This window comes from Artibeus jamaicensis, unplaced genomic scaffold (genome assembly GCF_021234435.1).
Source record: "Artibeus jamaicensis isolate MK-2021 breed Jamaican fruit bat unplaced genomic scaffold, CSHL_Jam_final contig_387, whole genome shotgun sequence".
NCBI lineage: Eukaryota > Metazoa > Chordata > Mammalia > Chiroptera > Phyllostomidae > Artibeus > Artibeus jamaicensis.
In genome coordinates this window covers 15911703-16014994 of record NW_026521812.1, presented here as the reverse complement: position 1 = coordinate 16014994, position 103292 = coordinate 15911703, and the positions used below count along the sequence as shown (strand labels likewise).

The 103292-nt window shown below is 39.0% G+C and overlaps 3 protein-coding genes across 4 annotated transcripts; 2 read left to right on the top strand and 1 right to left on the bottom strand.

Annotated features, from left to right (window-relative positions):
- Positions 1-8563: 8563 nt before the first annotated feature.
- Positions 8564-41868, bottom strand: GOPC (golgi associated PDZ and coiled-coil motif containing). Of its 2 annotated transcripts, XM_037158100.2 has the most exons (9): positions 41356-41868; positions 26954-27118; positions 25890-25913; positions 22541-22716; positions 21077-21242; positions 18163-18258; positions 16849-17013; positions 14506-14686; positions 8564-11625 (listed from the first exon to the last, which is right to left on the bottom strand). In XM_037158100.2, exons 1-9 carry the CDS (start codon positions 41641-41643, stop codon positions 11495-11497), a joined length of 1392 nt encoding a protein of 463 aa, XP_037013995.1. In that variant the 5' UTR covers positions 41644-41868; the 3' UTR covers positions 8564-11494. The 2 variants fall into 2 exon arrangements, with proteins under 2 accessions (XP_037013995.1, XP_037013996.1); XM_037158101.2 differs by lacking the exon at positions 25890-25913.
- An 8811-nt stretch (positions 41869-50679) lies between these two features.
- Positions 50680-62377, top strand: LOC119058706 (nephrocan-like). The gene is made up of 3 exons (XM_037158113.2): positions 50680-50868; positions 59029-59930; positions 61930-62377. Exons 1-3 carry the CDS (start codon positions 50680-50682, stop codon positions 62375-62377), a joined length of 1539 nt encoding a protein of 512 aa, XP_037014008.2.
- A 12355-nt stretch (positions 62378-74732) lies between these two features.
- Positions 74733-99022, top strand: NUS1 (NUS1 dehydrodolichyl diphosphate synthase subunit). Its single transcript, XM_037158111.2, has 5 exons — positions 74733-75322; positions 88536-88661; positions 89960-90109; positions 95567-95666; positions 96253-99022. Exons 1-5 carry the CDS (start codon positions 74908-74910, stop codon positions 96341-96343), a joined length of 882 nt encoding a protein of 293 aa, XP_037014006.1. The 5' UTR covers positions 74733-74907; the 3' UTR covers positions 96344-99022.
- The last annotated feature ends 4270 nt before the right edge of the window (positions 99023-103292 follow it).

Below are 103292 nucleotides of genomic sequence, written 5' to 3'. Positions count from 1 at the left end.
GGAATGTTTAAAGATGCCCTGGAGGCTCCTAAGCCTCTCCTCATTTTTTTGAATTATTTTTTTTTCATTCTGTTCTGGTCAAATGTTTATTTCTTCCTTCTCCAAATCATTGATTCGAGCCCTGGTTTCCTTGTCGTCACTGTTGGTTCCCTGTACATTTTCCTTTATTTCACTTGGCATAGCCTTCATTTTTTTCCCCTCTAATTTGCAGCCATATTCAACCAAGTCCGTGATTATCCTGAGAACCAGTGTTTTGAGCTGTGCATCTGATAAGTTGGCTATCTTTGTGGCTTAGTTGTATTTTTTTCTGGAGCTTTGATCTGTTCTTTCATTTGGGCCATTTTTTGTCTCAGTGTGCCCGTTAGGTAGTGAGGGGCAGAGCCGTAGGTGTTCACCAGGGTGGGGTAACACATCACTGCCTCGTGGTGCTGTGTGTGGGGAAGGGGTCCGAGAGGGAACAGTGCTGCTTACTCCATTCCCTGCCCGCCCTCAGTCACTTCCCCGGATACCCACAATCCAATTGGGCCCTTCTGCTGCTGATTCCCAGGTGGGTGTGCTTGTGTATATGCTAGGACTCTTTGGGTCTTTCCAATGAACTCTCCTGTGAGGCTGGGAATTAATTTCTCCTGCCACCTCAACCCCCACAGGTGTTTTCAATCAGATGTTCTTGAGGCTTTATTTCCCTGCACTAGAACCCTGGGTTGTGTGGTCTGTCTCGCTCCCCAGTTGCTCCTCCCAGTTTTTCTGCACTAGAATGTGGGACCACCCAGTCCTCCAGCCACGACTGTGCTTCAAGTTCTTTCCAACAGGCTGCCCATCTCTGCCCGTCCTACTGGTCTGTATGAATGTTTTTTCTTTAACTCCTTGGTTGTTGGACTTCCATACAGTTGTATTTCCTGCTAGTTCTGGTTGTTTTTTGTTTTTAAATTTGTTGCTGTCCGTCCGTGTTTTGACTGTGCAAGGAGGTGCAGTGTGTTTACCTACATCTCCATATTGGCCAGAAATCACCAAAAAATTTTTTTAAATGCACGCCAATGACAGGTATCACAATACAATCTAACCAAATTGTTCCCAGTGCAGTTAAAGACAACTAAGTGCTACTAGAACCATCATATGAAAAAAATTAAATGAACTTTTTGGCCAACCCAATATACAGGGTCCGGCAGAAGTAATGCCTGCTTGAGTATAGTTAATAGAGTAATAATATGGGTGTTATAATGTATAAGTTTAATTTGAACATTTCCCCTAAAGTGTCATAGGGTGTGCTTGAGTGTGATATTGTTATGTTACAGAGTTGCCTGCTTATGATTTTGTAATAAAAGATTTTATAATAAAAAAGGGGCTTTATTTGTGCCGGACCCTGTATGTACCTTACTGGGTTGTGGTAAAGATGACAAGGGTTAGTATGTGTAAAACCCTTAGAACTGTGCCTGGTGAGCACCATGTTGGCACTGGCTATTTTATATATTATTTAAAAATATTAATTTTTAATATAATTAAAGTTAAAATTTGTTTCCTTTTTAATTTGTATATGTTGCTCCTTTACTAAATCAGCTTATTGTTTCTAGTGGTTTTTACTTGATTCTCTTAGATTTGGGAGAATGTGATCATAATGTCCACAAATAGTGTTTGGACAATCTCCTTCACAGGACATATTGGCAATACCTCCAGTGCCATAATTAAATGCATCCAGTATATCTCTACTAAGAGTGATGCTGCCTTCGGGACAAAGATTCTGGGAGAGTATATGTTTTTATGTTAAGAAAGCATCCATTTAGTCTTATTCTTCCTTACCAGGAACAGGTGTAGACTTTTGACCAATGCCTTTTTACTTTGTGTGGAGTGAGAAAACCAGTCCCTATGACCCCTGTCTAGACCCAGCCATGTGATTAATTACATCATTAGATGTCCCAGTATTAAACATCTGGTTATGATGTACGAGTCCATTAAAGTGCTGCTGAATTCATAGTGGTAACATTTTATTTAGGATTATTACATTAATATTCATTTGCAAGATAGGCCTTTCATTTTCTTTCTGTGTATCAATCTTTGTCAGGTTTTATTAGCTTGACAAAAACTTCAGAAGTTTTCTTCTCCCTTTAGGTTTTGTGTGCTAGGCATGGAATTACCAACTTTTTAAAGACTTGGTGGCACCGGCCCCACCAATCACATATTGTAGGAATTCGTGTAAGGGGGCAGCACTGGGACGATGTTTTCTATGGAAACCTGTGAAAGTTTTAAATTTCACTTTTGATAAAGTACATTTTCTTAGAAAAGTTTTACATTTATTTATATAGAATTGAACAAAATAGCCTATTAACCTTTTAGTTTCCTCTGCTGTTATGGCTAGCTCTCCCTCATTTCCTATTTTTTACATGCCTTCACTTTGTTTTTCATAGTTTAGCCAGTAGTTTATCTATTTTTGTCTTTTACCTCTGAAAAATCAGCTTGTATTTCTTTAGTTCTATGTTCTGGCTTTGAGAAGCTGCCAGCCCATTTGTCACGGCCTTAGGTAGAAGTACAACCGCCCTTAACCATGGCGGACATCAGCCTGAGGCACCTTCCTCGGATGTCACAAGTGCCCCGTGGCAGCCTTGCTTCCTGGAGATGACGGGACCGTCTGTGCACACTAAGAGGCTCTGTGTGGGGGGGAGGGGGACTGGAATGCCACAGTCTCCAGGACCAGACTCGACCGTGCAACTTCAGCTCTGGCAGTCTAACATTCTCTCAAGCACAGAAAAACTGTTGCTAGTGATGTTTGAATCCAGCTCAACCATCATTTGTAAAAACAAAAACTGAATCAATCCTAGGTTCCATCGAACTTTGTGCCATTTAAGAAAAAGTACAATATTATTGAGGAGAAAGACTGGAAAGCTGACAATCTCATCTGTATTTCCTTTTCCCTCTTTGAAAGTAGCCTGTTAAAGTAGAATCAAGGGCGCAATTTCAGTCCTGGCTCTGACACTTATAACTACCTTGACAAGTTATAACTTTTCTAGTCTTCAGTTTATCCATCCTAATAACAAGTGTTTTATTTGATAATCTTCAAAAAGCCTTCCATCCAGCTCTAAGTGAAATTAGCACATTTGGAATCTGCTGCCCCCTGCTGTTACTTTACCAAATTGCAAATTTTACCTTAAGCCATAGAATCCAAGTTTTAGTCCGTTTTACATTTTGTGTATCTAATTTTTCTTCTTATACTTCATTTATCTATCTTCTTGTTTACAAGCCACATGTCTTTCTTTTACAACCAAATATCCTCTTCATTTGAGCTTTAAGACAATCCTGTTACTTTTGCTATTCAATTCTCCCAATTTCTTTGAAAGTTTTGTAATCTACTATTGTGATGGAATTTTGATTTTTTAGTTCTATTAATTTGTGCTTTATGTATTTTAAATTGGTGTATACAATATTAGAATTATTTTGACTTTGTAGGAGTTGATTCTTTAAGAATTTAAGTAGCTTTCTCTATCCCTTATACTTCTTTTCTTCAAGTCCATTTTTCTTTTATCTCTTTTCTGGGTCTCAGCTAGCCTTTAGAGAACATATGCCATGTGTATATTCTTAACTCTTTCGTTTTTAAACTCTGTGTCTTTTTGGTTTTAGTTGTGTTCCTTATCCACAACTTGGTGCTGGGTCATTATTTTCCTGTTTCAATTCTTTCAGCTGGAGAACCCTCCATCCGGCTCTCAAAACCCACTCCCAGTAATGTGCACTTGGCTCCTGCCAGGACACGGTAGCGAATTCATACATTTTGGGTGTCTAGTCTTCTCCCTTACCACACCCAGCCCATCCACAGCCAGACTTTGCTAGAATTAAACCGTTTACAAACCTTGCAGCCACGAGTAAGTAGACAAGGCGGTTATTGTCTGAGGGGGCATGGGGACTGGGACGCAGCCTCTGCAGCCCCTTCTAGCAGAACAGAGGCGACTCTTTAGGGAAGGGGTGGGCTACTTCCGCAAGACCAAAGGCAGTAGGGACTGCAGCGTCAGCACCCTCAGGGGTAGCCATCCAGATGTCCCATGGCATGTTTCAAGGTTCTAGGTTTCCTCCAGCAGGGCCCTGACTTTCACAAAACAGAACCTGGCTGAACATTCAAGTCTCTGAGGCTCTGTAACAATCAGATGGCCAGCCTGAGTCTCAGCTATTTCGACCCAGGGCTCCTCGTAAGCTGCCCTGAGGTCCTCTGGCTCTCATGCTTCTGCACTAACAGCTTCATAACAGCCCCCAGTCTCTCATTATCCTTCTGTAGGTCAAGAAAATCCAGCAGTAACCAACCAACTCAAATCTCCTTGTAGGCATTGCTCTCCCCTTACTTTTCAAATGCCTGCATCACTGAACTTCTAGAGAACTCCTCTCCATGGGGACATTTACCCAAGTTAACACGTGTCTGGGGTAAAACAAGACCATCTCCAGGTTGAGTGATTTGCTAGAAGAACCCACAGGACTAAGCAAAAAGTATACTCATAACTATGGTTTATTAGAGAGAATATTGAACACAATCAGCCAAGGAAAAAGGCACAGGAGCGAATGAATCAGAGGAAGCCAGGCCCAGCCTCCAGTCTTGTCCCAGTGGAGTTTTGCAGGATAAGCCTTAACTCCCCCAGGGAAGCTTGCCCGAGCCTGGGTGGAGGCTGCCGGTGTCTTTATCCGGCTCGTCCCATGGGTGTGCTACGCACAGACCAAAATTTCAGATTCCCGGGAGGAAAATAGGCGTTCAACATAAACCCTATTATTGGTGCAAACATTTAAGGCATAGGAAGCCACTCTTATTAGTTAGGAAATGGATGAAATTGCTCTTCAAATCCTCATCGCTGGCCATTGGCCAAAGGCAATGTTGCAAACAGGTCTTTGTAAGGATAATAATTTCGAGCTTCCTACGTTAACTCTTTTCTGCACACCACCTGTGAAATATTTAGCAACTGAGCCATGACATTGCACCGAGGACTATGTGTATTTCAGACCAGGACGTCATCCTCTTTACCCTGTGAATGGAAGACGAGCCAGCTCCCAACCTTCTGGTAACCTGTTGCCTCAGATCTCACTCCTGGTCCACTTATGTTAGTCTGGGTCCTCCAGGAAGCAAACACCAAGAGTGAGAAGTGATCAGCTCTGTAGTGGATTAAGTAGGGGCAATACTGGTAAGGAAAAATCAGGAGGGAGTTGGGTGGGTCTGGTAGGAGGCTACGTGATACAGGTACGACCCCCTATGAAAGGATAAAGGAAGGTTGGGTGAAAGCAACTTAGACTGTAATACAGTCCTAAGGGAGTCTGGCAAGACCGTCAGGGAATCCTCAAGCCAAAGCCTGGATGTCATAAAATCCCTCTCAAGATCAGTCCTTGGCTGGCTGTGGTGTGTGAAGAGTGAAGCCCCCACGTAAATGCAGCAATAGACTTCCGAGTGCAGCAGCTAGGCAGGCCTTCAGTCCAGTACGCTCCCTAGTGGTGGGGTTTGGGCATTTTAATTCTCAGGCTGCCACAACAGTGATTACAGCTTTCAAAATACACCTAAAAAAGGACTGTTTATCACTTCCAGCCAAGAAGGAAGCGTAGGTAGATAACAAACACTCTGCCTCCTCGAAAAACCAAAAGATGAACAGGTTTAAAAACAAAAACTAACCAGAACTGCCAGAAAATCAAATTGTATGGAAGTCCAACAGCCAAGGAGTTAAAGAAACATTCATTCCAACTGGTAGGAGAGGCGGAGAGGACATGGGGCAAAGCAGTGGCTGGAGTGGGCGGTTGCACATTTGCACGCAGATAAACTGGAACAACTGGGCAGTGAGACAGACCAAACAGCCCAGGGTTCCAGCCAGGAAAAGAAGGCCTCAAAAAACCCCTGGCTGTAAAAATCTGTGGGGGTTGCAGCAGTGGGAGGAACTCCCAGCCTCATAGGAGAGTTTGTTGGAGACTCAAACGTACCCAGCCAGGAATCAGCACTAGAGGGGCCCAATTTGCTGGTGCACAGCCAGGGAAGTGACTGAAACCTGGCCAAGAGCCGAGCAAGCAGCATTGTTCCCTCTCGGACCCCTCCCCTAACATACAGCCACAACTCAGCAACCTGGGTTGTCTGCCCTGGTGAATTCCTAAGGCTCTAATGCTTGGTGCACTGAGAAAAGAACCATGGTCCAAATGAAAAAACAGATCAAAACTCCAAAAATATAACTAAGTGATGAGGAGATAGCCAACCTATCATATGCAGAGTTCAAAACACTGGTAATCAGGATGCTCACAGACTTGGTTGAACATGGTCAAAAAATAGAGGAAAAAGTGAAAGGTATGCAAAGTAAAATAAACAAAATATATAGGTAGCCAACAGTGAAGGGAAGGAAACCGGGACTCAAATGAACGATTTGGAGAAGGAAGAAAGAAACATTCAACCAGAACAGAATGAAGAAACAAAAATTCAAAAAAATGAAAAGAGGCTTAGGAACCTCTGGGACATCTTTAAACGGTCCAACATCCAAATCATAAGGGTGCCAGAAGGAGAAAAGGGAGAACAAAAAATCAAAAACTTATTTGAAAAAAATAATGAAGAACTTCCCCAATCTGGCAAAGGAAATAGACTTTTAGGAAGTCGAGGAAGCTCAGAAAGTCCCAAAGAAGTTGGACCCAAGGAAGCACACACAAAGGCACATCATAATTTCATTACCTAAAATTAAAGATAAGGAAAGAATCTTACTAGCAGCAAAAGAAAAGAAGACAGTTACCTACAAAGGAGTTCCCCTAAGACTACCAGCTGATTTCTCAAAAGAAACCTTGCAGGCAAGAAGGGGCCAGAGAGAAGTATTCCAAGTCATGAAAGGCAAGGATCTCCATCCAAGATGACTCTATCCAGCAAAGCTTTCATTTAGAATGGAAGGGCAGATAAAGTACTTCCCAGATAAGGTCAAGTTAAAGGAGTCCATCATCACCAAGCCCTTATTATATGAAATATTGAAGGAACTTATCTAAGACAGAGAAGATCAAAACTATGCATCATAAAATGACAACAAACTCACAACTATCAACAGCTGAACCTAAAAACAAAAACAAACTAACTAGAACAGGAACACAATCACAGAAATGAAGATCACATGGAGGGGTATCAGCAGGGAAGGGGAGGGAGAAGAACGGGGGAAAAGGTACAGGAAATAAGTTGCATAAATGGTAGGTACAAATAGACAGGGGGAGGTTAAGAATAGTATAGGAAATGCAGAAGCTAAAGAACATGTGTACGACCCATGGACATGAATTAAGGGCGGGGGATGCTGGCGGGGTGCAGGGCAGATGGCAATATGAAGGAGAAAAAAATGGGACAACTGTAATAGCACAATCAATAAAATATACTTTAAAAAGATTGTTTATCAAACAGATATTTAGCACCAACAACACAGGGTCATTTGTAATACCTTTTAGTTTAAAAAACAGTTATAAAATCACCTAGAACACTGATTCACAATATAAATACAAATAATCTTTTACATTTCATAAACTTAACAATTTCCTATGTGATACTGTTCCGGGGAAGAGACTTTTCCAAATTACTTGTTTAAGCGGGAGGTTAAACTGACACATAGACAGCATTATTACATTAGGACTAAGTCAGGCTTAGTCTATTACAAAAAAATATTTCCAAATATTCATAAGTAGTTTTCTGAAATATGACATATTAGTACTTAGCACAAAATATGGTTTGTAAGTTTCTCTACCTGATAACATCAAATACTCTTAGCAAAGAAAAGGCATTCCTATACATTTTTTACCTAGTTCCTATGTAGGCTATAAATGATGATATGGAAAACTAGAGCCAAAAAACAGCAATGTTTACAGATATTTCTAAAATATACTGTACACATAATTTGGGAACTTCTAAATTATATATGCTTAGATCAAAGATTTTCAACCTTTTTCATCTCATGGCACATATAAACTAGTTACTATAATTCTGTGTTACACCAAAAAATATATTTTTGCCAATATAACAAAAAAAAAAGGGTGTACTTTTGACTCATTCAAATGGGACGACTGTTGTGCTGGCCGTTGCCTCGCTGCCCTGACAGTCTAGGGGAAGGGTGGTCAGGGCCCCCGACTCAACAGTCCGCTGCCGCGTGGTTCACAAGCTCCGGCAGCATGTAGGCACGCCACAGCACATGGCCTGCAAATCGCCAGGTTAGGTGATCATATGAAAGAAGAGCCTCTTAGATTCTATCTAACAGGGCTGGTTCTCTAATTTTTATCAATGTTATCATCATAGATAATACTGGCTATCAACATCTGCGATACAAAGCCAAGCCAAGCAGACTGACGTTTTTGCTGTCTGTGAAATCTCGGCAGAAGCTGGTCCCACAGCTGCTCTGGCAGGTCCCTCCAGTCAGCACATTTAACTAACTCAGAGTAAACAGTTCCAAAGACCAAAGAGTTAATTCCTACCCAAAACCATATTGTTCTGCCACAGTAATAGGTTCAGTCTTTGTATATGCATTATGACTTGTTAGTACAAATAACAAAAGCTACTAGAAATAAATAATAAACTAAAATATTTAATTTGAAAGAAACAGAATTAAAAAAATAAGATCAATACCATTTTTAATGTAGAAGATGCCATCTTTATTTACAGGCTAATAAAAAAATATTTAACTCAACTAGATATATTTGTCATAAATCCAATTGACTTGAGGCCAACCCTAAGTGGAAGAATGGACAGGTGGAACAGGATAATTATAATTACAATAGGAATGTCAAATAATGTGCAACTTACACAAGAATCAACATATTTTGTTTCTAAACATAAAAACAAACTAAGTTCACTGTGGGGGAAATAAAACCAGCACGAAGACAAACTGCTAACTTTTCACAGCTCTTCCATTATAATTACCAAGACTCACAAATTTTCATCTCTCTTAAATCTATTTTAACAAGTCTAATGACCTAGATGTTGTTTTTCCATTATCCACAACAGACAGTGTAGAAGAGAATTTAGAGGTGAAAATCTAACTGTACACAGTGTCTTGCACTCTGTGTAAAATTTTTTCTCAGCTATTCTCTGTGTGTGCATTTGTGTATTTTTATTTTTTCATTTCAACTATAAAAACTTTGCAACAGTTCTCTCCTTATGTGTTTGGTTTTGCCCTAGAAACTTGAGTGTTATGAGTTCATTTCCTACACAGGTGAAAATTTTAAAAAAATTTAAAACTGCTTCTCATTCAGTTTTTTTTAAAAAAGTCTACAATTCTTAGTTCCTTCCCCAAAGACCATATATATCTAAAGTGAACTTTCAAAGGGACTGTTACAAAATATGTCAGGAGCTCACAGTAGCATCTGAGCAACAGGTCCTGTCAAGCAGGCTCGCAAACCAAGGTGAAACAAGTCTCAAAGGGGAGCCTGACCTGTGCAATTTTAAATTCTAAACTGCCCCGAGCATTTTTCATTCTGCTCATCAGCCCTTGAAAGGAGTTATATCATAACCACCTCACACAATCCTTTTTTCTACACAGCATCCTCAAAAATAGGCCAATGGAAAGCTGTAAAAAAAATTCTTCATAGACTTATTAGATAGTTCTTGAAAACCAAAAGGTTTCAGCTCATATTTCCTAAGAATTCAGTCATAGATATTTTCTGGAAAAATGCCATGGTTGTCCCATTCAACTGTTTAAAAAAATAAAAGTAACACGGTTTCAAGTCACAACAAAAACATTTGCAGACACGTTACAATGTAATATTTTGACTAAATGAATACACTGGCTAAAACCCTGTTTGCAGAGCTCATGTCATGTACTGGGCGCATGTGTTTGGAGGAGGGGAATGCAGAAGGGAAAAACATTTGTTTTCTATTAAGAGGCCTTGCCTACCATGTCAGAAGCAAACAAGAGCATGTAGCTTGCTTACTCAGTTGTGCAATTAAATACCAGCTTTTGCTTAGGGATGACGTTATCCTACAAGGTATTTTAACATCAGTAACAATATATACTATGAAGTGCATTTCTATTACAAATTAACATGGAGATATACAGATGATTAAAACCATCCAAAATAAACTATAAATGAGCAATAGTTAAAACATAAAATTTATAAATAACAAAACCATCAAATAAAGTATATACATTTTACAGATTTACCTACGAACAAATATATAGTGCATCTAGGAAAGACAAGAAAATGTGTATTGTATGACATGACATCTGAGTATCAGAAATGAAGAACTGATAACACTCTGAAAGCCTGGTAGGCTTTCCCCTCACTTAACAGTCCATTATATATATACATACATATATATCCTTTAAAGCAGTGATACTGGCAAAAGTATCACCCCTTTAAATGCAATATTTTCATTTTCCCCAACAAGGTACAGTGAGTGGCCTTCAGTAAATAAAAGAGCAGGTACTCCATTCTTAATCCTGGGATAATAGAACTAGAAAAATCTTAGTTTGCATCTGAAAAGCACTTGAGTCAGACACATACTGAGGTGAAAAGTCAACCAAAACAATTACTGTATCCAAACGTCTTCCCCTTATCTTTCCCACCAGTGCTTCGGCTTTTAAAATGACTGGCAAATCAGTTACTTTTGAGAGAAAACTGCTGTTTGAATACAATGCATTTCATTAGCATAGTAATAAATTTGAGCTTTTACTTCCAGGAAAAAAAATGTATCTTTAAGTGCCTGGACTATCGCAACAAGACACAACTCAAAATGTACAAACTGTCTTTTGTAGATCCCAGGAAAAAAAGCACTGGAGACTAATCAGTAACGACAGAGTGCTCCAATGTCATGCACGGAGGATCAACATAATCGAGGACAGGTATTTTACACTCATCTGCATTTTGTTTAAAACCCAGAAAAGTACAATGTACAGGAACTTTACAGGAGCTACTTCTAGTGCAGCACTGATTGATAAAGGATTGCTTAAAGAAAACTATTTGTACTGCACTGCATAAAGCTGAACAGCAAACTCATCACAATAAATGATCATTAAGAACTGATTTAGATATCAGGATGCAAAATAAATTTAAAAAACTACAACCATTCTTTCAGTTAAAAAATATTAAGTCAAGCCTACATTTCTGCAATTCATTAAATTTTGTCCTTTGAAACACCACACTTGACATTCTGGAATATACAATATGAATTCATTTATTCTCTTGTATTTAAAGACTATTTTTTATAAAATACTGGTTAGCACTATCCTTCTAAGTGGGAAAGGAATGAAATAAAACAGCAGTGCTTCATGTGGTACTTAAGAGCCTAGTAATACCCCTTTGGAAAACACATGCTTTGGTACTTCACAGGATTTTTTAAGAAAATCAAAACTGCTTTACATGCAATAGCCAATTGTGATGTACCACGGGAACAGGGCATTCAGCATTTAGAGCAGTTCACATGAAGCCCTGAGGTACCCGCCTTTCATTCAGGCAACACGCAGCCTCCCTGGATTTGTACAGTCTTTGTCACCCTCTTCCCTAGCGCCCCAAATGCAGAATGGTCTGATTTCACAATCCTGTCGGGGGTACAGTCAGTTCAGTAGGATTTTTTATGATACAGACTGTGAAGATCGTCTAACTTAGAAGCACTGTCTTCCAGCGGAGTTTCACCCGAAGTTCCTAGGTCTCCGTTTTCATGGCCATCGGTTACTGCCTTCTTATTAAATCCTAAAAGAGAGAAACAAAGGCATGGATGCCCACCGTAATTTATAACTGTAATCCGAGGCAAACGGGCCCTAGATTAACCAAGTTAGTAATTTCTGAAAAAAGGAATACTTCTTTCTTATAGCAGATATCAAACATTGTAGAAATTTTTAAAAATATTATCTAGTGGACCTATCTAAAAATTGTATAAAATTTCCTACCAAATTTCTCATGGAACTTATAGTTGATAAGCATAATTGTGAAATTCAGTCACTTTTATTTATGCAAATATCTATCTTTTACTTGCATAAGTTATATTTTTCTTCTATATTTTGCTTTAAAATTATTTAGCTTCAGTTTACTGAGGTATATACTAGTTTATTGCTAAAACTCTAGTTTGTTGGCAAGACAAACTAGATAAAATATAAAATTAATTTTGGTTAATCTATAAAATAGATAATGGGCTTTCAAATCAGTAAGAGTTGACTGCTATCTATGTCGTATGGACACAGGCTAACTAATAACCAACGGACACATTTGTCTGTGATTTGGGCAGTTAACTGCAATGTATCCTAAGAGCACACATTTTCAGTGCAGTCACAAGGGAGGCGGCCTGCAATTTTCACACAGGGGACAGTACTCTTCCAGCCTCAGCTGCCAGAAAAGAAAGAGACAAGCCTCCAATCCTGACAGAAGACAGTAGAAAGAATGAAAGACAATGAAACCACAGGGCAAGCACCCGACAGTGTGAGGTGCGGACATCCAGCCACAACAGCTCCTACTGGTGTGTTTGCGTAGATAACTCAGAACGTCCAAGTTCAGCGGAAGGGCAACACTTCCTCAATTCGCCGTAAGTTCTCAAACTGTTTGGTTTGGGGATGCCTTTACACTCTTAAAAAGAACTACAAACAGCTTTTGTTAATGTGCATAATTAGTGTTATGTGGGTTACTGATGTTTAGTTTCCGTATTAGTAACTAAAACCGAGAAATCTAAAAAAACAACCTTTTTGTTAAAAATGACAAAAATATAATATGTGTTAACATAAGCAATGTATGCGTTTAATGAAAATAACTATTTTCCTCAAAAAATTTAGTTGGGCCCTGGTTGGGTGGCTCAGGTGGTTAGAGCAACCATCCTGATACGCCAAGGTTGCAGGTTCAATCCCCAGTTAGGGGACATAACAAGAATCAACCAATGAATGCAGAGCTAAGTGGAACAACAACTGATATTTCTCTTTCTTCTTTCCCCTGTCTCTCTAAAATCAATAAATAATTTTTTAAATTTATTCAGAAGAGCAGCATTATTTTATAATTTTGCAAATATACTTAATGTTTGGCTTTATAGAAGATAGCTGGATTCTTGTATTTGCTTCTACTCAATCTGTTACAATATAAAAAGTTAGTTCCCCTTTGCACAGATATGTAGTTGGAAGACAGGAGAGTAGTTTAATAGCCTTTCCAGATAAACTATCAATATTCTCCTCTGATACTACACCACAATTTGACAATATGAAATTTGAAATCTTTGTGCACTCAGTTCTGTTTAACATCCATTTGTCTATCTTGTACTTTGAATGGCTCTTTTGCCCACGCAGGATTTTCTAACATCATACACTGGTCATTTTAAAAATATTAGGACACTCAGTGAGTTATATAGCAAAAATTGACACATATCATTTTACTATATGAAGAAATAAAACACATTCACTAACCACCAATCTTATTAGAAAATGTTCTTAAGTGTCGGGAAGCTGTCAGTTCATTGTGGTTGACACATGTTTTATGACATTGTAATTTTCACTTGAAAGCTCAGAGTTTTTCATCCGCAATAAATACTGTCAATTGTTTTTCTTGACGTGACGGGCTCACTATTCATTTTAAAGACAATGACTGCCAAGTAGCCTGAACAACCATGATTTGTCAGTCATTCTCTGAAGCAAAAATTATCTTCCATGATAAAAAAGAATAGTTCAGCTAGCAACTTAGTCATTTAAGTACTTTTCCCTGAGACTAGCTTCTCAGCTCACCACTAAGTGCTTTCTGCATACTTTCTATCTCATTCCAAAGAATATTTTTTAAAATGTACCAAGGGTCCAAATTTAATAAAATGAAGCTTTCTAGTACTATTTCATCGAGGATATTCATAAGTGAAACATTTTCTTTTTTTTTTTTACTCTGAGTGGATGGCAAGGGAGAACACATTAATTACTAGCACAGTGGCACACTGGCTTGACTCACACTAAGGCACCAGGAGTTTTATCCCCATTCTTTTGCACCATCAGTGCAAATACTAAGACAAAATGACAACAAGACAAGACAAATAATGTCTTATTATGAAATATTTTGATATCATGAACCCCCTAAAAGGTCTCAGGGACCCCCAGAGATCCATAGATCATAATTTAAGAAGTAGTGTATTAAGGAAAAGAAACTGTTAGAATTTTTCTTTAAGATGACTAAATAACAGCAAAGAGCTAAACCAAAACTCTTCAAGATCACATATCCTGATTCTAATCGCAATAATAAGACAACAGTCTACTCACTTATTTCATTGTATTATGAGAGAGGAATTCACATTAAGACAGATAGATAACATTAAGATATACTTAATCTAATAGGCATTTTGGTCTTTGCTTCAGGGTTAGAAAACTTAATTTTTTTTAAGTATGTATGTATTTTTTAAAGAACACTTGTAATATCCTGTCTTAAGGTCCAAGATGAATCTAGAAGAACTTCTAAGCAAATCCAATTTTGGTACAGTTACTGATTACAATAAAACTATAAGCAAGGGAGAGCTATTCATTCAGTTAATTTAAAAGTGTTACCAAAGAACAGCTTTAGGCTTTCAGATTTTAAAATGTTGTTAATAATAAATACATTAATAACTTTTAGAGTGATTTTTACCTTGTAACACTTTGATTTCCCCACTTGGGCCTTTGCAACTAGAACCAGGATTACTAGCTCCCTCTAACTCGTCAAGGTACAAACGATAGCGATGTCCACTCTCATCTTCATACTCTACGTTTTCATCGTCGGAATCCACTTCGGGAGCCACATACACAACTTCAAATTCGATCTCTCCTCTCTAAAACGGGGGCAGAAAATGAGAAGTCAAGTTATTATAAACATAACTTTAAAAGGATTTCTAAATTATTTAGGGTGGGGGATGAGATGAGGAGCAGTAGTCAGACCTCGGATGTAGCTTCCTTTCAAGACAACAGATAATGGCATTCTAGAATCTCCAAGGGTGGAAGGCAACTCAGAGTGCAGACCAATGCTCTGAATCCTCTCTGAAATTTCTTTTTAGTATTACAGAAGATCTTTTTACTGATGACAATATTTTTGCTAATAAACCCCAGAAAAGGATGCCTAACTATTTAATTTGTAGAATTTTGGAACAAATGTTCAGTTGAAGTTATTTTGCTATTTTGTGCTTTACACAGCAATTCAGCAAATTCATCTAAATAGTCAGATAGTATATAAAGTTGCACCTAAAAGCAAACTTCTCACACAAACTTTTCCTTGACTGATTCAAGAAACCACTATATAATGATTTCTTGTTTCTTACTGACTAGGTCTTGCACCTCTCCTTAACTTTCACTGAGTATGAGACATAGTGTTTAATCAAGGTGTTTTGTTCAGTAATAACAGTAATCACTACATTTATTGTGCAAGATGATATCCTTAATCCTCAGAATAACACTATTATAGTCTCTTTTAGATGAATGAGGAACTTGAGACAGTCCTGAAGAAAGCAGATAACTTCCAATATGATGAACAAGTAAAACAGAATAATAGAAATATGACTCTAAAGTCCTTGCTCTTTCTCCCATAGTGGACTAAATGTATAATTCTAGAATTATTCTTTAATAACAACTTTATATTCAAGTTAAAAAGTTACAGATTATTTTATGGTAAAAAAAATTCCAAGCTATAATTGTCATTTAATTAGAGACTACAATCAATACACATGAGTCTGGGATCTGAAACTTTGAAAATTATGGCCTGCCTTTGCTCAAAAGAAAGCATGTCATTTTTTTACTGCTGCTCACTAAGTTAGTCTCTTTGATGCTCCTCTTTCCCCAGCAGTTTATGGTGGTTTCAGAATTTTAATATATGTTTAGCGTTTCCTTAAAACTTGATGACTGCCTGGCCATATCTCCTTCAGCACAGCTGCCATGCACCCCACCCTCATGCTACTGGACGGCAGCCAAGCTGGGCTGCGAGAACCCTAACCTGAAGATACTAGAGTTGCATCCTTAGCTCTCCCCCTGATGAGAATATGCTCTACGAACACCACTTTAGGGAGACAGGTGGATGACAGTCCAGTGGTATTCAGTAAAGTTCAAGAGAACAGAATTAGGTCTGCGGGTAGCTGTCACAGAGACACAGGTTTTAGGCTTAATATGAGAAAGAGCTTTCTAAAAATCATCAATGCACCACAATAGAATGGACTGCTTCACCAAGTCCTTAAATGCCATTAAATTAGTAATAGTGTAGAGGTTTATACATCCTGTGGAGTTGAACCAAATGAGCTAAATTCACTTTCAATTCTGAGATTCAATACCACATTCGCACATCACACTTCTGATACAACAAACATCTCAATATCCTATCAATGCCTCTTTAATTTCCTCAACCCTAATCTTAAAAAACAAATCTTAAGTACATAGAATAATAAATATAATGTCTGTACATAAATCCCAACTCTATCATTTGTTTGCCTGAAACTTTGAACAAATAATGTGTTTCTCTATGCACCTTAGTTTACTTGTTTTAAAGAGGAGGCCGGGGCTAAGTGACTTTTAAGGATCCTTTTAGTTTCAACATTTATGACTATAAAATAAATCCACTTTCTAGCATCATTTTTAATAATGCCTTATATTTACATAGCGTTTTAGTCATTGACAGTGCTGTGCTCTCTAAAGTAAGGTCCTGTTCTGAGCACATTACAGTGTGTTACCATCCTTAATCCTCACAGCTCTGCAACGGGGACACTGCGGCACAGAAGACGTGACCTGCTCAAAGTTATGCAGCTGTGGAAAAGGGCAAACCAAATCTCCTCTTTCAGTAAATCTGGCTGAATGTCTTCTATAAAAGTCCCAAATCAAAAACAAAAACAAAAACTAGTATCAATATAGAAACACTTTACTACCTGAGTAACCTCCTAGGGAAGTAAAAAATACTCAATAGATTCAAAAAGAACCAACTGATAGATCTAATTTTAATTTCATAAAGGCAACTTACCTGCTGGGAAAGAATGGTCACAGCTTCTTTATGCTTTGTATCCCTTAGGTTAACTCCGTTCACAGCCAAAATCGCATCTCCGACATGTAGCCCTCCACACCTGTCAGCAGGCTGCCCTGGGTGGATCTCAGAAATGAGGATCGGAACACCATGTTCTTTCCCACCCTAACAACAAATACAACAAAACAAAGGCAACACATTAGTTTACTCTTTGTATAATTACAGGCTATTTTAACAGCTAATTTTCTTAAAAATATATTTCATAAACACCTATACACACTGTCTCTAGATGCTGAGTGAAATCTTATTTGATGCTTAAGTAATGGTAAGTAAATTATTATGAGTATCATAGGGTTACCTCTTAGTAAAAGTGAATGACATACATGTGCTTTTCTACAAAGCATTTTAGAGTCAAAACTATAATCACTAAACTCTTAAGCACAAATATTTTATGTATTAGCAGTCTACAGCACTATTAGATTTTATCAAATATAAATCATTATAAATGGTAAAAGAAGAAAAAAAACCCTTCCTTCCACGTACCACAAAAACTGTAAGATCATAGGCTGAATCTCAGTTTCAGATATATTAAACATGAAAAAATATGCAACACAGAATTCATGAAATGCAGTTATTTGGTACATGTCACTTTCCAGCTTGTATGATAGCTATTTCTGTGTGTTGTCTGTGTATCTGATTTCTCCATTGTATTGACTTTTCATTATAAGAAACATTCTTACATTAAGCAGTATCAGATATAAAATGAGCTTATACAGTGCTTAAGAATTACCAAATGAAAATTAGTGTAAAACCACCTTATTTATTCATGTGGAACAAAGCACTGAATAACAGCAAAAGAACTCCAAATGTATGTATTTATAACAGACTGCTGTCCAGAATGTTGCCCAAGACAACTCTTTATAAAGGCATCACATAGTCCTAAAAGGGAAGACTATTTTGACCCAAGAGCCAGTCAAATCTGACAACAAAGAAATGAAACAAGAAAGAGATAACACATACTCTGGAGCCATTTAACACAGAAGAAAATGGTCATATCCATTCCCAAAGGCCATTAAAAGCATCAAAGAATATAGTACAGAACTATGACCTGAGTCATAATAAAAATGCAGTTATGAGGAAGATTTACATACCAGAAAACAAATGCAAAGAACTTTACACAAAAAGGTACCCATGGGGATAAGTTTAGTTCTTTGGCAAATGTATTTAAAATACTGTTTCTCGATCATGTCCAACGAAGGAGCATGACTCTGCCAGACAACTGTAGGGAAGGAGACTGAAAGCACTGCTTCTTACTGTTATTGAAATGCCAAGGCCTTCGTGGTCTTCCTTAAGGAGGAGAACTTTTCTAATCGGACCAACACCTTGGCTTTTCTTTAAAGAGTCTTGATCCTTATTGGAAGAAAAAAGAAAAAAAATTAGTACTACATAAATAATACAACAAATTAGAGTAAACCCATGCCATATGACCTGCTTTTATTAAATAAAGAAATCTTTATTAATTTCTTGTAATGCAGAGATGTCAAACTCATTTTCACCAAGGACCACAGCAGCCTCGCAGTTGCCTTCAAAGGGCCAAAATAATTTTAGAACTGTATAAATGTAACTACTCCTTAACTGTTAAGGAGTTGAAATTACATTCAGCCCTTTGAAGGCAACCATGAGGCTGCTGTGGCCCCTGGTGAAAATGAGTGTGATACTCCTGCTGTAATGGATACATTGTATAGTGTTAAGAAAGTAATTACAGATCAATGAAAATAGTTGTTCTGTTAATATAACAGACTGTACAGTCAATTTTCTTACCCTTCTGTCAAATTCTGTAACACTGATAAATCTCTTTTTAAATTGTAGGACATTACAAAAGAAATTATTGCCAGGAATTAATTGATGAACAAATATCTTCAAGAAATAAAAGTGGTAATTGTTTATCTTCACTGGAAAAAACCATAAAGATCTATTTCCATTTTAACTAATCTGTAGAACTGGAAAACAAATTACTAATTGGATCATTCATTAATTTTTCATTCCTTTGAGCTCTAGAGTCCACCTTATAAATAAAGGACCTTGCTCCACTAATTCCTTCTCTGACACCTTTTCTCTTTTCCTCTCTACTAAGCTCTTTCCTAGTCAGAACATCAACTAAAACTCCAAGATTTAAACTACTCTTCCAGATTAAACTACTGACCATGTACAAACACAAAACAAAGAAACCCTTCTATCACTTCCTACCATCTTCAGCTACCACCCCCCTCCGTCCTTCCTTCCTTAACCTTCACAGCGCTAATCCTCACCTACCTACCTGCATGCCTCCCACATTCACTACTCCACCCGCTGTGATTAGGGTTTTGCCCCAACACACTCTACTAAATTGTCTTCTCCATAGTAACTGGTAACCAAAATGGCTACATCCAACAAACACTTTTCAGTCACTACGCAATTGAAACCTTCAGACAGTTGATACTGTTCATTAACTGCTCCTTGAAACCCTCTTCCCTTTGGTTTCTATTTCACTGCTTTCCCAGGTGGCCTGTATCTGCAGCTCCATCTCAACCTCCTTCCATTTCCATTTCCTCCCCTCACTCCATAAAAGTTTCATTCCATCCTTGCCCTCTTATTCTTTTTACCTTAAATGTATGTTCCCTGTGTGACTGAATCAAGTCCACAGTTTCAGTTATAAATAGATGAATGATCTGCCTAATATTTCTTTAACTCGAGCCGCCTCTCCTGAATTCCAGAGTCATCTATCCAACTGGATGTAGCTTGCCGATCCACTGGCACCTCGTATATTGCATGTCTAAAACTGATCTCATCTTTCCCCCCAAACCCTCCTTTTTCCTGTATTTGCTTTATAAATGAATGCCATCAACTCACTTATTTGCCCAAATCAAAAACCTATTGTCTCCCTTCTCACTCACCCACTTAACCAACAGCTGGCCCCTGGACTCTCCAAGTCCCCTTGACTCTAATTCTGTCAAACCCTTCCTCTCACATGCACTTGCCAGGCTCTCCTCACTTCCTCCTCAGAAGAGTACGGTATCTCTCTCATGTATCTCCTCACCTGCAATTAGACCCTCTTCCAATACATCCTCTTCACTATATCAGACTGTCAGAAAATCTTATTAAATCCACTACTTTATTTAAAATCCCATGATTATCAGGTTAAAGTTCAAACTCATGTAGCATAAGATAGCTTTTCATATTTGGCCACTGCTTAGAAGTTAATGGGGCCCACCAATGTCCCAGAGAAGACAGTGGTATGTGTACTGCTATCCCCACTCCTTTCCCACCAAATCCATGTACATATCAATTCTTCTTATAATACTCTTTGCATTACTAAAGCCAACAAATGATTTTACTTAGGCCACACTTTATGTGGTGCTAAGATATGTGACCCACTAGGTAGGAGTCTGACATGCTCTTATTACATTAAGGCCTGTATTATCAGACAGCTGTTATAATGAAATTTGATAAAGATTTACCCAGAGAAAAAGAAATACAGCTGTACATGGTGGCTATGAAAGGAGAAAATTAGACGCAGACGTCAAATCCCATCTTAATTCAAGAACAAACAGGTATAAGCATTAGTTCACAGCCTACATTTAAAAAAAATGACTTTACTTGCTTTTAGAGAGAAGGAGGGGGAAGGAAGAGAGGAAGAGAAACACTGATGTGAGAAACATGGACCAGCTGGTTCTCGCATGTGCCCCAACTGGGGACTGCATCTGCAGTCCAGGCATGTGCCCTGACGAGGAATTGAACGAGAAACCTTTTGCTTTGCAAGACAACACCCAACTGAGCCACACCAGAACTGACATTGAATCAAGTTACCCAAAATTGCCTTAACCAACTACCTAAAAAATTTTGCAATTTAGCAATATAACTACACACTGCTAAGCTTAAAACAAATTCAAAACGAATTCATGCCTAATCATGTTCCAGGAAAATTTTGAAATATGAGCCAAAGTACTAGCACTATGTATTTCTGAGCAATAGTTTACTATCTTCAGAAATATCACTTTCAGGTCACTACCAAGTCAAGAGCTATGGGTTATCAAAACTTTAAATATGTATCTGTTTTAAATAAATGGGAGCTCACTTTCACTTTCTGAATTAAGGTCTTAAATACCAACAGAATAAAAACATGAAAAGAACTTCTGATTAGAGAAAGAAGGAAGTGGCTGAGAGGGAAACAGAGGCAAAGCCAACGCACGTGGCCCGGCGGCGCCTGCATCGGCCGCTTCAGGTCGTTCCGTCCTCGGCAGGCTCTGATGACAGTTTTGTGACGATGCAAATGTATCTCCGCCTCCAACTGGTTCCACAGCTTATCATGAGCAGGTCCCTTCATATCTCGTCCTAATAATTGTATTTGTTGGACCCTTCATATGGTGGAAAGAGTTAATTATGTTAGTTTTTCCTTATGTACACTACAGAGAAAATTCAGAAGAATTACTGAACATTATAGCTTTTGCAAAGATAGAAGTTGGTAATAAAAATAATATTCAAGAAACTCCCAATGTTCCTCAGACTTACAAAGATATGAAAATTTTGAAAAGAACAGATGTCTTCAAGGGGGAATCGGTTTAAAGTATATAAATAAGGCCTTTTTTATTCATATGCTTAATTTAAATGCATCGAAGAAATAATTTATGAGACCAATGTCAACATGTTTTTAATTTCTCCCATACAGTCAACGTAGGTCATCAAACTCAGATACCGTTTTTGTTTTAAATCCTCACCTGAGGTTATATTTATCGATCTGAGAGAGAAAAGAGGGGGAGAGAGGAGAGGGAGGAGGGAGAGAGGGAAGGAAGGAAGGGGAGGTGGAGAGACAGACAGACAGACAGATAGACATGGATCATTTGCCTCCTGTACATGCCTCAACCAGGGATCAAACCTGCAACCTAGGTATGTGCCCTGACTGGGAATTGAACCCACAACCTTTTGGTGTATATGATGATGCTCTAACCAACTGAGCTACTCGGCCACAATGAATTCAGATGCTATTTAACACTAGTCTTCAAATGAGGTTAACTATACAAAAACATTTCTTCTAACAACAGTTTCTTTTTAGAAAATGATTATTTTAAATGTGCTAAGTTATCAGAAAATGTGTACTTCAAGATGATATAAATTATTTTTATTTGCTCCACATTAGTTCTAATGTGACATTAAGACAATGAGCAGAAAATTATTTAGTACCAATAACTAATCACTGAAGTTTGTGAATAATTCATTGTGAAAATTTAATACAAGCAAAACTCTGTATTATTGTGGTATCACTGTTCTTCCAATGTATTTCTGAAGGGCAAGAAAGACCGGGTTTCAGTGACCGCAGAAAGGATCTTTAAGGACTCTGCTATACCGGTGAACGTGGTCTGTTACGATATCAAGGCAGAAAACGGCTGAAACGTGCAGCGGTAGAGTGTTTGCCTTTCACAGTAATTACTGTCAGTGTGTCTGTCTGTGTACATAAACCAGGAATATTCCTCTAGTATGGCTAAATAAGTCTGCAATATATACGGCTATCAACATTAAGTTAACAGCAGTAAGCTGTAACCAACTATAAAATAACACTTAGGGTAAAGATGAACATTTCATTTGCCACAGAGGTAAAGTCAACCTCATTAAATACCACTCGTCCCCTGAGAGTACAAGGCTACCCATTTCTACACACCGTCCGGCCAGCTCCTTGTCCAAGTACTTGGCAGCCAGCCTTGCGCCGTACACTTCTGCCTGGAGAACAGCTATGTGTCTACGAAGGGCTTCGTTCTCTTTTCTCAGCAACTTCACTTCAGCTTCAAGTTGAGCTTCTTTCATTTTTTCTTTTTTGTTTGCTTCAAGCTCTCTCTCCTATTGTAATTTTTTAAAAAAACACAATGTAATGAAAATATTTTTAAGACTACAACAAACCATGTTCCTTAAAATACACAAAAGCACACAGTCTAAATGTTAACAAGGGAAGGATATGATAGAAATTAATTTATTCCTATAAAATAAGAAAACAGAGGCGTGGATCAAGCTCTTTTAAACTAGGACCAGAAGGTGGTGGAGCCATTCCCAGTGAGAGTACGAAGAGGCCTAGGAGTCTACTTTACGCCTGTGTTAGCACGTACTAATAGAAGTGGCTTTGATGGATAACTAAATCTGCTCCCTATTTTCTAAAAATGACTCAGGAAACTAGACTAAAATAAAATAGTCACTCTGCTGACTGTGCCCAAATATCTGATTAATTTTTACACCATAATTCTGTAAAGCCAGCCAAAACCAGTCAGTTACATAGACATATGTTCTACAGCTAATCTATCTTAGAGGACTACAAGAAACTTACAATGCTTTAGATTAAAACAGATATTTTAGTTAAAAGAAAACATTTTATGGTCATGGAGAAATGCTGGTAACAGCTGCATTAAAACATTTACACATTAAAAATTCCTATAGATAAGAGTATCTATAGTGTAGATTATCACTGAATTCTGGGATCTGGCTCATTTATTTGTCCATATGTTTAAGTAACTGAAGAGCTGCTTTCTGAGGAAAATACTGGCCTCACCTGCCTGCTAATGGAAGGGTGCATATCCTAAATGGTTTTAGCTCTCATAAAAAGATGTCGTCCCATGCTCCACTTGGTCAATAGTTCATATGCGTTAATTCACAGGTGTTAGCCAGAGAATATACCCTCAAGGTCTTCACCATCAAATTTTTATCAAAACGTGTTTCTCACGTGTGAAAAGCAATGTTCAATTTATCTTCAAAGTGTGGAGTACAGTATGTACAAGTGCGAATGCCGCCAGGGACCAAGCACAGAGCAGACAGGCAGGCACAGGACGAAGCAGGCTGGGAAACTGAAGGCACAAACTCCTGCCTGAAGGCAGTCGAATTCAAAGGCACACACACACAAACTGCACGGCCAAACAAAACCCTTCTGAGAGTTGATGAGGACACCGAGAGATATTTTAAGTATTATTTTCTTATCAGAAAATAAATTCCAAACGATAAAAACTTTCATCTATCCTAAGTAGAATTGCTTTTACTAATTTACAGAATGCAATCTATAAAGCCTGTGAAAATACTGTTATAGCCATTGATAAAATGTGGAAGATATAATTCACTATACTGCCATGCCCCTTTATGAGATTGAAAGACCTATCACAGCACCAGGAAAAACTGTTTATCTTGAGCAAATGGCAAATGGTATTTTCTATTGTATCGGTCAGTACTGATTATCATAACCATTTCTTTTTTATTCTGGATATCAGTAAGTTGAGATATTTAAGCAAATTTTTAGCAATTCATGGAATATAGTATGGTACTAATTTGACTGTCCACTTTAGTCTACTACACTGATAGTTTTAACTACAGTACATCAACATGTACTATATTTAAACATCAATATATAATATATTCAAATACAACACAGTATCACAATCTTAAAAATAAAAGAATATGTACAAGTTAAAATGAATGACAACTTGACTAAAAATATTTTTTATGTATGTGATAAACAGAAGGAAGATTAATCATTAATCAGCAGCAGGTTTTTTCAACTTTTGTTAAAAAATAACTAGTAGAACAATTTCTAGATGTTGCTTTTAAAGAAGCTGTAGAACTACAATCTAGCACCCTCCTTTTTAAACAACTTTGGAATTACGAATATATCCGTTCATATCAGGACCCATTCTGCAAAGGCCAGGGGTCAGTTCCAAGAGAACTCACAGAGCAGATAACATGACCGGCTCTTTTTTATGCATTTATTGAAGTTAATGCTATTTGTTTCAGAAAGAGTTCCTAGAAGACCAAAAATTTGTTGGTTTGCTGGCTAATTAAACTTTATGTTGAGAATTACCCACTTAAAATTACTGTAATGAGCTATTTATACAAAATTTATGAAATCTGAGAAATATATTAAGTCACTGCTTTGCTGTAATGATTCAAACCTTTAAAGAATCTAACAAACTTTCAGACCTGAAATTAACAGATGAAATTTTTTTTAAAAAAGGGCCTAAAAAATTGATTATTTTTAGATTTAATGAAAAAAAAATAAACAAACATTTTTTTTTAGCTAACCCGTTTGTTATTCTTATTAGGTGATAACCAAGTTCACTGTGTATTTAGAGAGCCAAACTATTTATTTTAAAAAACAGTGAAGCCACACGACAAATTGGAACCTGATTAGGTTGGGATAGTGGGAAAAATATTAAGAATTTATATATTGTGCCCTGGCTGATGTGGCTCAGTGGATGGAGTGCCAGCCTGTGAACCAAAGGGTCGCTGGATCAATTCCCAGTCAGGGCACGTGCCTGGGTTGCCAGCCAGGTCCCCAGTGGGGGGCGCTCAAGAGGTAACCACACGTTGATGTTTTTCTTCCTCCCTTTCCCTCTTAAAAATAAATAAATAAAATCTTTTTAAAAAGAATTTATATATTGTTATTTTTAAAAATAATTTCTAGTAAAGGGTTTTAAAATTCAGTTAAGGCCACACAATTATTCTCAAGACTCCTAAAAAGTTACAACACATGCAGTAGATGAATAAGAAACCACCATGCACATTTTTTTTCTGGGGGTGAATTCAAACAGCAAAGGAGGAAGGGGGCCTGCTTAATATATCTTCAAAACACTACAGTAAGAAAACCAACTGCTCTTTTGGACAAGTTACCAGGCTCAGCAAATGTCAAAAGTTGATGAGCTCTGGAAATAATAGCTACAAATCACAAACACAAGAAGTATCTTTTTCTTTTTCTTTGACCACAGAAAATCAAATGTAATGTAATATGCACAGGAACCCCACCCCACACATATGAGAGAGCAAGAGACTTTGCATGCATGAGAGCTGCACAAATCCCTAACAACAGGTAGTGAGAAGAGAACAACGGACCATCCACTTAACTTCTCAGATACCAGCACATTAAAAAACTGCCATCGTTAACATCATTTTCAAACGCAAAGTGACAACATGTAATGTGCAAATAAAACACCAAGAACACTTCAGCATGACATATTAAAGCAAAACAGAAACAACATACTTACCAGATCCTCCACAGAGGGGACAGACTTAAGATACAAGAAAAAAGTTTTATAATTAGAAAAACATCAAATATGATTTATCTAGTGGTATAATCACTACAGGGAAATTTTCCATATGTTGAGTATCATTTGGGTAAAATTCATTAAAACAAATATACATGCAAATCCATAAGCAATAAATAGGAACTGTAGGAGAGGGCACACAAAAAGACCCTGTAATTATTTCCTAGAGGACAAGCCCCATGTATTACAGGTTTCCTCTGCTACGTGAGTGTTCTAAGAACCCATCCATATCAGTGTACCAGCTGGTGTTGTTGTGAGAGGCTGCATTCAGCCTCAGTAAATTATTTTTGAAGACTCAACACATTTGCCCATTTCATGATGGATGGTTTACAAGTGCACCTGCCCACACCACACTGAGTGTTCAGCAGTTTTTGATAAAAAATGGGCCCTGGCTGATGTAGCTCAGTGGATTGAGCACAGCCTGCAAACCAAAGGATTGCGGTTTGATTCCCAGTCAGGGCATATGCCTGGGTTGCAAGCCAGTTCCTGGCACGGTACGCAGAAGACTCAACCACACATTGATATTTCTCTCCCTCTCTTCTTCCTTTCCCCTCTAAAGACAGATAAATAAACTCTTTTTTTTTTAAATAAAAGTTTGCTCTGTGATTCTGAAAACAAACAAACAAAAGTGGCATGACTCCCTCGCTCTACCCTCCATATTCACTCAATCTCACCCCAACTGACTATTTTTTTTCCTGATGAAAAAGGTCCTCAAAAAGGGAAACATTTTGCCAATGTGGAAGAGGTGGGAAAAAAAGGCAGAAGCACTCAAAAAGCACCAAAAACCGTTTCCTGTTCTAAGTATCTGTTGGTTATTGATATCATCACTGATCACCTCTGGGTGATGAGATTTTGTATGATCATGTTGATCTTTACATTTCTTATATTTCCTAAAATTCCCACAATGTGCACATGCAGCCTTTTATAATTAAAAAGCCTTGCTAAAAATTGTCCCCTTCATCCTCTAAAATGCATATATGTTAGTTATCCTCTAAACTACTTACCAATTTTGCTTTAATGGTGCCTGAGTCGACGCTTTGCCCGGTTTTAGCATGGAGCTGAAGCTGAACCGAGTGCAACTGTAGGAGCTGGTCGTGCACTTCTTTCTCCAACACCACTTTCTCTGCCTGGGTCTCTGTCAGTTCAGATTTCAGATCCACCAACTGTGCCTTATAAAGCAACAATAAAAACATTAAGTAGGCTTCCTTTTCTACACTCTGACCCTAATAATTACTACTTAAGAATGACATAGAGAGACTGTCTTCAAAATAAACAGATGAACACTGGAAGACCAGCATCTGACTGAGCTGCAAGACATCCATGTAAACTGACATAAAAGCAACAGTACAAGACATTTGAGTGACAAGAGAGTTCTACCGTAAATAGTATTTTCTAAGTACACAGAATGTGACTTCACTTTGCTTACTTTAAGATGTTCAACCTTTACCTACAAGGTTATTGAAAATACACAGGAAGGGGATGATGGTTTATCATCCTGTAGAGACAGTACACCCTATAGTGGACAACTAACACGGTTTCTTAGAAGAGAGGCCAGTAAGTGGTACCTTGTCTTCGTCCAGAATAACACTGGCCCAATTCTGTCTAGTAGTTACTTTTGGTGCTTAAAGTGTGACTTTCTAAGGCTTCAGTAGGTCTAAAGGTCAGAATTAACTTTTGAAGTGGTCAAAGGACTTGAACAGACATTTCTCCAAGGAAGACATACAGAAAATCCAGAGACACACGAAAAGATGATCAATATCACTAGCTATCAGAGAGATGCAAATTAAAACCACAATGAGATACCACTTTACACCAGTCAGAATGGTCATCATAAACAAAGCAACAAACAACAAGTGTTCGAGAGGGTGTGGGGAAAAGGGGTCTCTAATCCACTGTTGGTGGGATTACAAACTGGCACCACTATGGAAAACAATATGGAATTGTCTCAGAAAACTAAAAATGGACCTGCCTTTTGACCCAGCAATTCCACTGCTGGGATTCTATCCTAAGAACCCTAAAACACCAACCCAAAAGAACCTATGCACCCCAATGTTCATAGCAGCACAATTTATAATAGCCAAGAGCTGAAAGCAACCTAGGTGCCCGTCAGTAAATGAATGGATCAGAATACTATGGTATACACAATGGAATTCTATGCAGCAGAAAGAAAGAAGGAGCTACTACCCTTTGCAACAGCATGGATGGAACTGGAAAGCATTATGCTGAGTGAAAAAGGCCAGGTGTTGAAAGACAAATACCATATGATCTCACCTTTAACAGGAAGCTAAACAACAAAACAAACAAGCAAGCAGAATAAAAACAAAGACACTGAAATAGAGAACAGGGGGACAGTGACCAGAGTGGAGAAGGGAGGGGATTTCAGGGGGAAAAGGGGAAGGATTTACAGGAACAAGTAAAGGACACATGGACAACAACCAAGGGGGGTGGAAATGGAAGGGAGGTGGGGAGCACTGGGGGGAGGGGGGTGGGCTGGGATGGGAGTAAGAGACAGAAAACTGTACTTGAACAATGATTAGATTTAAAAAAAAAGAGTTAACTTTTAAGCTACAGTTAACTGTTACAATGTAACAGAAAACCTACCTCATCAGAACCACTTACCATTTAATTAGAAGTATTTCATTTTCCACTACTGATTCACTGCTTTGTAACAGTGTATAGGATATGTCCTTAGTATGTGTTTGGTCTTCCCCACTAGCCAATAAATTAAAGATCATGGCAAGGCCTTAGTTTTTTATTCAACATAATTTTACTAAGCATCTAGGAATCCAGAACTATGCTGACACAATGAGAAAAAAATTGTGAAAAATACTTTCAAAATTATAATTATTTATGTCCTTGAGAAGCTTTCTTACCAATGAAGTGATAAATATGCATGCAAATCAAATATGAAAAATGTGGCAAGTAACAGATATATTTAGAATTGGTCTGGTCCCAAGGAAGTCAAAGGAAAGGAAGGTTTAAAGAAGGTTTGTGAGGACAGAGTTTCTTCTAAAGAAGAAAAACAACAAGGACAAAGTAGAAGCAATAAAACAGTCTAGAGATGGGAAGAAGACTCACAGAGACAGAGGGAGATTAGAAACAACTCAGGTAAATTCTCTAAGCACCAGAGGCACATATATCTATATCCCAACTACACCAACCAGTGCCTAGTACATAAAAGATGCTCAGCGAGTATCCTTACGTTGACATGACTTCTAATACTAGCCCCATGATTCCAGACAAATCATTCTGCCTCCCTAATTTTAACACAGGAGTAACATCGATGGCCTTGACTATTCTCATAAGAGCGCTAATCTCATGTACAAAAGCATTTAGTAGACCGGAAGGTGTTATTCTCAATGAGATGAGACCACCGAGAGGGGCTGTACACTGAGACTGCATGAGGCTGAACGGGAGAGTGCGGCTGCGACAATGAATGGCTCTGGATATTACACCGAAACTGAGATTTAGTGTGACAGGAAATAACTCTAGGCTCTCAAAGACATTTTTGTTTTTAATAACAGCTTTACTGAGATAGAATTCACCATAAAACTCATTCTTTTAAAGTGCACAATTAATTCACTGGTTTTAGTATATTCACAGAGTTGTTCAATCATCATCACTATGTAACCTTGGGAACATTTTCTCTCAGTGTCATTTTAGTAACATTATTATTTATTGACTATAATACCTGCAGGTGAAGTGAAGACAGGCAAACTAACAACATCCTATTGGAGCTTCTAAATGATGTTATCCTGTAAGTTTATAAATGGGAATTAAGCATTTTACAATGCTGAAAGGAAATTGTCAGCAACGGGGACAGACTGGCTGGCTGTCCAGTGTACGATTAGGTCAGCAAAAACTCTACTATTTTAAGTTCAGAGAGCAGTGAAACCACTGATGGAAACAGTAGGATTATTAGGATGGTAGCTTATTTGGATATGCTGATTTTTGTGTCTGCCATGACATAATCTAAAGAAGCTATTCTACAGAATGTTGGAAATAAGCAATTGATCAATTGGGGCTCGAGGCTGGAACTAGATGCACGGCCATGTGAATTACTATCCTAAGACTGTGTAAAAAGGAAAGCAGAGGGCCAAGGCTTGGGTGATAACAATCAGTCAGGGCTGGCCAGGAGGCGGACAGGCGGCAGGCTATACACCAAACCAAAATGCTTCGTAATATAAACACTGCGCTGCATCTTGTTTTGTAATCTTGTTTGTTTTTTACTTCCTGGAGATCACTCCCTGTCAGTGGCACTTCTTCATTCCCTTTTTATAACCTTCTTATTTACGTATAACTTAACCAGAGAAGTACACAGATAACGAATTCCGGAAAATGAGCACACCCATTTAACTACCACGGATGTAAACAGGGCAGAATTCCCGCCCCGGGACTCTCCTTGTGGCCCCTTCCCAATCACTACCTCTCCTGCTCCACAAAGGAAACCATCAGAGTAATACACTGAATTCTCAGCACCATGAAAAGTTTCTGTTTTGTCTGCTTTTTAAAAATCCTCTCCAAAGGATATATTTATTGATTGTAGAGGGAGAGAAAGGAGGATCGAAGGAGAGGGAGAGAGGAAGAGAGAGAGGTGGGGGGGGAGGCAAAGAGATGAGAGAGAGAGAGGAAACATCAACATGAGAGAAACAAGGACTGACGGTCTCTCCTACATGACTCAACCAGGGATCAGATCCACAACCAAGGCATGTGCCCTGACTGGGGACAGAAATCACAATCTTTTTTTGTACAGGACAATGTTCCAACCCACTGTTCCACCCAGCCATGGCCCGCCAGTTTCTGAGTGTTAAATAAATGAAATCACACAGTATGTGCTCACTTTTGTCTGGCTTTTGCCTTCAGAGTACGTTTATGAGTTATGCCTCAGTCGTATTGTTTTGTGTAGCTGCCTCATTCACTTCCACTGCTCTGCAGTGTTCACTAAATAAACACACTGACCCAGAATCTGGAGTTAGTGCAGATACCACCACATCTAATTTTGCTAAAGAGGCTGTCAATGGTTTTTTGTGTGTGTGTGATTCTAATTTTTCTGTTTTTACAAAAGATTTTTTTTAATTTAAAACTATGCATTCATGGTAATCTTTCTCAGACCAGAAATACTCAGGTTACATGTTTTCATCATAATAGGAAAGCTGTGATATTCTAGCCCAGCACTGCCCAACATATGAATATGAATATCATATGAATATGAGCCACATATGTAATTTTAAATTTTCTAGTGGCCACATTTTAAAGAAGGTGAAATACATTTTAATGAAGTATTATATTCTATTTAATCAACATATCTAAAATATTATTCAAACCACAGTTATCTAAAACAATTATAAAAATATTACTTTATTTTTTCATACTAAGTCTTCCAAACCCACTGTGCATATTACACTCAGAGCACATCTCATTGTGGATCAGCCACATTTCAGGTTCTCGAAAGCCACCTCCGAGTAGCTGCCCTACCAGACAGTAAAAGTCTAGCCCTTTTATTATGAATATGAAGCAGTAACGAATTTCATTAAGATTTCCATGCTGAACTAAACAGCAATACAAGTAGTGACTCTGTTCTTTAAATATAATATATATATATACAAATTTAAATAAAGCAGAATTTCATGTTTCCATTGCCTTATGGAAGAGTATATCGGTTAACAGTGTTACATAGTATCTTTCACAAATACTCCTAATCTAATAAACTTAACAGGAAAAAAACTTGCATATATGAATGACAAAGATGTCTTACAGAATTTAAGCCATTTAACAAACTTAAATACAAAAATAAATTATAAACATGTAAAGTCACCTATTACAAGACAATATTCAGTACACTTTACTCCTTTAAAGTACAAATAGGCCTGGTCTAGGAAGTCCTTCTTGGTAAAAAACAAAATCAAATAAACAAACAAAAAAACCACCTACAAGGTTTTATGGTCTTTGAAACAAAATAATCACAAAAGGAAAAATAAGTATTTGAATTAACAACATACTTTTTGAGCAATATGTAGCTTATGCTAAAAGAAATACACCCAGACATAGTTTAAAATAAGCCATTTAATGTAAACAATTCTTATCTATTTTTTCATTCCACTGTCTTTCACTCTTCTATATTTGTCTGTTTCTTTGGTGTTGTCTAATATATTCCTCTCCCTTATATTTCCTATAAATTGGAAGTTAGATCAAAAGGCTTAATTTAATTAGACTTAAGTCTTTGTGGCAAGAGGTACACTGTGTATTTCAACAGGCATATATTGTTTGTTTGTCCAACTATTGTTTTAAACCAAAAACCTCATGATTAATTACTGAATGAAACTTCTAGAGTTAAGAAAGAAACTAAAGAGACATTCATTAATGAATCTGGCAGGCCAATATTCAAATCAGAAATAACTGTATTCTAAAAAGGCAAGAGAAACAGGGAAGTGTGCGGGTCTTGCAAAAGTGGTCTACTGTATAAACACACACAGTGAAATAATTTCTCAACAGGTTGCTTAACTTTAAATTTTTTTAAAATTCTTTACAAAGAGAGGATGTAGATATCAAAATTCAAAGCCTAATTTTATTTTTTGAAACAAAACAAGTGTTTAGAATTTACTCTAAACTTAGGGATATTTAAGTTAAGTAAGTAACTCTTATCTATGATTTTAGCACTTTAGCTGCTAAGAAAAGTTAGTCATTGGTAAATATGTCAAGATTAAAAAGTTCCATATTTTACTTAATGGCTACCCTCCTATAACACAGAATTTTAGAATTCAAAGAGATCTTAAGAGAAAATGAAGGCTATGATTGTGACAATATTGATACAATAAAGCCAAGGCCCATCAAGGCTGCTTTTATTTCTAGGGCGACCCAATCTGTCGGTGGCAGGACCACACTCTGAACCCTGAACCCAAGGCTCACTCCCTGGGCAAGGCAGTGCAAGTGTTACTCAGCAATCAGCCAAGAAGGAAAATGTGTTTCTGAAGGTACAACATGTACGTTTAACTTATTAACAATATTCACAGCAACCACAAAGCAGGCATCTACTTACCGTGTGGCAGATATACACATCGTACATTATCTATAATTCTTTTCATACTCCCTAACTTTTTATAATAGCTAAGAAAACTGGAAATCAGAGTTTAACCAATTTGCCTCAGATCACACAGCTAGTAAGTAAGGACACTGACTCAAAACGAGCTTGACTGTGAAAAAGCAAGAGCACCTTTCACCTCGCTGTCTTGCCTTGCTCCTTGGCCACACTGGAACTAGCAAAGAGTGAAAATTAGAAAGAAACAGCTGCTTTCAACCTTCAACTCTTAAATTTTCAAGTGGTATAAAAATGTTTTAAAATGCAAAACCAGAAACAGTTAAAACTATATTACACATAGACAGACTTTATTGAGATACAATTTGTCACTTTTATATATTTGATCTTGATTCATTTACAGAAAAAATAAAGCTAATCATCAAGCCATTCTTTCCCTAGAACCCATTAAAAATAAAATGATCTCATTCTAGGAGGCTCTCAGAGCCTTTAGACCACGCATGGCCTTCACTTCACCTAAGCCATTAAACCAACACTAGTGAGACTGTCTAAGTAATGACTCTCAAAATATGGTCCCTAGATCACCACTATCAACTGGAATGGAGTCGGGAGACAGATGAAAATTCAGGACAGTGTGCATATCCTGAATGATGAAATATTCCCAGGAGTGCAAAAGACACAGAGGCAGTTTATCTAAATAACATTATAGGATTACCATCACAATTTATTTGTATTTAATATACTCATTACTATTCTATTTCTCATCTCACACTTTCAAAATGTCCAAACTTTCCCAGTGATAATTCCTTTCTAATATAATTCTTAACTAATGGATTCCACTCTGGCACAAAAATCAAAGTAATTTTGTATTCAATTTCCTATTACTCCACTTTGCTAGACCTTAATCCTCTGTCCAGACAATCTTAGAAAAATACACAAGAGCTGTACTGTTTTCTTTCTAGTCATAAACTACTTTTTTATTTCTTTACTGTTCTTATGGATAACACTGCCAATCACTGGAAAACATCTTTATTTTGCACATGAAGCAACTGAAGCCCAAAGAGATTAAGTGAGTTGCTCCAATGGAATCAAAATTCAAACCTCCAGACAACCTTTGTAATTCTGAGAGTAATAGGATAAGGAAGCAGTCCACATGAGAGCACATTACCAAATCTCAGAACTAGACCTGGCTCTGAGAAAGAGCCCCACGCATGCACACAGCCCACTCCACACCGGCAGACATCACGCAAAAAGGAACTCATGCACAGGCATGAAGCTACACCCCCACACAGGCACGGACACACATGCTCATAAAAGCCCACATTCCCCCAACTTGTTTAAGAACTACAAAGAAATCAGTTGATTCCAAATAGTTTAACTGTACTGAGCCACAGCAGAGAAGGCTGTTGATAAAGATGCAAATATTATCTCCTTCCACATATCTTGCTTTATAGTATGTGTACAAAAAGTAATCAAAAGAAACAATTATGCTTTAGTATGTCTATATGTATATATGTTTGAAATGCAATTTAGGATGATGAGTACAAGAATTTAAATCTCTAGCAATTATACTATTTCTAAAATTTATCATCTATACCCACCTATTTCCCAAAAGGCTTTAAAGCTCATAAGGCAAGTAAAAGAAATGTAAAAAATAAAAATCTGGTAGGGATGGCAGGATATCACTATAAAAAATACCACCACAGTGCTGGCCTGGTGGTTCAGGTGGTTGGAGCGTCGTCCCATGCACCAAAAGGGAGGGGGTTCGATCCCCAGTTGGGGCACGTATGGAAGGCAACGGACCGATGTTTCTCTCTCACATGGATGTTTCTCTCTCAAATCCATGTCTCTCTTTCTCTGTTTCTCTCTCTCTAAAATCAATAAATATATCCTCAGGTGAGGATTAAAAAAACATCTTATTACAGTTCATTATTGACTATTAAATTTAAAACTGAGTTTCCTATTAATAGGAAAACCTTTACCGATTATATAATTTTCTTTTTCTCATTAAAGGAAGCAATACCATCTTATCTGGTGAAACTGTCTTTTTCCCAGGAACTGAACTTTTAAAAGGAGGTATCATAGAGATTCTTATATAAAGGATCCTAAATACTTGACAGACAGAAAAGGCAGAACCATGCTTCACAGAGCCTTTGCTCCAGTGATGAAAGTTACGGGGATAATGTAACCAATGAAAGCATTTTGATCCCTTTTCTTCTACTCCTCAAAATAGCAGAACAAAGTCTTAGAGCTCATCTAATTTAACCCACTCCTTTTATAAAGAATTTTCCTCTATTTTCTCTTCTCTCCCTCTGTCTGAGGTGGATAGCATTGCTCCTACTACCCAAGATTACAGGAAGCCAATGAGTCCTATTCTGAAACAAAGACTGTGACCAAACTGAAAATATCTTCAAAGGCCAAATGTGAAAACTCCTGCCATCCCTCAAGATAGGGAGTAATATTCCTCTTTACTACAGGTCAGCTCTTGAAACAATCTGCTCACTTGCCTTATGAAAGTTCTGTGAGAAAACCCCACCTATTGGCTCCAATTCCCTCTGTCCAAGCGAGATGATCACGATCTCCATCCGCCACTGTTTCTTCCCAAACCATCCCACGGTTCAAGACAAGCAAACGTGCTTTTCCTCTCACTCTCCCAGACCATCACACATTCATTCAACAAGAATTTATTAAGCATCGAATACATGCCAAGCACTGGGCTGGGTTCTGAGGCACACCGGCAGAAAAAACAAAAGTGAATCCTGCCCTGCAAAGTTTGGAGTGGCCTGGTGCAGGAGGCCGCTCGTAAAGATGATAAACGGCATATAAAAAACCACCTTACATGTGCCAGGCACTGTTTTGAACATATTCAAATTTAATTCTCATTCCTCCTAATAATCCTGTGAGAGACAGAACTTTTGTACAGAGAAGGATACAGAAGGGCAGAGAGGTCAGGTAACTTGCCCAAGGTCACTACAAAGCCAGCAATATATGTAACTACAAACTGCAACAAGTCATATGAAAGAAGCTACAAGAAGACAGTTAGTGGGGTAGAATCTGTGGTTACCCACCTGGAAAGCCTTTCAGTTATTATCAGAGCAACAGTTCTCACAGGTCTATGGGATCTTTTCAGAAGATCCACAAGGTCAAAACTATTCTCAGAATAATAGAATATTACTTGCCCTTTTCACTGCATTAGCATTTGTACTGAAGGTACAAAAGCAATGGTAAGTAAAATGCTGTTTATACAAGTCAGTGCAGTAGCACCGCTGTGCCAGTAGTCACTGTGCTTGACTATCCACTTGCAGTTTAAAAAAAGCCCACTTAAGAATGTTCCTGATGAAGCAGTAAAAATTACTAATTTTTAAAAATTGTGGCTCTTGAGTACCCGTTTTTAATATTCACTGTGTAGAAACAAGAAGTTTGCATAAAGTGTACCTGCAGCTTATGAGACTCTGTTATCTCCAGGAAATTGTACAACTGCTGGAGTTGCAAAGCTGAACATTTTTTTGTGGAAAATTATTTTTATTTAAAAAAAGAACAAACTATGGCTCTTAAGATTAATAATATGCTTGGCAGACACATTCTTGAGAGTAAACAAATTTGTCATTTAAAGGAAAACAACTGACAACATTTGTTGCCCCCCCCCCCAAAAAAATTGTGCTTTTGAGTGAAAAGTAGAATTTTGGAAAACGTGAATCCATCATCAGCACTTTAGACTTTTCTGATGAGAAAGATATTAATAAATGTGATTTCTTGACATTTCATAATGGGATGTGCCAACATTTGAAAGATCTGCATAACTCAGCGAACCAGTATTTTCAAAGTAGCCAGTGCAGGACACTAAAATCATGCCTGGGTAGAAGACCCATTAAAAGACTACACAGATAAACCAATGTGACTTAATGCAACAGTGTATGGAAAGTTCATGGACAGCGTTTCAGGCTCCACATTGTAATTAACCTTTGAGAAAAACTATCTCTTACTACCAAAGGAGAAAATGCACAATAATCTGAAAGGGCTCAAAAAATATTCCTTTCTTATCTAACTACATAAGTCTGTAAGGTTAAATTTTCCTCCAATACTATACCAAAGTCGCATATCACAACTATCTGAATATAGAAGCAGATGTGAGAATCCAGCTGTCTTCTATTAAACCAGATATTTAAAAAAAAATTTTAAACTGTAAACCAGTGCTGCTTAAATTTTCTACTATATACTTATTTTTCATTAAAAATGATATTTATATTAATATGTAATGGCTTATTGTTGCTTTTTTAGTGCTACAGCAAATATTTTAAGTTTTCTCAGTTTTAATTTCTAATTAGTAAATACCAGTGCATATAACCCACATTTTTCAGCGAAGCTCTTTGGGGACCCCATAAATTTGTAGAGTGTAAAGGGGTCCTGAGACCAAAATGTCTGATAACTATTGTGTAAGAGTTTCTGAAAGGAGACCTGTCTGACTAGGTCACATAGAATAAGAGGAAAGAACAGTAAGATAGGTCATTGGAGATTTATCCAGGTCGGATCATACAGTTTGTCAGCTATAAGGAGTTTCATTTTATTCAAAGTCCAATCAAAAATTTTTAGCAGAATGACATGATAAAATGTATGTTTTAAAAGAGGTGACTGGGTTAATATAAGAGACAACATGAATGAACCAGGGTTGAGGGATGTAAGATGGAGGCATACAGATAAATCGGTGATGTATTTTTTAAAGTACTTTGATATCAACCTCAAAACAAAGTTCCAAACACTATAAAATGCTTCCTGTTTCCATTTTAATATTAAAGCACTCAGCTGCTCTATGGTCACACTGCTGGTGGGGTGAGAAGAATCATGGAAATGTCACAAATATACACAAATACACTAAATCTATACTTAATATTCTAATATAATGATGTTTAAATTATTTATAGTCACAGTCTCAGATTTTCCATAAAATGGAATACCATGACATATCAACTTATAAATCAGAGATCAGGGAATAGATTAACCTGAAGACTTGACCATTCACCAACAGCAGACGCTGCGTTAGACACTATAGACAGAGTCAACAAGACAGACACCATCCCAGCTCTCTCATGACCTGCACTGCAGAATGACTGCTGGTGATCTGGAGGATTCACGGCAGAACATTAGACGTTGTTTCAAATAATTTACTCATTCAATAAACACTTACTGAGTATACAAAGTGTGCCAGGATCTGGAAACAAAAAGATTTGACAAAGATGGGGATTCTGCCTTAAGATTTTCACTGTCTAGTAGGAAGAATTAAAAACAAACATTTCCAATTATGATGCAGGGTTTTGTAAGCACTTTTATAGATGTGCCAATTCAAAAAGAAGTGAAGGGGACCAGGCACAAAGGTGAAAAAGTTGACCTGAGTGTTGCATGGGAATCAGCTAATACATGGAGTAGGGAAAAGGTCTGAGATATGAACACCCCTAGCAAGTGAGATAAGGACAAGTAAGTAGGAAATGTTGGTATTTAATGTGTGCTTCAAATTTTTAATTTTATGAAGGGGCAGAATACCAATTCTGTGATCTACATATAAATCAACCGGATATCCATACTCGAACACTCAATACGGTTTGGGGCACTATGAAACCAAAAAGTATTCATAAAGAGATATTATTAGCCCCTAAAGGCACCTTCACAAAGCACCTGATAATTCAGGTTATTTCACCTGAACACAGCCCCAACCCTCAAAGAGCCTGCCCTCCAGAGCTAGAGAGATGTGGTAACCATTAACTGCAGCATGCGCAATGTAACAAACCTAACAGTCCAAGAGGGTTCAAGATGTTATGACAGCCTCTTCCTATAGAGAGCAGAGAGGAGTAGGGTGAGGAAAGCCTTCACAGAGATGGTGATGCAAGTGGTATCTTGAAAGATGAGTGGGTGTTCACTTCTGTAGACAAAGGGAACAGAGAAGTCATTATACACAGAAGCCTAAGCCAAAGCAGAGTTGCCACGACAGGGCAAGGCCTATACACAGAACTGCAAACAGACCAGTTTGACTGAGGCGAGAGTAGCTAAGAAGGGGTGACAAAAAATAAGGTCAGACAGAACGAGCACTGATCACCATGCTATGGAGTCTGAATTTTAGCCAGTAAGAAATAGGGAGGCATAAAAAGAAGAGTGACAGAATCAGAGTTGCCCTTTTGGACATGAACCGTTAAAATGAAACATTTTAGAATGATTTTGACAACTAAAACATGGTTTGAAGGGAGTAAAAAGCAATAAAGAGACTTTCAGGAATATATAAGAAAAGATATGGACTATTAGGAAGTTACAATAAAGAATAAGAACCTACACAATCTCCTCAATTCAACTCACGATCTTTCCTGCCAGACCTGCTTCTCCTGGTAAGTAGCATGTAACACCATTTCTTCAGTGAATTGTCTAAGTCTCCCAGGGCTGTCAAAACAAGTAACCACTAACATGGTGCCTTAAAAGAACAAAAATTTCTCACAGTTCAAGATGCCAAGAGCCCAAAATCAAGGTAATGGCAGGGTTGGCTCCTTCTGGAGACCCTGAAGGAGAAAATGTCCCACACCTACCTCCAAGCTTTTGGTGGCTGCCAGCAATCACTGACATTTCTTGGCTTGTAGACCTGTCCCTTCAAGTTCCGATTCTTTCTTCACATAGCTTTCTTCTCTGTGTCTCCTCTGAGCGTCTCTTATCAGGACCCTCTCTTTGGATTTAGGACCCACTTTAATCTACTATGACCTCATCTACATTAATTACAGCTGCAAACCCTAGTTCCAAATGAGGACACATTCTGCAGGTCTGGGTGGACGTGAATCTGGGGAGGCAGTACTGAACCCATTACAGGCATCAACCAATACATTTCCCAAACAGAAATGTGGTATCATCCCTAACCCCTAACCCATCCTCTTCCTCATCCTCTGCAACTACAATTCATTAATTATCAAATTCGGTTTCTACTTTTTTAATTGAAGATCGTCTCCTTTTCTTCATCCCCATTACTGTTTTCATTTCAATGACAATCTTGTCTATATAGCAAACTCCTTGCTACAGCGGTGGATGAACTCAATGATTACTCTCATTACTGCGCCTGTTAATAAACAAGTATTGCTGGAGAAAGTCAGATAATAAGGCAGGCTGGTTGTACCATGAATTTGTGGTAACTAACTCAATATAAGTCCTCGACATTGCCTGGTAGTCCTTCTGTTTTTCTGGCCAACTGGCTCTCCCACTCTTCTGTATTTCAAATCTGTTTCGCTGTCCTTAAGCTTTTACTTTCACCCACTTTCAGCGGTTGTCCTGGTTTACAGAGAATAAAGAAACCATCACACAAAAACTCCCTCAACCTCCTACCTTATGCACTCATCATCTCTCCTTTCTAAGTATGATAGCTGTCCTTTCAATATAAGGCCATTCTCTCTACAAGTATTTTGGATCTCATTTTCATTCAGGAACTCTACGAATGCTAATTATCCCCCCATTTCTCTACAATATTCAGCTTTCCCCTGAACTTGATGGTTCTTATTGGCTTATAACTATATTCGTTTATTTTTTCATTTAAAAACAAAATAAAAACAATACCTCCCTTGACACCACTCTCCCTTCCAGCTCTTGATCCAGCCACACTCACCTTCTGCCTGCTTTTCTCACTATCTTCTCCTTCTCCCACCAGATATGAATAAATGTGTTTTTGAAGACTTGTCTAGTTCTGTAGTCTCAGGCCCCTTACTTAATAATCCCTGTAAAATGGGAATAGAGATACTAAACTTGCCCCGCAGGGCTGTTGTGAGAATTAGATGAATCAATATATGTAAAAGCCTTAGGACTGTAAATCGAGAAGGATACTGATACTATCATGTTTATACTATCGTGTTTATCCCACTAAATTTTCCTAAGAGCTTTGATCAAATTCCCCTAAATAGTTCATGCATGCAGGAAATAGTATGTGTGTGTGCAGCAACAGCCACTGATCTTAAATTGTTCAAAGAAATCAGGACTCTATCTGATATACAAACCTAGTTTATCAATGTGAAGATAGATCTAAAAACTCAAATGTTAAAAGGTGAGCCAAGGTATTCTGATGACAGAATCTTTGAGCTTGAGTCTTAAGACAGTAAGCAGCCTGGTGTAATTAGTTTCTCCTCTCATGGTAGGAAGGTGGAAGTCTGGACCCCTGGTGACCCACACGTCGATCTACACCCTTTTTTCTACTCCAGCCCCACCTCACTCCTTTCCTTCATACATACACGTAACACACCCACTCCTCGTCACAACTGAGGCCCAGAAGCCCCAGTGCACAGTTTTGTAGTCGTTTCATTGATGCGTTAAATGGGATCTGATGATTGGCGATGAGTGCCGCCCTCTCCAGCGACAGAAGCTCACCTCTAGCTTGTGGTTGATTTGGGACACAGTCTGGACTTTGTGGCAAAGCTGCGCAAAGCAGGAGCTCAGGCTGGTCATCTTCTGTCGCCCCTCATAAGTGATGTCTGCCTGGTCCGGATCGATCTCGCCCAGAAGCAGATCCACATCCACGAAAGCCTTGTCGAACTCCTTCTCCAGCACCTCCAGCCACCGGAACATGGAAACCCCACCGGTTGAGACCCCCATGGCGCAAGAGGCGCCCCCTGGTCCCCCTCCCGCAGGAGCCGGGCACGGGCCGCCCGCTGACATGGCGCCGTCTAGGGCCTCCCCCGACTGCTGCTGACCCCCACAGCCCACCCGGCGCGAGAGGAACTGCTGGGACTGCGGGGGTCCCCGCGAACTCACGCTGGTCCCTCCCCTCCCTTCCCCTTGTGCAGCTAACGCAGGCAATGCCGTCCCAGAGTGGCAGGAGCAGCGAGGAGACGCAGCCACGGTGGTACTAGGAAGAACTCGCCGGCCCACCACCCCGCCTGCCCAGGCTGCGCAGGCGTAGAGAGGACTTAGTCAGTCGCAGCCCGGGGGACAAAATGGGCGGGGCTAGGATGTGCCCTTGGCCTATGAAAAGCCTCTGCTGGGGACTGGCCCGTCAGTGGCCATATTGACAACTGGCAAGTTCCTGCTTGAATGCCCACGGAGCGGAGGCGCGTGGTGTTGGCTTCAAATTGGGAAGACCCGAGGAAGGGAAGGGTAGACACGTCTTAGAGAGAAATGGCTTCCGCTCGTTTGACTTCACAGTGGGCGGGAGCCGTTCCTAAGTTGTCCAGGAAAGTAGTGGCAGTGACGTCCAGTGGCGGGGAAGAGAGTGGGAGGCTAGGCGCTGTGAGCATGCGCAATGGCCACATTTAACTTTCAACATCCCGGTTCCCGTTTAGGGTGCGGTGGGTGGATACGCTGGCTCATCTTGGTAAACCAGACCCTTAATTCCGGCCGGAAACTGAACATTCAAGGGCAGTGGCTGACCGGCTTTTGCCAAATTAATGCGAGACTTGTCTTGTGGTTAAGAGTCAGACAGGCCTGGGTTCAAATCTTAAACCCTGGCACATATTAGTTGTGCCATGTTACTTGTGTTCTCTAACCTCAAAACCTCAGTTTCCAAAATTTACTTCAGTCAATAAGGTGAAATGCTTATTTCAGTGCTTGGCACTTGGAATTCCTTATTACTACACCACAGGTCATACATTTCCAAAACAACTACTTTAAAAGGTGTATTTATTTCAAAAACTGGGCCAATGTCCCCACACACATTTTAGAAAAATTATGATGATCCATCTATTCATAAATATATTGAATGTAGAGCCATATTGTGGCATTGGGAACATGGAAATAAATGGGACATGATTCTCACTCAAGCAGAGTTCATAGTGAGTCCAACCTTCAGAGCTACAATTTTAATTTTAATTGTTCAGTACCCTTGGGAGTGTTTCACAACTGTTCTTTAACATAACGTCTAACTCACTTTCAACCAACCGCCTTCCACTTCCAGAGCCGCCCAGTCTTGGACACCAAAGAACACCTAGTCTCAATAGAGTAGGCTGAATTGCCTAGGAGAAAATCTTACTGGCTGACTACAGACTCTTCTGTGATATCTTCATGGTACAAGACGCTTCTGGTTAATCACCACTGAAGCCTGCACTGTGTTCCCCTTGCCTACGCAATGCCAGTGAGGAATGTGAAATCATAGCTTCAGTTTGCTCTCTGGCTGCTGCATGGCAGACTAGTTAGCTTTAGTTGATAAGTTCTTTGGCTTCAACAAACTTAGCTACGCAAACTAACCGCGAGATTCTTTGCTGGAGCCTTCACGCAGGTTTTAATACACAGAAATAATATAAAACAAAAATTTGTATCTTTCTCCATTACCCCTTAAATTAACTCTATTTTCATCTTCAGTCTTTGCAGGAACATCATTACTACAGCTACCACTTTCCCAGCCACTTTCTCTATACACAATAGGGTTAGCAGTGCATTTTCAGGAATTTGAAGTAAATAATTAAAATGGGGAGACACATAACCTAGAATTACGATAGTAGCTTTCAGTTATGGAACGCATACTATGTGTTAAGTATGTGCTATTTGCATTACATCTTTGATCCTCACAAAATCCTGTGACGTAGCTAATACCACTGTTTTATAGATGAGTTATATAGAGAGAGCTTAAGTAGATCTTGGTAAGGTTGTACAGCTGAAAATTAATTGAAGTGAAATTTCAATCTACGTGTCTTTTTCTCCAGTGGTTAACATGGGTTATAGAAGAATGAGGGAAATAATTTTGTCTTGTATAAGTTACCGATATAATACATCAGCAATCAGTCAAACAGCTTTTTCAAAAAAACAGTTTCTTCTCAGTTATAGCCATATGCAAATATATTAATCTATAAGAAATATTACAAAATAATGTAATTGTAATGCTCATTTTCTGTTATCATGCTCTTTAGTTATATGGACTACACTTAAAAATACATTTTATTTCTTTTAAAAATTCAGCTTCCTGCTATATTGTGGGTACTACTGAAATGCATTTCCCAGTGTTTATATGTTTCCAGCGCTCTGATCCTTGGTGCACACCCCAGTTTTCAGGATTGTAGAACCCAGCCACATTACTGTTTACAATCTTTACATCTTCACCAAGTCACACCCTCCGTGTCTCAGGATACTTTCATCACATATTGTTCATTCTCATTACCATGCAGGGTAGCAGCTGCTGCCTCATCCGTATGCATTTGGTATCTTGCTGTTGTGTGGCTATTTCAATTATTCAAGAGGTGCCCTCACTGTAGACATTATCTTTTGCCAATCATGGCTGGGATTTTGCATTTTAGCAAGTCACAATGTACAAGGAAGTGAAAAGCAGGGTTCGATGTTCAAGTGCTGCCATCTGTTGGCAGTGTGCTCTGTCTACATTTACTGCTTTATCTTGATCTACTCTGGAATTCGGAATTGTGTGTAATCTCAATACTTATGGGGTTTTACCAAGAGATAATAAAATCTTGATCCTTATATTTGCAATGTCATTGGCTCAAACTTCCAGTAACTGTTTTATAAATTATGCTTACGTGATTAAACATTTCTAACATAACTTAAATGGGACAGTCTTGTAAGAACTTACCCTTACAGAATATTACCACAAGGCATTAGGAATAAATAGGGTGGGACAGAGGAAACTGAGGAAGAGAAAAGAAGATGCTGAATATTCATTTGGTAGGTATTGGTAATTAGCTATAAGGTTAAGAGTTCCAATATTTATTAGAGCATCATTAATAACAAAGACACTGTGGTGAATGGACACAGACGATCTACCTTGGACTGGAGAGGGAGGCTACTATTTATGGAACTCTACAGTGTGCCAGGCCCTATACTAAGCTTCACATGTATCATTTGATCCTCAGTGTCCCTACCAGGAAAAAGAAAAAATATTCAGTAGGGTCCGTTGGTTGCGATAAACAGTTCTTTGATGAATAAAGACAGCTAAGGAAAACTCATTACTATTTTACATGAGCTATGTGGGGAAAGCCCTGGAATATGTCATATTCATATATATTATGTATGCTACAGTTACTCCTTTAGTAGCAATCTGAAATTTTGTGATAGACATGCTAATGAAGTAAGTTTGGGCATTCCAAAGTGATTTATTAGCCTCGTTCTCCTGATCATTTCTTTTATACACACCAATAAGACAACTGTTTGCTCTCTAGTTCCTAAAACTTGAGAATTTTGATGCGGTGATTTAGTATTAGCTCAGATATCTTTTTCAGGAAGCCTTTTTTCCTCCTCACATGAAGCTATAGATTCCATTTGCCATTCAGTTTCCTGCAAATGCCTGCTGTAGCATTTATCATACTTTTTTTAGAGCCCCTTTAGACTGTGAGATACTCAGCAGCAACAGCTGTATCTTATTTATCTTCAAATCCTAGGTCCTAACACAGGACCTAAAATAGTAAGAATGCTGAAAACGTTTGTGTGATTGGTTGAACAATTAAGATAGTACCTAGTCTACTTAGTTTACCTGCAGTCACTTTTTAAGATGTACTTTGATGACTGCTAGAGAGCACAAGTAAATATATTTTCATATTGGCTCTGGAGTTAGGAATATCTGTAAAATACATGTTAAATATCTGTAAGATACATATTTTCTCAAAATTGAAGAAATATTTTTCCCAACCTAAAGATAAAAATTTATTTAACAATTATCTTGTTGATTTGAGTAATAAGTAAAGTATAATTGAGGCGTTGAGCATTGTTTTAGCCATTCCATAGTTAAAATATATGAGATACTGCATTCTACATGGTGTACCCAAACGTAAAAACAAAACATAACAAAAAATTTTAAATCTCTGACTCTATTTTTATTCCCTTACACTCTCAAACACTGACTATAGCCACTCTGCACAGTTAGTTTGACCTACATTCTTCATTTACTCTTTCCCACAGCCCCGGTTTGGGGCAGCCTTATCTCGGACCACCCTCTCTCAACAGCGGTATCAGAGTTTCCTAATATTGATTCTTCTTCTTTCATCCACTGTCAAGTCACTGACTGTTTCTTGGATGGTTAGGCTTCACAGGTCAAACACAGACCCCCCGCATCGGCCTCTGTCATTTATATTTCTTCCAGATTAGTTCTATCAGGCGCCCTGAGTTATCGCATCTGAACGTCTTTAACACTTATCCTTGCACCTACCTAAAAGAGTACAAGAATCCTTTAAACTACCTCATTAGAAATCTCATAGTCTTCTAAAAGAACAAATCAGGAAAGTGTAACGGAGCAAGTACACAAAAGCCACGTCCCAACAGTAATCAGAATAGAATTTGTTTGGCCCCCAGTTTATTGTAACGAACTCAAAACTCCGCTGGTTTTTGTGGTCGTGGTGGGCAAAAGCAGTGAGGTGAGATTTCTACAGTGCACTTTGTCGCTATGCGTGGAGGACGATCCAAGTTTGTTTCAGGAATTCCCTACCTTATGTGACTTGCATATTAGAAATAGAGTCCTCCTTCCATAAGGAACTGAAAATCTCAGAGAATCACTTTACCTAAGCACAAGCATATGGCTTAGGCTCACCTCAGCAAAATAATCCACCCCAAATTTCTAATGTGGAGCTAGCAAGACAAGGGTCAGGCATGGAGACAGCCACAGCCTTTTTCAGTAGCAGCAGCGCCATTAGTGGTATCTAATTTTCCATTCGGGGGTGGGGCCAGGACATGCATGTTCCGTGGTGAACCCAGGCTGAAGTGTGATTTTGCCTGTGGTTCGGGCTATGTAGCCTTCCTTTATTCTTGTCCATCTCCAAATCTGATTCTCCAGGCTCTCCTGCATGCCTGTGTGCTATCCCATTTGCTTTCCATAAATCCTCTTCCGCCAGAATTTGTGTTGCTTGTAACTAATGACCCAAGCTGATACCACGATCATTTATTGAAGCCTTTTTTTTTTTTTTGCCCATGAACAGGACATGTTTTAATTCATTTTATCTCTTCTTTTCTGTAAAATGGAAAGTATTTCCCCCACTTTAACTTCATTTTATAGAAGAAAAAATGGAGATATAAAAAGGTTCAGTGGTAGAAAAAGTTGTTGTTTTATTATACTTTTAATTTATGCCCTTTTGCAACATTCTCCAGAAGCAAGCAAGTTAAAAAAGGATCATATTCACAATTGCTTTATTCTTTAAAATTTCTTTTATCTCGGAAATATGTTTTCATAAGTTAAAGTCTTCTATGTATGTCTTGGTTGATCAATTTTACAATAGAAATGGTAAGTCAATGTTTCTATATCCAAGTCAGGAAGAATTTGAGTTAGTTTCTTTTCTGGAATTCATTTTTCTTTCTATAATGGAAACATGCCCTTTGCTTTTAATAACACAGAAAGGACAATATCCATTGCATAGAGGCACACTTTGTGTTTATTGCAAGGTTTCCTAGTAATGGCCGTATTGATATTGGACTGCATAATTTTCCGTCGTGGGGGCTGTCCTATGCGTTGTAGGGTATTCAGGAGCATCCCTGGCCATTACCCCCTGGATGCCAGTAGCACTACCTACCCAACTGTTAGAGGAAATTGGCAATTATTTTAAAACATAGCACAGCACCCAGGAAATGACTTGTTTTTTTTCCCTTTGTTTCTTGCTTGTCCCTGTGCGCCAGACATAACGCTTGCTAGAGATAACATTTGTGCACTTAGAGACAACATTGTGTCTCTGTGTGTTAGAGATAACATTTTGCTTCTATAAGCTGCTTCTTGCTTTCCCACCAAAAGCAATGGTCTAAGTGACAGACCACCCCTCACCCTATATAAGCAGTTGCTCCCCGCTGATTGGGGCCCAGAATTTGGACACTGCCTCCTCTGGGTCCGCGCACGTAAATAAAGGAACCACTTCTCTTCCTCCGGTGTTCGGCCTGAGTTCTTCCCGTAACACAGCCACCCTTAACCTTTTATTGTCACCAACAAATGTCTCCAGATATCACCAAATTGCCCCTGGTGGAGAATCGCTGTATTATAGAAATAAAGATAAGAAAGTAAGTCAGGAAGCATCCTGGCTTGAAAATGTGAACAAAAACATAAATCAAATTCAACTTAAATTCAAATGCAGAGCACATTTTAAAAAGATTTTATTTATTTATTTTTAGACAGAGAGGAGGGGAGGGAGAAAGAGAAGGAGAAGGAGAGAAATATCAATGTGTGGTTGCCTCTCATGCACCCCCAACTAGGTACTCGACCTGCAACCCAGGCATGTGCCCTGACTAGGAATCAAACTGGCGACCTTTTTTTTCCAGGCTGGTGCTTACTCCACTGAGTCACACCAGCCAAGGCCAGAGCATATTTTTTGAGATTGCAATCTCTCTTGTGTTGAAAGACTAAACCTAGATTCTGAGCTGTATTTTGAAGAGAGTTTTTGGCTGAGTTATTGAGGTTTCCATAGTTGAGCAGGCAGTTTCTTTACCCAGTTTTTCATTGCTCACAGAAGCCAAATAATAACGATCAAATTAGTTCTTGTTAAGTCCTTTTTAGAGAAAAGAGCCGTATGCCTCACATTCAGCATCAGAGACTAAACTCAACCCAACCTAACCTAACGTAACCCAACCTAACGTAGGGAATTTAGTAAACAGGCAAAAATTCAAAAAGTCAGCAGAAGATAAACTAGAAGCTGAGCAATTGTGGCAGTTTTTATGGCTGCTTCCTAGCACAACAAAACTCCAGGGCAGGCGCGACAAACGTGGGTGACCTTCTGGCATTCAGGTTCTGCCTTCGTGTTACACTCTCTCTGCAGTGTATAGTATCAACAAGACGTCGCCCTCTACCTGACAAGAAAAAGTTGACTTCTCAGCTTAACCCTAAGTAAATAGGTGTGGTCTGGAGATCAGATGGGTCTTTTATTCTTCAAAACATTCCCGAACTTTTTGTGATCAAAGGTTATTTATACTTACAAGGTAAAATCAGGAAACAACCTAAAAATCCAACACTTAAAAAGTAGTTAATCAAATTGAGCCAATACTTTTGATGGACTATTAAGCATTTAAAGTTATATTTATGGAGATTATAAAATAATGTGGGAAAATATTATACTGGTGAAAACCGAAGAATATAAAGTTGCATGTGTCTACAACCTGATAAACTAAAACTAGTCACAGCGTCAAATAGTACTAGATTACAGATAAAGCCAAAATTGCAGGGAAACTGTACGAATACCAGGAAAAAGAAGGAAAAGGGCAACATAGCGTACAGTGCAATTTCAAGGCTTAATCAAAGCAGCGAGGGTCTGGCAGGTGCCGGCAGAGGACTGCAGAGGGAGGGCTCACTGCTGTCTGTGCTGGGTAACAAGGCAGTGAGCTGTCGTCGATGGCCCATGAGAGGTGTGGATTTTGCAGGCATTTTGTTTTAAGTGACTAAATACGAATTTACCTTTTTAGCAACACAGGAATAAAAAAATGTTCAATAAGTATTTCTCTTTGTTGTTTCAAAGACTAGGCAGAGAAAAGAAACTGGGAAAATGTTTAATTTTGGATTTTTCCCCCTCCTTGTAATTTTTCCAAATTTCTTTTAGTTGAGCATTACTTTGCTATTTAAAAATTCTAAAAATTAAAAAATAATTGTATTACTAAGCAAGAGAAATAAATAATAAAGTTTGTTGAAAATCAGAATATTGACAGAAAAGAAATCTCTTATCGCTCCTTATCTCAGATAGTGAAAGAAAAGAAACCAGAGGGGAAGCAATCAGAAAAGAAAAGCAGAAAAGTCTTTTGGGAAAAACAGAAATCCCTACTCTGGAAATAGAATAAATTGATTATTAGATCAAAGAAACTTTTGATGAAAGTTTCATAGCAAAGAGAGTTAAGGGTTGAAGAGGGGGTCAGAGGAACTTTTACATATTGGAAAGGATTCCTTTAGAGCAAGCTCCTGAGGTCGACCAGCATGGGGGATCTCAGGTGTTCTACTTGGGAGGATAGAGCTTCTCTATGTTATCTTTTGCTTAAAACTCTTTTAAACCCTGTAGCCAGGGTGACCGAGGCAAGCCCGAAAGCCACCACACGGGAGTGCCCAGGACAAGGGAAGTTCTCCCTCTCCAGTGCGGTTTCACAACCAACTAGTCCCTCTGAAGAAATGAGAGGCACTTTCTTTTATTATTAAAAATAGATGAAGATATTGGGCCCATTTTGATGTTTAATTTTCATTTGAGTCAACAATGCTTTTGATTAACAAAATATTTTCCAAATACAATATTTGGAAACCAAGTGGATCAAGAGATGGCTACATTGAACATGTTATCTGTAGCTCTAAATATCTCTCCATTGTACCCCATTGTTTCACCTAGCAATAAAATGTTACTGAAACAATATTAAACTGAAACCTGCCAATGTTCCCATACTAGTTAATGTGAGAAGCAAACACCTGCCTGTTTCAGTCCTGCAAAAATGGTTTTAATATAGGGTCACAGAAAATCCAAAGGTTTTATAACCCCCTATAAAACAGCTCTTTGTCTTTTCCCACTAATTCCCTCATGTCACATTTAACAAAACAAGGAAACTACAGATAATAGAGGTGTTTGCAGATTAGCCTTCCAAGCCATAAATAACATAAAGTTTTGCTCACCTACAAATATTAAGGCAGCTTATCAATGTTTAAGCCCCTTTCTCTTTGTAATGGTGGCTAACATTTTAACCCAGGCAAATTGAAAATTTTTCTTTCCTGTCTTCTTACATTGACAGAGTACACATTCATGAGATTCTATCATCAGATTTCATGGTATAAAGAGTGAGACATCACCTAAACACTTGCCTGCTTCCCGAGAGGCCCTGTTTTGGAAGATGCACCTACTTTATGCATTCCTTGCTTTGCTCTCTTTTAGCGATGGCTTCGATCTCAACTGTCCTGCAAGGTGCAGCTGTGACTCTGTGCCATCGGTGCAATGCTACAGGCTCATGGAGGTGCCCTCGGGCCTCCCCTCCACCACCAAGAAGCTGTACATCAGCCACAGCAAAATTCAACATCTTCAGGTAACTGCTCTTTTTACGCTCAGGTTGGCGCAGTTTATTTTGTATGGCCGGGTCAAGGGTGAGTGTGGGATTGTTCACTTCATTTAAATAATCAGAACTTCAGAGTTAAAATGCAAAACTTAAAGGTTAAAACCTAAAAACAAACAAACAAGAAAATAAAAGCATATTAAATTTGGGTAGTTGCATTAGTTACTAGCTTGCTCTGCACTACTGAGATGGGTATATTCCTCTGGATATTTCTTGAGCAGCAACCAAAAAAACTTTTTTAAACCCAGAATTTATAATTAATGATATTTTATTAAATTTTTTTTCTAATCATGTCAAGTAAAAGTGAAAAAATGGCTCTTTCTTAACAAAAAGAGTTTGGGAGCATATGGCCATTTTATATGTCCAGGATGAAGAATAAGTCCTTTTGGAGGGGAATGTACTTTTGTTTATGCTATAGAAGGCAGATGATACTGAGAGCATCATAAGACTCTCAGGATGAATCCAGCATATGAGAATTATTCGTAGGAACCTGACATCCAATCAATCATTAGCGTCTTTGAGAAAACCTGTACCCATTTTTGTTTTGCCGTGGTGCTGCAATTCTCATTCTATGCAATTTTAATTATGACTTCTACTTTGATGCTTACCTATTCAGAGGGCAATGAAAAAAGCGCCATAGATTTCTCAAAGTCATTTTTGTTTTTGGCCTTTAGTGTTTGAAAGAGATCAAGAGATTAAGATTTTCTCCCTAAATTGGCTCCTTCCTTAGAGAGATAAGTATCTCACCAAGCAGTTAAAAATCTCTGGCCCTCACCTTTTACCTTACTGAAGTGAGCATGCTTGATTAGATAGGTGATCCCAGGTCCTGTCTAGATGGAAAATTTTATGGCCTTCTGATTTTTCCTTTACTGCTCACTGCTTCTCCCCCATCAATCCAAATCCTAAAATAAGGAAAGGCCTCTCTGTGAACCAGGAGCAGAGTCAGCAGGTGAACATATTTTCTCTCCAAATAGAACCCCCTCCTTTCGTTTCTTACAAAATATTAATTTGGCGAACATAAACACAGAGGATTTAAAACCTGTGTGGTATTTATGTCAAGCCTTACTGAACACAACGACCCAGTTGTCATCTGTTTACTTTCCTCTTCTAATCCAGTAGTGCCTAATGCCAGAGAGTGGGTTTGACCTGATCGGCTCTCAGCATCCAAGCAAGACACCTGGTTAAAGGGCAAGATGCTTAAATATTTGTTCTGAGGACTTGAGATGCAGAGAGCTAAAGGGTCAACAAGGCCTGGTAATGATCCTCCACTGCTGCTTTGAAGCCAATAAGATGAAAATATACTTTTCCTCAGATTCAATTTTTGAATCAATCCATTTGTCATTGGTTTCAGTTCACTGAACAGCAATATTGCCACTTCACTGACTTTAACCCAATTAACTGTCTCTTGGAAGGGCAGCTCCCAGGAGAAATTTTGATGAAACACAGAATTGTTTTGTGAAGGAAATAAAAGGTTCTGAGCAATAATATTTCTCCTTATTCTGTTGAAAACACTTAAGTTTTAAATGACCATATTTCACTTGTATTTGGTGAATACAATGTATATTCAGTTTATTTGGTTTGAATTACACAACAGGATGCCTATATTCAAAGAAAAAAATACCTTAAAATGGATCTTCAGATTAATTGCAATAGAAATTATATATACACATATAAATGCATGCACATATATCACACATTTATATGCATGTATATGCAAACACATATACACATATATGTATGTGTATATCACAATTTAAAATATTTCTATTACTTGTTTATATAATTCAATCCTGTTTGAGACTGGGAACAAAAGATGAAAAAGTCAAGTTCCTGCCCTCAAGAAAAGAAGGATTTTATTTATCTGCTTATTTGTAACAATCCCTGCTTCTTTATAGCAGCAGGCTGTAAAGCTCTTGATTCTTCTGTGTGTCCTATACTGTGCTCCTGGCCCCTTCCTCCTGGTTCTAGTCTTCCTCACCATCCTCAACCCTGCACTCCTTGGGTGCCTTCAGTGTCCAATATCCTACTTTCACCCTTCCTTGAACTCATAAAAAAGATCTGTCTGCATTTCTACATGACCATAACCATCTATTTATATCACAATCCTGTTTACACCTGAAACTTTACACAATAATCTTGAATTTCCACACCCACTCTCTGGACCTTATCTTCTCTACATTAAACTGTCATACTCTGCAATTATCTTTCCACCTCATGGAGTATCCTAACACTAGATCTACCCATGTTCTCTCAGATAATCGATTTACTGTATTTCTTATTTTAAAAAATACCTTTCCTTTTTGTATCCCACAATGAATTATTTCAGCACCAATCCAGCAAAGCCTCAGTCTTAAATTGGATGGCCATTTTCCTTTGTTTCTCCTGTGCCTGAACCTCTGGGTACTGCTGGAGGGGACCACACAACCTCTCTGCACATATTTGTGTGTGTGTGCATGTGTGTGTATTCAAGGTCTCTAACTTCATCTGGGTCTTCAGTGTCATCCATCTATTCTCTCAATTCTTTGTCACTTTCTCTCACTATATTCCCTCAACATCTTCCAAGACTTCAGCATAGTTTTGGATTCTCAATCCGTGCCCTCCTCATTCTCACCAAATTGCTGACCTCCCATTTTATTGACAAATAATGACAATATGAACGCCAGTTGTCTTGATCTCCCTCATTTCCTGCTGTCTGTACACTAACTTGTTACCATCCAATTCTGCAAGCTCTTTCCTCTGGAGAGGAGATGTCCCTCTCCGTCAAAGCCACCTCCCTCTCCTGCCTTCAAGTCCATCTTTCCCACCTGTCCCTAAGCTGGCTTCATCACTCTTCCCACTCCCATATCTTCAGCTGCTCTTTCTTTACTGCCTCCCTGTCCTCGCCTATAAATATGCTCCTTCCATTACGATAAGAATAAAAATTAAAATCTTTTCATTTCATGTCTCCTCTTGCAGCTATCTTTATTCACAAAACTCTGTGAAAGGGCAGTCTGTACTTATGTCCCCACTTCTTCATCTTCTACTCATCCTTCAGTTCACCTCTGTTTGGCTTCTGCCCGCTCCACATTACTAAAACTGTTCTCTCTCAGACATTGATTGGCTCACTCCCATTTCTCGAAATTCTCACTTTCTTGCCTTCCATGACTCTACACTTTTAAGTCACCATTATTTCTCCCTGGTATTTCTTTTCTGCCATTTTTATAGGTTTCTTTTCCTCCACTGCCCTTAGTTTTTGGCTTTTCCAGGGAGTGTCAATCCTCAGCCATCCCTTTTCTTACTATGCACACCCTTCTTAAGTGACTTCACTTTTGTGTGAGTGGCCATGGCTCCCATAGCTGAATTTCCATCATACCTTTCCTCCAGGCTTGAGACTTGTCCAGCCGCCAACCTCTGCTTAATATAATGGCCTCAAGGTTTATCTGTGTTGTTGCACATGTCAGAATCTCCTTCCTTTAAAGGCTGAATAATATTTCTTTATGTATAACCGATATTGTGTATACCACATTTTGTTTATCTATTTATCAGTTGATGGACATTTGGGTTCTTTCCTATTTTCAGCTATTATATATAATGCTGCTATGAACATGCATGTCCGTGTTTGTGTGTGGACGTATGTTTTCATTTCTCTTGGGTATATACCTAGGAATGAAATTTTTGGGTAATATCATTTGGTAAGTCAATGTTTAACATTTTAAGAAACTGCATCATTTTGCATTCCCACAGCAATGAAGAACAGTTCCAATTCCTCCCCATCTTTGCTGATGTTTGTTGCCTTTCTTTACCTTTCTTTTTTGTTTTTAGATCATAGCCCCCCCCTAGTGAGTGTCAGGTGGTATCTCATCATGTTTCGACCTTCCTATGATTAATGACTGATGATGTTGAGCATCTTTTAATGTGCTTATTGGCCATTTATAAATATTGTTTTGAGAAGTACCTGTATGAATCTTTTGCTTATTTTAATTGGGTTCTTTGTTTTTTTACTATTGAGTTGTAAGAGTTCTTTATATATGCTAAATACAAATCTTCTATCAAATATATTATTTGTGAAAAATTTCACCCATTCTGTGGGTTGTTGTTTCATTTTCTTGATAATGTCCTTTGAAGCACAAAAGATTCCAACTTTAATTAAGTTTTGTTTATTTATTTTTTTCTTATTCACTTTTACTTTTGGTGTCATATCTGCAATAGCTCTTACCAAACTCAGGGTCATAAAAATTTATGCACATATTTTCTTCTAAGAGATTTATATTTTTAGCTTTTACATTTAGAGGACAGATAAGAATGTCTTTTTGATGGTGGTCAATTAAAACGATTGCACTTTATATCTTTTGTGGAAGATAATACTTAAAATTTCTCCTGGGTAATAAATACATAAGCAGGGTTATTACTGAGTGAGAGAATTACAGAAAACCACTATGCTCTTCCCATACTTTCTAGAATTTTTAAATAGTCTACAGAGAACAAGTGTTGCTTTGATGATCAAAAAACAGATTCCAGCATTGTTTCACAAATTTCATGCTGGCTTGCTTCATACATGTCTGAGGCAGACACCGTGGAGGTATGTCAGTTCTCTGTGTACATCAGACCTATAAGAAGCCCAAGAAAGGCATGTGTCCCTCTAATACTTGGAACAAAGCCAGCCCGGAATTTAAACCAGAGACAAAGCCTTTTACAGGGAAGCCAGCAGGAGGTGCCCCTCTGTTCTCCTTCGTGTTACTTGCCTTGCTCATTTTTTAAAACTTTGCATACTTTATTGTAACTTTTCTCTTAATGGGTGTCAAGCTGACTAAACTGTAAACCTGGGATGGCAGGAATTATACTTAGCAAAGATTCCCGTGCCTGAATGTTAACACCAAGCCATACAGGCCTTGCTTTCTAAGCAACATTGGAAAACTACCCACAACACCAAGGGTAGCGCTGGGGCAAAAGCACCTCTTTCCATATTTCTTGAACACAATCCTGCTTAGGCCGGGAAAACAGGTCTGGCAGGGTTATTTTTTCCCTCTTGTCAGCTCTGCAAACCCAACTGAAAAGGTGAAAATCCTCACTGGTTGTGCCACCAGAACTGTATATTCTTGAGCTAAATGCATGTTATAGCGATAAAGTTAAAAATATATTTGCTTGGGGGTATATTTGAAAGCCCAAATTTTCCACTTGCTAGCTAGACACACCTGAACAGGTTATTTCACCTCCTTGAGCTTTCCTTTCCCCCTCTGAGAAAAGAATGATTGTGCTTACACAAAGGTCTTTGTAAAGATAAACAGAGTACATACTTAAATAATGGTAGCCATTTAATTCACAGTTGAAAGTAGTCTGCATTGACTCTGACAAAAAGAAAAATGTTCTTTATGCTTACTAAAAAAAAGCAATCATCCTTTGGATTCAGTTCAGAACATGGACTGTGTTTACTGGTTAGTCCTGGCCATGTGCTTACAAAGAGAAATCAAGACAAACTGACAACCTGAAGCTCTGACACCATACCTCGTCTGCTCCCCAGTAAACTGCCGGTTCAGAGCCACACCATCACTGAGACTCGCTGCTCTTTCGGCAGGCAGTCTTTCAGGGTGTGTGATTGCTCCAACAGGAGTGGAGGTATCAGTAACCTCGAGTTCTTCTTTTGGGAGATCAGCAGTCCAAGAAGTGAAGATCTGTGTCTTGAGTCATCTCTGACTTTATATGAAAGAAAAGCTTCAAAAAGCATCCTTCAGAATGGAAAGTAGATTAAAGAATACTGAGTTTGGGGAAGGTCACTAAAATTTTTTTGGCCTGAAATTATTTTTTTCTCTCTCTCAGAAAATAAACTTTATTTCTTTTTAAATTTATTTTTATTGCATTTCCCCATTGCCATTTATCCCCCTTATAGTCCTCTCCCATACCTGCCAGCACCACGGTGTTGTCCACACACGAGTCCTTCTTCTTTTTTGCTCACACCCTCTTCTCCCTAACAGACCCCCACCCCAGCCCACAGCTGTCATCCTGCTCTCAATCTATGGGCCTGTCTCAGTTCTGCTTGTTAGTCCAGTTTGTTCATTAGATTCTACATATGGGTGAAATCGTATGGTATTTCTCTCTCTCTGACTGGCTTATTTCATTCATTTCATAGTGTTCTCCGGGCCCATCCATACTGTCGCAAAGGGTAACATTTTCTTCCTTTTTCATGGCCAAGTAGTTTTTCATCGTGTAAATGTCCCACAGTTATTTATCGACTCATCTGCTGCAGAACACTTGGGCTGCTTCCATATATTGGCGATTGTAAATAACCCTAATGAACATAGGAGTGCTTATATTCTTTTGAATTAGTATTTGGGGTCTCTGGTACAGTCCCTGTGGAAAGCAGTAAAGAGATACCTCAAAAAATTAAAAATGAAATTGCCTTATGATCCAGTTATTCCACTTCTGGGACTTTATCTGAATTCTTCATCTTTTAAACCAAAGATTTGGACAAGATAACCTCTATGATCTCTGCTTCTCTAAGACTCTATGGTTTGTGTTCAGATCTCGAGTCTTTCCTGAAAACAGGTGTAGACCAAATGCAACAGAAAATGCATAGAAAATGGGGAGCTGGGGGAGAAAGCTCTATGGGGCCCCCTAGAGGTCATTGAAATTCTCAGCTCTTTTACTCACTAACCATTTAGTTTTCTCATATAAAAGCCATTGCTGATAATAGCAAACTTGCAGGGTTATTAGGAGAATTAATAGTAACATAAAAAAAGCACTCCCGACTTGCAGATATTCAACAAATATAAGAACAAATTCGCTATTACTCTTGGGATTAAGACTACTTAATAAAACCAGTTAAACTGTAAAAAAATATCAAATGTTAGCAGCAATATATAACCAAAGGCAGCTGCCAAAACTATTAAGATTAAAAACATCTGTTCGCGGAAATTTTAACATGAGATTCTTCTAATAGAATATCATATGAAGAGATGCTTGAACATAATTCATATCACATGTCCTCCCAGAATTTAAGTACCTATAATAAATCTGGGATACAAAATGAAAACACTCTGAAGATATTAATTGTGCATTGGTATTATAAAAAGACTCAACTACATAATGAAGTCAAACATTTAGACACTGTAGGTAAGTAAGACACATAAAAATTGCATTGAAAGTTCCATCTTGATTGAATTCTAAAGCAGGTTGAACATTTTGTGAATTCATCAAGCTGAAGAAAACCTGGAATGATTCTTCTTTCTACCTAAACCTGACCTTATTCCAAGAACCAAATACCAAGGATTCCATAATCCCACAGAAAACATACATGTCATGCTAGGAAGTTGGGGGACATGCAGAGAGATGGAAGTACTTGAATTTGCAAATCGTGGACAAAGTATATCAGATTTTGTACTTCCTAAAATAGAACAGGAGTAGCATTAGGTATGGGATATACACATGAGTGTATTTCTTGCTCTACAGGGATGGAGACACACGTGTCCTGTTTGTTTCTTCATGGATCGTATTTGTCAGTGGAGTGCAAACTGGGGGAAGGGGAGCAGAGAGCAGGAAGCTGGTTTCCAAAATATCATACAGTTGAAAACATTTCTCTGATAGGCCCATCCCCTTGATGATAGTATTTAGGATATTTAAAACTCTTACTTTTAATGCTTTAAAAAAATCAAAGGTAATTATAATTTAAAAAATCCAAACAATGCAAGATGTAAAAAGGTAGTGAAAATCCTGTGTAATCTTACACCCTAGAGTTAATAGTTTGGTGAAAGATTGGGTGTTGTTTTTTTTTTTGGCTATTATAAAATGATGCAACCAAGAACATTGACTTCCATAAATCATAATGCAATGTGCAAGGACTACTGCCTTGAAGTAAACTTGCTGGGTCAGAGAACATACAGCAAAAGTTAGCCAGTCCTGCGCGTCTAACAACAGTGTGTGAGAGTGCCTAAAATACTTTTGATATCTTGCAGTATTAGCAACCATAAACAAAAATAGTCAGGACCTGAGTTTCCATCCTTTTCCAAGAGATAATTTAAAATTGGTCCTGAAAGGAATTTGAAGTATCAGAATTGAATGCCAGTACATATTTTATTCCTTACAATAATCTTAGTTTACTGTTTTTGTCCCCCCATCCCTGCTCCTGCTATTTTTTGTTTGTTTGTTTGTTTGTTTTTGTAGCTATCTAACTTCACCAAGAAGTTGGCTCTAGAAGACTTTATTCTTCTGGCCAGTGGAACAGAATCGGTAGAAAATGATACTTTCAAAACTCTGAGGACCTTGAAGACCTTGGAACTCTGGAAGAATAAGCTCAGGCGAGTCCCGAGGGCTCTCCCAGCCAGTCTCGAAGTGTTAAAACTAAATGATAATTCAATCTATGTCCTACACAGATCTGATTTTGAAGGGCTGGAGAAATTAAAAACCCTTGAACTTAAAAACAATCTGATCTCTTCTCTCTCTCCCAACATGCTCTCCTCCCTTGGCAGTCTGCAGAGTTTGATGTTGGATGGCAATCATATCGAGTCTGTAGCTGGACCACTGGCACTGCCCCATCTGAAACATATGAGTTTGGAGAACAATAAACTACATCTTATACCACCTAGCTTCTTCACTTCTCTTCAGTCTTTGCAGTTTCTCAGTTTCAGTGGTAACTTTCTCACTAAAATTCCCATTAATCTGCCCAGATCCTTGCTCTCTTTAAAGATGGAGAGAAACCAGCTCAAAGTGGTAAGGTTTCGAGATATGAAACACTTGGAGAACCTATCGCATCTTTACCTGTCAGAAAACTCACTCTCTTCCATCGAAGGGGCACAGCTCCTTGCCAACTTAACCACTCTTGAATTGTCCCAAAACCAGCTTCAAATGTTGCCCCTCAGACTACCAGCAAGGCTACAAAAGCTTGATATTAGCAATAATCTGATTCAGAGAGTTACAGTGCGAGACTTCCAGGACCTCCAAGACTTGAAGCATTTGTTTCTGGACAACAACTTTGTCAGCTCTTTTGAAGCTGGAGCCCTGCAGAGGTGCTCCCAGCTCTCCAACCTGGCGCTGGAGCAGAACCTGCTGCTGTCCATACCTCTAAGGTAAGGGAGCATTACCATTTATGATTCTATCATAAAAGTTCTGGAAAGACTGGGGCAATTAGCACCACATACGGGCAAGAACTCTAGTTAAAGCAAACAACTGATCCAACCAAGGCTACCCAAGGGTTTAGGGGGAGAAGTTTTAAACAAGGGTTTGGAAACTCCCAGCTGCAAGTTGAATACCACACTAACTTATTTCACCTGTGTGTCTGTCTGTGCGTGTTGGAGCTTGTTTGTATTTTCCTTACATTCTAGTTCTGGCTGTGTCCTCAGTCTCCTCTCTCTCTCTCTCTCTTTCTCTCTGCCCCTCACATACACACACCTTCATACTCTGACACTTAGTTTAGGTTTCCAAATATTTCTCCCTGTGTACCCAGCCCACCGCACATGTTTCCCCAAACCAGTTATAATTTATAATTAATGTACATGTTTACATTAATGACCCTATTTATTTGTTTTATTCCATGTTCTACATTTTAAAGTAGATAACCAAAAAACCATAGAAGGATGCAGTGCTATTATTTCCTATGAAATGATATTATGATGTTTATGATATGTGCCGACCGGTGGATTCTTTTTCTTTTTAGCAATTTATAGAAAAAAAGCTTTTTGCCCTGCTTTTATTATTATCAAATTTCTCATAATACACCAGCTTCTGGTGTCTATAGGATCCTATGACACTCTACTTACTCATTTTCATTGTTAGTTAGAATAATTTTCCTTACTAATGACAAAAGGAAAAATTATCTTTGTTATGTGCAAATGTTAACTTTTTATAGTTAAAAAGTTAATTTTCTTATTATACATTATGGTAATCATACCCAAAACAAAGCCTCAAAAAGTGATTTTCCAACTGAAATCCATCCATACTTTAAAATATATATTGATGTTCAGACCTCACTTCAAGCCAATTAAATCAGACACTCAGGGTTGGGGCCCAGACATCGGCGTTTTTGAACAGTTCAGCAGATGAACTTAATGTGCAGCCAGGGTTGAGAACTCGTGGGCAAGGACAATGGGGCAAGTAACCTGAGATGGAAATGTACTTTTCCTGAGGCTTAAATTAAGCAACATAACTGTCTGCTCTGTCACCAAATGCGGCCAGCTGTGAGAGCAAGCTCTTGCAGAGAGTGATCTTTAAATTCTCCGTCAACACCCCGCCCTCATTCCTTGCCTTTTCCTTGAATTGAAAAGCGGGAATGACTCAAGAAAAGTTTCTCTGTGGTTCTCCTCCCAAGAAGAATTAAAACCACAATAAGATCTCTTCCTTATATTTAAATTTAAATTTTTTTATTTATAAGCTTTAAACAACACACTCTTTTTTATTTGCATACTTCTTACTTATACACAGTTACACTTTAAAATTCAGTTTTCTATAAATAACTGTAAACGCATGCAACCTACTTCTATCACAAACTATTTCCACACACCCCTTCTTCTGTCTACCATCTTCCTTCTGTATTTCACAAGAATAATGGTTTATGGTTTTAGGTACAGATATATTAAAGTATCTATGCCATTCGCCTCAATAAGCTAATGGATAGAAAAAGCATACCTGACATTTAATAACTGCTGGCTAAGATCAACAATGAATTTATGTATATTTATTGTTTCTTACAACAATCCTGTGAAGGAAGAAATTGTTTTACTTCTACAAAGTATTGATTCATGTCCCTTTTCAACTAAAATAGTGGGAACTTAGTATTTTTTCTTATCAGTTTATTTATGTGATTCCATTCAATAAGAACAATATTGAAGGGTTTTATGACCAGGAACCAGAAAAACACTAGAGAGTTATAAAATAAGACAAGAGGAAGGGTTAAAGACCTATAGAAAAGACTAAGGTTTGCACTTAAAATTACTTTTTAAAAATAAATTTTTTTCTAGCTTCAGAAGGGGCCACACTATAGAAAAGGTGGGTGTTGCTGAATCTGAGTTCCTTTGCCGATTTGGAAAGTGGCCCTGACCTTCCCTCCATCCTGTTCCCGTGCTTTTGCAGGCTCCCCAGGACATTAGCCAGGCTGGACCTAAAAGGCAACGCCATCCAGGATATTGCTGAGAGGGAGCTCAAGGATCTAAAGCAGCTTCAGGTTCTAAACCTTAGGAACAACAAGATCTCCGCCTTGAACTTCAAAGCTTTGGAGGGGCTGCCTCGCCTCCGGCACCTGTATCTAGACGGAAATCCGTGGAACTGCACCTGCAGTCTCCTAAGAGTGAGGGAGGTCCTGAAGGCCAAGGGGACAGATGTGAGGGGAGGACAGTGCGCAGCACCAGCCGAAAGACAGGGGGAGAGCTGGATGTCTTCCAAGAAGATCACGAGGCAATGTGAGCAACACCTACACCTGACCGAGAGGAGCAAAGAGGCCAAAAACAAGTCAAAACCTGAAGAGCACTCCAGCATCAGAATCAACCCAGAGGATGACGATTACGATTATGAAATCGATTAAGTGTAGGCTTAGTTTACAGTTTAGAAAAAGGTTTTGTTTCTTGTTTTTAAATAGGCTTCATTTTTAGAGCATTTTTAGGTTCACAGCGAAACTGAGAGGAAGGTGGGGCGATCGCCCGCACAGGCCCTGTTCCCACGCAGGCGCAGCGCCCCCCCCCCCCCCCCCCCCCCCGCAACAGCCCCGGCCAGAGAGGCCCATTCATTACAGTCAATACGCCTGCAGGGGCACAGCGTGACCACCGAAGTCCACAGTTTACATTAGGGCTCAGGCTTCCTGTTTCCATTCTGTGAGTTTTGACAAGTACCTAATGACAGGTATCCATCATTATGGAATCATGCAGAGTGGTTTCGCTGCCCTAAATATTCTCCATGCTCCAGAAACAGTTTAATGCTCAATGTTGTAAGTAGAAATATACTACATATTTAGATATATGAAATTCTTTTTGTAAGTCTTTTTTTTTTATTAGAATGAAATGAGGATTAAGATAATTTAAAGTGGGGGGAGGAAAGTAAAAGGGAACAATGGAAGGAAGATAATAAGATTCCTTCCATGTTAAAAGTAACTTCTTTGTGTTTTATACTGAAACCTAGACAAGTAACAACATCAAATAAAATCACCATTTGGCTAACTTCCTGCCAATGGAGTAGTTCATTTTATCAAATTAAAAGTGATGATTTTGTATATGAGGCTGGTATATACATACAGGTATGTAGGCCTATGCTACAGGCTTTTGGTTGCAAGCAATAAAAACTAACAGTGACTGACTTAAGAAGCAAGAAGTCAACATTCTGCTAATTCTTTGCAAAGGGTTCACGAGTCTGCCCAAATCTCTGCGTGGTTGCCTCTGCTCCTCCCTCACTCCAGAGGGAAGAGGTTCATGGATGTCCTGGTTTCAGTTGGGGAAGACATCTTCGATGATGATGCTCAGAAAAATCCCCTTACTCTGAGGGAGTCCTTTGTCTTTTCATGAAGTAATGCTCTGGTTTCAAGGCTGTAGCCAAAAATTCTGGTTTCCTCAGTATAAAATGGTGCTGGGGGAGGGAAAGGGAGGGAGGGCTGGAGGGGAGTCTGTTGATGTCTAACTCTTGTCTTCATACAGGCTGAATAGATTCCACTGGCCCTGAGAAACTGAATTTTCTTTTTAAAAGTCTCTATTTTGCCAGGGGTCATGGCTCAGTTACATCATGTATCATTTAGTTAATTAGATAATTTGCTCTTAGCTAATTTTGTTTAAATAAATACAGACACACCTGAAATAACTACCATCTTTACAAATCAGCTGGGAACTCAATATTTTTCCACCATACAATTGTCTAGTGAATGTTAAAAATTAGATTCTTGCCAGGTTATCAATCTGAAACCTCAAGGAATGGCAAAAGTGCCCTGAAGCACAGTTTTATGACAATAAGCTTTGTAGAACTGGTGCCTTACTAGTAATAGTTGAGGGCCATCTTAACATTTTGATTTAGGAAGATTACGGGCACTATCTCCGAGCCCTAGTGCTGCCTTTATTCTAGTCGGCATCTGTTTCTGACAGGGAAGAGCTGATATGATGGATTTCCCTACCCTTTTCTCTTTAAAGCAAGATATTGTTCTAATACTCTCTATAGGTTTTCACAAAGCACTGTTTCTAGGAATGCAGTGCAAAGGACTGGGTTTAATAGTCATTATTCAACTTCTAAACAGTCACTGACAATTGTCCGTAGAGTATTCTTATCCCAATCTAGCCTGGTTTCTGAAAAATACGTGGTATATAGTCACTCCTTCTCACCCGCTCTCTCCCCGCAACACAAGTCCCCAACTCTTCCGCCCAGTGTCTGGTCATGTTTTTCAGTCTCATGGTGCTCACTTCTGCTTTCATCATCTGCTTTTTTAAAAAGAATCATAAATGCACTGAAAATAAAACTGTTTGAATACACACACACACACGCACACACACATGTCCATGTATTAAAGGAAAGTAGCTCCTGATAATTATTCACTTGAAAATGTAATACAATTCCAAGATGGGATCCGTGTGGTGAAGACTATGTACCCAGACTGTTGATCCCCACAGACCACTTCCCCCAAATGTTGAACAAACTCATTAGTCATGTTTGCAGACACCTGTTTCGAAATGGTCATCAGCATTTACCCTCAGTCTTTATAATATTGCTGGTCTGACAGGTGAAAAAACAGTCTCTTGTTGTCTGATTTTCACTTTCCTGACTACTAGTGAGGTTGAGCATGTTTTTTATATATTTGTCATCCTCTGCACTTCCTCTTCTGTTTTCAACCTATTCATATCCTTTGCTCATTTTTTTAAAAACTCAATTCTTTGTCTTTTCTAAACATAAATTTATAGGATTTCTTTGTGTAGGAGGGATTACTGCTGTTTTGTCAGCTGCATTACTAATATTTTCTCCCAGACCTTCCTTTTCCTTTTAGCTTGGTTTATGATGGTGTTGCCTTATAGAAAATGTTAAGCTTAGATAGTCTTTCACATATAAAGCATACCTTATGCACATACAGTGTGTGTATATATACTAAGATATATTTTAGTGTATATATTATGTATTTATATATGTATATATAAATGTATCTGTCTCTGGATATATAGATTTACATCTTAGTTACCTATGTTTCAGTATTCCATGTTACTTAGAAGTTATCTATGTAACTCATAGCAATTAATTAATTAACCTGATTTAATGTTATCTCCAATTGTTAAAGTTAAATAAGAATCTTGGAAATTCTATTGAAAATGACATTACAGCCCTGGCTGGTGTAGCTCAGTGGACTAAGCATGGGCTGTGAATCAAAGACTGGCCAGTTCAATTCCCAGTCAGGGCGCATGCCTCCGTTGAGAACCAGGTCCCCAGCAGGGGCGTGTAAGAGACAACCACACATTGATGTTTCTCTACCTCTCTTTCTCCCTCCCTTCCCTTCTTTCTGAAAATAAATAAATATAATTAAAAAAAGAAAATGACATTACAGATTATAATTATATTTATATGAAAACTTCATCAGAATTTATAGAGTTCTAAATTGTTGAATGTATAACTTTACCTTTTTCTCATTTTAAATATTATGTGGGAGTAAACTTAATCTGATCAATAACCCAGTACAAGAAGTTGAGGAAGTTCATATTAACTAGTTTTTCTATCAGAAGACAAAACCAGGGAACGAATGTACAGATTTATTAAAAATCCAAGCTGTCAAACAAAATCATTCACTCGAGGATTTTGGATTCTTATATAAAAATGCTTGTGACCTAAAAGTTTCTGTAAGGAAGTGATTTCCTTTTCCTCAAAAAGCCAGTACACAGTTTAGTTTCTTTACTTTCTGCAAATTCCAAAAATATTAGACATATAAGTCTATATATGTACTTTTATGCCTCTATAAAACCATCAGAATAAAGCTTCTTTTAGTTAGGAGATTTTGCAGTCAAAGTCAAATGTTGGCCAACTTTTTATGTAAACGACCAGACAGCAAACATTTTAGACTCTGTGAGCCTTGCGATGTCTGTTGCAACTACTCAGCTCCATTCATGAATGAATGAATGGATGTAGCTATGCTCAAATGAGAGTTCAAAGAAAAACTGCTGGAAGACTTCTGCTTTATCATCCAGCCTGTAAGGAGCTTGGAAGTTGTCCGTCCATCAAGACAACAAGTAAAACATTGGACAAACTAAAAGATCGACAACTCTTCTTGCATCCATTAGAGAAGTGAGGTCATAAGGCAAACTGCTGCCCCCACAATGGAGTGGCAGAGAGGACACAAAACACAGAGGACCACAACTTGGGGGGCAGAAACCGCCATGGGAACCAGTGCTATGGAAGGAAACCCTGAGCTGTGATGTAACACATGAATTGCTGGAGGCTCAGAGTAAACAAGTCTGCGAATTTAAAAATCTGCGGGTCCCAGACACAGCGAGGCTCACACACTTTTGTGAGTTCTGCCTCAAGTGAATATTGGCAAAAAAATCCCCTCATGCTTCTGGCAACAGGAGAAGGAAAGGGGACATCGTGAAATACAACAGAGTACTCTTTTTCACAAGAAGGCCTGCCATCAGAAGGAATTATTTTACCGGATCCAAAACTACTGTGGTTTTATCAGAGTCCAAACGGCCTAGGGGAAGGAAAACACCCAACTCCAGCCCACTCTATAATCTCATCCTATAAAAGGGGGTGAATTGAGAAAATAAAAAGCCCTTAAGTTCACAGGTCAGAAGCAAACATCACTAAAAACTGAGACTTTATCATAAGAATACTTCCCAGCAATGAACAAGCAAAATTAGAAATTAAAAACACAACACCATTACATTTAATTCCATGGCCCCTCAGGCTTGCAGGAAGCAGACTCATACGGAGGTGACACGGTCAATAATGAGAAATGTTGGGAGTAAGAAACTACTCCGAGAAGGAAGGAAAGAGATTCCAAATGGGGGAACTTGAGAAATTCATGGGGAGAGACAGGTTTTAAGCGGGACATGGGAGAGTGAGTAGGAGATAAGGTTGAGGAATACTCTAATTGTCAGGTTTGGGTTTCAATTAACTCCTGAGAGCAATGGCACTTCCTGAAAGATAAAGATGTGGTGAAAAGAATGATTTAGGAGTATTGGTATGAAAGACAGAAACTAATGTTTTATTTTCTGTTCAATAACTTAAATGAGAAACATTGATCATTTGCCTCCATTACGTGCCCTGACCCGGGAATCAAATCCACAACCTTTCTGGTGTATAGGATGTGGTTCCAACCAACTGAGCCACCTGGGCAGGGCTGGGGTGATTTTTTTTTTTAAAGCAAGGTCCTTTACATTCCAGTAGGAGAAGAAAAAAGTATAGCTAAGTAGTTTAATTCTTCACACTTCCTTGTTCTGATAATTCCCGTTACTGAATTGCTGTGAGTCAGAAATATCCATTGTCTTATTCTAGAAAGGAAGGAAGGAAGGAAGGAAGGAAGGAAGGAAGGAAGGAAGGAAGGAAGGAAGGAAGGAAGGAAGGAAGGAAGGGAGGAAGGAATCAGTTTGTCTAACACTATGCTGTACACCTGAAACTGATACAAAACAATATTGAATGTAAACAGTAACTGAAAAATAAAACTTAAAAAACACAGACAGAGCCACCCTGATCTCAGAGGTCTTACACTGTACTCCAGCAAGAGAAAACTAAGCAGGTTTTAGAGTCAGTCTGTGTCTTTCCCCTCTGCTGTGCTCCGGCCCACCTTGGCCCAGGGCACATCCCAGGGATCCGGGGAAGGAGCGCATGTGATGGCAAGACTGTGGCCTCTGAACTCATGGGTCTTAAACAATACAGATGACTGAAAAAAAGATTGATAATAAAAATAAAGAATTCAAGCTGACCAAGTATTGGCTGACAACAGAAAGGAGTTTTAAAGAACATTTTCAGCGAATGGATTTCGAGTACTTCATGTTCTCCTATAAAATAAGTTTTAATTATTTTTTAAGGGATAAGAGCTAATTTAATTGTTTGAGGTAAGAGACTTGGTTTACCTATTTAGTTTTTATTGACTGACTGATTGATTGACTGGTTCATTCATTCACTCATTTATTGGGTGAAACTGGATGTCTATTCAATACAAACACTGGTCCATGCCCAAAGGGGCATCAGTGAACAAAGCAGATGAAACTCCCTACAATCATGAAACTTGAATTGTATGGCATTCTGACAAATATTATAAGTAATTAAATATGTTGTATATTAGATCAAAATTGCAGGAAGGAAAGTGAGATAAAGTGTTACAAGTAAATGGTGGACAAAGGGGAGGACTCAGTCACTTTTGAGGATACTCTTGAAGAGTTTTGCTCTGCCAGCTGGTTCTTTTACTTTCATCTGCCTGCAATATTACTTGATTATAATAATTTCTGACAGCAATTTTTTTATCCTTCAGAAATTGGAGTCATTTTCTCAGAAATTTCTTTTTTTTAATTTTTATTTTATTGATTATGCCATTACAGTTGTTCTATTCCCCCTTCATTCCCCTCCACCCTGCACACCCCTCCCCCACCATTCCCCCCCTTTAGTTTATGATCATGTGTCTCAAGTTCTTTAGATTCTATATTTCCCATACTATTCTTGCCCTCCCCCTATTTTCTACCTACTGTCTATGCTACTTATTGTCTGTACCTTCTCCCCCCTTCTCCTCCTCCCACTCCTCTGTTGCTAACCCTCCATGTGATCTTCATTTCTATGTTTCCGCTCCTGATCTAGCTGTCCTCTTAGTTTGCTTTTGTTTTAGATGTGGTTGTTAATAACTGTGAGTTTGCTGTCCTTTCACTGTTCATATTTTTTATCTTCTTTTTCTTAGATAAGTCCCTTTAACATTTCATATAATAAGGGCTTTGTGATGAACTCCTTGAATTTGATCTTATCTGAGAAGCACTTTATCTGTCCTTCCATTCTAAATGAAAACTTTGCTGGATATAGTAATCTTGGTTGTAGGTCTTTGGATTTCATGACTTGGAATACCTCTTTCCGGCCCCTTCTTGTTTGTAAGGTCTCTTGAGAAATCAGCTGACAGTCTGATGGGAACTCCTTTGTAGGTGACTGTCCCCTTATCTCTTGCTGCTTCTAGGATTCTCTCCTTCATTTTAATCTTGGCTAATGTAATTATGATGTGCCTTGGTGTGTTCCTTCTTGGGTCCAACTTCTTAGGGACCCTCTGAGCTTCCTGGATTTCCTGGAAGTCTATTTCCTTTGCCAGATTGGGGAAATTCTCCTTTATTATTTGTTCAAACAAGTTTTCCACTGGTGGCTGTTCCTTTCCCCCTTCTGGTACCCCTATAATTCAGATGTTGGAGCATTTAAAGATGTCCTGGAGGTTCCCAAGTCTCTCCTCATTTTTTTGAATTCTTGTTTCTTCATATTTTCCTGTTTGGCCATTATTTTCTTCCTTCTGGTTCACTCCCTTGATTTGAGTCCCAGTTTCCTTTTCATCACTATTGGTTTCCTGTGCATTTCCCTTCATTTCAATTAGTTTAGCCTTCATATGTTCCTCTAATTTGTGGCTAAAATCAACCAGTTCTGTGAGCATCCTGATCACCAGTGTTTTGAACTGTGCATCTGAAAGTTTGGCTATTTCTTCATTGCTTAGAGTTATGGGCTCTGGGGCTTTGAGATCTTTTTTTTTTAAATATATTTTATTGATTATGCCATTACAGTTCTATTTCCCCCCTTCATTTTTGGTCTGTTCCCACCCATTAAATATGATGAGAGGAGCCTTAGGGGCAGGGTAGGGCGGGGCGGGGCCACCTGGGCTGGATCGCTGGGTTGTGACGCTGTATGTGGGGGCGGGGTCAGAGTGGGGAAATGGCGGTCCTCTCTGCTGCCTCCTGCTGCTGGGGCCTGCTGGGTCCCATCTCACTGCCCACTCCCTCGCTGGGCTGGTCTATCTGCGCAGGAATGCGCCACCACAGTCAACCTGATGCCCTGCGCCCTCGCTGGGTCTGCCGGTCGCTCACTGGGTCGCTCACTGGGTCTGCCCTTTGCAACCCCATGCCTGGGATCTGTGCGCATGGGTCCATCTGACCGAGTTTTCCTGTGCAACCCCGCTCCACCGGCTGCTGGCTTCGCCCCTCTTACTGGTCAGGCTGAAGAATTCATTGTTATCAGACTTCTGAAAAGTTCAATTTTCTGTGTTCTGGCTCTGTTTTCTGTTGCTAATGTTTTATTGTCTCTCAACTTGGTTGTGTGAGAAAGCACGGCATCTCCACCTATGCCTCCATCTTGGCGGAAGTCACTCAGAAATTTCTTAGGCTCAGAAATCTAGTATGGAGGGAGACTTGGCTACTTTTTTTCATGATTATAATTCAAGAAATGACTGGGACTGGGATGGTACAAAAATTGGAGTTTGGGGGCTTTGGTGGTACAGTCAGAAGGGCACTATACCTGCCTAGGTCTCACCGCAAGTGCACCTAGTTCTGAGGTGCCTGCACGAGCATTAGTGTCTTCAGTGATAGGACCTGTTTGTACCGCCCAGCTGTGTAGGGCAGTGTCCTTAAGACAAGGTCTGTGGACCCTCTCTGAGTGTCATTGGGTATGCCTGTAAGAAATACAGATTCAACACAACTATTGATCAGACCCAATGAGGGTATGGGACCTGAACAACTCTATTGTTATCAAAAAGATACATTTGTACCCTAAAGTGTGGCTCTAACACAGATATCCTTGCCTTACATCAAATTTTTCATCTTCTATGTTCCTTTTTATGAGTGAGGACAATCTGGGGTGACCCAGAATATTACTTAAGATAGGCTTGAGTGACCCAGAATATGGCATTGACTTCTATGTGAGAACTAGGTAAAAGACAAAGGAAATCTATTTTGTAGCTCTTTTTATTGTTACTTTCACAGTGGTAAATCTGCACAAGGTGGCTTATGAAACGGCTTTTGGGTACAGATTTCTCACCTCAGTCACGTAAGATCTGCCCAGTGTACTGCCAGCCTTCCCAACCTATTTGTCACTATTCTGTGCACCTTTTGCTGCATCCACAATTAGGGTACTATATGTCCCCTCCTCCCAAAGTGTCCTCTTCTCCTTTCCCTGGCAAATCACTATCTACCTGTCAAAAAGCTAACACACTAAAATACATCATAATTAAGTTCCCCAAGATGAAAGATAAAGAGAGAATCTTAAAAGCAGCAGGACAAAAGGAGACAGTTACCTACAAAGGAGTTCCCATAAGTCTATCAACTGGTTTCTCAAAAGAAACCTTGCAGACAAGAAGGGACTGGAAAGAAGTATTCAAAGTCCTGAAAGGCAAAGACCTCCATCCAAGATTGCTCTATCCAGCAAAGCTATCATTTAGAATGGAAGGGCAGATAAAGTGCTTCCCAGATAAGGTCAAGTTAAAGGAGTTCATCCTTACCAAATCCTTATTATATAAAATGTTAAAGGGACTTATCTAAGAAAAAGATGATCAAAACTATAAATAGTAAAATGACAACAAACTCACAACTATCAACAACTGAACTTAAAGAACAAAAACAAACTGAGGAAATAACTAGAACAGGAACAGAATCACACAAACAGAGATCACAGGGAGGGTTATGAATGGGAAGGGGAAGAGAGGAGAATGGAGGAAAAGGTACAGGGAATAAGATGCATAAATGGTAGGTACAAAATAAACAGGGGGAGGTTGAGAATAGTATAGGAAATGGAGAAGCCAAAGAACTTGTATGTAGGACCCACGGACATGAACTAAGGGTAGGGGGAATGCTAGAGGGGAGGGTGTCCGAATATAAATGTGATTTCAGCTTGACATACTGAACCAGGCAGACTCATGTACCTGGCTTCCCTTACTTGGTAACTCATGTAAAGGAGCATTCTACGGCCAGTCTTCCCCTCTGTGCGGTTCTCATGGGGCACGGGTCACGTCTCACACTTATCTCAGCACTGTGGAATGTGCTCTTGCCCTTTCTGCCAAAGGGCTAGCTACCTGTCAGGACTGCTGCTGCACACTGGTTGAAAACTGCTGATGTTAGCTACTAGACAAGTGCTAGGGAATGTTAGAGGCTTTATTTAAGAAGAGAAAAAGGAAAATCCTGAGGAGCTGGGTTACCCCACATAACCACGGAGAGAAAGGAGGTGACACCTGCGCTGGGCTTTACAGAAACAGGTAGACTTTGTATTAACATAAACAGCACCGTGTTCCCCGCTCACGCACTCTCTCTCTTTCTCTCCCCGCCCCATGTGTGTGTTTGTGTATGTCTGTGTGTATTTCCCCATGGCACCATTCCCATGAAATTAGCTTGAACAACAGCATTAAGCGAGAGTGTCGGGAATAGTAAATAAAATAGGTAAGTTTATAAAATTAAAATTTGAGAAATGAAGTAGGATGAAGGTCTGGGCAACTGCTCTCATCATCTATTGCTTTGTAATCTGCTCCAAATCACAATGTTTAAAACAACATTCCATGCCTTGACTTGGTTGAGCTGGGCAATTCTTTCTTGGTGTCATTCCCTCCCACTAGGTTGCTGTCGGACTGTGGCTGGGACAAAGGTTTCTCATAATATATACCATGCCTTATTTGTGATGGCTGAAATAGATAAGGGCAGCTGGGTCCTGTGTCTTCACATGGTCATTCGACATTCTTGGCTTGGGATTCCTCATTTCATTGGGACAGAGTACAACTAGAGTACAGGTAGCTCGTTTTTGTCAAATATGTTCCCAGAGACCTAGCCAAGGCCAAAGCTGCAAGGCTTCTTATGATGTAACTTTGGAGATTATGCAATGTTACTTTTGCTGAATTGTCTTGGTCCGTGAAGACACAGGTTGGCTTGAAGTCAAGAAAATGGAGAAACAGACTCTACCTCTGTATAAGAAAGTGGCTTGTGCACAAGTGGTGTGGGTTGAGGGGGCTTGTGGTAACATCCTTGGAGACAAGTTCCTGTGCATCCTTACATTTTTCCCCCAGTCCTATACCCCTTTGCCCCAAATTTGTTTTAAAATAAGTATGCATTCTAATTGTAGTTGGATCTAGATTTTATTTCATTCTTTGACTAAAAAAAGCTATTGATGTTTACCTTGATTTGATTCTGCCAGCCCCCTGACCTTTTATTTTCTTTTAGATATAGTATTTCTTTATGATAATCATTTCCAAGACTATTTTTTCATGTTAGAAATTGACATTGTTTCCTTAGGAATTTCTTGTGCTCAGAATTTTATTGGGAAGATTTGGCTATTTTGTCTACATGATTATAACTTAAGAAATGACCGTAACTGGGGTGGTACAAAAACTGGAGTTTGGGCGGGGGGTCGGTGCTATAAACATTATGCCTGCTGTAATTAACCTGTTTCTGAGGCTGTGGAATTCTGCCTGCATTTTGTGTCCTAGCAGAATTCAGAGGTGGGATTAGGGGAAGTTTAGATATGTTTAAGAAGTTAAAAGTTTTTACTCTGAACCAGTACAGTTTTAAAAGTGCTATCTTTAGTCTTTTTTTAAATTACAAAATAAATTATTTAGAAAAGAGAGAATTTCATTAACTTTGGATTGAACCTAATACATAACAGAATATGCAGTGCAGTTTTCTTGTTATTCCAGAATTGTGGCTGAAAACGAAAGGCACTGACCCTACCTCCTTCTAGTTGCAGAGACGCAATCAGTAATAGGAGCAACTACCTGTCACCTGCATTCCTAGTTTATTGAAAGATGCTAAAGAAGAAAAGTGGGCCTCTTCTCTCCCTACATTCTTTTAGGAGGACGAACACCTTCGAGTAAGGATACCTGTCAACCTACCATTGGCTACTCTAGGAGAAATAAAATCAAACGATTGGGGAGCGCTGCCAGCATATGCCTGTGGTGGGAACTGTCCGTTGGAGACGGGGCCAGAACCCCTTTGCTTAAATTGACAAATTCAAAAATGTACAAAAGTTACAGCCTGCGTTTGCCTGCACACCTGAGAGTTGGCCATGCTAAGATGAGATTGATGGCTCTAACCTTGTCAGAAGTGACAAACTTTAGGACAGAGAGGTGGATACATCAGAGTACCGTGGCAGGGTGTCAGTAATGGAGTGGGGGTGGGGTCCTGTGGACCATATAGGCCTGAAGGAACATTCTGTAGTCCAGATTGGCTGGACATTAGGCTGTGTGAAGGGGATGTTGAGGCTGGGCGGACAGTGTATATCAAATAGTGGTGACGGAGGTTAGTGGTGCTGCTAGTCAGTAATGGATTCCTGAATGAATAAATAAAAGAATGAAGTGATGGGATTGCCAAGGGTGGATCCTTCTCTTACGTACTAAGCAATGGCCAGCCAGTAAGGATTCTCTCTAGAGGGGAATGATATGGGCTGAATTATGTCTGGAGAACATTATTAAGGATTCTCATTCCCACTCTTAGAATTAGCTTAGCTGGAAGGTTTGACCAAAGAACAGTAGCAGGATCTCTCTAAGGACCACACTCCTGCCTCTGCACACACTTCCATTAATGGATCCTGGTTGATCCCAGCATTAACACTTACTGAGGGATACTTTGTACCTCTAGGTTCTTCTAGCATTTGTAATTTCCAATTTTCTGAACGACTTTAACTGCTTGGAAGCCGTTTCTGGGGGAACCATGAGAGGAGTTATACTATATAAGACGTCCAGGACCCAAAGGATGTTGTATCGTTGCGATCACCCATTCCTACTTTGCCGACCAGCACCTTTCTGGGTCTTACACCTAAGTGTCAGTGGCAAACGCTTCTAAACCTCCAAACCACCAGGGGGCGAAGGAATCACTGACCCATCTAGCTCCCAGGCACGCGCTCTCTCTCGTCACGCCGGGCTTGGTCAAATCTTCGAAGGCAGAAGCCACGTCAGAGTTCTTCGCTGACCAATCACAACTGCCTATGTGCTGGGGGGGGTGGGGCTGGCAAGGCCGGAGGAAGATGGCGGTGTGGGCGAGGTGAGGTGTAGACAGCAGACTGGGGTTCAGGCGTGGGGAGCAGGGGGACGCGGAGGGATGGCTCGCGGCGGCCGCAGGGGTAGATAAAAAGCCATCTCGCGGCGGGTGTGGGAGGGAGGGTAGGACAGCCTGGCGCCACGAGAGTATGACGGGGCTGTATGAGCTGGTGTGGCGGGTGCTGCACGCTTTGCTCTGTCTGCACCGCACGCTCACCTACTGGCTCCGCGTTCGGTTCGGCACCTGGAACTGGTTCTGGCGGCGCTGCTGCCGCGCCGCATCCGCCGCGGTCCTAGCGCCGCTCGTCTTCACGCTCCGCAAGCCCCCGGCTGTAGGCAGAAACCGCCGTCACCACCGGCACCCGCGAGGGGGGCCGGGCCTGGGCGCCCCCCATCCCCGGCTGCGCTGGCGGGCGGACGGCCGTTCCCTGAAGAAACTCCCGGTGCACATGGGCCTGGTGATCACCGAGGAACAGCAGGAGACCAGTTTCTCGGACATCGCAAGCCTCGTGGTGTGGTGCATGGCTGTGGGCATCTCCTACATTAGCGTCTACGACCACCAAGGTGAGGCCTGGCGCGAGCGAGGAGGGGAACCGGGGCGTCTCCAACCGCGGGGACCTTCATATCCGGCAGGTGTACCCAGGGCTCACCGCAGACCCGCCAGCTCGGCCCCTTAAGTGCATACATATTACAGTGTTAACGCTTTCGAGGGAGGGAAGCTTTATTGGACACCTACTAAGTCTATACGTTTTGAAAATATTTATTCTTCATAATTCCCAAGTAAGGTAGGTGGTATCTGTATACCTTTGTTTGACAAGTGAGGAAGCTTGGTTAACAACATTCACTGATTTGTCCAAAGTCAAAAAGGTAGCAACAGATATATTGAAATTTTGGCCAGTTTCTGCTTTTCTACATATTTGCCCTTTTATTACGCTACCGTGTTTCTTCAGAGAGGTTCAAGACACTGATCTGAAGTCACAGTCAGGCTGTGGAGGAGTCATACTTAAGCTGAATGGTTGGGACCAGGTGGCCATAAGTTGAACTTAACTTATGGAAATTATGTGAGACTGGATAAGGGAGTACAGAAAACGCACACCAATTTTGGAATGACTGGGGTGGATCCGTGGTCCTCACTGGCCACCACTGTACTTGACACAGTAATTGCCCTCTAATAGTTTTGATTGAGGGAATTTTCACCATATGGATTTTTTGTAAATACCAGGTGGCTACAAACCTAAAGGATTGTGCTAATAAGTATTATTATCCTTGAAATCTTACATTTAATTCCCTGGACTCTCAGGCTTGCAGAGAGTAGGCACATAGTCACATAAATAACATGGTCAATAACAAGAAACGTTGGGAGTAGGAAGCTACTCAGGGAGCAGGAGAGATATTCCGAATGGAGGACTTGAGAAGTTCATGTGGAAAGATGGGATTTAGGGATTTAAGTCGGACACGGAAGAATGAGTAGAAGGTAAGGTTGAGGAATGCTCTAATTGCCAGGTTTGGGTTTCAGTCAAATCCTGAAAGCAGTGGAACTTCCTTAAAGATGTGGTGAAAAGAATGAGTTAGGAGTATTGGTATGAAGGACACAAACTAATGTTTTATTCTCTGTTCAATAACTTAAATTACTGGTATGCTCCTCAGACACTATATCGGATCTTCATTAGACAGGTGGTTTAAGTGTGGGTTTTTTTCAGAAGGGTGGGCTGAGGTCTGGCTAACTCTTAGAGGGTATTAGAGCAAACTTGGATTTGCCCTATAATCCTTCTTGGTAATGTGATGTCTGGTAGCCTGTCATTGTCAGTGACATCTGCCCTGTGGGGTAAAGTTTAATATATACTCCAGCTGACATTTCGTGGAACTCGCCAGAGAACTCGGCAGAATAGAAGTGATGTAACAGATAGATAGATAGATAGATTGCCTGTGAAACAAAATCAGTGAAGCAGAAATGACAGTTAGTTAAAGCCTGTGAGCTGTGTGGTGAATTGACTTAAAAGTCGATCACTTTATCCAGGTGAGTCTTCTAAAGCAAGGGCCTTTTACCTTCTAGTAGGAAAGAAAATGCAGAGCTAAATAGTTTAACTTGGGGTCTGCCTGCTAACACAGATTGTAATATTGCGACACTTCCTTGTTCCGGCAGTTCCGGTTATTGAATTGCTGGTGGAATTCAGAAGCATCCTGTGTCATATTCACTATAAGAAACCAATTGATAGTGAAAAGGAAGAAGTCCGGCTGACCAAATATTGACTGATAACCAAAAGGAATTTCACACAGCATTTACAGTGAATTAACTGAGAGCACTTGTGTCCTAATATAAATCTGTTTTAATTATTTCCTAAGGGACATTGTCTAAAATAAGAGACTCTCCATTTACCTATTCTTGGTTTTGATTGATTGATTCATTTATTCATTTACCAGGTGACAATTGGGCATCTGTTAAGCACCAGATACTATTCCAGACAAGTGGGTGCAGCAATGACAAAATAGACAAAAATCCATCCCTCTGTTCATGGAACTTAAATTTTAGTGGAAGTCTGACAAATATTATAAGTTAGTAAAATAAATAGTGTATTAGATCCTAAGCGTAATGACGAAAACTGGAAAGGGGGTAAAATGTTGAAAGTGAATGTTGGAGGTGGGTGGAGTTTTACTTTTACATAGAGTGGCTTAGGGAAGCCTCAGTGACTTTTTTTTCTTGTAAAGCTTTATTGAAATGATTTTGACTGTTTCCATATGACAACATAATAAAGGCAATCAATGACAGATTAATTTTATTTTGGAAAACTTCTGGCTTCTCCACCAGTCTGCAATGATCTCTGCTAAACATTTGTTAAATGTGCTATAAAGCCAGCCTGCTCTGACATAGAAATACTATATATTCTAGGAATTCTCCAACCAACAGTCTTCTACTCACAATGAGTAAAGTCCTGATAGGTGTGAGGGGGCAAGCCACGTGGGTGTGTGAAAAGTTCTGCTTTGCAGAGGAAGTACGGATTCGCCAACTTTACTCAGTTTTTCCTAGCAAACCTCCATTTTAGCTATTTCTATATAGACATTAAACTTAGAAAAAATTGTAATGCCAGGTTTATTGAGTACCTTCTGTGATATAGTACAGGGGTTCAATGAAGTACAAGAAATGGCGTCTCTGAAAGAGCCTACACTCAAATTAGGGGTAGCTGCTAAAGATTATTACAAGCAAATATATATATATGTATACATGCTAGTGAGTGGCATTCTTAAAATGAATATTCATTCTGATTATAATTGGCTCTAAATTGTATTTAATCCTTAGACTGAAAAAAATCCATTGATATTGCCCTTGGTTTGACTCCCGCCAGCAAACTGGTTCTTTTGTTTTTCATCTGCCTACAATATTACTTGTAATAATTTCTGCCAGCAATTCTTTTATCCTTCAGAAATTGGAGTTGTTTTCTTAGAAATTTCTTGAGCTCAGAAATCTAGTATGGAGGGAGACTTGACTATTTTTTTTCATGATTATAATTCAAGAAATGACTGGAACTGGGATGGTACAAAAATTGGAGTTTGGGGGCCTTTGGTGGTACAGTCGGAAGGGCACTATACCTGCCTAGGTCTCACTGCAGGTGTACCTAGTTCTGAGGTGCCTGCACGTGCATTAGTGTCTTCAGTGATAGGACCTGTTCGCACTGCCCAGCTGTGTTGCTGCCATGCTGGCAACCTTGCCGTAGGGCAGCAAGGTCTTGTGTTTTCAAGACAAGGTCTGTGGACCCTCTCTGAGTGAGTCACTGGGGATGCTTATATGCAATACAGATTCAACACAACTATTGATCAGACCGAAGGAAGGTATGGGACTTGAGCATCTCTGTTGTTATCAAAAAGATACATTTGTACCCTAAAGTGTGGCTCTAACACAGATATCCTTGCCTTACATCAAATTTTTCATCTTCTATGTACCTTTATATGAGTGAGGACAATCTGGGGTGACCCAGAATATTACTTAAGATAGGCTTGAGTGATCCAGAATATGGCATTGACTTCTATGTGAGAACTAGGTAAAAGACAAAGGAAATCTATTTTGTAGCTCTTTTTATTGTTACTTTCACAGTGGTAAATCTGTACAAGGTGGCTTATGAAACGGCTTTTGGGTACAGATTTCTCACCTCAGTCACGTAAGATCTGTCCAGTGTACTGCCAGCCTTCCCAACCTATTTGTCACTATTCTGTGCACCTTTTGCTTCATCCACAATCAGGTTCCTTGACGTTCCCTCCTCCCAAAGCTCTGGCTTCTTTTCCTGGTGAAAGCTTATCTACCTGTCCAAAGGCTAACATGGATCCTAATAAGTCCCTCCTAATTGTCACGTCATAGGGTTCTCTCTCAACTAGTTCATTCTTAGTCGTCTTCTGTCCTTGAATCTCCTAGAACTTTGTACATCTCTAAAGGTAGTTCTGTTTTGAAAAGTATTACTCATGAGTATATTACAATCTAGGATTGCCTTCCTTCCAAGATTGTAGTTTCCTCAGATGCCTCTAGTCCTCATTTTTGTTTCTATACAAGAGTATAGCTTGGTGTTATGTGTATAGTCAGTATGTATTCCTTAAATTGAAAGGAAGACTGCATTTTCTGTAACAATAATAATAAACTGAGTTGTTTCTTAACACAAATGCTGCCCAGAAGCCTTAAAAAATGGAGGAAAATTAACATACTTTTTCCTAGTTTACTTATTTGGCACACCAACTTGTGCTACCAGCAGTTATGATTTTATTAAGTAGTATTTTCCTTATTCTGAAATACAGAGTTGACAGAAGTGTTGAATATTGAAATATAAATGTCACTACACTTTAGTATAGCAAACAAGGGAAACCAGTACACGTGGCTTTCCTTGTTTGGTAACTCATTTAAAGGAGGGTTCTGTGCCTAACCTTCACCTTTGTATGATTCACTTCTAGCTCAGAATTTCACACTTATCCTAGCATTCTGGAATGTCCTTCTCCCCCTGTCCTGCCAAGGGCTAACTACCTGTCAGGAGGCTATGATAGATCCTTGTATGTCCATTTGGACTGTCCCCTCCTAGATAGTCTGTCTCGACTGTTCCAACCCCACTTGTGATGTCTTTGGAAAATTCTGTCCTGCTTTTGTTAACTTTTGAAAGGACCTCATTGTGTACCCTTCTATTTAACCACACTACTTGGTCAATGTATAAAATAAGCCTTACTTAATAGCCATAATTATTCTGTTGAACACTTACTGTGTACCAGATACAATGCAAAGAAGTACATGAAATCATCAGCAGTTTTATACATCAAGAAACTGAGACTTAGAAAGCAGGAACCCACACCTAACAAGGAGAAGATCTAGAATTTGAATCAGATTTTATTCCCAAGGTTTTGTACTTAACTATTGTGCTGTACTGACTTCTCTACTGGTGGGAGAATGTGACTACAATGCAATCACTTTTGGTACTATTCCTGATTGCATATGGTTATCTTAGAGCCTTGGTGAAGGGGTCCTTCTCTGCAGAAGAGGGACATAATTGGTAAAAGGTATTTAAAGGCAAGTAGAATTTTGTTCATACCACGATTATAAGTGTTCATCCTGTAAGTCATAGGACTCACTTTCCTTTTTAAACAGATGCATTTAACTTTATGGGGTTCCTGCTCTGTATGGAACTATTTATTTGCCAGGTGAGCAGAGCCAGTAAAGATAGTTGCATTTTTTAAGTGCTTAATAAGAAACTCTGAGGCCTGTTCATTTTACACATTTCTTTAGCTGAAGAGCTAGGACTTGAAACCCAGCACTCATTCCGTTAGACAGGGCCACCATCACACATACCTGCTCCCTTGCTACAACATGCTGATGCCAGTATAATTATTTTTGATGAGGTTTCCTGGAGCTTTCTCATGAAGTAAAACTGTTTAGTGGGTCATAAGATTTATTTTATGACTACTTCATTCATCTAAAATTTTAGTGGCAGTTTTTTTTCTAAATTTTAAATAATTGCTTTATAAGTGTATATTTTCCTCTCTGAGGTTTGCCTTTAGTAGTGTTATAATTTGATTGTTAGAGAATTGAATGAGGGTAACCATTAGGTAACTTACATAGATGTTTACTTTAAAGAGAAAAAAGGTAAGCCACTTTAATGGCTGCAGTTACTCATAAAGAGGTATTACTTTAATTCCACTGTTGGAGAGATGCTTCGTAACTAAGAGGTATTATTTCAGTGTTTATCTCACTTTTCTCTCCTTAGTTTCCCTTGTCCTTATAAATACTCGATGTTAGGTTTTTTAAAATCTGCTTTTATAGAAGGAAAGAATAAACATAGTAAAAATTTGAGTATCAGATTTAGAATATATATTAGTCTTTTAAAAGTCTAATTTTACAGAATTGTTTGTTTCTATAAAATAAAGGGAGCAAGTATTTAAGGGATACAGATCAGATTTTCTGGTTGAAAACTTGTCGAATTAAACTCCTTGTTACTTGACTTTCAGTTGAAAAAAGTATTTTGTCATGGCTTTATGACCCAGTTAATGTGTCATGCTTGAATGTAGTATAGGTAGTCTAAATATTGAAACCTGTAAGTAATTCTGCCATGTCATTTTAACTAATATAGTGGAGACTTTTGAAGACCCTGTGAGGCAGTGGAGACAGTGTATAACCTCCCAGTGGGCGGATGGGGCGCACACACCTGACTCCCTTTCTTTGCCCTGTTCTTTCTCCAGGCCCCTGGACATACATGGCTGAGTCCATCCCTTTGTCACTGCCTTTTTCTTCCCGGCCTTATGTCTGCTTCTCCTTGTTCGCCCCACTTCCAAATGCTTGTGCGTCCTAGAATTTTGTGCTCTATGTGTATGCCCTTTTCTCTCTGTTGTTCATTGTTCACTCTCTTCTAGGTCAGGGCTCCACAAAACGTTCTCTTTTTTCTTCAGATTTTTTATTTTTATTTATATTTAGAGAGAGAGGAAGGGAAGGAGAGAAACATCAATGTGTGGTTGCCTCTTGTGTACCTCCAAGTGGGGACTTGGCCTGCAACCCAGGCATGTGCCCTGACTGGGAATCAAACCCATGACACTTTGGTTCCCAGCCCACACTCAATCCACTGAGCTATACCTACCAGGGCTATAAAACTTTTTCTTAAAGGGACAGCTAGTAAATATTTTAGATTCAGTGGGCTATATCGTCCCTACATCAACTACTCAGCTCTGCTGATGTAGCCAGAAAGCAGCCGTGTGGCTGTGTTCCAGAAGCAGTAGTTTGCTGACCTCTGCCTTGCTCTCAGTTTCTCCAGTCTCAGAACATACTATTGCCTTCCAACCAGTTGATAAACTACAACTTAGATGTCACTTGTAAGTCTTCTCTTACACCATGTTCCACCTGCAGTCTGTCAGCAAGTGTCCGTGGTCTTACTGCTAGAATATATCCCAAATTTTTCACTTGTTTGGGTTCTCTATTGCAGCTACCTAAGGTTAAATTACTGTCTTTTGCTTGGATTATTGCTATAGCCTCCTGATTGGTCTTCATTTCTATTCTGACCCCTGTTCAGTAGCCCCTCTCCCTTATCATGGGGATCCATTCCAATACCCCCTGAAACTGCAGACAGTACCAAATCCTATATATAGACTATATTTTTCCCGTGTGTACAGTTAATGTGTCATTTCATGATCGGGATGGGAATATGTTATGAGAAATGTGGCTTGATAAGTGATTTTGTTGTGCAAACATAGAGTGTAGTTACACAAACCTCGATGGTATAGGCTGCTACACACCTAGTCTATATGGTACAGCCTGTAAACATACGAGCTTAGAAAAGGTGCAGTAAAAATCCAGTATAAAAGAGAAAGTGTGTGCGTGCGTGCGAGCTGGCGGGGCAGGAAGAGCCCTGGAGGAAGGCTCCCTAGGAGGGGAGTAGGTGTCAGGAGTGCGGAGAGAGGGAAGCAAAACAGGGAGAAAGAGAGGAAAGAGACCCAGAGACGTAGAGCTTGAGAGAGAAAAAATATATATAAATATATTTGATATATATATAATGAAAGGGAGAGAAGAAGACCGGGAGAGAAAGGAGAGAGGAAGGAACTGGACGGGGTGGAAAGAGACAAAGACAGAGGGAAGGGCAGGGGGTGTTCTGGGAGAGTGTGTGCTCGTGCCTTTGTGCAGGGAGTGGCAGGGCGGGCTCCTGACCCCTAGCCATGGGTAGACACAAGGGCTTAGACAGCATGCTGAGTCTCTTTTTTTAAATTTAAACTACCTAGAGCAGCTAAATTCAAAGCCATACATCCAGCTTTCTCTTTCAGCATTGCAATTAAACTTTTTGTTTACAGTCCATTTTAATCTTATGGGACCACCATCTTACATGTGACCTGTCTGTCACCGAACATTGTTATGCAGTGCATGAGTGTACATACCTGTGACACAGTTTAATTTCTAAGTTAGACACAGTAAGAGATTAATAATAAGAACTAACAAGAAAGTAGAATAACACTACCCTGAAATGAAAGTTATGTGAAGGTGGTCTCTCTCTCTCTGATGACCCATGTGATAACCTTGACTACTACCAGGTGACTAGAGGGTGGGAAGCCTGTACAGTGTGGGTAGGCTGGACAAAGGGATGATTTCATAGTTCTGGGCAGGATGGGATGGGATGGTATGAGATTTCATCAGGCTACTCAGAAAGGTAGCGATTTAAGGTTGATGAGTTGTTCATTTCTGGAATTTGTCATTGAGTATTTTCAGACCATGGTTGACCACAAATAACTGAATCCTTGGAAAGCAAGACCATGGGTAAGGGGGACTACTGTATAATCAATCCATTCTTCCCCCACCAGCAAAGTGATCTTTTTGATAATTCAAACTGTGAATAAAATTTCTGACAGGTCTTTATTGTACTTAGAATATTTCTGAGCTCGTGACCAAGGCCCTCAGACCTCTTCAGAGTCAGACCTTTGCGTATGTCTCTGATAATTCCCCTCTTTGCACTCAATTTCTATGTTCAGCAGTAATACTGGCATGTTTTGTCCTTGAATATGGTGAAAACCCAAATGCTAAGGGTGTTTGCAGTACCTATCATGGCAATGATTTTAGTTGGGGAAGTGTTGATTTTTGTATTTTAAGAGCTGAACAAAATCAGCAGACCTTTTTTGTTAAACAGTGTAATTATTTAAATAATCATGAGATTAGCCTCAACGAAGGATACATGTCATACAGGTGAAAGCAGGATACAGAATTTCATGTTCACATGTTCCATCCAGGGTTACACACGCATGTGGATGAAGGCTAGGAAATACTAAAAACTGGAAGTGGTTGCATTATCATGGCAAGGTGGGTAGACGGGTAGGGGACAGTTCTTTATTGTCTAAGCTTTGAGTATCTTACATAGTTTTTAGCATTCGAATGTAAAACATGTATTTCTTAGGATATAAAAAGAAGTAGATTTGACCTTCAAAGTATATAGTTAATGTTTATTAAGAAAACCCAAAAACATTATAGTCTTTCTGAGGTCCAGCTTTCCTAGCCTAATGTTTTATTCTTTCAAGGAAATTGTAAAATTTTGGGGCTCTTCCATATGTCTTATGTATATATATACACACATATATACACACATACATATATTTTATGCAGTTTATACTTGGAAAATTGAGAGAGAGCATATAAGATACACTTTTAGAACAAGAAAACAATGTCAAATTCTTTAAATTATTATTGCAAAAACTTATTTTATATTTCAAGTCATTCTTAAAGAATTTCAATAAATTCTAGTCCTAGGTTTTTTCCAAAGATAATGTTCATTTGTAAAAAAGTCAGTGGAGTTTAACTTTTTTGAGAGAAGAATTTGAAATTTAATAGTCAAGTGGATTTATCATTCCTTATTAGTGTCAGGAATAGTTACTGAACTGAATAATTAGAAACTTGGAGGCCTGGATTTCATGCCAAATTATTAGACTTCTGACCAAGGACAGTTGCTTGACCTTTCAGGGTCTTAGTTCCTCGTCTGTAAAAGAATGGCATGAAATACTTTTTGCCTCTTATTACAACTGTAATTCTGTAAAATACAGTTTTTTCAGAAATTTGAGTATTTGCAAATGTTTATCTCTTAGATCTGTTATTCCTGAATGAATATAGTCTCAATCTCCTTTCACATAAAATGACTTTGCGATAGTTTCTTTACTTTTATTATACCACTTTGGCTTTATTTTAGATTCTATGAAGGCAGACAAGATAGATTTTGGTAGGAGAAAAAGAATCTCCACATGAACTAGGATATTGCTGGAGGAATGGCCTACCGTAATCAGAGGCATGCTTATATCTTGTTGCCCTTCTTGTGGATCACGGGAAGGGAGCCTGTGAGCCTGTAGACTTGATTGTGAAGGACATTGTAAGCTGATAATCTCCTCCATGTGTACCTGAGATCAGTACCAGGAGTACAATCAGATTTCTGAATGGGGGTCAGGCTGTGAGGCAACCGGAGTCTTGCTGATGGCTGTCTCATCTGTGCATTTAGCATATCTCAGAAACTGTACTTTTTAACAATTGCAGTTCTTTATCCAAATCAGCTAGGACAAAGGTTCTGTTTAAAATAACTTTATGAAAGTCTTTGTAACTACGTCTCTATGTAATCTTATTTAACAGAATTTCTGCCTGTGTGCAATAAGGAAGTGTTTGCTTTTACTGTGAGAGGTTCCTGGAAACTTTAAAAATTCCATTCAGTGACATGTTCATTTGGGTTTTGTTGTTTTTAGGTGACATTTTGTGTACAGATAATTCAGTTTATTAAATATACACTGAACTCCTGCTATGTGGAAGGTGCCCTAGGGGAAAAGAAATGAGTAAGATACCAGTTCACAACTAAGTACAGTTTCGTAGGGCAGGGCTCAGTTATAACTATAATAAAAAGAAGAATATTGGTCTGTTAAAGAGTCTGAACAGAATGTGTGTATTTGGAGGTGTGAAAGTCTATCAGGAGGACCGGGGCACATCTGGCTGGGGTTGAGGATACGTGAGGTTTCAGCCGGCCTGTAAGAACTAGGAGAATGTTACCTGCAGCTGTGCAGGTAACATAATAAAGTGGAGGTTGGCATCTCTCCCTGTGTTTTTGAAGGAGTATAAGGCAATCTAATTTCCTGGCAATATGGCACTGTAGAGAAATAGAAAGACCCTTTATTTCATAAATATAAATTGTTTCCACCCGCCAAGCATGGAAGCATAGGCTGGAATGTTAACACTGCTCTGAGCAGCTTGTTCTTCAGTTCTTCATATGTAGGGAGCCGTCAAAGATATTCAAGTTGGAATGTGCCAGGATGGAAGATGTCTCCAGGGAAGATTAATCTTGGAGTCAGTCTAGTGATAAAGGAGAAGAGGCAGGAAAGACACATTAGACGGTGGTTGTAATATAAGGAAGACCTTTGCTTGTAAGGAACAGCAGGGACAGTGGACCGAGGGAAATGGGTACAGGAAGCATTACTGTGGAGGAGCAAATGGGTTCTGCATATTAAATCACCTACCGTCCCATCATTTACTCTTACGTTGCATATTCTCTTCCCGACCTTGTCCCTGAATACATGTTTCACATTCCACCCTACTCCACCCATTATTTAAACTCGATGTAATACAAGTGCTTGAGAGCTGTCTTTAAAAGGTAGGCTGCCGTGTTTTAGATATGTTCATTTTCAGGTGTTTATAGGACTTTTTGGTAGGATTAGATGTCTGAATGAACTGGAAATGAAAGAACCCAAATGCTGATCCTATTTTTACTGGAAATGTTAAGGTTTTGTTCATCATGGATGTTTTGCATTAATTTTAAGTTTTTAAAGATAATGTGTTGTTATTACTTGTGTTCATAACTGAGTTTTTGGCACCCTCTTAAATTTTCACTTCACTCACCCTGTCCTGGTCCAGACTGGTTTTAAAATCCTTTGAGGACGTAGGATCAGAGAAGGAGGAGCACGTGGACGGAAAGAGGGCTGACGCGCGGCCTGTGGTGGAGGTGGAATCTCGCTCTGGACACGGGTGTTACACAATGTTCTCCTTCGTCTTTCCCAGCCTAGAGTCTCAGGACTGCCAGTTTCTATAAGGAACCACTTCCTTAGCCCTCTGCTCTTCTCCATGTATATTTCTGTACCATTGGGCATTTTATTTATCATTTCTTGTGTGTATGGTGCTCACCTTACGGAGAATGACACACAGATGTCACCTTCTTATCTACATCTCCTTCCTCCATCTTTTTCTTATGTCACCTTCCCAGCCCCACACCTAGAAAATTCTTCTAATTCTTTAGGGGCCAGCTGAAAAGTCACTTAACCCTAAAGAGGCTTTCCCAACCCCGGCCAGTCTCTGTCCTGTTCTTTCAGTGGATGGTATTTGTTGAGTGTTCTGTACCAGGCGCTGTGTGAGCCCTAGAAAACAAAACAGGTAAGATCTACCCATGTGGTATTTGTATGACGACCTCTTTTGGGCATCCTCTTCTCGTTTCTCTGAATCACTTTTATGATAAATCCTCACCTAAATGTTCTGTAATGACCTGTGTAAAACTAAACTTATCTTTGTCTCCAAACCAGTTCTCTGTAGAATTTCCCTACTTAAAAAAAAAAGAAAAAAATATGTTCACATCTTCTGTTACCAAGGATTAAAGTCATGGAATTTTCTGTGTTCACCTCTGAGTAAAGCATGCTCTTCTTCCTGTCAATTTTTCCTTGGTCATGAATCCTTTTCCATTGCTCCATCAACTTGTGTATGGACTACCGCCGTAGTCTGCAGACCGGCCTGCACTGCACTGTTACCAGGTTCATTTTCCAGAAGACATAAATTTCCACACATTCCACATTGTTCAGAAATGGTTGATTACCTGTCCCCTTGTCCCTTTTCTCAGATTCTTTGTGCCAGCAGCATTTGTCTGTCTTCTGAGCATTCCATGTTTTTTCTTAAGCATTTTCTCCATCTAAATGTCCTTTCTGTTTTCTTCTCTCAAGTCTTGTTCATTTTACAGAGCCTTTCCCCTACCAAAGAAGACTTTTATCTTTGAGCTGCTGTTACACATTTACTACCAAGTTGACATTTATATACAGCATATTCAGCAGCTTCTGTGCTATTTTTTACATATCTACTATGTTCTCTCTCCCAGTTAATCTTTGAATTGTTTTCAAATCATGTGACTGAAAAAATAACACTTGGCAAAGGCCAACAAGGCAATGGACACTAGAGAGTTGGCTTCACTGAAAATAGCCACAATATTGCTATTTGTTTTTAGTTAGAGGTCTTTATATTTCGATATTAAATATATATCACATAAGTTCCCTCATCCTTCTTGATGACATGATAGTTCAAGTTTTAACTCTTCTGTGTGTGGTTGGAGGATCAAAAACAATTTTATAATGTATATTTCCATATTTGGTTGAATTCACTAAATTTTGTCAGTATGGTTTCTAGACCATCGTGGCCATTTATAAATCGTTGGACCAGATCCCTAAGGACATTGGGTCTCAGTTTCTTAACCTGTAAATAAAGTTGTTGAATAAATGATCTCTTAAAATTTCTTTCTAGGTCTAAATGTCTATCATATATATATTGACAGTAAGTATTTACCCCCGTTTTGTTTTTGTTTTTGTTTTTGACTTTAGCCTAAAGTCAAGCTCTTGTGTTAACAAAGTTTTGTTATAATTTCATTTCAGATTCTAGTTTAGAATTAGTCATCACTACTTCATTTGGAGTATGTTCAGTTCTGGATCCAGCATTTTTTTAATAGCAAACACACTAATTATTAAAGAGGATAAGTTACTCTTGTTGGTATTTAATTGTTTGTTGTTGTTGTTTAAGGTATTTTCAAAAGAAATAACTCCAGGTTGATGGATGAAATTTTAAAACAACAGCAGGAACTTCTGGGCTTAGATTGTTCGAAATACTCAACAGAGTTTGCAAATAGTAATGACAAAGATGATCAAGGTAAGTTTAATGTCAGATTGAGTAATGTAGGCAGTTGCGTTTCGTGGTCTAACGTAAATTCTGCCACTCGTTTATTTACTCATTTTGCCCTGTTTTTGTTGTCACCATCTTTAAACATCAGATTTAGACTTTCCTTTCTTTATTTTGTTAATAATTTTCAGGAAAAGATAAAATCATGACTTTTGCCCTGGCCAGTACGTCTCAGTTTGTCGGGCGTTGTCCTGCAAACCGACATGTGGCTGGTTTGATCCCCGGTCAGCACCCATTGCCTGGATTTTGAGTTTGGTCCCAGTTAGGGAGTGTGCAAGAGGAACTGGTCAGTGTTCCTCTCTCACATTCAGTGTTTCTCTCCTTCTCTTTCTCTCTTGAATCAATAAAAAGAAAAAATAAATAGTGACTTTCGTAGATATTAAAAATGCACACATGTTAAAGATTTCATTTAACTCATAAGCCACCAGAAACCAGACAGATTTTATAATAGTTCAAAAGACAATTCAGCCCTGGCTGGTGTAGCTCAGCGGATTGAGCGTGGGCCTGTGAAGCAAAGGATCACAGTTCAATTCCCAGTCAGGGCACATGCCTGGGTTGCAGGCCAGTTCCCAGTGGGGGACACATGAGAGGCAACCACACACTGATATTTCTCTCCCTCTCTCCTTCCTTTCCCCTCTCTCTGAAAAAATAAATAAAATATTTTTTTTAAAAAAGAGAATCTAAAGAACAGACTCATTGCTAGATCCGGAATATTGAAATGGTTTTTATATGGGGTTGGCAGGAACCTCTACAGAGCAGAATTGGCATTGCTGTCACCTAGAATCCTAGCAGTTGTAAAATGATAGCTTTGATAGAATCATAAATTTGATAAGGTGGTATGTGCTATAGATTGCATGTTACATTAAACTACATTTTTTGTCTTTAATCTTTTTTATATGTGTTTAATCTTCAATCTTGTGTTATACTAACTGTACTATGACTGTAGATGCTGTTTTAGACTTACAGAAATTTTAATATACCCTATATGTAAAATTGCTGTTTGCTGGAGGATTTATTCACAGATACAGGTCATTCTGAGTACTTTAAAAAGAAGGCGGGATATAAATATCTACACAAATGTGATGTGTGGGTTCTTTCGGAGGAAAGTAGCTCAAGTGTGTTTTGATATGGAAATTGAAGGGCTTAAATTATTCCACTGTACAGTAAGAATGATACCTTTATTTTGGCCTGAACTTACGTATCTTGAAACTGATTTTGAAATGTATCTGGACGATGTTTTTTAATGTCTTGTTTGTGTTTTCCTCCAGTTTTAAATTGCCAATCAGCGGTGAAGGTCCTGTCCCCAGAAGATGGAAAAGCAGATATTGTTCGAGCTGCGCAGGAGTTTTGCCAGTTGGTAGCCCAGCAGAAGCAAAAACCCACAGACTTGGACATACCGATGTTAGACAGTTTACTTAGTAAGTTGTTCATATTTGTTTTTAGTTTTGTCCCACAGATATACAGTGTAAAGAAGAATATCTGGGTTCCTTTCACATTCTAAAGCCTGATTTTGTTGTTGTTATACATGTTATATTTCTGAAGTTTAAAGATCCTGTGTGGTGATGGTTTTGAAATAATGAAGTTTGTAGTCAGCTTGTTAATGGCAGAAAAATGGCACCGCGTGTTTACTTCGGTTCAGCAACCTCAGTTCTTGAGATCTGCTTGAAAAGAACTCAGAGCCAAGGAACTCAAACTACGAGGTCTGTCCAGAAGGTATCCTGCTGTGTAATAGGAAAAAGAGAGACATTTATTGAAGAAGATACCAGAAACTGTACAGAGGACAATGACACCTCTCTGTCCCCTTCAAAGTAGGTACCTTGAGACCTCACACAGTTCTCCCAGTCACCATCAGTTGCCCCATCGTATTTTCCCGAATGTCATCCATTGTCTGAAATCTCTTCCCTTTCAAAGATGCTTTTAGTTTTGGGAAAAGCCAGAAGTCACGGAGCACTAAATCTGGGCTCTATGGGGGCTGAGTTACCTGGGTGATTTGATGTTTTGCCAAAAAACTGCTTGAGACGTGATGCATAAGCTGGCACATTCTTGTGATGAAGCTGCTAATTATCAGATGCCCATAGTTTCTGTGGAGGAATATTCAGGCTTAACCAGAATTTGATGCAGAGTCATTGCTCTACTCACTCAGTCATTTTGAATGCTCCAGCCACACAGTACATATGCTCACTCAGTGGTGTCTACCACCCTCACTGACTAGTACAATGAAGTCCTGTTGCTCATGCATGCATATTCCAGTCCACTCGCCTTGGTGCCAGGTCACATTGGTGTCGCGCTAACTGTTCCTGTTAGATTAACAATGGCTGGACTTTTTCTGGACAGACCTTGTATAAGGGAAAGTTTATTTACAAAGTTACAGTGGAAATAGAAGGCCCTTGGAGCTTAGACATGAGAGGGAGAGAGATGTATATCTGGGGGGACAAAAGTGGCAGAAGAGGGGTGGGAGCACACCCTTGGGGAGGGAGGGAGGTGGGGAAAGGCAAAGGCATGTTTCTTAGAGTTGCACTGGGTCCTCTTGAGTGTCTCAGGGGAGGATCTTAACATTCATCAGCTTTCGAGGTGCGCCCCTTTGTGGTCTCCAGTGATTGGTCGGCACCAGAGGGTCATTGGTCAGTACACCTGGTCCTGATTTTTTGCAGTATGTCAAATATACCACTGAATGTGTCAGGTTATACCAGATTTAACATTTTATTTCTTTTTCTTCACCTGTGTATATAAAAGCCTTTAGCTTGTTTATTCTGTCCACTGCACAGTAGGAACTTTTTGCCTTAACTTTGTGCTCCTCCTGTTCATAGTGTTGTACCTTGGTCCTTTTGAAGAAAGCCATACTTCCAACAAATTCATGTCCATTGATGACTTCGGTAGTCATAACATTTTAGATATACGGTTTTTGTTCATTCACATAGGGTCTTCACTAACCTTAGTTATTAGTCATACATTTCTGTCTTATGTACTTTGGAGAAGTGCTACAGTATTGAGCCCAGGTGTTGCCTTCAGGGGTTGTGTGGGCAGATGATAGACAAAAATGTGCGTGTGCTGTAAGTTACTAACTTGGCAGAAGCAAACCCTCTGGGTTTGTCACTCCCAAAAGTTCCCTTGTGACTGCAGTTGATCTCACCTCCTGCCCCCAACTTGAAGCAACTGCTGATCTGTTTTGTGACAATAGTTTAGCTTCTTCTAGAAATTTTATATAAATAGAATAATGTGTAGTCTTTTATGTCTTGCTGTGTTTACTCAGCATATTTTTGAGGTTTGTTCATATCGCATGTATTAGTAACTCATTACTTTTTGGGGGGAATAGTACTTTGTTTCATGGATGTACACATTTTGTTGATGTCATTTGGTTTGTTTGAATACTGCTCTTGTGACCATTCACCTACAGGTGTTTCTGGGTCATGTTTTCCTTTCTCTTGGGTAGATAACTTATAATGAAATTGCTGGATTATGTGGTAAGTGAATATTTAAGTCTTAAGAAACTCCTAAACTGTTTTCCAAAGAAGCTCTACAATTTTACATCTCACCAGCAAAAGAAAAAATAAAGGAACTGAGATTCCCTACATACTTGCCAAGATATAGTATTGTCAGTTTTGGGGTTTTTTTTGTTTTTTTTTGTTTTAGTTTTAGCCATTCTAGTGGCTGTATAATAGTATGTTGTGGTTGTAATTTATATTTTTCTAATGATTAATGATATTGAGCATTTTTCACATGCTATTTGTCATTTGTTTAAATCTTTTGCCTATTTTTAATGGGTTATTTGGCTTATTGCGTTTTAAGAGGTCTCTATCTTCTGGGTATAAATCTTTTCAGCGACAAGATGTGATTTGGAAATACTTTCAATTCTTAGCTTACCTTTTTCATAATGGTTTTATTAAAGAATTTAATTTTTATAAAGTCCAGTTTGTCATTTTTTTTCTCTATGGATCATGCATTTGGGGTCACATCTAAAAAATTTTTTCCTAATTCAGAGTCACAATTATTTTCTCCTGTATTTTCTTCTAAAGTTTTTATAGCTTTAGCTATTATATTTTAGTCTGTAATCCATTTTGACCCAATTTTTGTGAATGGTATGAGGTACAAGATACCAGTTTCTCTCTCACCACCATTTCTTGAAAAGATGAATCTTTTCCCCTCATATTACTGCAGCTCCTTTATTAAAAATCAATTTATCATAAATGCGCGAGTTTATTTCTAGGGTTTCCATTCTGTCCCATTGGTCTGTATTCTGTTCTTACAGTGCTGCACTGTGTTGATTTCCATGACCTACCGTGGTGCGCTGTGAAATCAGGCACTCTAAGTCCTTCACCTTCGATATTCTTTGTCAGGTTTTCGTGGTCGTTGGTCGTTTGCATTTTCATACAGTTTTAGGGTCAGGTTGTCAGTTCCTCACCCCTCCTCCCCAAATTAAAAAAAAACCTCTTTTGATAAGGACTGAATTGAATCTATAGCTCAGTTTGGGGAAACCAGCCAACAATATTGAGTCTTCTAACTTTTGGATATAATATATCTCTCGATCTATTTGGGGCCTAATTGTTCATTTAACCATGTTTTGTAATTTTAGCCCCTGACTGGCGTGGTTCAGTGGGTTGGGCATTGTCCCACAAAGCTTGGGCCTTGTCCCTCAAAGCAAAAAGTTCGCTGGTTCGATTCCCGGTCAGGGCACAGGCCTAGGTTGTGGGTCCCGTCCCTAGTCGTATACAGGAGGCAGCAAATTGATGTTAGTCTTTCACATCGATGTTTCTCTCGCTTTGTTTCTCTCTCCCTTCCTATATCTCTAAGAAATAAAAAAATAAAATCTTTACATGATGTTTTATAATTTAGGATATAGGGTTTCTGTTTCTATTGTTAAATTTATTTCTATGTGTTTCATTCATTTTGATACTGTGGTTAATGGGATTATTTTCTTTTTTTATGTTCAGATTGTTGGTACTATATGGAAATACAATTGGTTTTTTATTATTGATTTTGTGTCTTGCGACTTTGCTAAAATTTACTTAATGGTCCTTATAGTTCTTTTTGTTGAGTTTTAGGGTTTTCTAAGTACAAGACTGTATTGTCTAAATAAAAATTACCACTGCTATCTTTGCTCTGTTTTTCTATTTTTAATTTTATGTTTTTTGTCTGGCTTTCTGTGTCCACATAGTTTAAGGTGTCTAGCAATAATCTGCACTCTGGTTGTGTTCAGAACCCTAAGTTGGTAAGGTTTCTAAATCTGTGTGTGATGTTGGATCTGCGTGTGCATTCAAGTCAGTTCCCAGGTGGCTTTTATATTTCACTGGCCTTTCTTGTCACCCTGCATGAGTCACCCTTCCCTCTCCGTCCCATCTTCCTCCCTCAGTGTGTGCAGTTTCCCCATCAGCCATGAATCTACAAGAGCTTATTTGAGCCCTTATTTCCAGGATCTCCCTGTTAGATTTCTGGCCATTATACTGCTTGCCCTCACTGGGGCTGCATCCTCAGAGGAGCAGCACTGTGGGTTTTCCTTGAGTTTTTGTCACTTTTAGCAAGGGAACCAGTTTGTCCCCACCCCCTGCATGCAGCATCCAGGTCCAGGTCGGGTCCCTGTCTATGGGCTGCGAGCAGCAAGCCTGCTGACTTTTTGCTGGCAGCCCTGTGCTGGTGGACCGCAGTTCTCGCCCATGGGTTGGCTGGGAGGAGAGATGTGAGCGTTGGGGAGCATCCCAGGCAGGAAAGCCCAGCCAGGGCGCTTACTCTTCTCAACTGGAAGCTCTAGCTGCTATTTTTCATTTTCTTTTGTTTTTGTAAAGAATAAAATTCTGCTGCTGTTTAGTATCCAGTGCCCCTAAGTAATTGGTTTTGTCTAGTTTAATACTTTTTTTTAAGAGGATTTATCACATCCTTCATACCACATTAACAGGAATCCCTTCTTGTTATTATTATTACTGTATTTTTAATAAGAGGATTTCCTTTTCAGCAGACAAAGGAATAGTGTTCTACTTAATCCATTCACTCTATCAACATGGACTTTTAAAGAGACTTTCTCATGAAAATAATTCTTTATTACTACTGGATGGACCTGCCCAATGTAGTCTCTTTATTTAACAACTGAAGGAACGTAGCCCTGGAGGGATTGCGTGACAAGAAAGTTAGTCACAGAACTTAGGTTATTAGAAACTGTCGGGACCTGGCTCTCTTGGTTTATAGCCTCTTTTATACTAGTGACTTATTTGAAGATTTATTTTACAGGAGTTCAGATATCTTTAAGTCCCCCACCCCAGCCTTTTTTTTTTTTCTTCCAGCCAGAAATAGCTTGAAAGCAAAAAACGGCCACGGCTTTGTCTCTTTTTCCTCTTCCAGGGGTTTAGGCTCTGGGGAACATTGAGGACGTTTGCACTGTATTGTTGGGGGTTAGTCTTTCTGGGTCCTTAGCTATAAAAGTGAGGGGCATGGGGGAAGGAAGGAGAGTAGATACTTTTAAAGTTTCCTTTCTTCTGAAATTGTTTGCCTCTGACCAGAATAAGCATCTGTACCCTTAAAGCATTGTGGTCCCTGGGATGCCCTGAGAACATTTAAATTGAGTCTTACAAGGTGAGTCTTCAAAGTGATGGAGTTTAGGGGGAGGATGGATGCGTGCTACCTGTAGGGTTTAGGATGGTAGTTGGGTTATCCTTCTTTATCAGGTGGTCAGTCCAGTTAAATGAACTGTAGAGAACCCACATTTGGAAATAACATCAATATGAAAGTATATGTTGGGCAGTGGGACGAGGGGATGGAAACATACCAGTAAGGCATCTGAAGAGAACCGATACTCACAGCGTGAGAAGCCGATTTGATAAACAGGTTTTGCTGCAGGTCATTTTGTGTGTAAGCAGTGTGTGTTAAGTTTGTGTTTATTTCTTTCCAAGGTTCAAGTGGGTTTCCTGATCCCGATGTAGTATTGAAGTTTGGGCCCGTGGAGAGCACATTAGGCTTTCTTCCCTGGCACATCAGATTGACTGAGATTATGTAAGTAATGAAAAGTACTGACGCTGGTCAGTTCAGCAGGAGTTGCTTGAGCCCCACGCTGTACTAAGGTTTAGTGGGCATGCCCAAAGCATTATAATCCTGGACCCCTGGCTGCATGTTCACTTTGCCTTTAAAGTCCTCTTCACACTGTCACTGTCCCCTTGAACAATTGGACGTGGTGGAGAGAAACACTGTTCATGTTCTGGTTCCTCACCACACGGCTTCAGCTTGTCCGCAGGCAGGGCTGCGATGTGTCTCTGGACAGAGATGAGTTTTTGAAGTGAATTTGAGTGAAGTTCTTTATTAATGTATCTCCAGTTTTATTAATCCAAGCTTATGCTTTAAGAGGTTCTGAATCTCTGTCTCACTGCAAGTCACTTTTCTCTTCTGGTAGAGAGATTGCTTTTAACTTGAACTGTTTCACCGTGAGTGTAACAGTCATTTAGTAGAAATGGTTCACGTTCTCTGTGCCTGTGCATTACTTTCTTCTCCCCTTAGCCCCTTTTTGGTCATTACCCTTCTGGTTTCCTCTCCAAATCATAGTATGTCATCTGATTGCTTTCTCCCCCTTGTGCTTTCTTTTCAGTTCTTTGCCTTCCCACCAAAACATCAGATATGAGGACTTTTTCTCAGCACTTTGTCAGTATGCAGCGTGTGAACAGCGTCTGGGAAAGTAGTGATCCCTGGTTGCATAATACGACTTCGGGCTTTGGAGAAAAGGACCCAAGTGACTGATGTTTACAAAGCACCTACGAAACCCTGTACACATCTAGTTCATAATCCTCATAATTTATCAACAAACACAAAAAAGTGTCTTACTTGAGAGTAAGTATGTGTGAGTGTATGTGCGCGTGCGTGCGTGTGTGTGTGTGTGTGTGTGGAAATAAACTTACAAATGGGAAGTGGTGGAGAAGGGAGTGCGTGGACTTGCACCTGTAAGCAAATAGCAGTGATGTTGTAGGAGCTGAATTTTCAGCTTTAAAAAGGCTTCAGCCCCACCTACTTCCCTGCTTTTTCAGGGAGAGGAGTGGGTGTTTAGAGCTGTTTGATGATTATTTGGGGGGGAGGGGAATCTTTTTTTTTTTTACTCCTTCCTGGTGACCAAACTTTAATTTTTAAGAATAATATTTGACTTATTAAATGGAAGCTTTCTAAGTTTGAGGGATGTCTGGAGGAATGGAGTTCTGCATCGTTCACATGTTAAACACTTGCTCACCTTTGGAGCGGAGGGAACACCTGTTTTCAGATATCCGTCCATTTTCATCTCATCGTTGTCAGACAGTGTGTCTTGGGCATATTGATCTGCTGTCTTTGTTCTGGGGCATGAGAATCATCTGGAAAAGAACTCTTACAGCACTGAAATGCAGAATTTTAAAAAATAAATATGACGCAGTCCAAAAAAGGTGAAGAAGTTGTAACCTTAAAAGTAAAGGTAGAAAGTTTCCTAAAAAAAGAAAGAAGGTTTGGATTTTCTTTTTTTTGTTTGATGGGCAGTGTGCTACATAGTATCCAAAGTTGGTTTAAAAATGCTGCCATTAACTCTGTTTATTTAAAATAAATATTTGAGGGAAGTTACAAGGCAGCTCGTTTCCTGAGAGGTACCTGTCCTCTGGTACATGTAGGACCACGGCAGCACCCGGGACTTGCACTCAGTAAATCCCGAGTAGGAGTGATGGGCGTAACAGATCGCTAAGTAAGGCTGAAGCCTGTGTGGGTAGTAGAACATCACCAAAGGCTACAAAAGTAAATTAATTTTACACGTTCTCTTTCATGACAGCAGAGAACAGCACTGGTTCTGTTATTTTTTAGATGAATAATTTTTGATAGATGTTTCATATTTCTTTCCTCACTGATGATCCTTGGACAGAAACCATTCTTTATATTTGGACTGTTTCAGAAAAATCTTATCAACACGTGTATAATAATTACCTAAAATTGTACGTTTGGAATGGGGAAGTTTAAATACTAGGTCTCAGAAGTCTGAAAAATAGAAGGGATAACTGGATTTGTAAAGCGAGGTCTGGAATTGCTTGTCAGATTCTGAAGATATGAAGAATAAATGTTTCAATTTTAGATTACAAAACCCCATTTATGATTTTAAAAATATACTTGAAATAAAACGATTAAATTTTGATTTAGTGACATTACTTTGCACTTCAGAATTCTTCGTACATTGTAAGACTTTTTTTTTTAAGTCAGCTGATTGCCTAAAGTTTTGTGTGAAGCTACAGCACGTCTCTAAGCTTTACCAGAGATTTTTTATTTCTGTTCCCTGTACTGTGATCCATATCCTGTTGAGGCTTTTCTTGGAGGGCCTTAGTTTAAGACTGAATTTATGCCTTTTATAAATACGTGTCTTTTTTAAACATTCTGGAATATGTATAGCTTTAATGAATTACATTTTGGGCCCAACTGAAGTGATTTAATATTTGTAAAATGAAATTAGTAAAATAAATTGCCCACTGGAATATAGCCAAAGTTGCTGAAGGTTTAGTAGTTGTCTTTGTACTTTATTTTCATCCATTTTATAGCAGGGTAGTGTTACACGTCTGAGTAAATCTATAACCTGTGACCTGAGTCTGTTATAGTCCTGGGGAGAGTCCCTTAAAGTAAGTCAGTAAAGATTCTGAATTCAGATAGAGGCATTCCAGACACTTCTTACGAGTTCAGTTACTAGTACGATCTCCACAACTTGAATGGCATGGGTCATTCTGTAATTCCTGCCAAAATTATCACTACTTATGCATTATCAGGGCTTCCTTAGTGCTCCCAAGAAGAAATGAAATTTTTAAGTGTGTTTTGTTTTTATGTCTTTTGGGGGATATTATCTTTAAATTGTTCCTACTTGACATTCCCCCGCAATGGAAAAGTTATCAAATTAAACCTATACTGTGAGCGGCAGCTTGGAGCATAGCAAGAAGTCAGAGGGTTTGAATTCCAGTCCCAATTCTGGTTTGGTTTGGTTTGGTTTGGTTTCTTAAAAGGGATCACTGTTAAAGAGTTTGAAAGCTGGTTTGGATGTGAGTAGCCAGTTGTGGTACATTGTTACTAAGACTTAATAATGCCTGTTAAAAGAGAGACTTGTCGGTCAGTGCCAAACACACTGTGCATATCTACAGTTACTCTTTGAATGTACGTTACTTGACAGCTCCCTCCCGTTGTGTGACGGACGGCACCGTGTAGAGTCAAGTCCCTGTGATGTTTGTATGGCTGTAGGCTTTGGTGACATGTAAATAATGTGTAAAGCAAGTTTTTATGATTAAGGAATCAAATTTATTGAATTTTATGATTGAAATTTGAAATTTAACATGTATGAACAAAAACAATAAAAGAATATACTCTTTTCATGGACTATAGTATTATCTGAATGCTACATTTATTCTAAACATTTAGGACTTGCAGAAATGTGGTTAGAAACTCCTAGGACTGGATAGCAATACTATTTTTTTAGATGATATGTTCTCGATTGAAATATATTCTCATTTCTCCCAGGTTAAACATTTGGAATATTACAATGTTACTTGATTTTTGCTACATAACAGCATATAAAATTCATCATTCATTCGTCATTGCTAGAATTGTCAAAATTCCATAGTAATTAAAGTCGGAATTGATTTGTACTGAATGCGCACTGCCACATTTAAAATGTATATGTGCATCCTTTAAAAAGAATCTTGACAGCTGTGGTCGAACCAGAAAATAAAAGGATAATAAGCACTGTCATCTCTCATGCATTGCATAGAGTTTCATTTTCTGACTCGACTATCTAATTATAAAATGGTTCTTATGCATAATTTTAATCTGAAATCAAATGTTTCAAAGATCACATTTTAACTTTGGTTAATAGGAAATGCCTGTAACAAAAATTAGTGTAGGAAAAGTTTAGGGTAGTTTGGGATAATCCCAGGCAACACATTAATATCCACAGTTGTCCAAGAATCCTAGCTGATAAAATCGGTGGAAAGGGGAGTGCAAAAACAATTTGTTTAAGGTTTAAAAACCCTAATTTATTGCAGGGAAAAAAAGTTAAAGAATTTGGGAACCTGAAGATAAGTAACTTACAATACCTTTGCTCATCAATTACATTTTTGGTGACAATCCTAGAATTCTTTTGTACTTATATTTAAAAAAAATCGATTCTACTGTAACAGGTTTAATAAAGAGATTCTTTTTAAATTATGAAATGAGAGTTTTGCATTCTGTTTTGTGTTTTGTTATTGTGTTTGGATATAAACAATTAAATTATATTACCATGTGATAAAATGTTTGGAAAAAATTATAGTTTACATTCAGTTATCCTGAATGAATGAATATTTAACCTTGGTCCAGAGGCTGCAGCTAATTCTGTATGTATTGCCTTTCTACCTTCTACCTTCTAGAGATTCAATGATGATAATTTCAACATCTGGGTTCCTATCCAGATGATGGCAAAAAGTAAAAATTAGTTGTATTTTCAGATCGAACTATGTGCTGTTGACCATAATTATATTCTCCTTCATTAGCACTAGTAATTCTAACTTACTTTTATGCAGATAAGTAAAGATCTGTTTGGAGAAGGAAGGCTTGAGCAAAATGAAAAGAATCAGAGTGTAGGCAAGTGCTAGCACAGTTAGTGTGCATCTCATATTTCTGTTCTGATGAAGATTGACTTTAACTGCTATATCTTCTATGGATTTGATAAATGCATATTTTGCAATGTTTTTTCTCAGTAACAGCAGTACATAACAACTGCCTGAAATGTCTTATTTTTATAAACTTTAATGGAGTAGATGGGCAGTGGTAATAGTAAACAACTGTTTTCTCCAGAGGGGAACCTGTATTTTAACTAGATTTTAGATAACTGGAAAGAAAATGGGACATAAAAATGTGGAAGTTACTTAACTGGAGAAGTTTGACAAAGCATTTGTCGTGGTGGTTCTCAAGTGGAGCTATTCTGCCCCCTAGTGGACGTTTGGCAATGTAGATGTTTTTGTTTCACAATGTGGGGTGGGGAGACAGACAGGAAAGCTGGTATCTCCTCTGAAAGGCTAAGACAGACTTCAAAACAGAATTATCAGGCCTCAAATGTCAGTAGTGCTTAGCCTGAGAAATCCTGATTTCTTTTATTTGGGTAGAGGTGGTGATGGATGTTGCCTAAAATGCACTATAGGGCAATTATAAAAATACAACTTCATTTACATTTGAACGTGTAGATCATAGTTTTGAGATGAAATAAACATGCATATTTTAATTATGTGAAGCACTATTAACGTTTTTCCACCCATGAGGTCTATTATTTTCACATTTATCTTTGACATTTTGAGACACCTATCAGTTTTTCAAGGCTTATCAGCTTACTGCTTAAGATTATTTGAAAGAAAATACTGTATTTTGCTGTGTATGATGTGCTTCTGTGTATATTGCACACCCACATTTTTGACCCAAAATTTCAGGGAAAAAAACTTAAATTTTTTAATTCAATTTTATTTGTATTTGGAAACAAAACCAATTATCATATTCCAGGGTATTATTTTGCATACGGATATCGTTACTACTTTCTAGAGCTACACTTTTAACGCAAAAGCATGGATAAAAGAAAAACATTAATATGGATATAGAATTAGTACTACCCATGATAATGCACACCCTTATTTTACCCTCAAAACCTGTTGCAAAAAGGTGTGCATTGTACATGTCAAGATACAGTAATGTTTCTTAGAGATAGTAGTGTTTCACACATGTGTAAGAAGTCCTATGTTTCCAGTTACTGTTCTATATACATCAAGTTAAGAATTTCATTCTGTAGGCAGTTGATTTCATGTAAATCTTAAGAAATGATCTTTAAAACGCTGTAACGCATCCTGTGCTTGTCTTTGAGGTCATATCTCCAAGAACAACTGTATGATTGGTGAATTTCTTTGCCTCTTGTTTTTAAATCATCTAGTGGTCATTTTTTAGCTCTCTGAAATTAACATTGATTGAAGTCTAATATGATTTCCTGAGCTACTACCTGCAACTCAAATAAGTAATGATAAAGAGATTTTCCTTAGCCTGGAGACAGCTGACTTATGAGAGATAGTTACAGACAAGCTGCTCAGATGTACATAGGGTATGTGTAATAGTCCTGGTGAGTCTGTAATTGACTTTGGAGTGTGAGGTGCAACACCAAATGTGAAGGATTCAGGAGGTTAACAGGAAGGCACAAGAGATATCCAGGCAAATGATTTCATTAAATAATAATTTGTGAGTGACTTGGAAGCTGAAGCTCATCTCTGCGTAAATGTGCAGAGGATCAAGTTGTTGCAAAACCAGACCCTCTGTCAGATTTACTCTGTGATACGCTCTTGAGATCCTCAGAGTATAAGATGGATTGTAAGACCAGCCACGATGCTGCTGGCGTATCAGTTGATGATTCCTTTAATTCACTTAAACTCATACCTGCCCCCTGCCTGTGCTGGTGGTGGGTGCCATAAAAGTGAGGGTGATAAACCGAGCATGTATATACATCCTGTTCATGGAGGTAGGAATAGGAGTATAATCGCTGCGTGAAAGGATAACATTGCCAGACTCCCCTTCGTGGGCCCTGTACCACGCTCCCACTCGGCAGTATCTGAGAGCACCTGTTTCCTTCCAGTGCGTTGTACCCTTTTAGATGTTTGCGAATTTATTGGGTGAGAAATATTTATTGTTTCAATTCGCATTTTACGGTGGGTAGATTGTATTTCCAAGGATGGCTGTAACAGTAGTTCCCATCCCACATGCTTTATTTTGCAGTGCTGCATGGCCAGTTTTCGATAACCAAGTAGAGTCTATTTCCTCTTTCCTTGAATCTGGGCCGGCCCTGTGACCGACTCACAGTATGTGTGAGACGTGACGTTGTACAGCTGGCAAGGCTGTTCTCTGAAAATATTTCTTCCTCTTCTTTAATTTTGTGAGGTTGAAGGCCTTTTGGATATTTATAAACCATTTCCTCTCATTCTCTGAATGTACATGGCTTTGCCCATTTTTCTTCTATTTTCTGGTATATGTTCTTTTCATGAACTCTTAATGAAGTATTGTTAATTGTCTTTTGTGATATAAGTTGCAAACATTTTCATCTCAGCTTATTTACCTCTGATTTTTTTTTACATATGAACAGTTTTAATTTTTGTGGCTAAATTCACCAATATTTTATTAATATATTTTAATATTAATACAATGTTAATAAAATATTTTATTTTGATTCCTATTTCAAAAATCATTTACAGATTATGGAGGAGTTTATTCATGTTTCTTCTAGTATTTCTGTAGTTCCTCACTCTTTTCCCCTGCTCTCGTCCCCTCCCCGTTCATCTCCTCCCTTCCCCTCCCCTCTCCTGAAATGACAGGTGTGACTACATTAAGGGTCCTGGGATGAGGACATTCTAAGGGTGGACCCTCAATGCCATTACAAGCACCCTTAAAAGAGAGGACAGGGAGAAGCCGGGGACGCAGGCGAGGACATACACTTGGAGGCTGCAAGGAGACCACGCAGGCAGGGACTGGAGAGCGGCACCTCGGGCCAAGAAGGTCTGGAGCGTGTTCTTCCCTAAACCCCCCGAGGGATTCAGCCCTGCGGACGCCTTGATGCCGACCTCAGGCCGCCAGAACTGTGTGGGAATACATTTC

Excerpts from the sequence above, each read along its gene's own strand:
- GOPC (XM_037158100.2), bottom strand. The coding sequence starts at position 41,643 with ATGTCAGCGGGCGGCCCGTGCCCGGCTCCTGCGGGAGGGGGACCAGGG. Across the intron at positions 14,687-16,848 it reads TGACCATTCTTTCCCAGCAG|AGAGGAGAGATCGAATTTGA; the intron begins GTAAGTTGCCTT and ends CCCCCGTTTTAG. Across the intron at positions 11,626-14,505 it reads GGAAATCAAAGTGTTACAAG|GATTTAATAAGAAGGCAGTA; the intron begins GTAAAAATCACT and ends TCTCTCTTTTAG.
- NUS1 (XM_037158111.2), top strand. The coding sequence starts at position 74,908 with ATGACGGGGCTGTATGAGCTGGTGTGGCGGGTGCTGCACGCTTTGCTC. Across the intron at positions 88,662-89,959 it reads TAATGACAAAGATGATCAAG|TTTTAAATTGCCAATCAGCG; the intron begins GTAAGTTTAATG and ends GTTTTCCTCCAG. Across the intron at positions 95,667-96,252 it reads ATCAGATTGACTGAGATTAT|TTCTTTGCCTTCCCACCAAA; the intron begins GTAAGTAATGAA and ends CTTTCTTTTCAG.
- LOC119058706 (XM_037158113.2), top strand. The coding sequence starts at position 50,680 with ATGCACCTACTTTATGCATTCCTTGCTTTGCTCTCTTTTAGCGATGGC. Across the intron at positions 50,869-59,028 it reads GCAAAATTCAACATCTTCAG|CTATCTAACTTCACCAAGAA; the intron begins GTAACTGCTCTT and ends TTGTTTTTGTAG. Across the intron at positions 59,931-61,929 it reads CTGCTGTCCATACCTCTAAG|GCTCCCCAGGACATTAGCCA; the intron begins GTAAGGGAGCAT and ends GTGCTTTTGCAG.